At 43.9% G+C, this 144,179-nt stretch overlaps 1 protein-coding gene across 1 annotated transcript; it reads right to left on the bottom strand.

The window, feature by feature from the left end:
* Window positions 1-27,556: 27,556 nt before the first annotated feature.
* On the bottom strand, window positions 27,557-138,048 carry TTC21B (tetratricopeptide repeat domain 21B). Its single transcript, XM_083153910.1, has 29 exons — window positions 137,822-138,048; window positions 132,060-132,189; window positions 131,847-131,957; window positions 131,594-131,760; window positions 129,745-129,867; window positions 126,074-126,231; window positions 119,179-119,267; window positions 117,355-117,449; window positions 111,562-111,754; window positions 103,814-103,911; window positions 92,534-92,734; window positions 91,662-91,791; window positions 80,642-80,799; window positions 79,291-79,515; window positions 77,574-77,812; window positions 75,794-75,866; window positions 74,192-74,302; window positions 73,971-74,109; window positions 70,288-70,394; window positions 65,711-65,899; window positions 56,778-56,888; window positions 51,863-51,944; window positions 50,549-50,699; window positions 50,247-50,408; window positions 49,171-49,366; window positions 46,940-47,164; window positions 37,629-37,749; window positions 31,893-31,960; window positions 27,557-28,182 (listed from the first exon to the last, which is right to left on the bottom strand). The coding sequence occupies exons 1-29, from the start codon at window positions 137,852-137,854 to the stop codon at window positions 28,105-28,107; spliced, it is 3,963 nt and encodes a 1,320-aa protein (XP_083010036.1). The 5' UTR covers window positions 137,855-138,048; the 3' UTR covers window positions 27,557-28,104.
* Window positions 138,049-144,179: the final 6,131 nt, after the last annotated feature.

Genomic DNA, 144,179 nt, shown 5'->3' with positions numbered 1-144,179 from the left:
AGAAAGGAATAGGCACTACTCCCTTTGCTCATTCAATGCAGAGATGGGTAGGTGGGTTGCTTAGCAACAGTGCTCCATAGACTGATGTTCTTAAAAATTAACAAAGCTTACATACTGTACTTGTGGTTTTCAGACTCCTACCTTTTGAAGATCCTTAGTCAGTGGAAAATAGGTGCAGAAGTACCAAGTATACAAAGAATAAATGAATGTTTAAAAATAAAAATACAGAAAGTGAAGAGAGATGTTTTTTTTTTTGTACTTTGCTTTACACTAAGGGCCTTATTTTGGTTTATTTGCTCGGACACATGCATGCACCCTTGCGAATGACCCAAACCCCGTTTTGGTTAGCCCGCACCACCCATTCGCACACTGAATTCGTTCGCAATGCAACGCAATGTTTCGAATGCCAGTGGGAATCTCCCCCATCTTTCAATGGTTGCCGACCATCGAATGATGGCGAAGGCGCACGCATATGTAAGGGTGGCCCAGACCATTCAAACATATGAGCGAAGAAATGCAGGGAATTGGGCAGGTAGCTCACATTCGGCTATGCCAGCTGTCCGCCCCCTGCACGTGTGTCATGACCGCATTACCATATGTACGCCCAGCATTTTAATGGGAACACCTATGAAATACAGGGTGTACACGTATGCTAATGCCCCAGCCCAGCACACTACGCCCCTCTCCAACCCCCGCTCACAAGGCTGGGAGCGTGCATTCAGCGACCAGACTTCTCTCCGAGTTCGCACGCACCCAGCGTATACACATGCGCAGAAATGCTGCTGCGCATATGCAAAACATTGGTCCCTGTTGCCAATTCGCGTCCGAGTGAATGAACCAGAATAACCCCCTTAATCATGCCCTACCAGGGCTAAGGGCTAGGGTGAAATTTTCCCCAGGCCTCAAACTGGCAGGAAGCCTTCAATTTTGCAAACTTACTGTTTTTGTGTTCCGTCCCACGGTGGGAGAGGCAGTTGGGAGACCCCGTTACTCGCTGCTCTGCTTGTATTCACGGGAGATGGAGGGGCTGGTGGCATGCCAGGAGTTCACTGAACGCTGGTCAAGCCCACATAGTGAGGAAAATTAGATCTTCACTGCACAGGTGTCCCGACTGACCTGGCTACAAGGTTTGCCAATAATAAAAATGCAGATAAACCTCAAAAAATTGCGTTTTCAGTGTTTTGGATGTTTGGCCCATATGTACTAAGTCTTATGTCACAATTCCCATCTGAGATGTATCCAGTTGGATCTCTTCCAGCACCCTTCACAGTGTGTGTGTCACTAGATGCATAAAGCCGGAAGTCCTATTATTGCAATGGTCAGCTTCTACTGCAAGAGTCCTTTACTAAAACCTTTGTGCATTCAGCACAGTGCATTCATAAACCAGGGTTGCCTACTCTCCCGGAACAGCCGGGAGGCTTCAGAAAATTGGGTTCCCTGGATAGGGGGCAACCCTCCTGGATACAGCCCCCCCCCCCCTCCCGGGGCAACGATAAATTACGGCAATTCGCATCTTTCCGGGGGGAGGGTGGAATATGATGCAAATTGCATAATTTTAGCCCCACCACTCTTCAAAGACCCACAAATTGCGGGATTTACGTACTGGTGGCAAGGCTTGATGAAATTTACATCAAGCCAGCCCCCCAGAAGTGCTGCTGACAATCTCCTTTCCGGGGGGGGGGTTCTCCCAGAGAATAGAATTTAAAAGAGGCAAGTATGTCATAAACCCTGATCTGCATGCGGTGAGTGACAGGATCTGTGATACACTTCTAAATTTGAAATTATCCAGGGAATTATTATTATATGTATACAATATTTTATTTGTAAGTATTAATAAGGTTGAGGTTTAAAACAATTTAAAATACATTTAAAGTGCAGTTTTTTAGTTTATCTGGGGTGTGCGGGTCTTCTTATAGTATGTGTTCCCCCGGGCCTCTATGATCTTCTAAAAGTGTTTGCACTTAAGCCATACCTCCCATCTTTTAGAATTTTAAAATTGTGACTTCAGCACCCACTGTGCAGCTCCTAAGAAGGGGCATGTCCTCAGCAAAGGGGCATGACTTTGTAGCAGTGATGCAATTAAGAGCCTTGCCTGTTTTCAATCACTGTTGGTGCATGGCCAGCACTCTGTAAGGTGCCGGACATGTCTCCAGTCCCTTTGTCTGCAGAAAGATGCCTGGAAAGGTGAAGCAGCTTGGTTCTTTTGAAATGTGGGTAAATGGGGGCATCGACAGCCTCTGCCTCATGATGGAAAACCCTGTGAATATTGGTTCCTTAAGGAGGGGCTAGAGCTAAAATGACAACGGTTTGTGTAATTTTAGCCATGCCCCCTTCATAAGGACCTGTGATTTTCCACTTTAACTAAATAGCCTACCTGCTTACCTAGGAAGTGGGTGGCATGAAGGAGGAGCACCCACTCTTACGGGGTTGTAGGGAACTACCCCAAAAACTGGGAGTCTACCGCAACTTCCAGGAGAGTATGTAAATATGTACAGTATATATCTGATATCAAATAACCACACACTGCTAGCAATGTGGTCTTTCCCCTGGACACAGAAACCATCTGATGTCTTGCAAAAGCCACTGGGTGTGTAGTAACTGTTCCAATACTTCTGTCTCCTCTATTATGTGGTTCTTCAATCGCCAATCTCCAAATGTAAAAATCAGCACGGTCGTCTATATTTAGCTCCAGCACAACTATGTAGACTCAACAACAAGCACTTCAAATGAGCCGGTTACTGTAACTGTCCACCAGCATGGGCAATGTCTGACTAGTTTCTCCCCCACTATAGAGGGCTTCATCAAACACCATAGTTGCCTACAGTGCAAAATTCAAAACAATTTGTTGCATTTTGGATCACCATTGACCAGCTAAAACCAAATATGTTTTTCTGCTACATTAGATGTCATTATTATCACCAACCATTACACTTATGGCCACCTGTGAATCTGTAGAATGTGTCAGTTGGGAATAAATGCACTACAATTGAAAATGAGAGTTAGTAATGACTACTCCTGTGCACCAGCAACGGGGGTCTGAAAAACATGAAGTGTTGGTACATCTTGTGGACTGGTTTGTCCACCCCTGCTATAGGCCATATTTCCATAATCTTCATAGGTTTCCAGGAGACTCTGGAAATTGGGGGAATTCTATCAGGGCAATAGACAGTGAAGTGGTTAGGGTAGGGAAAGGACAATGCTATTTGCTATTCGCTATTCCCACATGGACCTCCGAGCTCCTAGATTACAAACAGAAAAAAAAATTAAGCATGCTTTAGGATACAAGTACAGTTTTATAATGATAGACAATGTGAAAGCAGTAGAAGTGCCACCATGCCCTATATCAAAACTTAGGTGCCCAGCAGTGTTGCTGTAGCCTCACAAAAACAAATGGTATGTTCATAGAAGAGCATTCTGGTATTTCTCTGCCTAACAGTTCAAAATGCTGCCGCTGCCAGAGTATACAGTATATTACAATGTTAGCAACTCTAAAACTAGGCGTTAAGGGGACTGACTATACTGTATATCAAAAAAATCGGTACTTGTGTATTTTAGCGGTGCCCACCGCATCGCATACCAAAAGGCATGCGATGGTATGCGATGCAATATCGCGCGATGTTGTACAATGTCATACAATTTTAAAATTGTATGACATTGTATATGGCATACAATGCCATACATAGGCGTGCGCACGGGGGGTGCCGGGGGTGCACAGGCACCTCCTAATGACCGGCATCCCCCCGCACGATTGCAGCTTCTCCCTACTGGCAGCAGCAGTGCAGCTTGGGGGGACCCGACGTAACAGCAGAAAATCCCCTGCATCCAAACCTTTTGCTTTATGGTTTAAAATAATGCCCCTCGTCAGCAGCACAATGAAGGGGGAGGAGCACCAGCGTGTCACTGAGTCCCCTCCCCTCTCCCCCCTGATAGCGCCGTTGCTGAGGCTTGACGTCACAATCTAGTGACAGCCCCGGCGCGAAAAACAAATGTACCTGCTGCCAGGCCAGCGCTGTGACCAAGGGAGTTCCGGCGCAGTGACCTTTAAAGTCCCGGCATTGTGTCCCCGGAGACCCGGCCCTGCGCCTGATGAAGACGCTGTGTCCGTGGCAGAGACTGAGCTATGCGCAGGAGATGCGCAACTACTGAAAGTAATTGTGCTGTATGGGAATCTCTCTCTCTCTCTTCCCCCTCCCTCCCTCCCTCAAAAAGATATCACTCACTACACAAGGGAACAGGGCTGACACAGGGGGAGGGGTACAGGGCTCAAACCTCAAACTATGAGGGGGGACATGTCTGACAAAGGAATGGGTACAGGGTTCTCACAGGGGGAAGGAATGGCATAATGTGTAACAGTATGCCACACACCGTAATGACTGTGTTATGGGCATCACAGTGTGTCAATTAATCGGTAATGGGCATCACGGTGTGTGGCATAATGTGTAATGCGCTTCACGGTGTGAGGCGTAATGGGCATCACATTGTGAGGTGTAATGGGCTTCACGGTGTGAGGAGCAATGTGTAATAGGCATTACGATGTGGCATTTGGTATACTATGTGATGGGTGTGTGACGTGTTATAGGCATTACGGTGTAAATTTGGCATAACGTGTAATGGGTATTACAGTGTGTGGCTTTATGTGGAATGGCCTTTATTTGTGATGGACATTATGGTGTGTGGCATTATGTGAAATTGGCATTACTGTGCGTGGCATTATGTGTAATGAGCATTACAATGTGTGGCATTACAGTGTACATTTTTGCAGCGCGCAGTCGGCGGTATGTGTTGGGGGGGATGATTCATTCCGAAATGCATATACATAAATAAGTCACCTTCTATTTAGTTTACATTGATGCCCAGTAGGTGGTGATGGACACGCCCCTCTAATTGTGCACCCCCTAACAAAATGGGCTGCGCACGCCTATGATGCCATACAATGCGATGCGATTAAACATTGTATAAACACCCAAATGGGTGCTTACAATGTTAAATGCACCCCCATGCCACCCCCCCACTATAAACGTGAACCCGAAGTGTGGCAAGCGCAGCGAGCCCCGCGAGGGGACGCGGATACCTGTGAAGCCCGTGAGGGGACGCGGATACCTGTGAAGGTATCCGCGTCCGCTCGCCACGCTTCGGGCTCAGTGGCTCGCTGCGCTCACCACACTTTCTATTCTCAACTCCACGCCGACGTGGATAGTGGGGGTATGAAAAGGTCGTAGGATGCGTACCCCCGCCCCTCGCGGGCTCGCTGCGCTCGCCACGCTTCGGGTTCACGAAAATGGGGAAAAAAAGGTGGAGCGCTAAATGGATCAATTGGATATCACAATTTTAATGTATATAAAATATTTTAAAAAACAAGCAAAATGAAAACGGACAATAACATTGATGTCAATGACAATAACAAGAAAAATATATATAATAGGACAAGGAAGACAATACTTATGTCTCTGCGTGGCTGCCTTCGTATCCCTTGGAATGAGGGGGCTTTTTACTCTCCGGGTAGTGCACTACCGGAACGGTGGTTAGCAAATTGCCGTCCTGGATGGTGTTAGGAGACGCTGGAGGATGATCTGGTTCCCAAAATTGGGGTCCTCACTATATTGCGCTGATCTCGGAGATGAATGCTGTGGTAAATTTTCTCGCTGGAGGAAGATCTGATTTCCTTCTAAATGAAGGGTCCTCACGATGATGCGATAAATGAAATCCACAGAGTGCAGGTAGATTATTCCCCAATTTGGGGTGGGGGTTGGGACTTGGATCCAGAGGGAAAAGCTTCCAGGAGAGTACCGGGTATGGGGGGGGGGGCAGTAGGCAGAGTCAGAGATTCTTCCCAGTCCTTGTTTAGTAAAAGCAAGTGCTGCCTAACATGTTTCGTCGTGATGTCACGACTTTATCAAACCCCCACGACTTTATCCAACCCCCACCCCAAATTGGGGAATAATCTACCTGCACTCTGTGGATTTCATTTATCGCATCATCGTGAGGACCCTTCATTTAGAAGGAAATCAGATCTTCCTCCAGCGAGAAAATTTACAACAGCATTCATCTCCGAGATCAGCGCAATATAGTGAGGACCCCAATTTTGGGAACCAGATCATCCTCCAGCGTCTCCTAACACCATCCAGGATGGCAATTTGCTAACCACCGTTCCGGTAGTGCACTACCCGGAGAGTAAAAAGCCCCCTCATTCCAAGGGATACGAAGGCAGCCACGCAGAGACATAAGTATTGTCTTCCTTGTCCTATTATATATATTTTTATTGTTATTGTCATTGACATCAATGTTATTGTCCGTTTTTATTTTGCTTGTTTTTTAAAATATTTTATATACATTAAAATTGTGATATCCAATTGATCCATTTAGCGCTCCACCTTTTTTTCCCCATTTTCGTATCCACTAGAGGGTTTTACACCCCTTAAGTAGGAGCAGCTTAGCGACACACCCCACAGGGCGCCGATTTCTACTCTGAGTTTCCAATCTCGAGTATATCCCCCATTGCTTCGGGTTCACGTTTATAGTTGGGGGTTGGCGTGGGGCTGCATTTAACATCGTAAGCACCCACTTGGGTGCTTAAAAGCACCCTTTAGGGTGCTTATACAATTTATAATCATATAGGGTGCCAAAATCGCGTCGCATCGCATGCCATCTGGTACATGGCATGCGATTGAAAACGGGGTGTCCAAAAGGGGACAAAGGAAGAACAATACTAGGTTTTTGGGGCACTCTTCTTTACAAATGTGGTGAGAAAATGTAAAATGGTTGAATTAATAATTAACCTTTATTGGGGTTCACTTAAAATATGTAGGCGTCAAAAATAAAGCATCAAAAGTAAAGCATAATTTTTTTCTATCAAATCGATAAAAGGGTACTCCTCTCCCGTGACATTCTCAAACCGGAGGCACCCTTCCCGTCCACCTCTTTATGCCCCGTTGCACCTGATGCGCAACCTTAGTCTGCATACTCCTAACGCAGGTCAGCAATTTACCCAAGGTCTCACGACCGATGCCCCAACCCAGCTCTACCTTTGCAAATATATTGCATCATTATAGCATTACCTATTCACCACTTCACCTTCACTGCTTTCAAGCTCCAGCAACACTGAATTAAAGCTCCCTACCAATGTTCATCACTGCTTCATTGATGCCAGGCTGTACTTATAATATTCTGCACCACGGATGTTGCATTTAGTCTGCGTACTTCTAACACAGTTAAGCAATTAAACTCAGGAGCTCCGGTATATGCTCAACTATTGCATCATTACTGCCATATCATCCATTCTTTGCTCCATTACTCTCCCCCTCAGCATTCTACTACTCCAACAGTGTTTGTCTCTGTTCTGTTTTGTTCTGTTTCATTTTTATATCTAAATTTTTATTATTATTTTTATATTTATTTTTATTTCTATTTTTATCATCATTCATTTCTGCCATATTTGCTTCATAATTTTGCCATATTTTGCATCTTTTGTCAAGCATTTCTAATTACCGATTCCATCCCAGTCCACTTTCACCATTTTATCACGCCATTTGGTCACTTACCAAACAGCATCACCAAGTAACTGTCACCAAACTGACACCTGCTGCTACACAGCACAGGCATTTTCTCTCAGTATGCCCGCTGTCACGCAGGCCAATCCCACAGATCAATCTGACTATGCCCGCTGTCACACAGGCCAATCCCACAGATCAATCTGATTCGCCTGCTGCCATGTCAGTTTTCCAGCCTACCTTTCCCATAGGCCACACATCACATATTACGTCCATGGGATCCCCTGGTCAGTGCGTCACTGTGATCAAGCCTCCCCGGTGAAACACGTGTCAGACGCACCTATGGACCACCCCCTGACGTCACCTCATACCCGGAACTACATGCCCGCTGAAAGCCACGAGCGGATTACCCGGCTGCTGCTGTACAGCTATTAACGCTGTAACAGCAACGAACGGCATATACAGCCCTACACCGACCTGCCCAGGGACTAACCCTTCCTAAAACCCACTTTTTTCGACTAGCCTATCCCTCCTCCTAACCTCTTTTTGATCCTCCTATCTTGCCTCCGTTCCTACTTATCCTATTGTTTTTCGTTCGTCCACCCACCTATTTTTAGCATGTTAACTCTTATGAGTAGGGTCCTCCTTCCTCACCCTAATTCTTTACCTCACCTGTGCTCCTGTCCTGTTCTTCCCTTCCTCTACTTCATCTTCAGTCTCCTCGACAATTTTGACACCTACTTCTGAACTGATGCTGATTTTAGTTCTACCAGTTATCCCCCTATTTATACTGTATTTTTCAACACACCCTGTACGTTACCTTGTAATTTGTTTTTTGGTTGCTATGTACGGCGCTGCGGACACTTTGCGGCGCCTTATAAATAAACGTACTACTACTACTAATACGGAAACTCTAGACTGAGTCTCGATCATCAGCGGGTCTCACCCGCCAGGTACCGGCATATCTACACAGTACCCATCCCCCCTGTACAGCGTGGGATTTCCCACCATCATACCTCCATACTCCCCAGTGCTTTCCCTCATTCCTTTTTCCCTCCGACAACCCCCCCTCTCACCTATTTTGATTTCCCAGATATATGACCTGCGGGCTGCTTAAGAACGGTACCCGGTACACAGGTATAGACCCAACTCACGTACCTGTTGTGAATCTTAACCGATTGGACATCCAATTGGGATGATCCAGTTATTAATTGTTTGGTTGTACTATTCTGACTAGTTTTGACCTGACCGTCCAGTACATCAGCTGCCTACAACCTAGCATATATTTGGTGGGATTCATACTGTGTGTGTTAGCATCAGTTACATACTCTGAAATGTCACATATCCTGTTGAATGTATCCTTGTAACCACGCACCTTCGTACCACCATCTCCATTACTCTGGGACCTATTGCTTGGGCATCCAATCACTGGAATCTAGTTTGTTTGCCATAATAACCCTCATCAATTGATTTGCTGCACCACACAGACCTGGCTGTCCAGTACAACAGCTGTTTAGTGCCTATTATTTATCCTGCTAGACATACATGTATATGTGGTAGGATTTAATTTAACTGTCTGTGTCTGCAACCACCAAATATTTTGTTGTTTTTGGTGTTTCTGCACCTGTGTACCTACTTACCTCCTTTGATATTACTTGGGGACTTAAACAACCTGTACTGTCCCTCTGTGATAGACACTCTACAGAATTGTACCACACAACCCCCGGATCGACTCTGGTGTTAATGCCAACTTCCTCATTTTCACCAGTAAGACCAATCGGATAGGGGGCACATCAAATCTTTCACTCCAGTCTTTCTATTTATTGAGTTGAGCACAGCCAGATTATTACTCTCAACCTCCATCCAATATACTCATATGATGGAGGGTAGTAGAAGGGTCTGGCTCCTGCAATAACCTCAGTGCGCTATACCCTCATACATCGTTGCTCTCTCATCCTTAGTCAAATCGGACCCTTCCTGCAATACTCTGCGTAACAGGCTGCGGTTCCCCTGTGTCTCTGGAAAGCAGAAGCGACTCTTGGTCCCGAATGTCAGTCCTGTGCTGCTCGATCCAATAAAGTATACGACCATACATTACTGGGCCGTCTGATCTCGTCCGATCTCAGCAGCTAAACAGTAATTGGCCAGATCAGTACCTATTCGGGCGACTGATAGGGAAGATCTGGTGCCGTATGAACAGTGGGGAATCCCAAACACCAGGCACGACAAGAAAGACCATTCTCTGTCCTTTTCCTGGTCTATTCTATCCACAATGGTTGCTAGCACGTATCCGCAACTGCTGTGGACCCCTTAACCATCAACACACATTCTATGGTAATCATTACGGAGTTGGACATTTCTTCGACTCAATGGGGGGGTGGTCCCCTTGGTGGAAACTTTTTCGCCTAGTCAATGTGATCTTGTATTGTGTTATGATATATATTGTGATGCATTATCGTAAACATATTTCTAATCTGTGACTTTTTCAAAGCATTTGATAGAAAAAAAATGTATGCTTTTGATGCTTTATTTTTGACGCCCACATATTTCAAGTAAACCCCAATAAAGGTTAATTATTAATTCAACCATTTTACATTTTCTCACCACATTTGTAAAGAAGAGTGCCCCAAAAACCTAGTATTGTTCTTCCTTTGTCCCCTTTTGGACACCCCATTTTCAATCAGCTTCATTGCTGAACTCTTGGGAGCACCACCAACCCAGCACCACTGACTATAATAGTCATCACTGGTCGCATGTTGGTATACCTAGTATTCCTTTATTATTATAATTATTTCCTATCGACTGTATATTGTTTGCTTGTGACGATCCACCCCAGCCCTTCGAAACATGGCATGCGATGCAATGCGATTAAAAAATTGCGCGACCAACATCGGGGGCGCCGCTAAAATACACAAGTACCAAAAAATCTATTGGCAAAATATTTTGCTGATGATTGTAGCTGTCATTCAGCACAGCCAACGTGTTTTCGACCCATAAATCCATGTTTGACTTTGCTGATCAATGCCGAATTGTATTGACCATTTGTTGTACGAGCCTCAGTATCTTTTAATGTGAGATTCAGTGAGGTGGATTCAGTGCAGCACGATGTGTTGCCAAACACCACCACGGTGTTTAGCTGTGCATTATATCTATATACCTACCTATAATATATATATATAATTATACTCTGTAAAGCGCTGCGGAATATGTATGTACTATATAAGAAACTGTTAATAAATAATAATAAATATTGATTGATACAGCATAGCTCCGCCCCCATATTCTGACTGGAACACCGGCCAAGTAGTCAAAGAAAATGGATGACCATCGATATGTAAAAACATCGATGGTCATCCATTGCATAGTTATGCACCATCGAAGGTCAGTTGCACTTTTGCCATCAATGGTAAACATCAATGGCATTGACAATGATGGCCATCCCTAGATGGAGTACACTAAATGGAGTCCATGTTTTACAAGATAAAAATTGACACCCCCAAAAAATTATGTTGACCTTTTAATGAGTCAACCATTTTCATGTCGACCTTTTACACGTTGACCTTTTGGGGTCGACCTAATGAAACAAAGAATAGCAGATTTCAATCCCAACTGTTATCAATGCAGACTAAGCTTTTCAGAGTTTGACCCCTTAAGTTTAGGCCATTATCACATGGTGCGAAACGCTTTATTCCTATGGAAACATTATCACAGGAGGGGGATCATGTGCTTCTTGTCCAACAGCCTCCTTCTGGCTCCGGAAAACGTTTGAAAGGCTCCACCTATACACCGGGGATGTAACTTGCAAGGACAGCAGTTTTTGCTGCTGATGTGCCTACAAGATAGTACATGAAAGGGGAAGAGAAAGTCTGGTGCATTATGGACAGATAATAATAGAGGCAGGCCTGTGATTATTAATACATAGTACCTCTAGTGCTCTCCTTTTAGAACGCAAGTAGTGTTGCTCTATATAAACCAACCCCAAGTAAAAGAACGAGATTTATTTGAGGACATAGTACAGTAATTTGCATATTCTGAGCTAATGAATACATTTAACCTTGATGCATTCAAGTCCCTACCTCACAGTAATTGGAGAGACACTGTATACATTTAAGCTCTGGCAACTTGCCCAGGATACTGTCATAAAATGACACAAAATGAACCACATCCTGGTTGGCACACGTCCCAGAATTGTATCATAACCTTCCGATGGCTGACTGAGCATCTGAGCCGATTTAATTCTGCAACTGATAAGCCGGCAATTGTTGACCACCTCTGCAAAGTAGTCACCGCACAAGTCCCAGAACCGGAACTTACTGCCATTGTGACACTCTCCATGATGACCACAGATAATGAATCAGACACTCTATAATTAAAATAAAATCTGTGTGGGCAGCACGCAATGCACAAAATGTTTCCAGTAATACTGTGGGAGATACTGTAATCACAAACGACATAAATACATGTTACAAAAAATAATAGTACTGGCACTTACCCACTTGTACCTTTGTGGTTTATAGGGGGTGACTCTAATCAACACGCAGTGGTGACTGTGCATGCGCATATACTTTTATGCGCATGTTCAGCCGCTTGTTGTGAACATGCACGGATAACTGCTTGTTGGCCGTCCCGTTCGCAGCTAGCAGTGTAGGCAAGGGGCGGCGACGACAGGCTGCGCCCATGGGGAACACCCAGGGCTGGTGATGTGGGTGCAGGGGATGACAGCTGGGGCGAAATGTAATAGGGTAGGATTTTTTAGACTTTTGCGATTTTTGGTCAAAATCGGCTAAAATCGCAATTTTTCTAAAAATCGCACATGTAATAGGGTGCGATTCGCGGGAAAATCGCATTTTTTCCCGTGAATTCGCACATTTAAAAGATGCGATTTTCAGTCACACTGAAAATCGCATCCAGATGTTTTCCCATAGGAAACTATAGAACTCGCATATGGAATAGGAAGCGAGTTCTATAGTCGCATATGGGACATTACCAAAAAGCGCAAAAAAAATAGACCAGCTTCTTGCTGGCGATTTTTACAGAAACATGCACAGATCATTGAGATCTGTGCATGCTTCTGTTGTAAAAAAAAAATAGTTAAAACAAAAAAGAAAAAGAAAAAACGGCGTGCGGTCCCCCCTCCTAATCATAACCAGCCCCGGGCTCAATGTAATAGGGTGCGATTTTTTTCGTAAGAAAAAAATCGCACCTTTAAAAATCGCATTTTTTGCCGCGAATTCGCATATGTAATGAGATGCGAATTTGCGGCAAAAAAGTGCGATATGGTGCGATTTCGGGCGCTTTTTTAGTCCTGAAAATGTGCGATTTTCAGTCATGAAAATCGGCACATTTTCAGTACAGTGCGCTGTGTTGTAAAAAAAAAAAAAAGTAAAAAAACGGCGTGCGGTCCCCCCTCCTAAGCATAACCAGCCCCGGGCTCAAAAAGCCGGTGCTGGTGTCATAAAATCAGAGGGACAAACAAATAGGGGTCCCCTTGATTTAATGAAACCAGCACCAGGCTCAAGGTCCAGCGCTGGTTCCCAAAATACGGGGGACAAAATGACTAGGGGTCCCCCGTATTTTAAGAACCAGCACCAGACCCAACCAGCCAGAAGGGTAATGCCACAGCCGGGGGACACTTATTATATAAGGTCCCGCGGCCAAAGCATTATCCCCCTGGCTGGTCAGCATGGGCAGGGGTCCTGGGGAAGTGGGGACCCCCCCAAAGAAGGGGTCCCCCCCCTCCAGGACTTACCAGCCCATGCTGAAAGTCCGGGGCTGTCCCCGATGCCCCTGGGCGGTGGGCATCGGGCTGATGAAAAGTGTAAAAAAAAAAGAATCAAAACTATTGTCTTCTACTGAAGAACTATGACTCCCAGCAAGCCTACCCCGCATGCTGGGACTTGGAGAACCACAAGTCCCAGCATGCGGGGCATTAAAGGGCCCGCTGGCACTTGTAGTTCTACAGTACAAAAAATAGTTAAATAAAACACACTGACACCCTGAAAAATAAAAGTTTAATACACACACAGCCCACACATACTGATAATTACCTACCTTGAGCCCCCGTATTTTGGGAACCAGCGCTGGACCTTGAGCCTGGTGCTGGTTTCATTAAATCAAGGGGACCCCTATTTGTTTGTCCCTCTGATTTTATGACACCAGCAGCGGCTTTTTGAGCCCGGGCTGGTTATGCTTAGGAGGGGGGACCGCACGCCGTTTTTTCTTTTTTTACAACACAGCGCACTGTACTGAAAATGTGCAGATTTTCATGACTGAAAATCGCACATTTTCAGGACTAAAAAAGCGCCCGAAATCGCACTTTTTTGCCGCAAATTCGCATCTCATTACATATGCGAATTCGCGGCAAAAAATGCGATTTTTAAAGGTGCGATTTTTTTCTTACGAAAAAAATCGCACCCTATTACATTTCGCCCCCTATGTCAGCTGCCCACCCACTTCCTGTGCAGGGTGCCCACAGATGTAAGACACCAGAGAGGTGTCTTACATCTGCGAGCACCTGCAAAATCATTCATTTATGCTAAACATCCATTCACAAGGGTGGTGGGGTGGGGGGGAATCAGCGTGCGGGGACGGCCGTCTGTAATGTGAGTAATAAACAATGTTAAACAATGTAACTACAGGTTGAGTATGCCTTATCTGAAATGCTCGGGACCATGAGTATTTTGGATAAGGGATTTTTTTCGGATTTTGCCACATATTTTTTTCACATACTTACCTGGTCCCATGGTGGTGACCCGATGGTCCCCCAGCATCCAGGACAGCCTCCGGAATCCTCTTCAGCTGCATCTCTGGTCCCAGGGGTGCATTGCACGAGTGTGCGGAGCGCCGGTGACATCACCGGCGTGCCCACGCAATCCACCCCTGGGACCGGAGATGCAGCTGAAGAGGATCCCGGAGGCCTCCCGTACATCGGGGGACGAGGTAAGTAAGAAAAAATTGAAATATTCTGAAAAACCACGGTTCCTGGAATATTTCAGTTTTTGGAATACACGGATAAGGGAGACCCGACATGTAATATTAAATGAATACCCAAACTTAATATATGTGCGGCTTTAAATTTTGGGATCAGGCCACTTTGACCAGTCACCACAGTCTGCAGCTAAAGACAGACATCCTGGGATCAGTAGTCTTCTGTAAGGTTACATGTAGAATATGCCACTTTATATTTGGGTTTAAGTTATCCATGAACTTTCAGTTCTGATCCGGGCCACTTATAAAATCAGCACACAACTAAGGGGACAAGAGTTTTCAGTTTTGCCTTTTAGTCCCAAAAAGTTTCACAAGTTGAAATAGTTATGGGGTCGACGCATATTAGGTTGACATGCACTAGGTCGACAACTGAAGGTCAACACACAAAATTGGTAGACATGGCAAACGCCGTTAGGGTTCGAAGGTCGACACGCGCATTAGGATGACAAAGGGAAGATCGACAGTCAAAAGGTCGACATGAGTTTCTCCCATTTGTCCCAAATGTCTACATGGACACAGTCAAAGTGTACTGCGTGCGCTGGCCATGCTTCAGGCACGGTGCCTCACTGTGCTCGGCACACTGTTCTATTCACCCTCCATGCCCTAATGGATGGTAGGGCATGAAATACCGTCTGTTGGCACATGTCGGCTTAAAAACAACTTGAAAAACTGATGTTGACCTTCCAACCCTGTCGACCTTAGCCGTGTCAACCTAAGCTATGTTGACCTTCAGTGGTCAACCAATGCATGTTGACATAATAGGAGTCAACCTAATGACCATATCCTGTTGAAATAAGTTAGACAAGTTTTAAGAAGGTTCAGAAATCATTATACATCAAGTTTTATACACAATCAGCTCACACTTTAAATGAGCTGAAACAATCAAAAGACAGCGATTGTCCTCTTAATGAACAAAAGTAAAAAAATTAATAAAAAAATTGAGCAAAGGTGCAAGAGCTCCCTCTACTGGACAAACTGACTTTCTGCGCAGAAAGATTTCCTATTTAGACCAAATATACTGATGATTTATTATTTTTTATATTTATAGTTTCTTATATAGTGCAGCAAATTCCATTGCGTTTTACAATTGGAGACCCTGATAGAACAAACTGGGTAAAACAGACAGACATGGAGGTAGGAGGGCCCTGTATTAAGCCACAAGTGTTCTGCAACGCCTAAAAAAGTACATAAACAAATAAGCAAGCCAAGAAAACAACAAATTAGGGTATAAGACAATGCAGAACAAGAACAGTGTATATAAACATTGCTACCATAGGGGACAGGACATCTAAGTAGTCATCAGGGTTGCAGAAATCAAGGTCTTGGTGTCATCGTAGGGATTATGGAATAGAAAATGGTTTAATAGAAGGGCATATTTATTAACTATCAGGTTATAAACTTAAGCTGCCCATACACGGTCCGTTTAACGGATCCGTTTGGGACTTAAATAGCACGCATCGCATTCCTTGTGCATGCAATGCGATCCGATGTGTAGCTAGTACAAAAAGTATGTGCAGCACATACTTTTGTACATTCATACTATGTGATGCGCGGGAGCACGCATCGCATAGCACAGAACGGAGCCGGTCCACAACGGACCGTGTATGGGCAGCTTAAGTATAATTTCGGTACTCTTTACCTAGAACGGCGCCCACGATGTCCATCGCGGTCATCGGGGGTAAAAAATCGCGGGCATCGCGGCCATCGCATGCACAAAAAAACGGGTGCGACGCGATGCCCGCGATTTCCCATAGGGATCAATGTTAAAAGTGTGATTGGACGCGATTTTACTGTTCAATGCCTCAATGCCCGTGATTTTTCCATAGAAAACAATGTTAAATGGGCCACAGAGCCCAAATAGTCCCCCTGAAGTGTGAAATGGCCCCCACAATTGTTAACGCCACCCCACGATCAACGTGAACCCGAAGCGTGGCGAGCGCAGCGAGCCCGCGAGGGGCGGCGGTACGCGTCCTTCGACCTTTTCATACCCCCACTATCCACGTCGGCGTGGAGTTGAGAATAGAATAGTGTGGCGAGCGCAGCGAGCCACCGAGCCCGAAGCGTGGTGAGCGCAGCGAGCCCCGCGAGGGGACGCGGATACCTGTGAAGCCCGCGAAGGGACGCGTTTACCTGTGAAGGTATCTGCGTCCGCTCGCCACGCTTCGGTGGCTCGCTGCGCTATTCTATTCTCAACTCCACGCCGACGTGGATAGTGGGGGAATGAAAAGGTCGGAGGAGGCGTACCGCCGCCCCTCGCGGGCTCGCCACCCTTCGGGTTCACGTTGATCGTGGGGTGGCGTTAACAATTGTGGGGGCCATTTCACACTTCAGGGGGACTATTTGGGCTCTGTGGCCCATTTAACATTGTTTTCTATGGAAAAATCGCGGACATTGAGGCATTGAACAGTAAAATCGCGTCCAATCACACTTTTAACATTGATCCCTATGGGAAATCGCGGGCATCGCGTCGCACCCGTTTTTTAGTGCATTTGATGGCCGCGATGGGCGCCGTGCTAGGTAAAGAGTACCATAATTTCTTTATGGACCATTCTTTATTTCTTCCATAGGAACTAGCAGGGCATCAAGAACAGACATAGGCCCTTATTCAGATCTGATCACAGTAAAAATTTGTTCTCAAAATGGGTAAAACCATGTGCACTGCAGGTGGGGCAGATGTAACGTGCAGAGAGAGTTACATTTGGGTGAGTTATTTTGTTACTGTGAAGGGTAAATACTGGCTGCATTATTTTTACACTGCAAATTAGATTTCAATTTCAACACCCCCCACCAAATTTAACTCTCTCTGCACATGTTACATCTGCCCCACCTGCAGTGCACATGGCTTTGCCCATTTTCAGAACAAATTTATACTGCGATCAGATCTGAATAAGGGCCATTGTGTGTTTCTAAAAGCAGCACACACATGTTTGGAAGGGCACCTGTGTGAGGACAAAACCTGCACCGAATATACGTGAGTATAACCCGAGTTTTTTAGCACATTTTTTGTGCTGAAAAATCCCCCCTCACCCTGGAGTGAGGGTCACATTGCGGGGACACGGGGAGAACGGAGCTGTCACTGCTGGAAGCGCAGGGCAGGGGTGTAGGACACGAAGCTGCCAGGACCGGAGTTAGAAGCTCCAGCGCCGGGGACCCTGCACTGCTGCCGCTGGAGAGACCCGGGGAGAGAGAGAAGCACACCCCGGGCTGGGAACCTGCACTGCAGAGATCTGGCCTGGGGAGAGTGCAGCGCCGATGAGAAGAGGTACGGTGGGGAGCAGATTAGGAGGAACACCTGTTGTCACAAATATTCCAAACCCTTGCTCTCAGAGAACCTACCCTAAACCCATCTACCGCGCTTCTCTCATCCCACTACCATTGATAATCGTGCTCTTTCAGCATTTTGGTATGGATTTGTTTGGGACCTCAGAGAAGTCGGCTTGAGGCCAACTGTATGCATTAGCGGTATTAGACTATCCTAAAACAATACCTTTGTGACATATGATGGAGGAGTATTCAATGTTTTTTGAAAGTCTGGCTCACCGCTCACTGTTCTGTGTCCCTGTGATCTCGCTGAAGCGCTCGGCACTTTTTCTCATCTCCTCATTTCTGACTTCCTCAGTATTTAACGTGTGGCCAGCTCGCCGGCCCCTTTTGCGAACTTACCATAATTATGCGAGTTCAAATGGGAGTGCTGTAACTGGAGAGATCTGTTTTCTCCTGCTCTCCACGTGAGCTGGTCAGACTGGGATATTCCTGAGCAGGGTGTTCATCTCAGCAGCGTGTTCCTCGCATTTGTGGACTTGTATTTTTTTACAAAGGTTTAGCAAGGTTAATGTTTTGTTCAGTATTTATTTTACAACAAATGGCTGTGTGACTATTTTAATTGGGTTTGTGCAGACGGGTGTATTTTGTTCTGTTTGGTCTTTATCCTTGTGTTGTGCTTTTGGCATTGTTTCTTTGCCCTGTGTTTTTATTTAATTTATTTTATAATTGTTAGCGTGTTTAAAAGCCTGTTTGGGGGTTAGGTGAGGAAGAAGAGAGAAGGCATGGGAAATTACTAAGAGCATTCCAAAATGATTTCTTATTGGTTACCATTAAAATAACTTATTAAATTCCAAATAAATTAATATAGAAGTACAGCATTATGGCAATTGCAATAAATACATTAGAGTACATTTTTTTTAATTTATAAGCCATAAAAAACAAAAAAAATAACAACTTTTAACCCTACAGTTCACCTAAAAAAGATGCCGAGGGAAAAATGGAGAACATCTCTAAAAAAAGAAACCAACAGGACTCGCAATTTGTGCATTGAATACACTTTTTGAGAGAGACACTAAAATCCCCATTGAACAGACATTGCGAACACCGGGGAGAAGTGCAGGGTGAACTGAGTTAGCTTCGCAAAATATTTTTGGAGAAGCAACAGAGCTGAATACAGGGAAGCACAAAATATGAGAGAAAACTTCACTACTCTCAAAAACATTCACACTCACCGTTATTTACGGCGACATAGGAGCATTGAATACATGCCATGAAGTCTAGCATGATAGCTGTGGAGCTGGTTCAATTGTATGCCCTGACTAATGAGTTTGTGTCTGTTGCTAGGGGTGAAAACCCTCCAGATGATCAATAGCTATCTGCAAACATGCAGGCTAGTGGAGAGGTTTAATTGAACCCTATAGCATATGAACAGAAAGGCAGTAGCACATGAGAAAATCTTTAGGACACCCTTCTTCTATCCTAAGCTTCATGTTTGGCCCTTTTGAGCTACTAAATGGGAGGCATTTTGGATATGCTAAAGGAGGGTTGAAAACAGTAGGGGCCTAGAGTACCTAACATAGGGGGTTATTCTGGTTCACTCGCAAAGGCAAATTTCTTCTCAAATGGACATGTGCACTGCAGGGGGGTAGATTTAACTGGTGCAGAGAGATTTAGATTTGGGTGGGGTTTTACTTCAAAGTGAGATCTATATTGTAGTGTAGAAATAAAGCAGTCAGAATTTTCCCTGCACAGAAACAAAATAACTCACCCAAATCTAATTCTCTCTGCACATTTTACATCTGCCCCCTGCAGTGCACATGCCTTTGTCCAATTGAGAAGGAATTTGCCTTTGCGAGTGAAGCAGAATAAGGGCCATACAGTAGTACAGTTTGTCTCTCAAATTTATAAGAGGTTGGGGAAAAATAAACCCATTGGTGCAACAAAAATGATGACACTACTGTGATTATCCAGTCCTTCTGTCCCAGGGATAAGGACTTAGGGCCTTATTCTAGTTCATTCTTTCTGACAAAATCCTTCTTAGATGGACAAAACCATGTGCACTGCAGGTGGGGCAGATGTAACTTGTGCAGAGAGAAATAGATTTGGGTGGGGTTTTACTTCAAAGTGAGATCTATATTGCAGTGTAAAAATAATGCAGCCAGTATTTACCCTGCACAGAAACAAAATAACTCACCAAATCCAATTATCTCTGCACATTTTACATCTGCCCCACCTGCAGTGCACATGGTTTTGTCCATCTAAGAAGGATTTTGTCAGAAAGAGTGAACTAGAATAAGGCCCTTAGTTCTGTCAACCCAAGAAAGTAACCTTTTTAAACATTGGCAGGGCCCTATAAGGGGGTAGAGATGGTTGAACCTGTGAACTATAAGGTCTGACAGACCTGAAGGAGGAAAAATAGATATATTATTCAATTTTGTGAAACCATGACATGAGAATTTGGTGCAAGGGTTGTTTAATATAGCAGTGTAAAAAACTCCTTGGTTACCATAGAGCTTACCTTGTCAGCAGAGCAAAAGCATCAGGAAGAGACATGACAATGGAACAAGGATGTGTTCTAGTACCTACCATGACGCACGGCCCTGTTTGAACATGATATGATCATGCCTCCTGTTGTACTTGGAGGCATGCACTACCAGATCCCTGGAGCAAGATGAAGTACAGTTAGAAAAGAGGTGGTGATCATGGTCCAATTGGGGTAATTGAAGAGTCTTCCAGTGAGTGGTGTAGCCCAATTGTGCTGGTTACAAAGCCCAATGACAACGTATGGTTCTGCAATGATTTTAGAAAGTTAAAAAGCATTTCCAAGCTTGATGCTTACCCAATGCAACAGGTGGACAAACTAGTGGAAAATTTGGCCAGCAGCATATATTTGACCACTCTTGATCTCACCAAGGACTACTGCCATATAGATTGCACTAGCAGCCAAGGAAAATACAACTTTTTCTACCCCATCTACAATATAGAAGGAGTGCCTGGCTATAAAGTGGGCCATAGGCAGTGTAATCTTTCCCATTGGGCTTAATGGGCAGTTGCTCAGGGGCCCAAGGATTGTAGGGGCACAGCCCCCTCCTTCCTTGTAGGATGTGTTATTAGAATGGTGCGCTCGGTCCCTGTTCCCGGTAAGCAACAGCAGCATTAGCCCCGTAGGCTATTTTGGTCTACTGCACCTTCTGTCCCTTAGTATAGGTGGTCCCTGGTTCCACCCCTCGTGCTGAGTCAGTTAGCCTGTAACCGCATCCCCGCTCTGCCTTCCTGTGCCCCGGAAGTGTGGAGCTCAGAGGAGCTGCCAGGCTCCAGCATCCCCTCCCCAACTTCCTGCAGCAGTTGCCCTCCCGCCAGCACAGCAAGGAGAACCAGGTGCTGCTAGATGTGGAGCAGATATGGCATGAGAGAGGAGCGCATCCGTCCGAGCCTGGCACTGATCCTGTCCCCATCCCCTGGGCACTCCATAGTGGCTGCTATCTAAACTACCTGTTTCCACTCAATCCCTTTGTGCAAGGAGTCAAGGATAAAACCTAACCAAAAGCTGGGAGCTTTAAAAAAATATGCATTATTCCAAGGCACTAAAAAATAGACTGTGGTGCTGCTGAAGAGGGAGGAGTTATGTAGAGGAGGGAGCCTGCAATCAAACAGATGAATTATTACGCATACACAGTTCATCCATAATCACAGAAGGTACATAGTAGTTTAGGTTGAAAAAGACTTACAGATGGAGCCCCTCTCTTTCATTGCCGGCGCTCACAAGAACGTCCCCGCTGGTGAGCACTGGTGGAGAGGGACTCCATCAGACTGGGATGCGCGTGAGTCTCACACGCACGATCATCCCAGTCACTCGGTGGCTGGGTGGCATGACCCTGCCCCTCTCCGCTTCAGGGAGACGGACAGGGTTGGGGGGGTGGAGACCGGTGATGCGGCAGGGAGCTCCGTCAGAACGGGGCGCGCAAGCGTCTCGTGCCGCACTTGCCCCCTTCCGACAGCTGGGGAGCATGAGAGGGCTCCATCTGTACGTGTATCAAGTTCAACCTTTTACAGGACCCCTTAGAGTATTGTCTAGATGTTAAATCCCCTTTTGAATTTTTTCTATTTGATTCCACTTTGGGTTAAATAATGTTTATCGGTTGTACCCCTGGATGTTCTTGTCCAACCTTAATTTAAATGTATTTTTTGTGTCTGCCAACACCATTTATTTTGGAAGAGAGTACCGTACTTTTACTGCCCTGACCGTAAAATAGGGTGTCTAACCGTTCATTATATTACCCCAATATATTTGTACACGTTAAGCATGTCTCCACATAAACGTCTCTTTTCCAGTGAACACATTCCTAAATGAGCTAATCTGTCCTTATAGCTTAATGACTCCAACGCTTTTATTAACTTGGTTGCCCATCTCTGGACTTTTTCCCGTTCTATCATGTCCCTTTTGTAGTGAGGAGCCCAGAAATTCACCTAGCTTCCCCTCCCGTCTCCTCAGTTCCCTCTCCCCCACTGGCTGCTCCCACCTTGCTCACCTCTTTAACCTATCTCTTTCTACTGGCATCTTTCCCTCACCCTTCAAGCACGCTCTGGTCTCGCCTATTCTTAAAAAACCTAACCTGGACCCTTTATCTCCCACAAGCTACCGCCCTATCTCTCTTCTCCCATTTGCCTCTAAAATACTAGAACGGCTGGTTTACAGGCGTCTCACCAGCTACCTGTCTGACCACTCCATCCTAGATCCCCTTCAATCTGGCTTTCGCCCACTTCACTCCACTGAGACTGCCCTAGTGAAAGTCACCAATGACCTGCTGTCAGCCAAATCCAAGGGTCACTTCTCCCTGCTTATCCTTTTGGACCTATCTGCTGCCTTTGACACTGTGGATTACCCTCTCCTCCTCCACACACTCCAAAACATTGGCCTCTCTGGCCCAGTCTTCAACTGGTTTTCCTCTTACCTCTTCAACCGTTCCTTCTCAGTCTCTGCCTCTGGCTCTACCTCACCACCTTCTACCCTTCCTGTCGGGGTCCCTCAGGGTTCCGTCCTTGGCCCCATTCTGTTCTCTCTGTACACCTCCTCTCTGGGTGCACTCATTAACTCCTTTGGCTTCCAATATCACCTCTATGCAGATGACACCCAAATCTACCTCTCCTCTCCTGATCTGTCCCCCACTGTTTTCTCTCAAGTTTCCAACTGCCTCGCTGCCATCTCTACCTGGATGTCTGAGCGATTTCTGAAGCTGAATATGGACAAAACCGAACTTATTATCTTTCCCCCACCCAGAGCTATGCCCCCTACTAATATCTCTATCACTGTTAACAACACCATCATCTCCCCTGTTCCCCAACTCCGCTGCCTGGGTGTCACTCTTGACTCCTCCCTCTCCTTTGCACCCCACATCCAAGCCCTGGCCCATTCTTGCCGGTTCCAGTTACGCAACATTGCTCGCATCAGGCCCTTTCTCTCACAGAGTGCAACTAAGCTGATCATCCACTCATTAGTCATCTCACGGCTTGACTACTGTAATGCTCTTCTCACTGGCCTCGCTCAATCCCAACTAGCTCCTCTCCAATCTGTCCTCAATGCTGCAGCCAGGCTTATCTTCCTCTCCCGCCGCTCTAACTCTGCTACTCCCCTTCAACAAAATCTGCACTGGCTTCCATTCCCCTACAGAATCCTCTTCAAACACCTCACACTCACATACAGGGCCATCTCTAATTCCATTGCTCCATATATCTCTAACCTCATCTCCATTCATACACCCTCCCGCCCTCTACGGTCAGCTGACGACTGTCGTCTCTCCTCCACCCTGATCACTGCTTCCCATGCTAGAGTACAGGACTTTGCCCGTGCTGCACCCCTTCAGTGGAACGCACTCCCTCGCTCCATTAGACTCTCCCCGACCTTGCAAAGCTTCAAACGGGCACTGAAAACTCACCTATTCATCAAAGCGTACCCTTCCACTGTTCTCCGACCCCTTGCCTGTTTACATCCTGCTATCTAACCACCACCCCCTCGCTTGCACCTCTTGTAATCTGTCTGTCTCCCCTTCCTACTAGATTGTAAACTCCTCCGAGTAGGGCCCTCTTCCCTCCTGTTGTCAAAGCCCACTTATCTTCACATTTCACTCACAGCTCTCCTTTACTCCAACACTCAGTGACCATCTTCATACTCATCTCCATCATTGGCCTCAAGCCTCTAGTTGTATGTTGATTGGGTCCTCACTACTTACATTTAAGCTGTAATGTGTATTGAACTGTGGTGCTCTTTATTTGTACTGTATTTTTGTTATTTATTCAATGTTATGCCAAGTTTTGTCTCCCTGTATTGTTCCTTTGTACGGGGCTGCGAAACACTTGTGGCGCCTTATAAATAAAATTATAATAATAATAATAATGCCCCTTTTTATACAGACTAGTATCTTGATAGCCTAATTGGCTGCTACATGACACTGAGCACTAAACCCCAGTTTGTTATCAGTTTGGACTCCTACAGTAGATCCTTTTCCAAATCTGATTTACCCAATTCTACCCCATTTAGATTGTAAGTAGGACACTGTCTCCCAAGATGCATAACCTTACATTTATCAACAGTGAACCTCATTTAAATTCCTCTATCGCGTGAAGACATCTTTATTTGTTCTGATCACCCTACACATATAATCGGCTGCTGGGCAAATTTGCTCAGCAGCAATCAGGTCTGAATCTGTCCCAATCCCAAGAGCCTTGCTAAAATCTGTGGCAAGTGACAGGGTTTCTATGTTACAGGCATAGGTGTTCGTTCATTACCGGTTCAGCTATCTTTAAGATAGTACACCAATGTACGGTGCACTATATATCAATGTTTACAGCTGCAGGCATCTTTGTCCCATTAACATCCACTGTCTTGGCTGCTACCAGCTCCGTCTGTGCACAGGAGACCTCAAAATAGTAAGTACACTGGAGCTGGGACTGAAGAATACTGGATCTACAGTACTATATTATATTGAAGTGAAGTTTTTTTGGAGATCCCATCATATGTGTTCGGACTACTTTGCCTACAACGCCAGTATGATTGTTCCTTTTTGTATTGTATCTATTGCTGGTTGGTCACATTTTGTTCAATCTTAGGCTGATTTTTGGTGCGGCGCCTGAGGTCAACTTCTCGTTTTCACGTATATTGTAACTTTTTCTGTTCTATGCCCGAGACTTTGCCACAGACCTCAGCATTTGAATGGATACTTAGTTCGGACATTCCCTATTCCCTACCAGGACTCGGTCTAGACCCATTGATAAAAACTACACTTCATCTTAGAATAAGAGCCAAGAAGCAGAGCGAGAGAGAGAAAGAGACTACATTCCCACAGAGAAAGAGAGTTACTTCCCGGGTCAAGAGGCACTCCAAACTGTGACATTATCAGGTGATTACTGCAGTCATCAGTTGTATTGGGGGATTTAGCACTATGTGAAGTTTCTTTATGCCTGGTACACACCAAAACGATGCAGGTCGTGTGCAGATCATATGATCGTCTTACGATCGGCACACAATCTGAATCTAATCCAATCTCCACCTGTACCCAGCTGAATGGCCATTTCTAAATCCAACCTGCTGTAGGTAGGATCTGTGAAACGACCAAACAACCCGCAGGGTTGCAAATCGGATCAGAAATGGCCCAAAACATGCCCAATTTACATACAATCGGTTGAGATTGTATCCCCAAAAAAATCTACAGTTATATAAACGGGAAACGGTTAAGGAAGGAAAATATTGGCCCACATAAAATAAGCAGGGTACCCTGGTAATAGAAGGAAAAGGGAAAGCAGAATTATTCAATTAATTTTTGCTTAGGGAAGAATCTTCAGAGGATCTCCCACAGATTAAAGCCTCGGCTTTTGATTGCTCCCAAACTGTATGTTTGAGTGAAGAAATAGTCAAAAATAGATTACAGAACCTAAATAGTAACAAATCTCTTGGCCCGGGCGAAATACACCCTAGGATACTAAAAGAATTGAGTTCTGTCATCGCACTACCATTATATCTGGAATTCGAGGAATCAATCAACTCAAGGATGGTACCAATGGACTGGCGCTTAGCTAACATAGTACCAATATGGAAGAAAGGTAGCAAAACTAGCCCTAAAAATTATAGGCCTGTCAACCTTACATCCATTGTGGGAAAAATATTAGAGGGAATAATAAGAGATAGTATACAAAATTTCTTAGAAGAACATGAAAAAGTGATAAGTAAGGCTCAGCATGAGTTTGTCAAAAATAGATCATGTCAGACTAATTTAATTAGCTTCTATGAAGTCAGTAGGTGGCTGGGAAATCTGTTGATGTAATCCTGCTTGATTTCGCTAAAGCTTTTGATACGTGCCTCATAAAAGGTTATTTATGAAAATAGGTAATTTAGGGTTAATAGATAAAATTTGTAATTGGATTAAAAACTGGTTGCACAATCGGGGACAGAGAGTGATAGTAAATGGCATACATTCCAGCTTGGGTAAGGTCCAAAGTGGAGTCCCACAAGGTTCTATATTGGGACCCACCTTGTTTAATATATTCATTAAGGATATTGGAAGTGACATAGTGAGTAAAATTGCAATATTTGCAGATGACACGATATTGAGTAAGGAAATTAACTCAGGAGAGGATGTGGAAATACTACAAAGTGACTTAAATAAACTGGAAACATGGGCGGAAAGGTGGAAAATGCGGTTTAACGTTGAAAAATAATTCATTATGGGAACAAAAATGCACAAGCTACTTATAGGCTAAATTAAGCTATTATAGGAAATTCTGCTAAAGAGAAGGACTTGGGGGTCATCATAGATGAAAAATTGGGTAATAGTGCACACTGCTCAAGTGCAGCAGCAAAAGCAAACCGGACACTGGCATGCATTAAAAAGGGTATGGATTCAAGGGATGCCAATGTGATAGTGCCTCTTTACAAGGCATTGGTGAGACCACACTTGGAATATTGTGTTCAGTTCTGGGCACCGCACCTTAAAAAGGACATAAATGAATTGGAACAGGTACAGAGAAGGGCGACTAAGCTAGTAAAAGGTCTTGAATCACTAGAATACAAAGATAGGTTAACCAGGCTGAATATGTTTTCACTGGAGAAACGGAGGTTGAGAGGTGACATGATTAGTATGTTCAAATTCAGGTTTGGGAATCATATAGAACTGGGAGATGATTTGTTTCCTAACAGGGCTATACTTAGGACACGCGGGCATGTACTGAGGCTCGAGGAAAATAAATTCCGTACTGAATTAAGAAGAGGATTCTTCACCATTAGAGCAGTAACATTCTGGAACTCATTGCCGGTGGGGTGATTACAGCAACTACTGTTAATAAATTTAAATCAAAACTGAATGCATTTTTGGCCACTAAGGGAATCCTATAGATGTGACTTATTCAAATCAGTAGTTACAAAATAGATAGGTTGAACTCAATGGACTAACGTCTCTTTTCAGCCTTAATTACTATGTTACTATAAATTGTGTGTTTTTAGGCCAAATCGTTCTTGTGTGTACCCAAACATTAAACTTGCTGCCACTAAGGGCCTTATTTTGGTTCCTTTATTTCTGACAAAATCCTTCTTAGATGGACAAAACCATGTGCACTGCAGGGGGGGGAAGATGTAACATGTGCAGAGAGAATTAGATTTGAGTGAGTAATTTTGTTTCTGTGCAGGGAAAATACTGACTGCTTTATTTTTACACTGCAATATAGATCTCACTTTAAAGTAAAACCCCACCCAAATCTAATTCTCTCTGCACAAGTAACATCTGCCCCACCTGCAGTGCTCATGGTTTTGCCCATCTAAGAAGGATTTTGTCAGAAAGAATGAACCAAAATAAGGCCCTATGTGATTTGACGAAAGTCAAAAGACTGTCTGAATAAATCTCCCTTTTGTTCCATAACATGGCCTGGCACCTATTTAATTAAATACTGCCGCACCTGCTGCATATACAGTACAATAGATTACTAAACCTGGTATCCGGTCAACAGTATCTAGGTCGGCAGTCAAGAAGTTGACCCCTATTGATCAACAGACGATAGGTTGAAACAAGAAAAAAAACTTTTGACAACCATTCTTATGTCTACCTTCAAGATTTCCAGTTAAACATGACTTACATTAGATAGTTTCTACAAAAAAAAAAACACATTTTTTGTAATTGAATAAAAGTGACTTTCCACACAGTACCATTATATAACATACAAATATTTAACACACAATGGAGCAGGTTTCATATAGATAGAGGTGTGATATGTTTTGTCACATGTAAAATGCAACAATACGCATGTAAGTCCCGTAAGGATCACAACTTTGTTATTAACAAATGTTGTGTCAGGCTGTCCCTTTATTTTAGTAAGCCAAGTTTCCTCATGTCCTTAATGCAGCTCTAGACTTGTCCAGAATGTCTTTTCTTATTTTCGGATAAGTCGGGTGAAGTTCTAAGACCTGTTAAAGAATAAAATTAACTTTTTAATAAAAATGTATATCATTTATGAGAAATTCCAGACACACCCTCTTCTCCTGCCCCCCTTGTAATATGGGTGCCATGGTGAGTAATGGTGTAGGCACATATTTTACATACATGCGACCATGTATGTAATATATGTGCTGGATGGTTCCCCCATGAATTGGCAGCACTCTGGAATCAGCTGCTTCACACCCTCCTAAGCCCACAGACTCCTGTGAAACTAGCCAATGGTAGTGTGTGATCTAAACATTGATGCTTGCAGCCCACGTCGTGCGTCCTCAAATTTGGAAAACTCTACACTGACATAATGCGTTATAGAACAATTAAAAAATGTTATATATAAAAAATGCTATTCTTGATGTCCTCTATAAACCAGACTGTAACACATAAGACTCCATACTTAATAGGGGAGTACACAGCACTGCAGCAGGGCTTCCTGCCAGCCATGTCCTCAAACATGATATCACGTCACTGGGACTAGGCCTCCGGAAGATGGAGTAGAGTAATGACCTCTGGACACTACCGTTAGCTCTACAAGCTGCATAATCAGAATACTGTATCCTCTGGGTGATTTGGTTAGCCCTGGAATAGCGCCACTGTCCCCATGGCCTTGTACCCTGGGCAACGGCAGGGCTCGCATATCCTTAGTTACAGCCCTGGGAATACATTTGGTTGTAAGTGAACTTCAGTGTATTTGATGCATGTTGTCAGTATAGGATTTGCAATGGTGGCCACAAAAAATGGTTGAGCCAAAATCTGAACCAATATCTCAAATTTTCACTATGTCCTTACTACACATCTGTATACATCTAACAAACACTGGCTACTGTGCTCTTTTATTATTGGCTATAACATTGAGATTAGATCCATCTATAGATATATGAGAACAACATTATTTGTAATTATGGCCTAAAATAGAAGTGAAATTCTGACATTTACTCTGAGGTAGAAAGAGACCAGACTGTAGGTTTCTTAATACAGGGTCCTTTCCTTCTGCAGTGGTGACACTAATGGTTCACTAAGCTCAAAAAGTGATAAAATGGAGAGTGATATACAGTACAACCAACCAATCAGCTCCTGCCGGACATTTTTCAAACACAGTCTGTGAGATAGCAGGTAGAAGCTGATTGGTTGGTTGATTATCACTCTCCATTTTATCACTTTTTGAAGCTTAGTGCATCTGGCCCAAAGACACCAAAAGGGCAACATGCACTATGTTGAAAAAAGGTCAACATACACAAGGTCAACAGTGACAAAAGGAGGACACAAACATAAAAAGGTTGACGTGAGTTTTTCAGGTTTTTTTTGCGTCACTGTTGACATCCGAGCATGTGGACCCCCAAATAGTATACCAATTTTTTCTCCATGCTTTAGGACAGGTGCATTTCTGCAATCAGTATACTTTACTGTTCCCCATTGAAGTCCACGTAGAGGTGAAAGCATGAAAAAGTTTAAAAATATCTATAAAAAACCCATTGATAAAACTCATGTCGACCTTTCATGTGTTGATCATGGCAATGATCAACACAGGAAGGCTGTGCATGTCGACCATTTGGTGTCTACCTAGACATTTGTGTGTGAGCCATCTGGCTACACGCACACATGCATGCTAACATTTGCTTACATGTAAAAGGCAACATCCAGCAATAAGTCTGTTACATGATATACAAAGCATTTTGGAAAAATAAAGCAGAGAAGTAGGCTAGCTTAGTAATAATAAATGTCATGTCCCTGTGTGAGCTTATTCTCTTTGATTAAAAGTAGAAGCCATCATTAGCATTCCGAGAAGGTAAGACGTTCCTTTTATCTTTAATGCCGTGACTGCTAGAGGAATGCTCTGTTCTCTACTGCTAAAATTTGAATTTTGGTTTTCTCAAAAATCCCCCTTTTCTTACAGTCACGGACTCATATTCAGCTAGATTTAGGTCTGCCATGTAGCACACTAGATACATTTCTAAGCAGCAAATAACGGAAAAGCTGCGGGCCTGCAAAGAAAAAAAAACTAAAAAACAAAACTTCTGATCAGCAAGTTGTCTTGTTTAGTCTGTAGATTCACCATGATACTTAAGGTGCATACACATGGTGCAATTTCAACAGATTCTGATTATGCGATTTGCCTTGAACTCCCCGGAGTCCAGAACCACTGACTTTGATTATATTTCTGTGCAATCTTGACTATAAAATAACACCAGATTGTATACAATATAGTCAAAATTGACCTGCCTGCACAGTCCATTTTTACTTGCCATACCAACCTTGCGGGGGTCACACATTGGCTCCACAAGCTGTATATACACTGTGTGATATGTACTTTTTTCCAGATGTTGACTAAATAGTGTATTCACCATAAGTCTTTATCCTGAATAAAGTCTTCCTGCTGACTACAGTAATCCCCTGAGCCTGTGACAATGGATTACTTTCCGACCGCATGAACTGCCTAGCAGTGGCAGTGATTTCCTATAGGAAGCAATACCGGCTCCTCACAGCCTAAGATGCAATTTCTCTATACTGGGACGGCAGTCCGTCTGCAGTAGCAGAGAGAGTGCTTCCCATGGAAAGCTACTCCCCTGCTATAATATCAACCCCATTTGGCTTCAAGAGGCTGCATCTGATGGCAGTCCCTTGAAAGCAGCCTGTTTTGCAGCACTGGAGGTAAACCCAAAGTCCCACACCCGCTGGGCCTAAGCCTCAGTTCTGGGTGACTTCAGCCATCAATCACCAGGAAGGCAGGGAAGAGGGTGTTGTAGAGCCCCTGGCCAGAAGGGTAATGAGCCGCCACTGGTTGGTACCAAATACATTACAGCATATGGAATATTTTTTGGGGCATGTTATGTCCTGCCATGTCAGTGTTACTTTATAGCAGTGGTTATGCCCTTACAGTGCTGGGTCGTTTCCAAACAACAAAATCACACTACCCACTTTAGATCTGTTAAAAATATTTGGGATGTAAAAATAAAACAAAGTAATAATTATTTTAAATACACAGTATTGAACATAAGCTTCTAACTATTTTACAATCACTTAGGCCCTTCTTCTGATCGGTGCGGCCGGATCCGATTATGCGGCCAGGACCGTGCGTGCGAAACCCCGCCTTCCATACGGATCGCCAACTCCATCCGTACGCGGTAAGAAGCTGGCCGAACGGACCGCACGTGTATTTTTCACGGAATACGTCTCCTCCATCTAAGGGAACCTCCCCCATCATTCGATGGTCGCAGACCATCGAATGCAGGACCGAGTGCTCCACCAGCTCCCGCAACCTCAGACCACACGGACATTTTTACGTGCAAAAGCAGGGATCTGGGCGGGCAGCTGACATCCGGCGATGTCATATGTCCGCCCCCTACACGTGCGTCACGGCCGCATTACCATACGTACGCCCAGCGTTTGCATGGGAACGCCCATGAAACGCGGGGCGTATGCATATGGTAATGAGCCCAAATAGCCCTTCACGCCCCGCTCCACCTCCTGTTCGGAGTGTTCACATATCATGCGGGGTTTGGCCGTACGCCCCGCTCGCACATGCGCAGAGACGCCTCTGCACATGCGCAGACACAAAACATTGGCGGGCCGAACGCACGCGGATATATCTGCACCGACCAGAATAAGGGCCTTATTGTCCTGAATAGTGCTGCAGTTGCACCTATCAGCAATGAGTGTCAAGGGTAATGATTAAACATGCTCTTACCTTATGACAGACATCAATTGCATCAACATATCTCTTAGCCTTCAGGTAGTTAAAAGCCAGTTTATACCCTGAAAATAAATAAATATAGCCATTATCATGCTGCATAGGTGTAACTACTGTATTATCTCTTTTAATTTGGCACTAAGCTAGTATAGGTCTTGAAAACAAAGCTTCTAATGCAGTGATTTTTACCTTGCGGCACACTAATATTTTTAAATTGCCAAGGCACACCATGAGATCCCCACAGGGCAAAACACATTGGCACCCACAGGGAAAAAAAAAAACTATTGGCCCCAAAAATAAAATACACTGGCCCTTTACATGAAAAGAAGAGACCAGTGAATAACAGTTGAGCTGGTGGTAGCTGTAAACTGGTGTTTTGTCTGTTGGGAAAATTATAGTCTGCGCTCTTAGCTGCCTATATTCTTTCAAAAACGGAGGAGACCACCCAGTCTCCTTACAATGGACAATATCTGGGGAAGAGTGTTTTAAAATGAGAATAAGGGCACTATTATTATGAAATGGAAAGAGGCTAATACCCCCCTGTAACTCCCAGTAGATCCAGATGTAGTTGTATTTTTCTTATTGCAACATATGAAATGACAAAAAGAGAGAAAGAGGGCCATACCCCTCGTGTAATCCTGTTTTGGGATTTCAATCACTCTATAATATGATATGGACAATATTATGGTGTTATCCAATCTTCAATTAATCAGGGTATCTCCCCCTTACAATCACACTCACAAAAAGAGCAGATCAAATCGCATTTCAAATGATACTTCCAGGGTCATCAAAAACTGCAATCAGATTATATGAAACGGGGTGCTCCCCCTAAACCATATACTCACAGAGTAGTGGATATCAAGGCGCATAGAACAGGTTCTTTCTCCAGTGTTTTTTTTTACCCTCCCGAACCAAAAATAAATCCTGGATTCTTGTATATATAAACAAGTATCCGTCCAGCCCTAACCGGTTCCATACAGCTCAGTAGCCTCACTCTTTCCAATTCTGTTTTTAAACTGCATGTTTTATAATAAAGGATACTTGGGTACTTATGTAGTATCTGGGCTGCCGATTTTGAAATCGGGTCCATCACATCGCATCGCATACGACCATATCGCATGCGATGCGATGGACCCGATTTTTCCATAGGATTCAATGTTAAAATGGACTGAGTCCATTTTAACATGGAATTCAATGGGAAAAGGGGTCCTTTTCATACCCCTACTATCCAAGTGGGCATGGAGTTGGATATAAACCTGTGGCGAACGTAGCGAACCACCGAGCCCGAAGCGTGGCGAGCGTAGCGAGCCCCGCGAGGGGACACAGAATACCGTCCACTCACGGGGCTCGCTACGCTCGCCACAGGTTTATATCCAACTCCATGCCCACTTGGATAGTAGGGGTATGAAAAGGACCCCTTTTTCCCATTGAATTCCATGTTAAAATGGACTCAGTCCATTTTAACATTGAATCATTTGGAAAAATCGGGTCATCGCATCGCACTGATTGTATGCCTTAAGTTAAGGCATACAATCAAAAAATCGGCAGCCCAGTTACTACATAAGTACCGATACTTGTTTATATATGCAAGAATCCAGGATTTATTTTTGGTTTGGGAGGAAAGAAAAAAACCCACAGGAGAAAGAACCTGTTCTATGCGCCTTGATATCCACTACTCTGTGAGTATATGGTTTAGGGGGAGCACCCCGTTTCATATCATCTGATTGCAGTTTTTGATGACCCTGGAAGTATAATTTAAAATGCGATTTGATCTGCTCTTCTTGTGAGTGTGATTGTAAGCGGGAGATACCCCGATTAATTGAAGATTGGATAACACCATAATATTGTCCATATCAGTGATTGAATTCCCAAAACAGGATAACACGAGGGGTACGGCCCTCTTTCTCTCTTTTTGTCATTTCATATGTTGCAATAAGAAAAATACAACGGAGAACTACATCTGGATCTACTGGGAGTTACAGGGGAGTATTAGCCTCAATTCTTTCCATTTCATAATAATAGCGCCCTTATTCTCATTTCAAAACACTCTTCCCCATATATTGTAGCTGTAAACTGGTTTGGGCATCTCTAGATCTGGGGGCACACTTGAGAACTGCTCAAGGCACACTAGTGTGCCATGGCACAGTGGTTGAAAAACACTGTTCTAGTGAATAACATTGCTCTCCCAAAGAAACCAAACATTTATTAGAGAGCATACATATACGTCAGGCAGGTCCAAACTATGGCCCTCCTGCTGTTATGCCTTACCATAGTTTTGCTATTAGGGGATGCTAAAACTATGGCAATGCATGCTGGGATGTGTAGTTTAACCAAGTGAAATTCTCCAAAAATGGGAATAGCTCTCACTGATGTGTAGTATTATTACATATTACAGAGAAGAAGGGTCCATACAGAATACAGCTCTCAACTCCCACGGATATGTGTTATTACATTACTAATATATATTAAAAGAGGAGCAGGTACAGTTATAAACAGATGGAGCCGTGCTTATTCACAAAGAATGGGACACGTATGTGTGGAACGCTCTAGCGGCAATGGGACTTGCACACATGTGAGGCATTCGCGAGTCCCTTTCTTGGTGAACGGAGTGCGAAACAGAACAATCTGGTGCACGGGGGGACGCCATCTGTATGAGAAGGAATAACAAAGTTCTCAGCTTCTACTGAATTTGTGTTATTACTATTGTATATTAAAGAGGAGAGAGGATCAAACAGTGATATATGAGGGGAATTAAACACCGCTCCTACCTCACACTGGGGTTTATTCTAGTTCATTCTTTCTGACAAAATCCTTCTTAGATGGACAAAACCATGGCCCTTATTCTGATCGGTGCGGTCGGAGCCGATTATGTGGCCAGGACCGTGCGTGCGAAACCCCGCCTTCCATACGGATCGCCAACTCCGTCCGTATGCGGTAAGAAGCTGTCCGAACGGACCGCACGTGTATTTTTCACGGAATACGCCTCCTCCATCTAAGGGAACCTCCCCCATCATTCGATGGTCGCAGACCATCGAATGCAGGACCGAGTGCTCCACCAGCACCCGCAACCTCAGACCACACGGACATTTTTCCGTGCAAAAGCAGAGATCTGGGCGTGCAGCTGACATCCGGCGATGTCATATGTCCGCCCCCTACACGTGCGTCACGGCCGCATTACCATACGTACGCCCAGCGTTTTCATGGGAACTCCCATGAAACGCGGGGCGTATGCATATGGTAATGAGCCCAAATAGCCCTTCACGCCCCTCTCCACCCCCTGTTCGGAGTGTTCACATATCATGCGGAATTTCGCCGTACGCCCCGCTCGCACATGCGCAGAGACGCCTCTGCACATGCGCAGACACAAAACATCGGCGGGCCGAACGCACGCGGATATATCCGCACCGATCAGAATAAGGGCCCATGTGCACTGCAGGGGGGCAGATGTAACATGTGCAGAGAGAATTAGATTTGGGTGAATTTTTTTGTTTCTGTGCAGGGAAAATACTGACTGCATGATTTTACACTGCAATATAGATCTCACTTTGAAGAAAAGCCCCACCCAAATCTAATTCTCTCTGCACAAGTTACATCTGCCCCACCCGCAGTGCACATGGTTTTGTCCATCTAAGAAGGATTTTGTCAGAAAGAATGAACTAGAATAACCCCCCCTGATAGGTGGCATATTTGTATTTATTAAACAGGAGAAGGGGCCATACAGAATACAGCTTCCAGCTCCCACGGATATGTTATTATTATTTATTAAAGAGGAGACCGTACAGTTATATATGAGAAATAACACAGCTCCCACTAATATGATATATTTATAAGAGGAGAGGGAACCATTGTTTTCCTGATACATGACATTGCTCTTTTTTTCCAATAAACCTTTAAAAATTGCATATAAGACTTTTTCCTGCTGCCCACACAAATCTTATGGTCCGTACACACTTGGAGTTTTTGCCCAGCGTGTATGCTGACCAATGATGGGGAGAATCGCTGGGCTGAAAAACGCTCAATGCATACACAATGATCGGTTTTTGCCAGTTGCAGCAATTTTCCCAGGGGTGGACGACTTTCTATAGCAGGACGCTGTGGACAGCGTCCACCCCATCGCTCATCTGATGGTATTACCAGCAGATGAGCGTCTGAGCCAGCAATGATTCGGGAGCGCGCATCACCGCTCACTGCTACCCTGTACACACCGAGCGGCTTTTGGCTGAAAGCAGCTCAAAAGACAAAACTAAGCAGCTAAAAGTCGCCCATCGTGCACGGACCTTAAAACCATAATTAATTGGCCCAGTTAGGATTTTCTGTTCAACATGCTTGATGTAGAGCGACGTTTCATGACTGCACTACAAAAGCCATGTGCACAACTGGACTAATCAGAACAAATCTAAGTAAGCGATTCTCTTTAACAGTACCTAAATTATACTCCAGGTTAGTCACCTTAAAATGCACATTAGCACAGGTCATATGATCAGTAAAAGCAAATCCATTTATACAAAAACCCCATTTAGAGACATATAACCCGAATGTCTCTTATTATTATTGCATAGGACAGTGGTTCCCAAACTGTGCGCCTAGGCTCCCTGGGGTGCCTCGGAGCACTTGCAGGGGTGCCTCAGGTTGGTGGTCCAGAAGCAATTCAAGTTATTTATGGCCAATGAAATAGGCAAAATCAGTGCTTTTGGCTTCCAATTAAGAATATGTGGGTAAACAGAAGTGAATCATGTTTCTCACCACATAAGTGGACCTAAGGAAAACATTTAAATCACAACTAATTTAATATTTTTCCTGAAATTAGTAACCAACTTTTGGCCTAGGGGTGCCGTGAAAAATATTCTGATACTTTAGGGTGCCGTGATTCAAAAAGTTTGGGAACCACTGGCATAGGAGTTATCACTTTTAATTTACAGTACTGATCATGTGACCAAATATTAATCTCCAACCACATCAACATAAGAACCCACTAAAACAGATTTAATCTCCAAGTACATGGGCCTAGAGTTATGGGAAGAAGAAACAAGCAACATGCAGAAATGACCGTTCATATAAAGCAAGTTCAATTCTTATTGTTTTTAATACAAAATGATAGCCATCACTAGCCGTGTTTTATTTTCTTCCAGACCCTTTAATTTCCATTCCGAATTGTTAATGATATGATTATACCATAATTCTGTCCGGATTTCTAGTGTTCTAATAAATGCCACTTGTTAAAGTGAAAAATAAAATAAAAGGTGCAGGTGCTCTTTCCATTAAAATACACTGTTCAGTAGATATAGTACAGCATGAAGGTGCTGGCATTATGCCGTGGGACTGTTTCAGCTGTTTTTACAGAAAATTCGGTAATCCGGTTGAACTGGCCAGCTCGGTGTCTATATCTTAACTCCATCGAGAACCTCTACAACAAATGGGTGCATTCTAGGCTGACTTCAGTGTCACAGTTTGTTACTATACTTAAAGTGGAATGGCAACACATAGGACGCCTGCTGTTGTCCAGGAACTTGTGGACAGTTTGCGAAGAAGGGTGTCTGCAATCACTGTGCATGGTGGACCTAAAAATATTTTTGATCAATTTGCGGTTTGTGTCCATTATCTTTTTTTCTACATTTTATTGTACACTACATCTGTTGGTGGTCGTATAACGCTTGGACCTTCTAGAATTATTCAGTGAGTCTTCCATAGAAACTATCCACACACAGCACACATGTTGTCATTTTCCTATCTTACCAACAGTCGGATTGGTCCTGTTTCCTAACTTCCAGGCCATTTCATAGTTGCTGGCTGCATCTTTATATGCCTGTTCTTTTTCCATTATGTAGCCAGTGTATTCGTAAGCCTTGCAGCAGGACTGTAACAATGGATTTAATGTGGTTAATAGGATATCAAATTGTGGAAAACAAAGTTAAATACACAGTGTTACTGGTAAAAGCTCATATCTTTGTCTGGAATTGCTATGGACTGCTACAAAGTGTTCCTGCACTTAGATCACAATGTTGTTATTTAATCTGCTACAATTTTAGACTCGATGGAGACGCAAAAGTAAAACATAAAATGTCAGCAATTCTCATCTTGGTGTGATTCCATGTCTCTATTCACAAACACTGCACTTGTTTCCCCATGACTGCGAGCATCACAATAATAACAACATGTAATGTACAGCAGTAAAACGTTCACAAGCTGTATAAGCAAACTTCGTTCTGTACACTGACAAATGTCTCTTAAAACATTTATACCCCAATAAACACAAAAGCATATTCACAAATATCCATTAAATCCCTCACAATTGGTCATACACAACAATACAATTATAATGAAATGGTAAAAATCACTTTATATCACTCTTCCTCCTGTAGCACATGCCTCCCCATGTCAATTGCTACGGTACTATCCAAAACATGACATGCCAAACCCCTCTGCAGCAGGCATGGGGGCAGATGTATTAAGCCTGGAGAAGAGAGAAACTGGAGATAAAGTGAAAGGATATAAAGCACCAGCCAATCAGCTGTGTTTTAAAATTATAGTCGGGAGTTGATTGGCTGGTGCTTTATCTCCTTTCACTTAATCTCCAGTTTCTCTCTTCTCCAGGCTTAATACATCTGTCCCTTTATGTTTTATAGGGGTCTAGTTACTAAGCCTTGGATGGAGATTAAGTGGACGGAGTTAAAGTAACAGCCAACAGCTCATATTAAGGCAGATGTATTAATCCTGGCAAAGAGATAAAGTTTAGATAAATTGGAAGGAGATAACGCATCAGCCAATCAACTCCCAACAGTCATATTTTAAACACAGCTCTTGGCCAGGCTTAATACGTTTGCCCCGTAATTTTTTAAACACAGTCTGTCACATGGCAGTTAGGAGTTAACTGGGTGATACTTTATCGCCATCCATTTTATCTCTAGCAAATATACCCCTTAAGGCCCCCAGACATTAGGCCACCCTGTCCTGAGGACAAGTCGGACCCAATTTCCCTTGAGCTTCCCAGGCAGGCTCTATTACGATTTGGCATTGATGTGCCATTTTTACATGCGATGAATCACATGCGATTTATCACTTGTAAAGACTCACGGGGACCTGCAGCAGTGACGGGGTGTATGTTCAGAATATATGTTCAAATATTCTCTGTAAAGCGCTGCGGAATATGTGTGTGCTCTATAAGAAACAGTTATTACAATAAATAATGATAAAATTAAATAGTGTGTATAGGCTTTTATGCAGATGACTGCTTTTGTACATTTTCCTGCGTCTGGGAGCAAACAGTCGATTGCAATTTGTCCCCAGAAATTTCCAGATTTTCATTACAACCAGCCAGATTGGAAAAATAATCTTCTAGTGTGTATGGACCTTTAGTCAAAATAGGTATTTTTCCATAAATAAATCAGAAGAAGGGGGAAGAAGTTATGCCTATAGTTTTAGATTTGGAAGATAATGCTGAAGTGGAGGTGTTAGAATACCTTTCTGCGGAGAACACAATAATCGCTGAGCGTGCCTATATATTATATTAATGAACGTTCTACAGCTAGAACAGGGTTTAAGGTAAGATCTGAGTTCTATCCCCTACAATATAGGGAGGGGTCCATATGTAGAAAGCTTTTATAATGCTATAATATAACAAAGCTGATAAGACATCTCTCAGAGATAAGCAATTAAAGCAGTACTTTATGACCCCAGTCTCAGCATTAAAGAGGCGGACAAGAGGGTGGGGTTATAGTGATAGAAACAGCTGATCATCTAAAACAAGCATATAGGCAGCGAACTGGTGCAAATTATTTTGATAAATTATTGGGAGACCCCACCCTACTATTTCAGAATTAATTCAGACATGTATTAGATGAGGGTCTGTCCGTGGGCGCGATATCCAGGGAACTTCATAACTTTTGTACATTCCATATCCAATTACACCAAGTTATTATTTTCAGCCAAAGATCTATAAAACCCTGACCTGCCCACCGAGCAGGCTTATAATTGCAGGGATAGGATCTATGATGAATCATCTATCGTTTTTTGTTGACAGTCATCTACAAAAGTATGTCTATAATTTGGATTCATATAATAAAGACACAATGCACTTTTTACAAAAAATGAGGACAATTGAATGGAAAAGTAAATATTTTATTACTAGTGATGTGGAGCAGTTATGCTCTACTAAGTGGTTCTCAACCTCAGTCCTCAGGACCCCCACACAGTGAAAGTTTTCCATATCCCCACACAGAATCACAAGTGAAATAATTAGCTCCACCTGTGGGTCTTTTAAAATGTGTCAGTGAGTAATGAGTGCACCCGTGCACATGCTGGGTGGCCAAGAAATGTGAACTGTGTAGGGGTCTTGAGGACTGAGGTTGAGAACCACTGCTCTAATATACCGTATATACTCGAGTATAAGCAGAGTTTTTCAGCCCTTTTTTTAGCTGAAAAAGCCCCCACTCGGCTTATACTTGAGTCAGTGGCTTCTTTGCTGCGTCCAGCCATCCACTTCGCTGCCCGGCTGCACTTTAAACATAGGCGCGGCTACGGCAACATGGCCGCCGGCCTCCTGCACTATACATGTCCTCAGCGCAGGAGGCCGGCGGCCATGTTGCCGTAGCCGCGCCTATGTTTAAAGTGCAGCCGGGCAGCGAAGTGAATGGCAGGGCAGTGGCGGCGGCTGCGTACCCCCCGCTCCCCGTGGAGCCAGTCAGCGGCGCACCCCAAACACGCTGGAGTCGGATGCTGGAGGAGGTAAGCGGCGGCTGCTCCCTCCCCCCTCCGTGTGTGGTGTCCCTTGCATGGGGATCAGCCTGTGGTGTCCCAGGGGTGAGCAGGGGAATCAGCCTGTGGTGTCCCAGCCTGTAATGTATTGTGCAGGAGGAGCAGCCTGTGGTGTCCTCTGCAGGGGGAGCCACCTGTGGTGTCCTGCTATTATGCAGGGGGAGCCACCTGTGGTGTCCTGCTATTAGGCAGGGGGAGCCACCTGTGGTGTCCCAGGGGTGAGCAGGGGGATCAGCCTGTGGTGTCCCAGCCTGAGCAGCCTGTGGTGTATTGTGCAGGAGTAGCAGCCTGTGGTGTCCTCTGCAGGGGGAGCCCCCTGTGGTGTCCTGCTATTATGCAGGGGGAGCCACCTGTGGTGTCCTGCTATTAGGCAGGGGGAGCAGCCTGTGGTGTCCTGCTATTATGCAAGGGGAGCAGTCTGTTGTGTCCTGGTATTTTTATACAGGGAAATATACCAGTAGCTGCTGCATTTCCCACCCTAGGCTTATACTCGGGTCAATAAGTTTTCCCAGTTTTTTGTAGTAAAATTAGGTGCCTCGGCTTATATTCGGGTCGACTAATACTCGAGTATATACAGTAAATCACGATTTGGGAATATAGGCCATAGAGTACTATTTATCAAATGATTCAAAGATGACAGAAAAATTAAGCACTTTTATTTTACAATCTATCAGATTTATATTGACAATTATTTTATTTTTTATTCTAATTCTTATTTACAGTGACGGGGTACCACCATGGGGACCAGGTTCGCCCAGAGATTTGCAAACCTTTTTATGGGCCACTTTGAGGAGCAGCACAATTGAGGGGGCTCGGTCTCGGGGCAGGCCTGGTCCTCTATAGCAGGTACATTGATGATTCAATGTTCAGTCGGGGCGGTGAGGGGGACTGGTGGCAATGGCGGGGGAGGCGTCAGGGACCGGCAGCAGGCTCCGTTGCCAAGGGGCGCCTAGTGTCATGTAGTGTCTATCAAGTTCATAAATATTTTGAATGCACTCTGTGAATTATTTATCACTAATAATTTTTATTAAATTAATATATTTTTATATACATTGTTGTATTTATTATATTGAGTACAGCAGCGCCTCCTAAAGGTGACAATTTGTATTGCCACCACTCTAGATATTTGTTTTTACATAGAGGTTGACAATACCTCTGAATAAGGGGCTGCAGCTACACTCAGGAAAGTAAGAAGGTCTTGCCATCAACATTAGAACCAGCACTTCGGCATGACCTAGTGTCACTTTTTTTGGCTATTAATACATAAAGAGCACTCATTCCATATTTCATTCTAAAACCTGCAAGTAAGGTTTCTTTAAAAGGAGCAAAAACTAGAGACCCACAATGCTTCTCTGTGTGAGCAAGAGCGCATAGTTGGAAACACCCCACCCATCATATTATGGCAATATATAATATATACACATATATTAATGCTCAAAAATCTGTTCGTCAGGTCAGAAAAGGCATGATGAAAATGCACACATCACACATTGAAGTCAAATCTCCAACCACTTTAGAACCGCCAAGTTCATTTACTGTAATTCATCTTTTTAAATACTACTCAGATGGGCTTTAAATTAATCATGATGTCTTTATTACGGTTACTTCTGTGTGTTTGAAGCTTTTTATTGCATTGGCCAAAGTGTTCTTACAATTATGCTTTACAACCGGATTGTGCAAAATGCATCCTAAGTACAGTATCTGTAGATGCCAGAGAATTAATGTCCTTCAGGAGGGATAAGAAATCTGTAAATATTCTATGTAAACGAAACCTAAATGGTCATAAATGAATCAAACAAAACAAAGAAAAATAATGACTATATTTAATCCTATTTAATTCTTATTGTTATATTGTACCATCACTGTAGATTTGCTGTTACACACAATTATATTCCCCTTGTACCCCTACCCATGCAAAGTGTGTTTGCACCTCTTATTTTGAAGTAAAATTGGTTGTTTTTCTACATATCCCTGCCTGTCATTCATCCCACATCATACACACACCAAGGAGCAGAGCACTGCACTAACCCAAACTTTAGTTCAGCAATTCTATCCAGATCGGTCATCTGGTAAGTGGAGCAGCTAGCACTGAACAACCGAGTACAGTGCGCGGACCCCAAAAACGTTTTCAAAACAAAGAAAAAAGCAGCCATAATGGGTGCACACTGTATCTTTAACCCTTTCATGTCCAACGTCTAGACATACTCAACAGCTCTAGGGCTTGTCGCAGATCCAATGGTGAGCTACTTTAAAATAAGAACATTAACGTTCAATGTAGACCATTTTTGAATAAAAATAAATAAATAAATTACAATAAAGTTAAACATTTTAACCAGACTGTTTGAATTGCAATAAAAAAAATTTGGACTGCAAGTGTGGTTAAAACATTCATTTTAAAAGATTGATTTTCAATTATTCTGCTAGTATCTTTAAAGATCAATAGACTAGTAGTGATAAAGAAATTTCTGCCCCAATTATGTGCATTTAAGATAGCTAGGTTACATTAATAAATGTCCATATCTATGATTATATGGTTGTCTACTTATTTTATATTAATTAAATTGGGAAACTGTATATGGAAGATAATAAAATCTTATTTTATATATTGTGGTTGCACAGTACCGTTACTTTTATATTTACGATAAACTGTGTCTGTATGCACTAATAAGTGTTGTTATACAGTATTCATAGTATACAGTATTAATACAGTATTAATAGCCACTTGTAACAATTTTAGGTATGGTGCCTCCTCCCCCAAATGGGTGTTTCCTGTGACAGTTACTGGAAAAAGAGTTAAACTGAGTTCTAAGGGGCCGATTCAGCTTTGTTAGCCAAACATAAAACCAAACAACTGGGTAACACCACGATGCACTGTAGATGGGGCAGAGGCGGTGTGTACTCAAACGGAAACCTAAACTGCAGCCAGTATTTACCCTGCACGGAAAAAAATCTAACCTACCCAAATCTAAATCTCTCTGCACATGTTACATCAGCCCCGCCTTCCGTGCAACTTGGTTTTGCCCAGTTGAGTGCTTTTTTGCTTTGCTAACAAAGTAGAAACAGGCCCTACTGTTAAGCAAATAATCCTCATTACACCAATTTGTACCCCAATGTAGACTGCTTATTAAACTCTAGCTGGCACATACAATATTTAGAACATAGCAATTCATAGTTGTTAATACAGGGCTGTGTCTGATCACTTCCAGCAGGTGCTTCTCAGTGTATACCGTAATGAGCGCAAATGTGCTGCTTAGAGCAGTGCAGTGCTGATAGATACATTATATGTAGCTATTCAATTCCCAATAATGGAGCATTAAAGTGCTCAATATATAGATTATTTTTGGCAACTGTACCAGGAGCTGCCTGTGTGCAGGACAAGACAATATAGTGACAAGTTATAAGCTTCTTAATACTATATACAGTAATGATCCTACAATTAGAAGCTACAAACGTCTCTGCTGTAAGGTGAACCTTATCCTTGCCTATTGTGAGATGTTTCTACAAACTACAAGGTTGCCCTTTGGCCTTCTGGTCTATCTGGTGATCACCAATGACAAACCATATACAATATATACATTTTTCAGTACTTGTGTAGTTTCACGGCGCCACCGCGCGCACAGTCTGTTTCAGAAACTTGGCAGCCTGCCAGAGTCTCTATTTAACTGTGCGCGTGCCGCTCTAGCTGTTATCCTAGCTGTTCTCAGCGCTACGTTACCAGCGTAGCGTGTGCGCGTGCCACTCTAGCTGTTCTCATTGCAGCTATCAGCGTAGTGTAATGTACACGCTACAATTGAGACGCTTTAGCGTCTGAATCCCGAGTCCTTGCAAGCCGCTAAGAAGGGGGTTATCTGGATTCAGACTCTAATGCGTCTGAATTTGGTAGGGTGTAGGGGTACATAGGGGTGCACTCTGCAAAACACTCCTAAACCTGTTCACAATGACACTAGTCGACATAACAGCTGTCGACCTTGTTAATTCCACTATCCACGCCAACCCGAAGCGTGGCGAGCGCAGCGAGCCCCGCGAGGGGCGGCGGTACGTGTCCTACGACCTTTTCATACCCCCACTATCCACGTCGGCGTGGAGTCGAGAATAGAAAGTGTGGCGAGAGCAGCGAGCCATCGAGCCCGAAGGGTGGCGAGCGCAGCGAGCCCCGCGGCTATCTTCACAGGGATCCGCATCCCCTCGCGGGCTTCACAGGTGTCCGCGTCCCCTCACGGGGCTTGCTGCGCTCGCCACGCTTCGGGCTCGGTGGCTCGCTGCGCTCGCCACACTTTCTATTCTCAACTCCACGCCGACGTGGATAGTGGGGGTATGAAAAGGTCGTAGGAAACGTACCGCCGCCGCTCGCCACGCTTCGGGTTGACGTGGATAGTGGAATTAACAAGGTCGACAGCTGTTATGTCGACTAGTGTCATTGTGAACAGGTTTAGGAGTGTTTTGCAGAGTGCACCCCTATGTACCCCTACACCCTACCAAATTCAGACGCATTAGAGTCTGAATCCAGATAACCCCCTTCTTAGCGGCTTGCAAGGACTCAGAATTCAGACGCTAAAGCATCTCAATTGTAGCGTGTACATTATGCTACGCTGATAGCATAGCGCTGCAATGAGAACAGCTAGAGTGGCACGCGCACACGCTACACTGGTAAAGTAGCGCTGAGAACAGCTAGTATAACAGCTAGAGCGGCATGCGCACAGAGTCTGGCAAGCTGCCAAGTTTCTAACAGACTGTGCGCGCGGTGGCGCCGTGAAACTACACAAGTACCCATTTTTCTATTTAATGCAGTAGGTTTAAAAAAAGTTTTAGGTCTTGTTGGGATACCATATTATTTCTACACATAGAAAGCATTTAAAATCGAGATGGAGAAAATGTAAAATATAAAAAAATGTAATCACCAATTTCAAATACAAAAGCTCTGGGGGGAAATAAATCTGTTTTCAGTAGAGCACTGAGAAAACTCTACCACAAAGGGGTTTATAGAAAAAACTTTTTTGCAAACCTAAAATATGGCTTTTGTTAAGTCACATTTATGTTTTAAATACAAAATGAAAGTAATGTGATATCTGGAATTGTCTTTGTTACATGTGACAATTGTTTGTGTTGTTTTTTTTTTCACCTAGAGGTGCAAAAAAAAATAAATTCTAAAAAGAGAGACATCGTATACATCAATTTTCTTTTCTAATATACAGTATTTCCAAATTAAGCATAATCTTGGACTTCCTGTAAATGGACACAAAACTGATATAGCACACTCTTAAAAGACAGTTCCTGTATCCTCCTCATACTGGCCTATTCTCCCGGATCTGCAAGGAGGCTCCCAAAAATTGAAAGGCGCTCCCAGCTTCCACGAAGAGTGGGTTTGTCTCCCATAGTTGAGTGAAGTGGGCATACCCCCGTAGGCAAACCTGCGATTTGTGCTGAATAGCGTAATCATAACCATGCCCCCTATTATACAGTGCTGTTAATGTTGGTACTGCATTGCAAGGTGGGTGGCTACGATGATGTGATCAAGCACCCACGCCCTCGAACCACCATAATTTGCCGCATCATGTTTCCACACTGACACTGATATTAAGCAACCCCCCCCCCTCCCCCCTGCTGTGCTGACCGATGTGTCTCGGTAGAAATCAAAACATGTGCAAATTGAGTTAAACAGTGGAGTTAAACCTGCTTTCGCAACAATCACCCAACAAGGAGTACAAACCACAAAAAACTGAAAGTTCAATAAATAAAAATGAATTCAATGAGGATCACGAACAGATAAACTGAAGTCCAAGAGGAGCACTAAAGTCCATCTTTGTAGGTCACTGCGGTATGTCATGTTACAAAGATAAAGGAAGTAGTATGCAAGAACATTTTAAAAGGAATTAGTTAATAACCTAGTTAATCACATAAACGGAATACAAATGAGGATGTAAAGTCTGTGTACCAATGAGAAGGACTAATATGGGTTGTATTGTCAATTTAATGGCTTCTGGAAAGGGAACATTATAACCCCCAAGAGAATTATTCTTCATTCAGATAAAAGGTATTTTTCTGATAATGCAGTGTAGTAATCACTTTTTTCTATCTGAAGTCAATTATGAGAACGCCTAATTTTTATTACAATTATGGAAATGGCAATGAGTTTTTCATTTCCCTTAAATGCATTTTAACAATCCTGTGCAATTTTGAATTTAAACAAGATGAGGATTTAAACTATTATCAATGGAGTAGGAAGCGTGGAACATGCAGAATCCAAAGTACAAAACAAGTTTTACAAAAACCCCAATGCGGCCTCATTTCCATACCCTGTTATGTCGGAGGCAGCGTTTCAGCAGCTCGCCCGCCATATCGTATTTTCCAGACTGAATATAAATGTCCGCCAGGAGTAACAGACTCTTTTCAAACTCTTCTGCATCTATTGGATTCCAGTTCATTTTGGAGATTCTTTTCAACTGGTTTCGTGCTCTTGGGGTTTGTTTCAATATCATGTAAGCGGTGGCCATACCCAACAGTGCTGGTACATGGTCCTTCTGATTGATTAAAACAGAACCAAATGTTATCCAATGATAAACACAAGTTTAATTAGTTATTGCAAAAACTAGAGACCAACACATACATGCTACTAGCATGAGTTATTCTACAGCCATGGACAAAAGTTTTGAGAATGACATCAGTATTGGTTTTTCAGTCTGTTGCCTCAGTTTTCATAATGGCAATTTGCATATACTGCAGCATGTCATGAAGAGAGATCAGATTAATTGCAATGAGTATGAACTTAATCTCAAAAACAACAATTCAACTGCATTTCAGCCTGGCCACAATAGGACCAACTGACATCATGTCAGTGAATCGCTCATTGACACTGGCGTGTAAAGCATTTTATTCTCAGCAGATGGCACCTTTCATTACTGAGGGGGTGCAATTTAGAGCCACGTTTCCCTACTATGTATATGTGTAGAAATACACACCTGAGGTTTGAGGATGCCTCATCTAGATTGGCACCCTCCCCCACCACCCTCTATGTTTTTAAGCAGGGAACCAGCATCGACTGCACTGCGACAGAGGCATAATTCCAAGTAAGTCCTATTTATTTGTATATAGTGTCAGAAAATTTTGGGTTGGCATCTGGGTGTGGGGCCCCCGGGCTGCTCTGGCTGGACTGTCTCAGGGCATCACAACTTAAATACACAGTCACTTTTTATATCATGTTTGTTTATTATCTATGTATGCACTCTTTTGTTCATACACTCTCTACCTCCAAACATATAGTAGGGACCTTCATACTTATAATTTTACCACTTTACTATTACTATTCTTTATTGTGATGCCCGGGGGGGTCCTTAGCTGGATCATGTTTCGGGGTTCCCTGTGTCCCAGGTGGTGACCCCATAGTGTTAGGGACCTGCTCGACAAGAGGTGATCTGGACGATTGGTGGGCAGGCCAATATCACTGGCCACTGATATACCAACAACCTCTTATTATATATTATAATGTAATGATCGCATAGTGCATTTGCACCCTCTCTCTCTATCTCTCTCTCTGTAAACCATTTTATTCTCAGCAGATGGCACCTTTCATTACTGAGGGTGTGCAATTTAAAGCCACTTTTCCCTTTATGTTCTAATTGCAAATAGGACATAAAAACAGCTTCTGCTGATTAAAATGACTATATTCAGTGTGTGATTGCCACTGTATCTGTAGAAGAAATGAAAGGTCACAGTGTTTTCCCGGAAAGTGTAACGTAACCTTTTGTATGCAGATACAATGGCAGTCCCACTGAATAAAGACATGCCATATATCATTTTAATCAGCAGAAGCTTCTTGTGTGTATATTTTGCATTTAATCGAAAAAAAGGACACCCAGTGATTCTGTCACGCACTGGAATGGCTGTTTAACGCAAAAGGTGGCTAGCTGTATATGGACACATCTGTAGTTTAATGACTACATAAAAAGAGTGGCCAATATGACTTTATGCCAGACATTCCTAGCCTCGGTCCTTAAGGCACAATAACAGGCCAGGTTTTAGGTTGGGAATGCCTGCTCTTTGCTGATCTACAGATAGAGCGCCCTTCATTCTTGCGGAGGCTGGCTGTTGGATCGCCAGCCCCTGGAAGGGGACACGCATGCGTCCCCTTACTACAGAGCTCCACGGCGGTCCCCGCCGCTAAACGCCGCCTGATCCCCCCCCCCTAACCCTGCCCATCTCCCTGAAGCAGAGATGGGCAGGGTTCGTGTCCCCTACCCCCCCGGAAACTGGGACACGCGTGCATGTGGGACGCTCACGCGTCCCAGTCAGATGGAGCGCCAACTCGCTAGCGGGGGCAATCTGGCAAGCCCCGGCACTGGCTGAGAAGCGCTCCATCTGTATGTTGATGTCTATATTCTACTAGCCTATTGAACTAATGTGGAGAAGAAGCTGAGATAGAGTACGGTCTAGTTTACCCATTACCGCAATGAGTGTTCTACCTAATAGACTCTTGTGTAGCTTACGCCTCCAACATATACACATTTAAGATGAAAGCGAAGGAGCTTACTTCTGCAGCGGCCACTTCGGTAAATGTATTAAGTGCTCGTTCTACATTTGCTTTTTGTTTGGTAGCCATCAGGCAATAGTTCTCCATAATCCGCAGCTGTATGTGACCCTGGAGCGTCTGCGGTTTTAGTTCTTTAAGAAGCTTCTCTGCAGTACTGACAGCGAGTTGAACAGACTCTTGCTTTTCTGTGGAATTCCTACATAATCAAAACGTTAACAGTATATTTTTATTTTATCTAGTATTTAATATGAAATGTCACGTAAACTAGGTTACAAGGCTGGGTTACAGTCCTTAATCACTGATCCAGTGAAAATGTACACTCCTCGGGCCTGATTCAGTTGGAAGTAAAGTAAAGCTGGGTACACACTATGTGATTCACAGTGCTCCCGGACGAACGTTCTACCAAATTCACACATATTATTTAACAACCTGTGAGAGCGCATCGCTAACCATATTTATCTTACAGTTTATATGCACTTTAAGGGCTCTGAAGTACAAATGAACTATTGAGAATATAGTCTGACCTCTTATGCGAGAAGTGTTTGAAACAGGTCAGTAAAAGTGACTGTTCTTTTAGCGATGTTGTGAATTACCTGAGCATTTACTATTAGTGAAGTCTACCACAACTCTAGGGCCCCGGGCCCCCTGGTCAAAAAAATATGTCAAAAACAGCAAAAGGTGCAGAACAAGTTTTGTGGAATAATCCAATAATCCCATTCTCCAGAAACAAGCTCATTGAAAGGCCAGCTGTAAATAAGATCTATGGAACCATAAATATTTAGAAATAACTCATGTAAATATGACCGGTTCCCTTCTTTAACATAAATGGGGCAAATTATTTTTAACCTAAGGAGGGGCATTAGAACGAAGCTTACCTTTAAAAGACTAAGAAGCCTGCAGGCTGACTACAACCTACTATATATATGTAACAAACTGGACCAACAAGAGGGAGAACAGCCTGTTGGTCTGGATCACGACTGTCAAGTAGTGGAATTCCGACTGTCTGAAAATCAACTGCTACCCATGTAAGGTGTCTTGTCCTATTCATATACAAAGCTGACAGATTATTTTCTTACCCCATGTCACCATCCAGGTTGTCAAACACTTCTCCTCCCACTGTGTCATTATCTGGATTCAGACAGATCTCAATCATATTATAGACAGCATTCTGCCCCCAGTCACTATCTTTACGAGCTTTATTGAAATGCCGCAGAGCATCGTTGGGCTCACCAGTGTACCTTAGGAAACATATAGATGTGTGTAATGTATTAGACATGCTACTTAAAAGGACAACATAAAGCTAACATTGAAAAAAAATGCAAACATTCTAACATAATATATATTTATTGTCAAAGTTATTTAGTAAAAATGAACATACCATAGATATAATCCTTTGCAATAGTGAAATCCAGGTTCTAGTTTTGCTCTAGATGAGTGCTTCTCTGCCAGATCTAGATACTTTGGTATTTCTTCTAGTTTTTCAGCCCTTCTTAAAAGGTCAATCAAGCGAGCAAGAGTGGAGTAATTATCTGCAAAAGAAAGAACACATTCTCGATATGTTTCATAGCGCCGCATGGTTCTGCTGAACCAGATCTCGTTTGGTGATACAGCGAGTTCTACGTTCTCAATTCAAATGGCGATTTGGTCATACATGTACCAGAACAGTGGATTAGGAACACAAAACCATTAGTGCAGTCAGATGAGCACAAACATGGCACGATGCAATAATTCTGCAAAAGAATTTATGTACATACTACATTAAGCTCTAGCAAGTACAGGTTGAGTATCCCTTATCCGAAATGCTCGGGACCACGAGAATTTTGAGAAGGGATTTTTTTCGATTTTTGGAATATTTTCCCCCCATACTTACCTGGTCCCCTGGTGGTGCCCCGACGTCCATGGTGGCCTTTAGGATCCTCTTAAGCGGCATCTCCGGTCCCAGGGGTGCATTGCATGACCACACACTTGCGCAATTTACCCCTGGGACCGGAGATGCCGCCGAAGAGGATCCCGGAGGCTGCCGTGGACATCAGGGGACAAGGCAAGTATGAAAAAAGGTGTGTGTGTGTGTGGGGGGGGGGCACATATCCCCTTCATCAGATTAAAAAACTTTTTTTTTATCTGATGAAGGGGCTACGTGCCTCGAAACGTTATTAAAGTTCAGCAAATTCACCACATCAATGGCTGTTGGTGTTAGTCTCCGAGTGCCGCTCACATTATCCTCGCTATCTATTGGACCCATCATCCAGGGAAGGCACCGGGGCAAGTAACCCCTGGGGGGAGCCAGAGTGCCGGGGATCTCTAGTGTGTATATATATGTGTGTGTGTGTGTGTCTGTGAGTCTCAGAAACAGCAGAGAGTGAAACTACATATCTTACTCACACATGCACAAACAGAAGGTAGAAGACTAGTTTTTGAAGCTTTTGCTTTGAGCGGTCTTACTAGTAGCTTATATATTTAGGCACAACAGCAAATATTTTCCCTGTTTAAACATGAATAATGAAATAATTTGCTCACAGCAACAAGGAAACATTTTTAATTTCAGACCTTGTTTCTGCTTATTGCTTAGCACTCTAAAAATGCAGTCTCATTCCCCCTCTATTACAAATAACTGGTCAGGCTTTAGAGAGGCATTGTGGGTTAATGGGTTAAAAACAAATTAACCTTTTTACAATACAAGGGTTGAGCATACCTGGCTTGCGTTCCAACAGCTGCTGGAAGTGAAATACTGCTTGCTCATAATCCTGCTTCCTGAACATAAGACCAGCCATCATCTGCAAAGTTTAGAGAGAAAGCAACTAAATTAATTGGCCAATGGGCTTAATCCAGGAGGTGTACTCAGCGCAGATATTTGCACAGTTGAGTGATTTTTTCCTCTTAGTTACGTTGCAACGCAAACCATAAATGTAAAGTCATACCCAACAGCGTACAAAATAGCTATTACTTAAGATGGTATTTGCAATCCCTGGGTGTTTCATGATGGAGACTGGGAAGTGGCCTAGTCATTGTAAAAAAAGGAGGTGTCACGGGCATGTTTCACATGCGGATGGTTTCTTTATCGCATCAGCACAGCCACAGTAGCCATTTTTTTAAAGGAAGTAACACCGGAGAGTGGGACAGGAAGGGGCTGCCCAAGGAGTCAATGATTCTCTGATGGTACACCGGTGGTGGAGTGATCGGATCCACTAGCTCACTTAATCAATGCTCAGATAAGAAAAGTGGGCGTAGCATGGTTTGCTCCGTCTGTCACATGAAAGAACACAAGGGGAACACTTAAACGGGCATATGTAATTTTCACACTTGAGAATGCGGGAGTAATCGCAGACACGCAGTAGTTTCAAATGCATCTGAAACAGGCCCATAATCCTTTGCTGTCTGAGGAAGCCGCTGAGGTCTAGGAGGTGGAGAAACGTGTTGGTTTGTTTTCTTTATGGTACCAGTTGTCTGATTTCTGTTGGAGACCTTCTTCCGGTGGACGGACCCTGATATGGCCAGTCTGAAGTGCTAACCAGTAAATGCCAGGAGCCAAGAGTCCACTACTATGAACCTCTTAAAATCCCAGTCTACTTTAAAATCTATGCCTGGGAGAGACCTTGCTGATGCAGTATAACTACAATGTGTCTTGTTGCTGTGCTCAGTCTTGCCATGGTGTATGACCTGAAACAGTCTTCCACAACCTCACTTTTGTTGCAGATATTTTTATCCTCCTCACAGTGGCCACCTGTATTCACTTTACAACGTTGCTGTAACTAATATTTCTAAAGGAGTGGCAACTATTACACCCATATTTACTTGCTCTTATTCACCCAAACCTGCAACGCCTAAGCAGACCAGACTAACTAACAGCTGTCTCTTTCTCCTTGCTTAAAAATCTTTTGAGCTTTTGCATGAACTGCATCTTATTCATTATCCTTTAACCTGCTTATAACCTCATTCTTTGGGACTGCGACTTCTCAAAAAAAGTGGCATTATAATATCTAGAGGTTCTCCTCGCTGCATTAACAGAAATATCTTTCTTGGAGGATGTGTTTGTTTCTTTGATACTGTATTGTATTAAGTATAAGTAATAAGTATGTATAAGTCTTTCTTATGCTTATTATTTTTATGAATTGAATATTAAACTGTTCTTCACTATTTTAGTGCAGTGTTTATATCTTTTATTTTGTCTTTTTTCATGTGGTTAAGTACCCACATTTCACTGCAGCTTTAAATAGTAAAAGGGTTCTGCACACATAGGTTATATCTAGTGCACAGCTGTTTATTCCTGATTGTGACTGGAGCGGAGAACAAACGCCTTCCCCTAAACCACCTAGGCATGTATGCGTTTTCTGGACATTCCCAGAAAACAGACGGTTAATACCTACAAACGCTGGTTTCTTGTCAATCAACTTGCGAATGGCAAGCAATAAAATAAAGGGTACCCTATTTTTCGCACCATAAGACGCACTTTTTTCACTCAAAAAAGTGGGGCAAAAAGTATGTGTGTCTTATGGAGCGAATCCTGGAAAAAAAAAAAAAAAAAGAGCTGCAGCAGAGCCCACTCCCCCCTCCCCTAGTACTTGTCGCTCACAGAGGTCCAGATCATTCAGCGTGCTATGGGGTCCGTTCAGTGAATGGGAAATCATCGGCGGGGTCCCTGTGACAGATGGAAAATAGTAGCGCTACTAGTTCCCCGCCGATTATTTCCCATTCAGTAAGTTGTCCTGCCCTCCGACACCAACTCCTCTCCCTACCGCAGTATCCCGGGGTGCGCTGTGCGGGTGGAGTTTGCTACAGACTTACTTGCCTGCGGACTTGGTGCTGTTGCGGGGCACTCTTGCAATGTGCGGGTACAGAACAAAGGATACTGTCGGGATCACGTATAGTGAAGCCGGGGTGCTGCTACTCCAGCACCGCTGCTAGGGACTGTGACTGCCCGGCTTCCCCTGCTTTCCCTGCGAAAGCTCGGGACTGTGACTCCACAGCTTCCCCTGCGGCAGCTCGGGACTGTGACTGCCCGGCTCCCCTTGACTGTCCTGTGGCAGTTAGGGACTGTCACTGCCCGGCTCCCCCTGCCTGCCCTGTGGCAGCTAGGGAATGGCATTGGTGAATGTATCTTACATTGTGGGGTACAGTATGTGTGCGGGATAAGCAGTGTGCAGTATTTGTGTGGGATAAGTAGGGTCCATGATATGTGCAGGTTTATCACGTCCCGGCTGGTAAAATAATGTATACTCAGGGGTAGCTACCTGTACTTCACGCCCAGGACCCCAATAAGCATACCATCTTTCCCAGTGTGGACTTTCTGGATACCAGGTACCCCATTGTTACCAACCCACAACTGTGTGGCGGACACTGCTCCACAAGTCCCCCAGTGGCAAAATACCATCTAGCCAACCAAGCAGGAGGACCCTGTGAGCAGAAGCCTTTCCCAGTGACTTTCCATCTCTTGGCGGACACCGCATCCTGGACCACCCTGGTGGCTATAATCCAACATAGTCCACTAGGGCAAAAATACCAGTGGAATAGCGGAAGCCTATGGTTTACTTTTACCTCCAAACGGCCACATATACCATGATCAATAGTGAGGAAAAAATCGCTTGTCACAAAAGTGGACTCTCCTGGATCCAAAGGTCACCCAGTACCGGTAAAGTGAACTTACCCGTGACCCACTGTACCCCATTGCCCCTCATTTCTCTGGGCCAATCCACCTATTGTCCTATGGCGTGTTTTTAATAATTGTTCTATATTGTGTATTATATTGTGCATCTATTGTATATTGTTCTTACTGTACTTGTTTTTTATTATAGTAAAATATTTACATTTCCATATCCATACAATTGGTCTAAATTTATTAAGCGCTGCTCACATGCCTAGTGCATGATCCTTTGTGTGTTTTTTTTCTCTCTAGGTGGGGATTGACTACCCCCACATTTTTGAGCAGCTGCTTTCCTTAGAATAACAGCTACTGTCACAGCGCCTGATTTCTATCCTTTGTGAAAAACCGCCTGCTATTATTGCAGGATGGCCTATGGGCCATATATATGCCCAATCTACAGACCCAGAAATGCATAGTGCGATCAGCTCTGAATTAGGCCCAATATCTGCCTAAAGGTGCCCATACACGTTACAATTATTGTATACAATATTGTATACAATATCGCATCTCATCCGCATGCGGCAGTGTAGCAACAATGTAAGAAGGCAGGAGCCCATTACAGTACAGCAGTAGGACTCTAGCCGAGTTGCCAGCATTGTATATAATACAAGGCACCTTCTTCTACAGCCCCTCCTGAGCCTTAGGGAACACAAACACTTGGAACATGATCATGTCTCTTTTCTTACCTACTCTGAGAGCAGGAATACATGTATAATGCAAATGGCTTCTCCTCTGAGAAAAAAGAACAGGTATCAATTGCCTATTTAAAGATCTGCTTTCCAGCCCTGTACTTCTCAAAATGGAAACCTTTGTCCAATTTGATTTCAACCGGTAGAATAACACTGAGCTGACTTGTGCAATCTGCAAAACAGCACAAAACAGAAAAAGACTGGTGTTCCATGTAACAAGTGACTGCCCTGTAAACACGGTCAGACTGGCAAGCCTGCAGGATAGAATTACCTCATTTCAATATGTTAGGAGGATTGGATTCGCGCTCTCTCCTGGATGGAAAGTCTGGTGGCCGTATTTGTCTGCATAACAAACCGTAAAACACTCCGAGGGGAGTGAAATGACTCCTTCATGTTCTGTACCTCGCTGTCCTTTCTGCTTATTTGGCATAGTAGGCCCCCAAGCTATCAGAGGACAACAAAGCGGTGACTGAGCACAAAAGCAGGCACACATCACTTCAGATTCATTTATGTTCTGCTGAAGAAGTGGACATTAATGCAGCAGGAGGGGTCTGAGGGAAATAGACACCACCTGCCAAGATCGCAGAGTGCTGGGACCGAAGACGCAGCATTGGATCACCAGCACACCATCTTCCAGGATTCCTTCACTGCAAAGTGTCAGGGAATGTCACCCTATTCTGTCTGGGAAATCATGGTGTTTCCAATAGCATGGTGACAAATAAAATATATTTAGTAAAGTGGTTAACACACTATGCCAGTGGTTCCCAGACGAGGTCCACAAGACACGCTAATGGCCCAGGTTTTAAGGATATCAATACACAGGTGACTGAGGGGTAAATGTATGAAGCTTGGAGAAGAGGTATCTATTACCATAAAAAAACGTTATGAGCAGGGTCATAATGCTACAGCCAATCAGCTCCTAACTGTTCATTTAAATTTACATATTGTAGCTGATTGGCAGGAGCATTATCACCCTGAACATAACGTTCTTTATAGTGATAGATACCAATTCTCCAAGCTTCATACATTTACCCCTTAATTAGAACTCCGGTCCATTTGATTATAGCAGCAGATGAGCGACAGCCGGCAACGATGATGCGGGAGCATGCAGCAGCGCTCACCGCTGCCCTGTACACACGGTGGCTTTCATGCTGAAAGCCGCTCAGACAAGAAAATTGAGCGGCTTTCACATGAGTCGCCCAGAGTGTATGGGCCTTTAGTCACAGGCCTCTGACCATGTATTTGTGAGACTCCTTATTTTACATTTCCCTCTGACTCACCATTGTAGCAGCTTCGTTGTGCTGGTCATTCTTCAATAGAAGGGCACATTGCTGTTGGCAGGAGTCAATGTCATCTTGAGCAAGATATAGATTAGCCAACTCCATTATCACCTGCAAGGCAACATAGGCGATGTAGTTGGCTGATTAATAAATGCTACATAACCATGCAAATAAAGAAAGCATGCATCCCCTTTTTGGATTTATTGAATGTGTACAGTATACTGGTCTCTGGGTATAACAGACACTGAGGCCATAGGTAGATTGGCAAGAAATGTACTGCACAGATTAATACATTTTATTTCTAAGGCCCCACAAGCGGTTCGCAGATGAATGGTTGCAAGTGAGAAGAGATTCAGGTATAGACAGAAAGCTTGCAGTGCGAGCACACAGGGCTGTAAGAACAGGGGGGAAGAGGGCCCAGCTTCAGGGAGCTTACAGTTTAGAGGTAGGGGAGACCGGCAAAATGAGGTGGTTACTGGTTTATTATCCAAATTAAAATGTACTTAGCCAAAATCTAACTTTAGTATAGTTCCATCCCATTCCTAGAATCGCTACGTGTATCATGGGGCTGGAGAACAGGAATTGGGTCACAGCTTGGCTGTCTTTGTACTATTGCTTGCCCACTATGAATACAAGCTGATAAAGACACCTGTGACTGATGTCAGCAGGAAATTCCTTATACTGGCCAAAAATTGGGTAATGATATATGAATTACCCAATAAGGTCAAGTTTATATATATTAAAGTAGTCTGAGATCAGAGTTCCCTAAGTAGATAATTCTACTCGTCCTTTCCTCTTAGTTAGCCTATACCTAATGCTGGGTACACACTATACGATCGGCTGCACTTATAACAATATCTGCGGTGCTCTTCGACAAACGATCTAGCTCTTAAACACTTGGGGGTATTCAATCTTTACCGATATTTCCCAACCTATTCAATGCTGCCGTTAATGACAGCATTGAAGGGTGTCAGGTCCGACGTTTCAAAAATTCTGGTTTTTTTTGTCGGAAACGGATGCAATTTGTCGAATTCACGGCCATATTTGCAGATCCGCCGACTTTCTGACACTCGAAACATTGAATTCTAGCTGTCGATTTACTGTCGGAACGAACGAAAATGACCTGGGATTCCAACGGTCGGGACGTTCCGACAGTCGGAACCACGGATTGAATACCCTCCTTGTGTTCAGCAGACCAAAATCCCCCCTGTTGAACATGCAGTAGTTGATGATATAGTCAGATTTGACTACATGTTGACGTCGGGGGTTGTTTTGCCGTTAACTACCCGCGGGTGCGCTCATTGTTAACGGTGAAGATATGCACAAAAATATCGTCAACGATATGGTTATTGTGCATATCGTATATATATAAAAAAATCTAGTGTACCCAGCTTAACACTTTCATTTTTACTAATAACTATTACTTGTCTTCACCAAGTTTTAGACATAAACTACATACTGTATCTACTGTAATTTACCTCACTTCAAAGTTCTAGATATCACTCATTAAACTGTCATATTAACCCCTTCCTGACACAGCCAGTTTTTGCCTTCCTGACAGAGCCCTTTTTTTCAAATCTGACATGTATCACTTAAGTGGGGATAACTTTTTTTTGCTTTTACTTATCCCAGTGATTTTGAGATTGTTTTCTCGTGACACATTGTACTTCAAATTAGTGGTAAATTTGGGTCGATACAGTCTGTGTTTTTTTGTGAAAAATACCAAAATGTCGTAAAAAAATGGAAAATTTAGCAATTTGCAAAATGTTAAATTTTCTGCTTGTGAGACAAATAATCATACCACTCAAAATAGTTAATAACTAACATAGACCATATGTCTACTTTATGTTTCCATCATTATTTCAACTTCCTTTTAATTTTTTTGGACACTAGGAGGCTTACAATATGAATAGCAAATTCTCAAATTTTCAAGAAAATTTCAAACACTGATTTTTTTAGAGACCAGTTCAGTTCTGATGTGACTTTGAGGGACTTGTATGTGAGACACCCCCATAAATGATGCCATTTCAAAAACTGCACCCCTCACAGTATTCAAAACAGCATTTTGGAAGTTTGTTAACCCTTTAGGTGTTTCACAGGAATTAAAACAAAGTGTAGGTGAAATTTCAAAATTTCATTTTTTTTGCAGATTTGCAATTTTAATACATTTTTCTAAGGAACACAGTAGATTTTACTAGAGAAATGTGACTAAAAATTGATTCCCCCAATTCTTTTGTTTTCATAAATATCCTATATGTGGCCCAAGTGTGCACGTTGACCAAACCACAGGCTTCATAATAGAAGGAGCACCTACTTGATTTTGGAGCCTCCTTTTTATGAGATTATTTTTTAGGCACCATGTAGGTTTCTAGGCACCATAAGATGCTAAAAGTTAGGAACCCCCCCACAAGTGACCCCATTTTGCATTTTCACAAGGAATGAAGGAGACAAAGCACCCCAAAATCTGTGCCCTAATTTCTCCCGAGTACGGCAATGCCTCACATGTGACCAAAAAATACCATTTGGGTGCATGGCAGGACTCAGAAGGGAAGGAGTGATATTTGGATTTTGCAGCACAGATTCTGGTGGAATGTTGGTGGGTGCTATGTCGCATTAGCAAGACCCCCGAAGCACCAATACAGTGGAACCCCCCCACAAGTGACCCCATTTTGCAAACTACACCCCTCAGGGAATTCAACTAGGGGTATAGTGTACATTTCAAACCCCCAGGGGTTTCACCAATTGTGGTACAACTGGGCAGTGAAAATGAAAAATTTAATTTTTTACACAAAAATGCAGTTCTGGCTCAAAATTTTTCATTTTCACAAGGAATGAAGGAGACAAAGCACCCCAAAATCTGTGCCCCAATTTCTTCCGAGTACGGCAATGCCTCACATGTGACCAAAAAATACCATTTGGGTGCATGGCAGGACTCAGAAGGGAAGGAGTGATTTTGGGATTTTGCAGCTCAGATTCTGGTGGAATGTTGGTGGGTGCTATGTCGCATTAGCAAGACCCCCCAAGCACCAATACAGTGGAACCCCCACACAAGTGACCCCATTTTGCAAACTACACCCCTCAGGAAATTCATCTAGGGGTATAGTGTACATTTCAAACCCCCAGGGGTTTCACCAATTGTGGTACAACTGGGCAGTGAAAATGAAAAATTAAATTTTTTACACAAAAATGCAGTTCTGGCTCAAAATTTTTCATTTTCACAAGGAATGAAGGAGACAAAGCACCCCAAAATCTGTGCCCCAATTTCTCCCGAGTACGGCAATGCCTCACATGTGACCAAAAAATACCATTTGGGTGCATGGCAGGACTCAGAAGGGAAGGAGTGATTTTTGTATTTTGCAGCTCAGATTCTGGTGGAATGTTGGTGGGTGCTATGTCGCATTAGCAAGACCCCCCAAGCACCAATACAGTGGAACCCCCCACAAGTGACCCCATTTTGCAAACTACACCCCTTAGGGAATTCATCTAGGGGTATAGTGTACATTTCAAACCCCCAGGGGTTTCACCAATTTTGATACAACTGGGCAGTGAAAATGAAAAATTACATTTTTTTACACAAAAATGCAGTTCTGGCTCAAAATTTTTCATTTTCAGAAGGTATGAAGGAGAAAAAGCACCCCAAAATCTGTGCCCCAATTTCTCCCGAGTACGGCAATGCCTCACATGTGACCAAAAAATACCATTTGGGTGCATGGCAGGACTCAGAAGGGAAGGAGTGATTTTTGGATTTTGCAGCTCAGATTCTGGTGGAATGTTGGTGGGTGCTATGTCGCATTAGCAAGACCCCCCAAGCACCAATACAGTGGAACCCCCCCACAAGTGACCCCATTTTGCAAACTACACCCCTTAAGGGAATTCATCTAGGGGTATAGTGTACATTTCAAACCCCCAGGGGTTTCACCAATTTTGATACAACTGGGCTGTGCAAATGAAAAATTACATTTTTTTACACAAAAATGCAGTTCTGGCTCAAAAATTTTCATTTTCAGAAGGTATGAAGGAGAAAAAGCACCCCAAAATCTGTGCCCCAATTTCTCCCGAGTACGGCAATGCATCACATGTGACCAAAAAATACCATTTGGGTGCATGGCAGGACTCAGAAGGGAAGGAGTGATTTTTGGATTTTGCAGCTCAGATTCTGGTGGAATGAATGGTGGGTGATATGTGGCATTAGCAAGACCCCCGAAGCACGGTGAAATGATGAACCTAATAATCCATAGATGTGTGGTATATTTTAAAACACTCCTTTATACATAGGCCGGGTTTGTCGGGGCAAGTTTCACAGTGGAAAATAGTTTCCTTTCTTATTCCCTTTTTATAGCAAACTTTGCACCTTTTTTGTGTCCTGCCCTTTCTTGCAGTGGAGGGGATTTCGTTAGGAAAATGCTGCCCTGGTACAATACGGGGGCCAGTACTAGAAGTACTGGGGCCCTCTGCCTGCTGGTTCCCAAATATTAGGCCCTTTATGACTTCCTCTTGAAAGTGCATAAATGTCCCCCTCTGGCTGGTAGAACAGAATAGCACGTAAGCGTTATACAGTGCCATCTGGATGATATACACGGCCAGCTTCTTGTACCAGATTTTTGTTTTCCGCAGGGCACTGTACGGCTTCAGTACCTGATCTGAAAGATCCACTCCGCCCATGTACCTATTGTAATCTAGGATACAATTAGGTTTTGAGGTGTGGGTACTGGTACCTCGTACAGGGATGGAGGTGGTACTGTCTCCATGAATTGTTGTCAGTATAAGGACATCCCTCTTGTCCTTATATTTGACCAACAACATATTTTCGGTGCATATTCTCCTGCTTTCACCCCTTCTCATTACTTGGGCAATGTGCATTTTTGGGAGGCCTCTTTGGTTCTTACGCACAGTACCGCAAGCTGCTGTACCTCTTGAACCAAGGGCCTTAAACAGGGGGATGCTAGTGTAAAAGTTATCCACATAGAGGTGATAACCTTTATCCAGGAAGGGGTGCACTAAATCCCAGATAATTTTTCCACTAACACCTACGAGGGAGGGGGGGCATTCTGGCGGTTCAATTCTTGAATCCTTCCCTTCATATACCCTAAACCTGTGGGTGTACCCTGAGGTGCTTTCACACAGCTTATACATTTTTATGCCATACCTTGCCCTCTTACTGGGAAGGTACTGGCGGAATTTAACCCTTCCTTTAAAATGTATAAGGGACTCGTCAATACAAATAAATTTTTCAGGGATGTACATCTCTGCAAATTTGGCACTGAAATGATCAATGACCGGCCTGACTTTGAATAGCCGGTCAAAGGTGGGATCATCTCTGGGTGGGCACAGTGTATTATCGGTGTAATGTAAAAATTTAAGGATTATCTCAAAACGAGCCCGAGTCATGGCCATACGGTAAAATGGGGTGCTTTACAGAACATCTGTACTCCAATATTGCCTAATTTCTGGCTTTTTTACTATGCCCATATGTAACACCAGACCCCAAAACGTCATCATCTCTACTGCATCTACAGGGGTCCACCTAGCAAATGATGACGTGGGGTTTTGAGCAATAAACTGCTGGGCATATAAATTACTTTGGTCCACCATTAAATTTATAAAATCATCAGAGAAAAATAATTTGAAAAAGTCAATTTCTCTGAGACCTGCTGAATCAAATTGGATTCCTGGGATGGCCAAAAACTCAGGAACCTGGGGCTCAAAATTGTCTGGTGGTGGGGTCCATACGGGATCATTCATTTGGGGGGGGGGTCTCAGCTGCTCTACGGGGGCGTCTTTGAGGGGGTCCCTCATCAGCAGAGGAGGAAGAGGAGCTTAAGGTGAATCCTTCAAATTCCCCGCTTGCATCACTGGCTGTGTCAGAGTCAGAGGCAAGCATGGCATATGCCTCCTCCGCTGAATACATTCTTCTGGATGACTGGGATGACATTTGGGATGACATTTGGGATGCCATTTTTATTTTTGTGTTTCTGTAAGTGTAATGTTTCAACACATGTATAGTGTAGGGGGGGTACAAACTTTATTTCAACACGGGGGGTATGTAGTGTGTAGTGTGTATGTAGTGCAGAAAAAAAAAATACTTTATACAGGAATTTGATCCCAATAAAAAAAAAAAAAAAATTGAAGGGGTAAAAAAAAACGTTCGTCACTGAACAGCGCTCAAAGGCAACAGGACACCCACAAAAACAACGTGGGTGTAAAAACAAAAAAAAAACAATTAAAAAAAAACTGCAGAAAAAAAATGATATCAACCTGTGCCAAAAATGCTGTTCAGTGATTGTACGTCACTGATCAGCGGCCACAGGACACCCACAAAAGCAACGTGGGTGTAAAAACAATTTAAAAAAAAATTCCACAGCACTCTCCAAAAAAAAAAACAATTTAAAAAAACTGCAGAAAAAAAAATGATATCAACCCTGTGCCAAAAATGCTGTTCAGTGATTGTACGTCACTGATCAGCGCTCAGCGGCCACAGGAAACCCACACAAGCAACGTGGGTGTAAAAACAAAACCCCACTGCACTCTCCAAAAAAAAAAAGTGATGCAGTGATGCACCACTGATTAGCAGTGAGGGGCAGCAGACACACAACCTGACAGGGTATATATATAAAAAAAAAACCTGGACCCCCAAAAAGTTGCTGATTAATTAATTTAAACTGACCAGCACAAAAGGGGGGGCAGCAGGGGGGGCAGCAGTCAGTTGCACACGCAGCACAACCTTTGGTGCAACTGACAGGTATATATATAAAAAAAAAAAAACCTGGACCCCCAAAAAGTTTCTGATCAGTTAATTAATCAGCACAATCAGCACAAAAGGAGGGGCAGCAGGGGGGGGCAGCAGTCAGTTGCACAGGCAGCACAACCTTTGCTGCAACTGACAGGTATATATATATATAAAAAAAACCTCTGCACCCCCAAAAAGTTGCTGATCACCTCAGATATAGTGATCAGCACAAAAGGGGGTGCAGCAGACACAAAATATAGCACTCTCTATCACTCTCTGTCACTCTCTGTCACTATCTGTCCCTATCTCTCACGATCTGTGACTCTATGACACTGCAGCAGCAGCACACACAGAAGTCACAAGATCCAGGAAGTATCCAGCTGCTGGCAGCACGCTACCAGCGGTGATCAGCGGTGATCAGGTAAGTTTCAGGCAAGGATCAGGTATGTATCACGACAGATTGGCACGGTGACCGCTCTGCACGCAATTCCAGACCGGAATGGCGTCTGCAGTGCAGTCACCGTTATTTTAAATCACGCGCCTTGGCTGTGATTGGTCCGTGGGTCCCACGGACCAATCACAGCCTTGGGGGCAGGTGGGGTGAGGTGTCGTCGTCACCGATGACCCCCTCATGCCCCCTGACGCCCGGCGGTGATTGACACCTGTGTTACCGAGCGTCTGATTCGCCGGTAACACAGGAAAACGCTGTGAATGGCTGTTCACACTGAACAGCCAATCACAGCGATCGCCGACGGGGGGGCGGCATCGCAGCCCCCCCTGGGCATGCAGGGACATGTCTGCTGTCAGGGACAGCAGACATCGTCCCTCTGTCCCCGCGTCTATAGACGCGGGGACAGTTTAAAGTCATGACGTATATATACGTCATGTGTCGGGAAGTACATCCCGGCCATGACGTATATATACGTCAAATGTCGGGAAGGGGTTAAACTCTATGTGTAGTCAGTTATAACATGTTATTTACTTGCTGTATAACAAAGTATCACTTTATGAGCAGTATTCAATGCCGTCAGGGAGGGTTTGTACGGCACAGATGGCTTTTCCATGCCGAAAATAAGCCATCCTTACCGTCAAACCCCCTCGCCGTATTCAATGTAAGGGCCAAATCCTCGCCATGAGAGGCCGGCGAGGATCCCCTTAAACGCCACAAATGCAGTGAGCCTCACCATTTTAATGGCCATACTCGCCATTTCCACCTCGCCTCAGGGAACAGGGAGGCAACTGGCGAGTGAACCAGATTCGTTGAAAACCCTGACGGCGAGCTATCAGCACTTCTATGTGCGAGGAAACAGGATTACCCGGAGGAAACCCCTCGCAAGCACGGGGAGAATATACAAACTCTGCACAGTTAGGGGCATGGTGGGACTGGAACCCATGACCTCAGTGCTGTGAGGCAGTAATGCTAACCATTACACCATCCGTACTGCCCTTCTCCAACTTCTTACACAGATAATACTTCAAATATTCACCTTAATGAAACATTTTAGATTTCATGATATAAGTTCAAATTTACAGGAGACAATGGAATAAATGTCTTAATGATTGATATTATTCCTACTGTATTCAGAGTAATAGAAATCATTAAGGAATATATATCTGATAATCCTGTTCACAGATTTTAATACGATTTTTCTTTTCTCATTCTGTCTATTTCAATATTTTGCTAATTTTGTGTTTCTTTCTCGAATGATTTTATTCAATAATTAATAAAACCTATGTTAGAAGCATCCCACCTCCTAAGATCCAAGGTCAGAGTGTGCTACTGTTGTCTAACAGCTGGGGGAGGAGCTAAGGAAACACAGGAAGAGCAGTAGAGGTGAGGGGGAGGAGCAAAGGTCTGCCTCTTGTGCTAATAGCATACAGGAACTTATGTTGTGATGTTGACTCAACCCCAAAGAAATAAGGACTCTGTTCAGGCTCCCGGAGCGCCTGATCCATCGGCTCCAGCCCTGGTTGTCGTTTCTTCCTTTTTTAAGTACATGCAATTTTTTTATATGCATTAAAAAACGTCATCATTATGTACTATATCTCAACTTACGGACACATTTCTATGATGTTAATGGCTGCTCATATCAATCTCTATGTACTATACTATACATGATGTTTTCTACTCAGATCTGAGAAACAACAAAGAGGAATTGGTGTAGCTAGCGATCAGCCGGCAGAAACCAAGGTTAATGATTTGTACCTTATTGTCTGTTTCACAGTAGACTAGTGCTTCTTTGTAAAATTTGATTGCTTTGTCATAGTCTCGCTGGGCTGCAGCATGTCTGGCGATTTCTGCACAGATTTCTGCTGCCAGAGACTTCTGGGAAGGGACGGCGTCTGGCTGCTCAAGCTGAGCTCTCTTCAATACCCTGGCTTGTAATTCCCGGGCCTGTCAACAACGTTATAGACATGATTCACAAATGTTTGTCCATTAGTACACATGGTTATGTAAATTTCACGGAGCAGTAATTTGGAAAGGGGTCCAAGATTTATTTTCTGAAAAACTACAAAGAGCAGAGGGTTGAATGCTTAAAATGACTTGATATATACTTTTTGTAATATGATTTATTACTTGCAAGATTAAACTTGCGGCAATAAAAAAAAAAAAAAAAAGTTAATTCTACTCTTCATTAGTGTTTACTTTAATGCTAACAATTTTTCTTTTTATTTTCTCAGTTTTTTCACCTTATCGGGTTATCCAATTATCCGTTTTCACTGTGCAGTAAATGACCCATTTTTGTGCGACAACTCATAGAATCCAGGATAAATTCTTGGACCCATGTGCTATCACTGACAAAGGGGGTTCTGATAAATGCTGATGGTCAGGGCTAATTGGATAGCCTCTGGGGTTTACATTATGGGGGTTATTCTGATTCACTCGGAAAGGCACAATCACTCTCTAATGGACAAAACCATGTGCATTGCAGGTGGGGCTGATGTAGCATGTGCAGAGAGTTAGATTTATGTGGGGGTTGTACTTCAAACTGATATCTATATTGCAGTGTAAAAATAAAGCAGCCAGTACTTACCCTGCACAGAAACAATAAGACACCCAATCTTATTCTCTCTGCACATGTTACATCAGCCCCACCTGCAGTGCACATGGTTTTGTCCATTACAGAGTGATTGTGCCTTTCCGAGTTAATCCGAATAACCCCCTAGATGTAGTATTTACCACAGCTAATAGGATACCACTGCTTTCTGTATAACCACTGCAATTATGCACAACGGCTTTCAGAAAGTGGCACAAAAGTGAAAAATGTATCTTTGTTCATTTATTTAGAAAATAACTTTGTGAATAACTATAGGGCTTTTGATAACAGGAGGGGATATTGGGAGGACAAATGAATAACAAACACTATTTGTAATAGTTGTCAAATGCGTGTATAGTAAAGGACAGAGGTGTGAAATAAAAAAAAACACATTGTACAGCCTGTTGCACCAAAGGGCTAGTTCAGAATGGATCGCTAATCTGAGAATTTGTAGTGGACTGTGGGAGTAATCAATCGCCCAAACATAGGGCCTTATTTTGGTTCACTCTTTCTGACAAAATCCTTCTTAGATGGACAAAACCATGTGCACTGCAGGGGGGGCAGATGTAAAATGTGCAGAGAGAATTAGATTTGGGTGAGTTATTTTGTTTCTGTGAAGGGAAAATACTGGCTGCTTTATTTTTACACTGCAATATAGATCTCACTTTGAAGTAAAACCCCACCCAAATCTAATTATATCTGCACAAGTTACATCTGCCCCACCTGCAGTGCACATGGTTTTGCCCATCTAAGAAGGATTTTGTGAGAAAGAGTGAACTAAAATAAGGCCCATAAAGAGAAATGCCCCTTGCTAAATTGCGAATGGATCGTTAAATGCGATCAACTTGCAAATCCATTTGCAAGTCCCAAATTCCCAATTAGGTCTGAGGCTTCCACTAATTTGCGACAGACAGGGTGGAAGTTATCATGGCTGATGTCACAGACCCTCCTCAAAAATGCCTGCGCTTTTTTTGACACACCCAGAAAATGGCCGGTTACCACCTCTAAACACCGACTTCCTGTCAGTCAAACTGCGAGGGGATTACGTTTAGAAACCATATGCATTTTCTGTTGGGAAATCTCCTTATGCATGTGCAATGCATATGGTACGCATGCGCAGTCCTTAGAGAATTTTCAAAATCGACCAAATATCAATTTAGTGATCCATGATGAATTAGCTCCCAAATTGGATAACTTCTAGAATGTGCAATACAGTCGTTTGCAGAACTATTTGCAGTTCTTATTTACTTTACTGAAATAATTTAAATGAGGTAAACTGGACTGACTGGGAACAGCTCATGTAACTTTCTTTTCACAATGTGGGGAGGTCACATACAGATGGAGTGCCTCTCAGCCAGCACAAGGGGCTTGCCAGAATGCCCCTGCTGGTGAGCCGGCGCTCTGTCTGAAACGCACAAGCGTCTCTCACGCATGCACGTCCCAGTTTCCTGGTGGCATTCCGGATTTCCGCTTCAGGGAGACGGGCAGGGTTGGGAGGGGGGTTGCGGGGAGGTAGCGGCGATCACTGGGACCTGTGGGGAGGCGGCGGAGAGCTCAGTTGGAAGGGGACGCAAGAGCGTCATGTTCGCACGCGTCCCCTTCCGGTGGTTGGAGGTTGGCGATCCAACCCCCAAAAACCCAGCTGAATGGCGGTCGGCTCCATCTGTAGCTCAACCAATCAGAACAGAAGAAAAGAGTGCCATTTGCTCTCCAAAGGCTGTAGGCTCCAGTGGTAAAGGTGGCAATACACTTATATGATTTGGCCCTTTTTCACATGCACCATCAGGCTGATAAAGCATGTGAAAAGTGCCATATGGCATGCGTTCTATCTCCAGATCTGATGCGCGTTCCTGTGCGCATCAGAACTGGAGATTGCCATGGCTGCCACAAGGATTTGTCAGATTCTTCAGGGAATGTAGGTAGGTTTCATGAGCATGTAAGGGACATGATTTTAAGGGGCGAGTAAGTGAGGAGTTCCAAACTCAATCTTAACAATCAAATACTGTACTAGCTGAGGTACCCGCATTGCTCAGGTTTGGCTGTGCAATAAGCATTACTTGAACTTTAACTTTCTCTTGTTTTAAGCCGAACAGGTCTTCCAACAGACCTAGGAGGTGGCTGCCTAGTTTTATTTTTGTTGATGGGGTTTCGCATTTAGCCATAATCCCCAGATTTTCAATGAGCAGCAATTATTTTTATATTTTTTATTTTTTGGCCTTTTCTGTATCTGTAGCATTTTGTAAAAATGTTTTGGCCTCTTTGGAAGTTTGTAATTTATTATTATTTTTTTTGTATTTTGCAAAAAATTTTGGACGAAGTCACACCTGGGACCCAAGAAATTCGTTAGGCATCCCAAATCTTTTGTCAATCATCGTTTACATTTCCATCGAAATCCAATTAGTGGAAGGCACAGAACACACTCCTGGGTCAATGGTCTGCCGAGGGTGCACCAATTTGACATCAGACAGAGGTCTTGGCCACTCAAGAGAGGGATGGCAAATGATCTGTAATGCCTATTGAAGTTCTAATCTAAATCCATCCAGCGGAAGGCTCTGAACATGCCACCCATGCTCATGGTGTGCCTGGCATACACCTCTCTGTATTTGGATCCTGGATTTGACCACGTTCGTTTTCTTAAACCCCATGTCTTCTACCCCATCTATATTACGCAACTTTGCTATATCTTGCTTCACTGACCAACTTTGTGTAGAGGCTGAACCCCGGTTTGGGCACCTGGGACCCCCCCACAGGGTCTAATAGTGGGTACATACGGTTCAATGTGGAATTCGATTTGATTCAATATGCTGTTAAATTCGATCTGGCATTCGATTTCGACTATATATTGAGCAAACACGCTCAATATATAGTCTGGGAAATATTGAGCAAACACGCATTTACAGAGAGGGTAGTAGATAAGAGATGTAGAAGAGAGATTGCCTGGCAAGACTATTTTTATTTTCAATTTCCACTAAACATGAACGCGCATTGGGATTTAATCTGCATCGAATGCTGCTAAAACCATTTGATTTAGCTTCTATATGCAAAATCAAATATAAAAATAGTGCATATCTCAACATGTGTAGCCTTTATTAGTGGCTGTGAACCAAATCAGGACTCAATAAAGCCAGCTTGTGTTGGTTTCGTGCAAATCAATCCAAAAGTTTCCGAATGCATATGGACAAACAGGCAAAAAACAGACATCAAGAGATAGCAAAAAACACTGGAACAGTGCTCTAGAGATGGAGAAATATTGTTGATGTTTTTAAATCAATCTATATTTTAAACGTAGTGATCCTATAAATCGAGATAGCAATCTGAAGTGAAGGAGATTATTAATAGATGTTTAAGTCTACTCCTTATTCTAAGGAGTATTCTAAGAAGACAATGATAGATTTTTAATAACCTGACTAGCAGCAATAATTATCTATTCCCCCTTTACAAAGAAAATACCCTAAAATGAAGCAAGCTATGAAAACTGTGAAATCTTTGAATTACTGGTTAATATTTCACTGCTTTAAAATGCGAGGAAAAAATAAAATCCTCAAATATGAACATATGAACAGGAATTGAATTGCATGAAATGATTGTAAGGTTAATTATGAGAAATAAAACCACAGCTTTCTACCCGTGTAAAGTATTGTACTGTATATATTCTCCTGCAAACAAGATTAGCCACTATTAAGTATTCTAAAAAAAAGGACAAACTTTTAAAAACTCCAGAAAAATTCTAAGTAGACAACTGTACCTTCTGTAATGAGACAATAGCTTCTTCGGTCTTTTCCATCTTGCTATAAATCTTTGCCAGTAAAACATGATAACGGCTGTCATCCATTAGAGGAGATAGTTCATTGACTGCAAAATAACCAAACACAACCCCATAGTTACATGATTAAAAAATCATTTTAAATTGAGTAGGGTAACCTGCGCACCAGGATCTATATATTTGTATTTGGGTGAGCGGCTAATACAAACAAGGTTGTTTTACTTGCACAAATGGTATACAGGATATAGGTGACGGCTGAAATAGCCCTTGTGTGCAGTAATCAATGGTAAAATAGTGTGATGAACATAAGATTATGGGATTGTAAAATGTCAACACAATTTCTTGATCCACGTAGTTACATGCAGAAATGGACTGTAAACAGGAAACACTGCGAACACTGTTGGTCAAACAGAAAGGTTCCAACTGTCAAATATGTGAATATTGACAAATAAAACAACACTTAATATTCACTTCCTGTTGGAATGAAACAATATAGATAAACGGTGGTGGGTTGGCCGATGTCTACAAAACAATCAAATCAAGCGGGTTCTCCTGGTAAAAGTTCAATGGAGTGCTCACTGTGCGGTGTCCCACTGCTACGTTCAGTACAATCAGTTTTCCAGTCTGGTGCACCAGCTCGTTGGGTGCCCGGGTATTGTGAGGAACAAAGGTAGGATGGCAACGGTGCCAAGCCTGGTGTGGGTTACTTTGCTCCGGGCTGATGGGTCCTGCACACAGCCCTGCTCCTGTTGCAGATCCCTGACTGTGGCTGAAGCACTCAATGGGGGTAGCGCGGCTACAGCTGTTTGAGAGCTGGGTGCCGGTGTACCGTCCTTAGACAGAGACTTACCGACTTCCCAGGTAGTCACAATCACTCTCTTGTCCATCCTCCCCCACCAGCTATGCTCGGATGAATCTCCCGCGCACCTGTCTGCGGCGGCTTCTAGTCCTGTTTACAGCCCATTTCTGCATGTTTGCATGCAACTACTTGGTTCAATCAATTGTGTTCACTCTTGTATAATCTTGTGTTCAAAACACACATAGCATTGATTACTGGGGTGATTTCAGCGCTGGTCACCTATATCCTGTAAAATATTATTTTAGACTAAGACAAAAAAAGAATCACAACTTTAAAGCCAAATCCTGAAAGCTAAACAGTACTCAAAGTAGGACATTTATAATCCAGACATTCCACCCTACCTATAGACAAGCTGGTGTTTCTGGCTCATAACAGCAGCCACAGTGGTGATGGGACTTTTCATATTTTTCTTTTACCAGTAGGTGTCACTATTGCTGCTTTATCCTTAAGTTTGGTTAAGACTAAAGGTGGCCATACATTAGAATGATATCAGGCTCGAATGTACAATTTTGACGGGTCGTGTGATCGATTGTGTGCACATCATGAGGTACAGTATATCGTTATGATACGTGGCCCCATGGGTCGAAAGGTCAATCCTCAGATCATACGTGCTGCATGTATGATCCATCGTCTTTGCTTGTGGTCGTAAGCAGATTGTATGTGCTTTACCTTGTTCAATCGCTCTTACGACCTGCATAGATCAGGTCATACGCAGGTCATTCTAATGTATGGCCAGCTTAAGGGATCCATTTAGCAATGTTCACATTTGCAATGTGATCTTATACATTCCCCCGATCTGCTGGGGGAATGTATCGCCGAACACAGGCACGTCCCTGCGATGTACTAAACATGGTGCCGTGGAGATCCAGCGGAGGGTTCCTGGCAAACTTTCTCATAACTACATTACTAATCTGTAGCTCATATCGCAGTAGCTGCGGGGACTAATATTGGGAACGCTTTGCAGGCAGCATCACATCCCTTTAGAAATCTTGGGGGGATGTAGTTGCTGGCATGTATGGATGGATTGTATCAGGTATTTGGAGTTATCTGCTGTAGTCCCTCCTTCATACACTCAGGGGATACTAAATATTAGTGGGTAACCCTACAAAACGGATGTTATAGGCGCAACTATTGTTTAATAAATGGTTTCCTAAGGGTTAAATGTAACAGCCTGTGGGAAGCAGGATGTGAGTCTGGAAGGGTTTTTAAAGCTGCAATCATTTACATGGCAAAACCAACCTGGTTACGTACAATGGGCCTAATTCAGTTTGGCTCGATACCTTACCCTGTGCTAGCATTCAGGAAAATGCCTGCTATGGCAGCTGTGCGACGTCACACACAGCTGATGCGACCCTAAAGACGTTGGACGGCTGCGCAGCCAGGGGGCTACCCTTAGTATGCAAGAGCTTCACTGTATAACAAAGCGCTCCCATAGTAGCAGGTTTTTTGCAACCACATCACAGGGAGGGACCCGGCATGAATGACGGCCTTGCCCTGGGCTGGGCGCTGAAGCCCCCCCCCCCCCGCATGCTACTGACAGCAGATGTAGTTTTACAAACCTTCGCAAAACTACTAACACTGAATTGGGAAGATTGTGTGTTGCGCAATTATAATTCAGGTTATATAATAAATCATTTTCTTAGTGTGCATTCAACTAGCGTAACTACCTTTCTGCACAATCTTCTGTGCTATCCTCTTTCCGTGTTGCACAATTAGCAACACACAATTTTAAGCCTGTTCAGCAATACCCCTAACTGGCATCACCATCCACCTAAACATTGCTGAGAAGAAAGCTTTAACTCCGACTGGACACTGCATGTGGGACATAGGCATCTGTACCTAATTTTTCAGCCTACAGAGTTACAGTACTACATCTTAAGACACCAGAGAATCCTAGTCATTTTTCAAAGCATTTCATGAGGATACAAGAGATACGTTACTTAGATTTCACATCTCCCACCTCATCTGCCACTTTGAATATCTCAGCACCATTGCCCTCTACTTGTGGATTGGTAATATCAACATTGATCCAGTGGGTATTCATATGCGTTTTTCTCTTCTTTTTTTATCTGATCCCAGCTGACTTGACATGTATTGTCAGTATTTGTATATGCACACTGTGGCATTTTAGATAATTTGTATGTTTAAATGATTTATGTATAGTCATTCAAAATTGTTATATTTTATTACCGTCTTTCAAATTTACTCAGCCAGCGCTGGCACAATATATTTAACACTAAATTAGGCCACTATGTCTTGTAAATGATTATTTATTTATTATTATTTATTAACAGTTTCTTATATACTGTAGCTCACACATAAGCTGCAGCGCTTTACAGAGTATAGTTGAACACTCACATCCGTCCCTGCTCCAGTGGAGCTTACAATCTATATAATCTCTACCAAATGTACACGAACACACAGACATTCTAGGGTTAATTAGTTGGGAGCCAATTAGCCTACCAGTATATTTTTGGATTGTGGGAGGAAACCGGAGTACCCGGAGGAAACACTCACAAGTACGGGGAGAATATTCAAACTCCGCACAGTTAGGGTCATGGTGGAAATCGAATCCATGACCTCAGTGCTATGAGGCAGTAATGCTAACCATTACACCATCCGTACTGCCCCATGATTGCCGCTAAAAACCAAAAAAATCAGGCCAGACCTGCACATATCCCGCATTACCCTACTTCCTGCTTCTCGCAGATTACTACATTTAGCCCCAACACAGATCATTTATATATATTTTACACAATTTACCAAATTGCATTGTAATTATAGTTCCCTCTATACATAAACTTACCCGTCTCGTGATCTAGTGCCTGTTGAAGCACTTTCTCTGCCTTTTCATACTGCTTCAGTTTTAATAACAGTTCTGCCAAGTCATAATGGAGGAAGTTCTGCTGGCCACTTTTCAGGGCAGTTTCATAGTAACTGATTGCCTAGAAAAACCCATAGAAACAGCACTTGATAAATGTTTTTACGCCAAAGTTCTCATAGGCAACAATAGTAACCGGGACGCACCTTGGCATAGTTGTGAGTCTTGATCAGTGCCTTCCCAATCTTACTGGCCAGTGTTCCATCTTTAGGGTTCTTCTTCAATGCCTGCTCATAGATCTCAATGGCTTTTTCAGGCTTATTAAAATAAAGGAAATTTAATAAAAATCCAGATAAAATTTGTGCATTCCCTATTTAATAATATAAAAACAAAAAAATCATATTCTGCAGTGAGACCTGCTTTAGCCAATATTTAAGCATCCAACAATGCTCATTAAAATGTGTTCACTACCTCAGAGTTTCCCAAACAATCCAGGTTTTAGGCATATCTACACACAAGCCGCTTAGGGGCAGATTTATTAAGCCCGGTGAAGTGATAAAGTGGCCTTTGAAAATGCACCAGACAATCAGCTCATAACTGTCATTTCAAACCCAGATGGTAAGATGACAGTTTGGAGCCAACTGGACGGTGAGTACCACAGCTGCTTTATCACTTCACCAGGCTTAATAAGTACCTCAGTCAAATTGATTTAACCATCTGTGCTCAACTATGGATATCCTTGAAACATGGACTTTTATGCTGGGTACACACTGGCTGATATATATCGGCCATTGAATTGAACAGTTGAAATATTGCTGGTCCGTCGTGCAGTATGTACCAGAAATGATATATTTCACAAACACATTGTATCGGCTGTGCAACACAACCAATGGCCGATATATCTAAAGATATATCCACATTGCACTGTACATATGGCCGATCCGCCAACTGCTCATATGCTCGCTGCACAAGCTGGCAGTAATTGTCAGCGCAAATGGGCAGGCGCATGTAAATGCCCGTCCAGTTGTAATGTTGGCCATGACTGATTGGGCAGAGTGTATGCAGCACACGCTGTGCAATCAGTCTAGAGATATATCTGCAGACCAATTACTTTACACATAGGAGGACATTATGGTATATCCGTTTTTTTCCTTCTTTACTCAAACTGTTATACACCTGGCTCCTAGTGTACTCAGACAGATTCACTGATTCTGTGTAAAGGTTAAACTCTAAATAAAATCTAATATGAATATACAAAACTATTTTTTTCATAATTAACAGACAACGTATCAATGAGTTAAAAGGCCGATTCAGACCTGTACAGTAAGTGTACACATCCACTCGCATTGCAGCATGGGGATTTGGTAGGGGGTGTGCGGTTGGTGGAGCGGCGTTTACCTGCTCACCAGGCAGCGACCATATACGCAGCCCAGTGAGCAGGTCTGAATTACCCTATTAATCCCATGTGTTCAAGTTGTCATCATGCCCCTAAATAGCTTTTGAAATCATAAGCAATTCAGCCAGTGCTTATTATACCCCCTTCACACCAGATACAAATTACCGGGTTAAGACCAGGGTCGGAGTGCCGGGATTTAAGACCCGTGTTGATCCTTTGACACCACAGAAAAACATGTTGTTGTTTTTTAGCAAATTCCCGAGTTGAAAAGCTTTAACCCGGTAATCTGCGAGTAGTGTGAATTGGGGTCAGGCTGCACCCGGCAAAATGACCCGGCACTCAAAAATGCTGGGTAATTGCCGGGTGGCCGGTGTGAAAGGGGTATTACTCTGCCTGGTGTCCTACACCTTACCTCTTGAATATTCATGTAAGCGTCCCCGAGTAGGAGATATGTATGAGAACTAGGTAGTTTCTCCAGCAGATCCCTGAAAAAAAGATACACACATTAAGTCCTCTGCTGCCAAGAAAAAAAAGAGACCAAATTGTTACACAATGATGGTTATGGTTTTTATTATTACTGTTATCTTTTATTTATACATTGTACCACCACAAAGGTTTTATAGCACCATACAAAAGGGATAAAGCATACAACAAATGTATTAAGTATGATACATTACAGAAAAGTTTACAACTCTGTGTATATCCAGAACTACAACCTGCAAAATATACAATTAGAATTAGCTGATTTGCCCTGTTAAAATGGGCACAGGTTTGCGGGGCGGAACCATTTATACCTTTTGACCCAATTAGGAGTCATATTTCAAAACTCCCTCCTTAGTGGGTGGCGGCAAACAAGGGTCACAGTTTCCAGACCACTCAGCAGGTGCACAGGGAGAGTTCACCAACTGATTTTTCTGAGAATAATGGTGATGCTTTGTAAATGGCATACCAACGTTTGGCCATATAAGTCAGAAATGAAGCAACCAATTACTACTACATTTTTTCTGCAAATTTACAGAAGGGCCCCATACACTAGAATGATGTTGCACAATTTCATCCGATTTTGATGTTTTGGAACGATCTATTGTTTGAAAAGTGTCAAATTGTTTGTGTTTTCCATCTGATCCAATGCGCGGTCGTACTGCACCAGTGATTATCGGAATCAGATGGAAAAAAGGAGTGTTTTTTGTGCCCAGTGTAGATTTCATAGGTACGCCCAGTAAACGCTGGGCCTCCATGCCCGCCCACCGTGCTGCAAGTGCCTCGGAAACTATGGAAGTCTCCAAGGGCGCCCACAGAGAAGACCTGCACATGCCCAAATAGAATGAGGGCCTACTGTAAATGTCAAATTGTGGAAATCATCATTGGATCTCGATTTTCATCCCCATATCCCAAAAGACCCCGTCCCTTTGGGGGGGGGGGGGGGGGGTGTGAAAAGACAAAAACAAAGATCCCGTGCACGCAGCATGGTATAATGATATACCTGCATGTTGTTAGTCAAATGCCTTTTACTGAAATATCATGGCTTTGAAGTGCATGCCATTAAAGCAGGTTCTGTGAGAAAATGTCAGAAGAAGGCTTATAAATGCTTGGTATATACCATAGCAACTTGATGGCGGATCCGCTGTTGCGCAAACAGAGCAGCTGATTCAGGTAAACATCTACTCCATTTACATAGCTGGACAGGCATCTGAATTTGCCCGCCCAGTTGTGACGTCAATCCCTGATGATGTATAGGAATCGGTTGTGCTGCAGGGCTGACCCAAGATGTCTGTGAATGACGTTGCTGATTTTTAGGAAATCAAAAATAGAGAACCAGAGACTGATACGAGTAGAAAGCAAGATTGGATAAACCTATACAGGGGTTTAGCAAAGACTAAAAATGAAAAAAAGAAAAGAAAAATAAAGAAAATGGAAAAGCTGCCCTGTGTCACAAGACAATAAATACAGCAATCCATTGATACTGATATTAGGCAAGTGCTACCAGAAACCTCTGTAATGAATAGGACTTGGGGTGCACATTACAAAAAAATCTTGGATTTTCATCTCCAATTATAGTAGGTAAAAAATCCTATGATGTAAAAGGGAAGACGTCAGAGATTCTGTAGAAGGTAACACTATATAATCAGAATAATTCCTACAATAAAATGAGGCATAATAGGTTTGTCATATAAAACTTCCATATATTTCACCTGTAGCAGCTGACGTAGAGCATCTTATCTTTCCTGTGCTGGAGGTAGATGTCAGCCATCTTCTCCTTGGCGTGAACGAAGTATGGCTGCTCCGGAGAGACGTTTCTAAGCATAGATAAGGCTTGTTCAACGTCCCCATGAGCAAGAGCCAGTTCAGCATTAGCGACCATTAGACGCAGTTCTTCTGGAGTCCCCGTGAACTCATTCAGAGCGTCTTGTAATATTTTTGCAGCTTCATGCTGAACAATAAAAAGTTGTTTTATTAATAAAGATACAAGCATAAGAAATGTGTTGGAAACATAGTAAACAGTATTTTTCAGCAGTAGATCAGTTATTCCCAAACTGAACCTAAAACAGGTCATGTTTTCCAGACCGCCCTAGTAGATGCACAGGAGACCTGAAAAACATCCTGAGTTTGAGAAAATAATGATCAATGTATATTTAAAAAAAATGAATACACAGTGATGACAGCAAAATCCAAAATATATCATCCGATGTTTACCGATAATCGGCCGATTTCGGTCCGATGCGCGCTCCCGTGGATCTTTTGCTAAATCTTCTGATTTTACGTGCTGCATGAAAGATCAGAAGATTTAACAAAAAATCCATAGGAACGCACATGGGATCTTCAGATAAATCTTTGGTAAAGATGTGCGCTTGCCTGAAATCTTTTGTCCAGGACGGAAAAAGATTTGAAGGCTAATTTATGCGCACATCTTATGATCACAGATCTTTCTAGTGTGTGGGCACCTTAAAACTGTGAGAACATACTGATACCAGCAGTGTGATGTGGCTGTATTTCCCTAGATGGTCACAGGAATTTTTAAGCCTTCTAAAACATATTCCTTACAGTACAAGTTACAAGATTTGCACATTCTCTTATCTGAAACATAGAATTTGACGGCAGATAAGAACCATTTGGCCCATATAGTCTGCCCCTTTTTTTATCCTTCAGGTAATCTCAACCCTTTTTAATCCTTATTTCTTTGTAAGGATATTCATATGCCTATCCCATTAATGTTTAAATGGTTCTACTGTCTAGCCTCTACCACCTCTGATGGGAGCCTATTCCACTTATCCACTACCCTTTCTGTAAAGTAATTCTTTCTAACATTTCCCTTGAACCTACCTCCCTCCAGTTTCAGTGCATGTCCTCGTGTTCTATCACTTCTTTTCCTTCGAAGAAAATTTCCCTCCTGTACTATGTTAAAACCCTTGATATATTTGAAGCTTTCTATCATGTCCCCTCTTTCCCTTCTCTGCTCCAAACTATACATGTTAAGATCTTTTAGTCTTTCCAAGTAAGTTTTGTGAAACATACGAGGGGTGATTAGTAATGCCCCTTTCAGACATAATAACAAATTACTGGGTGAAGCAGTTCTACCCAGTAATTTGTGTAGCGTAAAAGGGTCATCCCGAGTCTTAAATCCCGGGTCATTTGTGACCCATGTAATTCAGCAAATTACTGGGTTGATAGTTTTTAACCCGGTAATTTGCTGCTATGTGTGAAAGAGGGCCAGACTGCACCCGGCAAAATGACCCGACACTCAAAATGCCGGGTAACATGCCTAAAAGTGGTAATAGTTATTTGATAGATGACACTAAAGGATGATATACAGGTTTCACGTCAGTGGCGCCATCCGGGTACTGTACTTATCAATCACCCCTCGTAGTTAACAATATATTTTAACAACTATAAAAGAAGATATTTCTTTACCTGCTCTCCATTCATTCGGTGAGCATCAACGAGCTCCAGGAAAATGGAAACTCTGTCGCTTGCACTGATTTCTACTTTTTTTCCTTTTGATTTTGAAGAGCTTCCGCCTTTTCTCATTCCCGGCAAGTTCATTGCGATTTGCAGCGTTTTAATAGCCTCCTGAATTTCTCCCATTCGTTTCTGGGTCTGGGCTTTTAGAAGGTTGTACAATGGATATTCACGTATCTATAATGATCAAAAAAGAATATTTTATCCTTATTAGGACTAATAATTATAATGGGTTTGTGAGGTTAAACAGTGCTCTTTCTAAAACAGTGTCTATTCTGATGACCTTTTGGGCAGGCTAGATTAAACAGAACTCAACACTAGAGCCATAATCATCTTTTTAGCAAGCTTGCTTTCTATAAATTGGTAGTTTCCTAGAGAAGTTACCACTACAGGCACCAGGAACAGGACCCTTCCAGTTCTTCTAGCTGGGGAGTCCCAAACTGTGGCCCTCAGACATTTTTTTTTAAAGACAAGTAACCTTATCCTCCTTCCATATCATCACTTCTGGTTTAATATATACTGTACACATGAAGCAGAATATATTATCTACTATGTATAACAAAGGGCATAGATCAAAACTACTCTTATAGGGGTGTATTCAATGTCCAAAATAACCTATTCAGATTCAGGGTTAATTTGGCAATTTAGTGCCATCTCCAACAATGCAGATTCGACTTTTAAAAAGTGGAATCCGCAGCAGCGAGTAACGGACGACAAAAGCCAGGACTGAATAGGCTACAGTGATTGGTTTGTTCCATTTTGCTGTTTTTACCTCAACAAAACAAAGTTACATAAAATAAATCTAGGGGAGCTAAAAGATAGTGGAAACTAAGTCCCACACCTGTAATCAGCTACTCCTCTTTAAGAGTTGCTGATTATGGGCCTAATGCAGACCTGAAGGAAAAGCACCTCTTTTCTCAAATGGACAAAACCTGCAGGTGGGGCAGATGTAACATGTGCAGAGAGAGTTAGATTTGGATGGGGTGTGTTCAAACTGAAATCTAAATTGTAGTGTAAAAATAATGCAGCCAGTATTTACCCTGCAAAGAAACAAAATAACTCACCCAAATCTAACTTGCACTGCACATGTTACATCTGCCCCACCTGCAGTGAAACATGTCCATTTGAGAAAAAAAAGGAGCTTTGCGATGAATTACCCTATGTACATTAAGTGTGACTTCCTTCGGGAATCTGCATTGACTCATCAGGGAATAGCTTGAAACTCTTTCTAACCCTATTTATTATTATGGTCTCGACTGAAATAAAATTATATGTAGAGACTGCAATTTTTTTTTCAACTCACCTCAAAGCTGTAACTCAGACAGAGCTCCAATGACTGAGAGCACAGTTTTATATTGTCTTGGGACAAATAAACTTGAGCCATCAAGAGATGGGCATCGGCAAATGAAGGATTATGTTCCAGACAATGTTGAAGATTACTATGAGCTGCTTCAACATCACCTGCAAAAAGAAGGCAGAGAAAGAAGTTAAACAGCCAATACTGTATTTGTAGCCTGCTTCATATCTGAAAATGTACATTTTTGTCTCCAGGTTTTGGGAGGACACTACTCGAACTACAGCGACCACAGGCATCCCCCTTGATACTCTTAATCCAACATTTAGGGGGGTATGCAATCTCCCTCCGCTATTCCCGATGGGGGAAATAGCGGAAGGTCCCTATACAATGCTGTCTTTACCGCCAGCAATTAAGATGGATCACGTCAGAACGAGCCCGACTTTAGATGCTGTCGGGCCCGTTCTGCCGATAACGGGCATGGATTGTCACGCTCCCGGCCGCAGATCGACAAACCACGGCCGTTTCCGTGGACCCGCCCACTTTTCGCCGATTTGCTATTGGCCAAAAACGCAAACGGGCCTGGATCATGGCTGTCGGGAGGGATTGACAGCCGTGATCCGGGATTGCATACCCCCTTATGTATCCTAGCGGCATTTGAGGAGGATACTTTAGATAAACCCACCCAAAGATATGTTGTCAAATTGTGTACATTGATAAAGGTGTGTTCTGCTAGATCGTGGCTAACCTCAACTGGCCCTACATTTGCTGAATGGTTATCTCTGACTAATGAAACTGAGGCAGGAAATATTTGTCTATAGATCTAGACGCTCAGAAAATAAATATTATGATATCTGGAATAAATGGATCGATTCCCCATACATGCACCATTCTGCTGACCCTCAATGATCATTTTAAATGATTTTCCTGTGCTGCAGGAGTGATAACATACAGCATTTCTGTGGTGTAGGCACTTCTTATTACTTTATTTATCTTATTGGTATTCTGGAGCTGATTCCGGCGACTGCCATAATATATACTTGGCGGACGCGGACCGGCTGCATATATTACTTTATTGAACACCATGTAATAACGCACATTACTGTATCCTGATGTTCATCTTTACTGTATATGTATATTGATGATTTACAAGCATGATGTACATATCACAAACTCAACTGTAAAATGGTGTGTACACAAGGGTACAATCAGTATGAGATTTTGCCTATATCGCATGCAGATCGCACAGGTTTTTTACCTTGCAATCCCGACACCAAGAGGCGTGGATGCTCACCATGCAATACAAGTCGCCACCTCTGGGTGGCTAATGCTCCACCAATCTAGCGGTGGATTGATATACTGTGCCGATGGAACGGTATCGACATTCGCCGAGTGGAGCGAGCTTACACAGTATACTACAGTATGAGACGCTCGTGTGTCTCATCGCTGTGGCTCTAACTGTACTGTACAACTGTACTTCTGCTGTGTGCTAGTATAATTGTTGTGTGGGTACTCTTTACTTAGAAGGGCGCCCATCTCGGCCATCTCGGGCATTGAATGCACTAAAAAATCAGGTGCGATGCGACAGACGAGATGCCCGAGATTTCCCATAGGGAACAATGTTAAATGTCTCAATTGACCCGATTTTCCTGTTCAATGCCTCAATTGACCCAATTTTTCCATAGGAAACAATGTTAAATGGGCCACAGAGGCCAAATAGGCACCCTGAAGTGTATAATGGCCACCCGAATTGTTAACGCCACCCCACGATCAACGTCAACCCGAAGCGTGGCGAGCGCAGCGAGCCCGCGAGGGGCGGCGGTACGCGTCCTACGACCTTTTCATACCCCCACTATCCACGTCGGCGTGGAGTTGAGAATAGAAAGTGTGGCGAGCGCAGCGAGCCACCGAGCCCGAAGCGTGGCGAGCGCAGCGAGCCCCGCGAGGGGACGCGGATACCTTCACAGGTATCCGCGTCCCCTCGCGGGCTTCACAGCTGTCCGCGTACCCTCGCGGGGCTCGCTGCGCTCGCCACGCTTCGGGCTCGGTGGCTCGCTGCGGTCGCCACACTTTCTATTCTCAACTCCACGCCGACGTGGATAGTGGGGGTATGAAAAGGTCGTAGGACGCGTACCGCTGCGCTCGCCACGCATCGGGTTGACGTTGATCGTGGGGTGGCGTTAACAATTCGGGTGGCCATTATACACTTCAGGGTGCCTATTTGGCCTCTGTGGCCCATTTAACATTGTTTCCTATGGAAAAATCGGGTCAATTGAGGCATTGAACAGGAAAATTGGGTCAATTGAGACATTTAACATTGTTCCCTATGGGAAATCTCGGGCATCTCGTCGGTTGATCGCACCCGATTTTTTAGTGCATTCAATGCCCGAGATGCCCGAGATTTTTTACTAGCGCCCTTCTAAGTAAAGAGTACCGTTGTGTGTGTACTGTGATAATTAATTTTGTCAATGAATACTACTTAACCATTTAAGTGTCCCAGCGCTAACCTTATGTGCTGAGTCGGCAATAAGAAGGAGGAGTAGAGGCTTTCCTGAAAGCAGCCCTCTCCTAACACATCAGGCGGCGTTGACCACGTATTCAGAGCACAGTGCATTAAAGCTAAATTGCACTTAATCTATTTGGCATACAGATAAGGGAACCTGACTATATTAGTGCTATATGGATAAATGAAAATGTATTTATTTATGAATAGTTTCTTGTATAGCGCACACATATTCTGCAGCGCTGTACAGATAATATTTGATCATTCACATCAGTCCCTGCCCCAGTGGAGCTTACAATTTATATTAAATGAGCTTAAAGCTTAATTTCTCTAGTTTCGGTGGTCCAATTGGCTCAGAACTGGGTTTGTATTTAAGAGGAAACATTTATTTACCAGAAGATATGAACCCCAAGTTTCTGAGACCCCCGGAAAGGGTAAAAGCAAATGGTGGCTCTGAATTAATGGGTCCATTCTAGTCAATGGGGGTAAATTGTGTCTATTTTGCACCCTGATATCTCCGGTTCTATGTGTCCTAGAGACTTGAGACTGGTACCATATGAAAGAGAAGACTCCTGGCTTACAGAGTAGACTAAGTAGTTTATATGACATCAGTAAGGGAAGCAGCAAGCATCCGTAGTTAGGGTCCCCTCCAATTGTCCACCTAATGTAGCTCATTACTACTGAGTACCGCAAATAGGAGATACTGTAAAGAGAGGGTAAAGACAGTGTTTTTGCATCCAGGAATTTAGGGAGGAGCTTTTATGTCTCCCCATTATACTTCTAGAGATATCACTTATAGCTGTAACTGTTACAGTACAATGCAATAAAAGCTGTTCCTGTCTGTGCAGACGCACGGAAATCTTTATAAGGAGGCAGGATTTTTTTGTGTATTAAATACTGTATACTCTAACTGACCTCATATACTATAGCTGTGTTTAAAAAAAATGATCCCTTTATGAATCAAACTCAGGCATACTGTAAAACATGCAGAGTGCCACGCTTATCCACTACTTTACAACACTTGACAAGAGTGGCCAGACTTTCCACTCAGATGCATCCTAGTGCCTTTTGACCAAAACAATGAGACGCATTAGCATCCGTGCCCATGCAGATGCACAGAAAGGTTAATAGGGAGGCAGGAGTTTTTGTGTGCTAAATATTCAGTAACTGACCTACTGTAAATTTGTTGGAAAAAAATAGGTTCCCTTTAATAATCAAACTCAGGCATACTGTACTTTAATGTACAACATGCAGAGCGGCACGCTTATCCACTAGCCTACACACCTGATAAGAGAGGTCTATCTACAGTACTGTAGCTTACTGGACAGTACAGTAGTAGCAAAGTAGTTCCTGTGCTACAGAGCTTTTTAATACTGTAGTCACTTCATGCACACGCTGCAGCACACATTTCACGCATGCACAGTGAAGATTTCAAAAAGTGACACCTGGTGGATGATCACTGGTATTGCACTCATCCGGCAATCGCCAAGCTGTTAAAATGTATTGTGATGCCTTGCGCCGTGGGCCGCCATGGAGGGCTGGCGGTAGAACCGCCATGGGTAGGCTGAATGAGCGGCGCTACATCTGTAAGTCGTCCTTTTGCCACAGAGTATTTATTTTCCATGGCTAGAAATAAAAATAAAATTTCTACCAAGGTGTATTCTATAAAATACTTTCTTATAAAACAACAATAGTGACACTCTAAAGAGTCTTTAGAGAACAATGTCCCTTTCTTCAAGAATAATGGAATAGAACTCTGCAATCCCCAATAGTTAAATGTTATTTTGACCTTTGTATACTGCTGCCTCTATTGAAGATTATATGAAGCTGTAGACTAACACCAATGTCTCCTTAAACTAACTTGCAACGATGCCAATCACTGTGAAAAGGGAACACATGATATAGAAGAAAATAAAATGTCTTGCTGTAGATCTCAAAGTATTTTTGCTGAATATCCCGAAAGCCCCATACACACTAAACTAGTGTTCACTGTAGGATTTTTTTAGGGCAGGGTGCTGATCACCAGCCAGGGCACTTTTTTCAATCGGGAGGGCACATTTTATATTCAAAATTGACATTAGAAACAAAAAAAAAAACATATATAAAGAATTGCACACTGCACTAGGATTACACCCATTAAACATGGTCATACTCTGCTATGCCCATTATTTATTCTGCCATAATGACAATTACACATTATGGCATACACTGTAATGCTTCCTACACATTATACCACACACTATAATACCCTGTACACATGATGGCACACACCGAAAGTTCACAAGAATAAATAAAAGAAAAAGCACTCTCACACGCCAAAAGTTCTCAGTGGCATGTCAGTGCGGTAGGGGGCCAGCTTAAAAGGGGCACAGTGCCACACACAAAAAGGGCAAGGTGCATTTTGAGGTTTTAAAAATGGTCAGGGTGCTGCACCTGCAAAAGAAGCTTAGAGGGAACACTCGTAAACAATATTTGAAAACAATATACGGTACTTGTGTACTTTCACGGCTCCCATCGCATGCCATATGTAGTGGCATGCGATGGGATGCGATTTTTGCCGTTTTAAAGCATTTTTTTTTTAAATTGCATGCAATCGCATCGCATGCGATTTTTAACAGAAATGCATTGAAATTAGTATCAAACATGTTCAATGGCCCGCAAATGTCATTTTTCAGGCTGTACCACGCCCACTATCAACGCGAACCCGAAGCGCGGCGAGCCCGCGAGGGGCGGCGGCACACGTCCTACGACCTTTTCATACCCCCACTATCCACGTCGGCGTGGAGTTGAGAATAGAAAGTGTGGCGAGCGCAGCGAGCCCGAAGCGTGGCAAACCCCGCGAGGGGACGCGGACACCTGTGAAGCCCGCGAGGGGACGCGTATATCTGTGAAGGTATCCATGTCTGCTCGCCACGCTTCGGGCTCGCCACACTTTCTATTCTCAACTCCACGCCGACGTGGATAGTGGGGGTATGAAAAGGTCGTAGGAAGCGTACCGCCTGCGCTCGCCACGCTACGGGTTCGCGTTGATAGTGGGGGTGGTACAGCCTGAAAAATGACATTTGGGGGTCATTGAACATTTTTGATACTAATTTCAATGCATTTGGATGCATTTCTGTTAAAAATCGCATGCGATCGCATGCAATGCGATTTTTTACTATGCGATGGACATCGTGGGAGCCGTGATTGTACACAAGTACCCAATATACAAATGGGGCAGGTCCCATCCTTGCAGGGGATGGCAATGGCGACGCCAGCCACCATCCCCCGCCTGCGCCATATCTATAGCGAGAAGGGGACGCGCGCGTGCGTCCCCTTCCGACAGTGCTTCCAGTCGCTCCCCTGGGTCACCGCCAGCTTGTCGGCGGTAACCCGGGGTCCCCGCCGACTGCCCGCACCCCCCCCCCCCTAACCCTGTCCGTCTCCCTGAGGCGGAGACGGACAGGGTTCCCGTCGCCCCGCCGACGGAGATTGAGACGCACACGCGCCTCTCAGTCAGATGGTGAGGCAGGCTGCTGGCGGATCGCCAGTGCTGATGATGCCAGTTACAATGGAATCCTACCCAGGTTCTGAATAGGGTTGAACACTGGTTGGACTTGGGTCATGGGCGGTGTAAATGGTTCCAACCCATGTTGGGACATCCGGGTTGGGCTGGGGGAGCACATGGGAGATTCTGTCAGCTGTTGCAGGGGAAGGGGGCTGGGGGGGAGCACATGGGAGATGCTGCACTTTTACACCACTATGTGTGCTTGAGCACTGAATACAACTTTTTGAAAACATATTTTACAAAATAAACCAACCAATATTTTTCAATGCGAACTTGTCATGTCTTTTAATTTTTATTTTAAATCAATGAGAGAAGGTTGGCTGGCAGTTTATCAGTCCTAAAACGGACATTTTTAATGTCATCATAGGGAAAAAGGGATTTTTGTAAGAACTTACCGTTCGAATCCCTTTCTCTGATATGGTCCTGGTGACACAGCTTCACATTGGGATGTAGGAGGGTCCGCAGGAGCCAGGCACCTATCCTAAAGCTTTTGGAGGGTAGGCTCCTCCCCTACTGCATCCCAGATTCCTCAGTTCAATCTTTCAAAGCCACTGGAATACATTAACTCAGTACAAACAACTGCACATATTATATGCACAATTTTAAATTTAACTTTTCAACCAATTATAACATGAAACATCATGAACACTGGCATACTTACTGAGCGTAAGGGAGGGATCGCTGTGTCACCAGGACCATATCAGAGAAAGGGATTCGAACGGTAAGTTCTTACAAAAATCCCTTTTTCTCTTTCAATGGTCCTGGTGACACAGCTTCACATTGGGACGTTCCAGAGCCGGTCCTTTTGGGTGGGTACGCTCAGGTCTGCAGTATTCATCACTGCTCGCCCGAATGATGCGTCCACCGACGCGAACTCATGGAACCTATCGAATTTGGCAAAATTATGAACAGATGACCAAGTGGCAGCGCTGCAAACCTGCTCAGCTGTTGCCCCATGTCGAACCGCCCAAGAGGTGGCAACCGACCTGGTGGTATGCGCATTAATCCTGGCCGGTACAGGCCTACCAACTTTTGTATATGCAAACGCAATAACAGAGCGCAACCACCTAGCAATGGTCTGCTTAGAAGCAGGCCAACTAAGTTTGTGTATGTCATACAAAACCAGTAAAGTATCAGTCTTTCTGACACTCTTAACTCTGTCCACATAAACGCGCAAGACGCGCACAACATCCAAATTCCTCAATTTGTCCCTTTTCCTAACAACCCTCTGGGGGTTGAAACACAGGCAGAACAATCTCCTGATTTAGAATAAAAGCAGAGACTACTTTTGGTAAAAATCTAGGGGTACTGTCCGAAAGGCAGCCCTATCATCATGACATATAAGGGAGGAAGACTTGTAGAACAAAGCAATCAACTCCGATATTTTTTTTTTTTTTTTCTGACGCCACCGCCAACAAAATTACCAGCTTGCCTGAAAGGAAACTAAGGTCAACCGACCTTAACGGCTCAAAAGGCGCCTCTTTAAAGGTACTCCAGAGCCAGAGATAATTCCCCTGGCGCTACTGGTTGGTTGTAGGGAGGTTTCAATAGATAAACCCCCTGCAGGAAGGTCTGTACTTCTGGTTCTAACGCAATCCTTCTTTGGAAAGAAAAATTGACACGGTCGAGATATGTACTCTGAGTGACTGAAGGCCTAACCCAGAGGAAAGGCCCTCCTGTAAAAAACTCCAACAATTTAGCCATTTTAAATCTCGATGTGCGTGACCTCTGTCTTACACACCACCAAATATAGGTCTTCCAGGCCCCAAAATAATTTACAGAAGACACTGACTTTCTGGCTTTCCTCATTGCGTTAACCGCCTCTGAGAATCCTATATTCCTCAAAAATGGCGTTTTCAACAGCCAGACCGTCAAAATTAATCGAGCTGAATCCAGCTGGTTGAACGGTCCTTGTTTTAGAAGGTCTGACCTCAGAGGTAGACGCCACGAGTCCACAGAGAATCTCTGAAGCCTCGAGTACCAGGATCTCCCTGGCCAATCTGGGGCCACTAAAATTACTGGAATTGTCTGGGCCTGTATTGTTTTCAACTCTCTTGCCAGCATTGGAACTGGCGGAAAATCATAAAGAAGATTCCCCTCCCAGGGGATAGTCATGGCATCCACTGCTTCTGCCAGTGGATCCCACGTCCTGTCATACAACCTGGGTACCTGATGGATGAACCTGTATGTCTTCAGGTCCCTATCCGGGGTTTCCCCTTATTGTAATCTAGTGGAATACTTGTGGATTCAGCCTCCATTTTCCTTCCATCAGTTTCTCCCTGCTCAGGAAGTCGGCCTCTATATTCTCCACTCCTGGTATGAAGATTGCTGATAATGCTAGAACATTCTGTTCCGCCCACAAGAAGATTCGGGACACCTCCCACATGGCCAGATTGCTGTGTGTGCCTCCCTGGTGATTCAGATACGCCACAGCTGTGACGTTGTCGGTCTGAATGCCTAAAAGGGAGCTCTTGTAATCTTTTCTCCCGCCAGAGAAAACCTCTTCCACACAGCCCTCAGTTCCAAGATGTTGATCAGTAAGGCAGACTGTAAAGTATCAGTCTTTCTGCTCTAAAGTCCACAAGCCCTGCAGACGCAGGTCCACGACTACTGCCCCTCAGCCTCTGAGACTGGCGTCGGTAGTGACTACCAACCAGCTCCAGGACTGCAGGAACCGACTCCCCCGAAGGGAATCCACCTCCATCCACCATTTTAGGAAGGATCGAGTTTCTGAAAACAACACCATTTGTTCTGACCTCATGGTCTGAGTGTTCCCTGTCCACTGGGACACTCTAGAGTGGAACCTGACTAACTGTAACGTCTCGAAAGACGCCATCATCTTCCCCAGCAGTTTGAGGCACCTCCATACTGCTGTGCTCTGAGACCCTAGGATCTCCTGTACCAAGGCAGCCAGATCCCTGGCCTATGCCTCTGGTAGAAACACCCAATGCAACTGGGTATCCAGACCAATCCCCAAGAATTGGAGTCTCTGTGACGGCACCGATTGAGATTTTTGTAAATTTAAAAGCCAGCCGTGAATCTGCAAAACCTGATGGTTTCTGCCAAGTGACTCTTCACTTGTCTGCTGACTCCGCTTTAAACCGCAGGTCGTCCAAAAATGGAATAACCATGATTTCCCTAAGTCGAAGCACATCCGCCATTTCTGACATTATTTGGTGAATACCCTTGACGCTGTGGCCAGACCGAAAGGCAACGCCTGTTATTACAGGAGAAGGTCTCCTATTGCACACCCTGATGTTCCGAGTGCATAGGAACCTGCAAGTATGCGTCCTGGACCTTCATGGACGCTAAAAATTCTCCCTGGTCCCGGCTTAGCAGCACAGACCGTAGAGACTCTATTTTGAAATGGTCCACCCACAAATGGCTATTAATGCCTTTAAGTTTAGGATCAGCTGAAAGACCCGTCTGGTTTGGGCACCAAAAAACAGAGTGAAATAAAAGCCTTTTTTCCCTCCGCTCTGGGGACCGGGACTACCACACCCTTCTCTAAAAGAGAATGAGCCGCTCCCAAGAGAGCTGTACGGAGTCGAGCCTCCTTTGGTAGTGGTGTAGGAATGAACCTTCTCGGTGGAAGAACTTTGAAGGGAATCTTTTAACCCTGGGTTATATTTCTAACCCAAGCGTTCCGGTCTAACAGTGCCCCTGCGTCTTTGAACAGTGACAGACGTCCCCCCTCCTTAAACACCGCCGGGCAAAACCCCTGGCAGTATGCGGAGGATTTTTCCTCTCCTTTGGTTTCTTATAAAAAGAACCCAATTTTTGACTTTGGGGCCTTGCCCCTGGAGGACTGAGACTATCCCTTAAAAGACTGTTCTCAAAAGGACGCACCTCCTCTAGGGGAGGGCCGAAAGGATGGCCTGAAAACAGAAAACCTTGATGTCTGCTTTTCAGAATGGGGAAAGCGAAGCCCAGGAAATCCAATCACTGTCAGGATCTGTAAGCCAGCTCAGCTCCGCTGCAAGCGTTCTGAATGGCGCCAAAACAGAGTGAGGGAAGGGACCAAGTCCCTGCTGCTGCGGGGTCTGTGACTTTTGGCGCCAACTACCCCCAGACAGCCGCTCCCATTGTAGGATCTCCTCGTTCCAGTATCTCCCCCTCAGCTGGGGACCACTCGGAACATGCCTGTAACAACACTGCTGTCCTCTCATATCAGGAGCTCAGTGTGTAAGCTCCGCAGAAAATGGCCGCCGCCATCACGGAGCGCCTGTCCCCCATGATCCCCACCTAGCGTGAAGCCGGTTTCAGAGCGCTCCGGAGCCCAGGCAGCTTCTTAAAAGAAGCTGTAAGCGCTGCACAGGGAGGCCAGACAGCGTCTCCCTCGTGCACAGTGAGCTGACAGGACTCGCTTCTGTCAGCTCCTGCTGCGCTAGCAGTGTGAGGATTCACTAATGAGAATCCTCACACTGTGCCTACCTAGCTAGTGTAGAAGTTAATAAAATAATAAAAACCCTAACTAACTCTACTCCTTCGGCTGCTCCAGCAGCCCTTTAGAATAGCACCCACTCCAGTGGGCACCTAACACGAACTGGGGAATCTGGGATGCAGTAGGGGAGGAGCCTACCCTCCAAAAGCTTTAGGATAGGTGCCTGGCTCCTGCGGACCCTCCTACATCCCAATGTGAAGCTGTGTCACCAGGACCATTGAAAGAGAAAAGCAGGGCTGACCCAGGTTCAGTGTAAACGGCGCAGACCTGGGTCACAGTGCTGTGTAAATGGGGTATGAAGCTGGGTCCAACCCTGGAAGCTCCCTTGTTCAAAAAACCGAAATATGCCAAGAAACATAAAGTACAAAATATCAGTCAGTAATCTATAACCTTCAACTCGAAAAATTATATATATATGTGATGCAAAAATGGTTAATCTTCTGAAACGGAAAGACACAATTTTAAATGGAAAGTGTTCCATGTTATGAAGATAGACACTGTAGATAGGTGGGGATATAAGAAGTTTTTGACATACCTGACAAGTATTTCACCTTTGCAATAAGAAACACAGCTTGATGGAGACCAGGAGCCGTCTTAACTACAGTTTCCAGGACAGAAGAGCACTGTTTTAGCAGGGGAGACACCGGCTGGCCTGGAGTGGGAGGCTGGGAAGATAAGGACATATTACATGGTCAGTGATATTAACGCTCTATAACAGACTATGCAAAAGGTAAAAGAGATGAGAGAGAGAGAGGGGGAGAGAGAGAGAGAGGGGGGGAGAGAGAGAGAGAGAGGGGGAGAGAGAGAGAGAGGGGGGGAGAGAGAGAGAGAGAGAGAGAGAGAGAGAGAGGGGGGGAGAGAGAGAGAGAGAGAGAGAGAGAGAGAGGGGGGGAGAGAGAGAGAGAGAGAGAGAGAGAGAGAGGGGGGGGAGAGAGAGAGAGAGAGAGAGAGAGAGAGAGGGGGGGGAGAGAGAGAGAGAGAGAGAGAGAGAGAGAGGGGGGGAGAGAGAGAGAGAGAGAGAGAGAGAGAGAGAGAGAGAGAGAGAGAGAGAGAGAGAGAGAGAGAGAGAGAGAGAGAGAGAGAGAGAGAGAGAGAGAGAGAGAGAGAGAGAGAGAGAGAGAGAGAGAGAGAGAGAGAGGGAGAGAGAGAGGGAGAGGGAGAGGGAGAGGGAGAGGGAGAGAGAGAGGGAGAGAGAGAGAGAGAGGGAGAGGGAGAGGGAGAGGGAGAGAGGGAGAGAGAGAGAGAGAGAGGGAGAGAGAGAGAGAGAGAGGGAGAGGGAGGGAGAGAGAGGGAGAGAGAAAGAAAGAAAGAAAGAAAGAAAGAAAGAAAGAAAGAAAGAAAGAAAGAAAGAAAGAAAGAAAGAAAGAAAGAAAGAAAGAAAGAAAAGAAAGAGAGTACTTTATTCACCTGGTTAGGGCAACATATGAGATATTCCCTTATTATTTCAATTAAGAAATCTGGGTTTAGTTTCTCAAAATATTGGATTCCCAGTGGCAGCCCTTGCAGAGAGGAGAAGTGATGGTCGAGGACATCATTTAACAAGTGGATGACTTCTTCCTGTTTTTTCTGCTTTTTTATAGCCATAACAGCTTGTAAGTAAGATAATTCCTGAATAAAGAAGAAAATATGAAAAATATCGTAATCCAACACAATGTGCGGACACAAAATAGCTCACTAATGTAATATTCCTCTATATGCTCTGCCGTGAAATAATGTCATCCGAGCTAGGAACTAATGGTATGGCTGTTAACATGTAGCCTAGTCATACATGGGTAGTGAGCTTGTCTACCCAATGAGATATTTCCTAGTCTCTGGCTCAAGTGAAGCTTTTTGGAGCCGTTGCCTGTCTATTACCAACCTAATGAGTGCAAAGAGGCTCCGCTTCAATAATGATCCCGAATATTTCTTCCAGCTCTTTGAGGATCTTATAGCGGAGGGTGGATGAGTGGAAATCGTGGTGACCTTTGATAAAAATATTTCTGTTGCCATGAATTAAAGCAACAGCACTGGCTTGGGAACCAAAAAGAGACCCACACACAGGCTTGGGAACCTGAGACAAAGAGACCCACCTACAGGCTTGTGAACCAGAGACAAAGAGACCCACCTACAGGCTTGGGAACCTGAGACAAAGAAACCCACCCCACCCGTGGCTGTTATTGCATGGCTATCGGGCGTGGCCCCTTGGTGATGGGGTTACCAGTTCTTTATGAATTGGTAGTGGCACAGCCACCATGGAGCAACACAATATTAATTTTGTTATTGTTAAGTCAGAATCTACTACTTATTTATTTAGCACCCTCTAGAACACAGGTCTTCAACCTGTGGCCCTCCAGATGTTGTGGAAATACATGTCCCATCATACCCTGACAGTTTTGGCATGCCCTTTAGGAAAAAATAGGATTTATGGTCTTACCTTGATAAATCCCTTTCTTTGAGTCCATAGGGGGCACAGGAGTTCACGCTGGGTATGAGAGGTGAGGTAGCAGAGCGTGCACCAAAGGGTTACAAAAATGTACCCAGCATGCTCCCTGCCTCCCTTCTCCCTCATAACCCGCCCCCTGACCCTGGGTCACCAGTTTCGTTAGCAAGCCCAAGGTAGGAGCAGAGCCAGAGAAGAAGGAAGAGCAAACGCACACCCACATAGCATACAGGCCCTAAAGCCATGGAACTTTCCTACATAGGAAGCCCCGCTACCAGGTGCGTCTGGGAGGGCGTCCTGTGCCCCCTATGGACTCAAAGAAAGGGATTTATCAAGGTAAGACCATAAATCCTATTTTCTTTTTCGTCCACTAGGGGGCACAGGAGTTCACGCTGGGATGTCCTAAAGCTGTCCCCTCACGGGTGCTGGACGCTCCTGGACTGCGGAAAGCACATGTCTACCAAACTGTGCATTAGCCGATGCAAAGGTATCAAATGCATAAAACTTGATAAAGGTCTGGGAAGAGGACCAAGTAGCCGCCTTACAGAGCTGTTCAGCCGAGGCGCCTCGATTAGCGGCCCAGGATGAACCCACAGACCTGGTAGAATGTGCAGTAATCCCCTCCGGGGGAGTAATCAGTGCGGAAAGATACGCTTGGCGAACCACTGATCTGAGCCATCTCGCCAAGGACTGTTTGGAAGCGGGCCAGCCCCTCTGATTGGCCCCATAAAACACAAACAGTGAACCCGACTTACAAGTTGACTTAGTCCTGCGAAGATAAATCTGCAACGCACGGACTACATCAAGAGAAGCTTCAGCTTCAGAAGAACCTGGAAAAGAAGGCACCACTATTTCCTGGTTAAGGTGAAACTCAGACACCACCTTTGGATGAAAATCCAGTTTGGTACAAAGAACCGCCCTGTCCGGGTGAAATACCAGAAAAGACGGTTTCCATTATAATGCACTCATGTCAGACCCCCTTCGTGCTGAGGAAATAGCCAACAAGAAGCCACCTTCCAGGATTTCAGATCCACCTCCTCCTGAGGCTCGAAAGGAGACGATTGAAGTGCCCGGAAAACCTCTAAAGAGGGACACCTCAACAGCCAGCCCGTCAAAGCCAGGCGACTCAAATCCGGGTGTTGGAATGGCCCCTGTGAAATTAGGTCTGGACGCAGAGGTAGACTCAGAGGAGAGGCTACCAACAGGTTCCATAGATCCGCGTACCAACCTCGACGGGGCCAATCTGGGGCCACTAGGATCATCATTCCTCCCTCCTTCCTGAACTTCCACAGAAGGCGAAGTAGGAGTTGAAACAGGGGGAAAACGTACACTATCTTGCCGACTTAAAAAGTCTGCCTCAAAATTGAGAACCCCTGGGATGAAGACTGCAGAGATTGCAGAAATCTGCTTCTCCGCCCACCTGAATATCTTGGAGACTTCTTTTATCGCTCCTTTGCTGCATGACCCGCCCTGCCTGTTGATAAAGGCCACAGGCGTGGTGCTGTCGGACCGGATCTTTACAGGGCACCCTCGGATGAGGGACCCCAACCTCTGAAGAGCCAGAAGAATTGCTCTCAATTCCAGGAGATTGATCGGAAGGCGACTCTCCTGAGCCGTCCAGCGACCCTGAAAAGATTGAGAATTGCAAACCGCTCCCCAGCCCCGTAGGCTGGCATCCGTGGTAAGCAAGACTCAGGTTGGAATCCAAAACGGGCGGCCCTGAGACAAGTTGTCTGTCTTTAACCACCATGTGAGAGACAGGCGAACCTTCGGGGGCAGTGTGATCAATTGACTCCTTAGACGAGTATGATCTCCTGTCCACTGGCTGAGAGTGTAAAGCCGAAGTGGGCGCGAGTGAAACTGTGTATACTCTACCATGTCGAAGACACCACCATACACTTGTGTACTGAGACCCTTCTGTGACCTATAAGGGAATGAATCTTCCTCTGAAGGGAGTGGATCTTATCCTCTGGAAGATATACTCTCTACAACCGAGTGCCCAGCCGAGCTCCCAAGTGAAGTGTCCTTTGGGAAGGAGTAAGAAAGGATTTCTTCCAGGTTATCCTCCAACCGTGAGATAACAGAAGTGTAATCACAACCTGCAAATGACTCCGTAGTAGGTCTGGGGACTTTCCAAAATCAGTGGGCCGTCCAGGTATGGAATCATCCGAACCCCCAGCCGGTGCAGGTGTGCAGCCCTGACCGCCATCACCTTGGTGAACACCCTGGGAGCCGTAGATAGACCAAAAGGTAGCGCCCTGAACTGGAAGTGTTCGACCCGAAGGGCGAACCTCAAAGTGCTCATGTTCCTGTCGGATGGGGATGTGAAGTATATCTAGCGAGGCCATGAAGTCCCCTGGCACCAGTGAGAGAATGATCGAACGCAGGGACTCCATGCGAAACTTCGGCACTCGCAGAACAATAGTGAGCGACTTCAGATTCAGGATAGGACGGTGAGAACCATCCAGTTTGTGAATCAAGAATAGGGTGGAGAAGAACCCCTGACCCCTCTGCTCCTGAGGAACTGGAACAATGACGTTCGAGTCCAAAAGAGAGCAGATGGAAAGCTGTAGCACTTGTTGTTTCGCTGGGTCCTTTGGAAGACCCGTGCAAAAATAACACTGAGGAGGGGGGAACCGGAATGTCAGGGCATAGCCCCTGGATACCACCTCCCTGACCTGTTTAGCCACTGGACGTCTGGTAGCCCAGGGCTGCTTGGTGCAGGGCTTGGCTCCCTTAGTGGATGAGGAAAATCTAGAGGAAGGACTAGTGCCGTCGGACAAACCTCTCTCCACCTTGCCCGCCCACTCAGACACTGCCTTGGCCACCCATGACGCGGCAAGCGTGGTACACCCAATGGCCCCTGCCTGTGAAAAGTAGTCCTGAGGAAATTCTCAGAGGGGTCCTTCAAAGATGAAGAATCCGAAATGGGCAGTACTGAAGCGCGAGCTAATCGCGCAACATGATCATCCGCCAGGGGAGGATTTTCCCACTTAGCCCTCTCTGTGGGAGGAACAGGTTAAAAAGTAGTAAGTCGCTTGGAAAGCTGGAACTTTCTAAACGGTTGAGACCACGCAGTCTCCAATAAATCCTCCATGAGGGCCGAAGGCGGGAGCTGGGCCGATACTTTCTTAAGACGCTTAAAAAGCAGGTCTTTACTTTTAGGGGCAGGAGCCTCATCCTCCCTCTGGAGGACTGCCTTAACCTCCTGCATCAGAGACTCTACCTCCACTGAGGACAAAGTGTCATCGGCCCCTGCGGATTCCACCACTGAGCTGGAATCCGAATCGGAACACGGAGAACCCGCATCGGGACTCTGCTGCCTACACTGCCTCCTGGAATCCCTGCCCGCCCGAGTAGCCGTCAACCCCTGCACAGATTGTGCAAAGGATTGCCACCAAGGGGGCGCTACATAAGCAGGAGCTGCCCCAACACTGGTGCTGGCCACTGCCACAGGGGGCATGGGCACAGGGGGCAGGAGGTAAGGAGTTGACAAGCGGTCAATATGTCAATACCTGAGTCAAGGTCGAAGCCCAGGCCGGTTCCTGCTGTGAAGGCAGCAGAAGATCTGCTTCCAGGGCCAAACACCTGGAACAGATATCCTCCTCCTGCCGAGAGAGTATGTCCACACATACCCTACAGGTACGCTGCATCGGAGATGGAGTCTCCTTGCCAGGTTTCGCCTTAGGCATACTGTCCATGATAAAAGACAAAAAACACCAGCAGTTACAACACTGACACCCAAGCAACACACTTGCAGCCTTACCCACAAAGCTTTAGCAAAGCCATTTGGTATGGGCAGATAAACTCAACAATTCAGCAAGCTGAAAGGGAGACACCGTATATGCAAAGCCAATACTATGAATGGTGACAGTGTTTCAAACTTTCATCTCTTCCAATGATATTGGAAGGAAGACAGCATCAGAGTACCAGCCGCAGGAGAGGATAAATACCAAAAACACCAGGCTCCAGAAGCAGGGTGTGGGGGAGAATCCCAGCAGCCTCCATCACTAAACCCAGCAAGTGCCAGAATGGCTGCTGATTAGGACCTTAATGAGGAGCTGGGACACCTGGGGCAAAAATATATATATATATATATATATATATATATATATATATATATATATATATATATATATATATTTATTTTATTTTTTTGGGGGGGGGGGGAATTGTAGGAGGAAATCGGAGTACCCGGAGGAAACCCACTAAAGTACGAGGAGAATATACAAACTCCGCACAGTTAGGACCATGGTGGGAATCGAACCCAGGACCTCAGTGCTGTGAGGCAGTAATGCTAACCATTACACCCTCCGTACTCCTACAGCACCTGGTGTTCCTATGTGGTCACCCACTCAAGTACTTACCAGGCCCAATATACAGCATTAGCTGTAGATCCCAGGCTGTCTTCAAGCTTCCAATGATATTGGAAATAAGACATCCGCAAAACTCAACAATCCAGCCCGCAGCAGGAGAGGAGAAATACCACACACACACACCAGGCTCCAGGAGCAGGGTGTGGGGGAGAATCCCAGCAGCCTCTGTCTCTAAACCCAGCAAGTGCCAGAATGGCTGCTGATTAGGACCTTAATGAGGAGCTGGGACACCTGGGGCAATCCATCACCTGGTGTTCCTATGTGGTCACCCACTCAAGTACTAACCAGGCCCAATATACAGCATTAGCTGTAGATCCCAGGCTGTCTTCCAGCTTCCAATGATATTGGAAAAAAGACATCAGCAAAACTCAACAATCCAGCCAGCAGCAGGAGAGGAGAAATACTACACACACACCAGGCTTCTAGGAGCAGGGTGTGGGGGAGAATCCCCGCAGCCTCCGTCTCTAAACCCAGCAAGTGCCAGAATGGCTGCTGATTAGGACCTTAACGAGGAGCTGGGACACCTGGGGCAATCAGAGAGCAAGCCTCAGCACTTCCCCAGGGGTGGGGGAGGGACTAACCTACAGCACCTGGTGTTCCTATGTGGTCTCCCACTCAAGTACTAACCAGGCCCAATATACAACATTTCCAATGTGTATGGCTGTAGGTTCCCAGGCTGTCTAACCTCCCCCTCAGGCATCAACCCCCGGGACATAGCCTGACTAATTGTCCCTGGTGATCTAGTGGAAAGGTGGAGCAGTCCAGACCCTCACTGCCTGCCCCCCCGCTGACTCCCATACAAACGGGGGGGGATCGCTGCTAGACGCGGCTCCCTGCAAGCAGGGAACCGCCGCTTACCTGCCCGGGGACGGAGTGCAGCATACGGGAGCCTCCGAGAGAGGGTCCCGCGACGGAAGTCCCCAGCCCAGTCGCCAGCGCTGCCGTCGCCGCCGCCGAGTGATGGAGCTGCGCTGCCGGTGATTCACTAAAAGAGCACCTGCCGCAGCAGCTCTAACCCATGGCTGTTCTAACAGCCGCGATAATGGTGCTGCTCTCTCCTTGGCACCAAAGAAAAAACTGGTGACCCAGGGTCAGGGGGCGGGTTATGAGGGAGAAGGGAGGCAGGGAGCATGCTGGGTACATTTTTGTAACCCTTTGGTGCACGCTCTGCTACCTCACCTCTCATACCCAGCGTGAACTCCTGTGCCCCCTAGTGGACGAAAAAGAAAATGTGGCAATGCATGTTGGAACATGTAGTTTCACAACATCTGGAGGGCCACAGGTTGAAGACCCATGCTCTAGAAGATAGTAGACAGGATCTGTTTGGTTGCCCAAAGCAACATCACATGTGAAGTAGAATACACATCTTAGTAAATTTCCCCCCTTGTATAATACATACCTCCCAACATGACACAATGTTCTGTTTCAAGCGGTCCTTGAAGTGACAGCGAAACCATACGGAGAGTACGATTTAGAGTACCATCAACAAGCACAGCCGCAATCTAGAGAGGATCCCCCAAGCCTTACAGTCCTCACAAAAAAAACTGGGACACCTCCAGCAGCATATTGGATTACAATATTGGACTCCATCCATCTCCCTCCTCCATTAGTGCTGGGACTTTGAGTGACCAGAGCAGGATATATATTATATTTCTATCTCCATTGACAGGTCCTTTTTAAAAACAACATTGCCACACAATATATTTTTATCTTTGTATTTTTATTAATAAATATGTTTTGTAATACCATCTGATTGCATCATTACAAGAGCGCTGCATATCCTCTTTTCGCTTAGCACTCTTGACGGATTTAGTCTGCAAGGTTTGCTTTAGGCTCTGAACGAAGGCCAACAATGAACTTGCCCATGCTCGAGAGAGGTGGGTGCTGAACCCATTTGGGTCATGGGCGATACCATAGACTGCTGGGGTGGTGCAGACGACAGTTTATCTACTTGCTGCACCATCACCTGAATCAGGGGCGCTGCCTATGCTGGCTCTTGAGAAGAGGCTGAAGCTGCAGGCAGTCTTTGCGCATTGTAGCAACTTGCACACAAGCTGTACTGTACCTGATCCTGAGGGGACAAACCAGCAGCACATGATGCACATGACAGTAACACTGGTGCCCCTGCGTTTTTATGATAATTGCCACTAGACAACATAGCACAGGACCAAATACACAATGCCTAGCAGCAGCACTAATTGAGAATAGCTGACCTGCTGCCCACAGCCTCAATGCAGAAAAATACAAGACAACCCATTTGTTTACATTTAAAACTACATATACTATGTATCCTAATTTCAGGCTTCCAGATTAATCTATGGAGTGTGTGTTCTATGCAGTGGTGCAAATAGAGATTTTTTTCTTAAAGGGTACGTGTGCTGCTGCTTAATGCCTCCCCCCCCCCCCCCTGTGGTGCTGCTGCTTAATGTCCCCCTGTGCTGCTGCTGCTGCTTAATGCCCCATGTGCTGCTGCTAATGCTTAATGCCCCCTGTGCTGATGCTGCTTAATGCCCCCTGTGGTGCGGATGCTGCTTAATGCCCCCTGTGGTGCGGATGCTGCTTAATGCCCCCTGTGGTGCTGATGCTGCTTAATGCCCCCTGTGGTGCGAATGCTGCTTAATGCCCCCTGTGGTGCGGATGCTGCTTAATGCCCCCTGTGGTGCGGATGCTGCTTAATGCCCTCTGTGGTGCTGATGCTGCTTAATGCCCCCTGTGGTGCTGATGCTGCTTAATGCCCCCTGTGGTGCGGATGCTGCTTAATGCCCCCTGTGGTGCGGATGCTGCTTAATGCCCTATATAGCAGTGGTGCTGATGCTGCTTAATGCCCCCTGTAGTGGTGGTGCTGATGCTGATTAATGCCCCCTGTAGCGGTGGTGCTGATGCTGCTTAATGCCCCCTGTAGCAGTGCTGCTGATGCTGCTTAATGCCCCCTGTAGAGGTGCTGCCGATGCTGCTTAATGCCCCCTGTAGCAGTGCTGCTGATGCTTAATGCCTTCTGTAGTGGTGCTGCTGCTTAATACCACCTGTAGTGCAGAGACTCACCCCTGTAGTCCGGGTCCGTCCTCCGCCTCCACCACTAAGTATGAGAGCGGATCACGGTAGCAACCATTTCGTCAACTATGACTTGCATAAAAACCATTACAAAATGGCTGAAGATTCAGAAAAGTGCTGGAAAAGTAATTTCTTATAGAAAATATTTTGAATTTATAAGTTTAATAATGCAATGTTGACAGTACAGAGAGCAAGGACAGCCAGCTAGTCTCTACAATATGAAAAACCACATGATATGAGGGCCACGCATTGTTTCCTAGAAACAAGGAAGTTGGGTGATGGGTGAATTATGACAATATGATTGAAAGCAATGCTTGCCAATAAGACTCAATGCTTATGATTAATTAATTAATTAATGTGATCAGAGCTAAAGAAAGGAAGGAGCGGCAGTTGAGGAAGAACAGGCAAGCACAGGGGTTAGAGGAAACTATGAATGAGGTTTAATGGCTGATCACTGTCCTTGATAGGTTTCCATTTTGATTTGATCGAGAATTTTTGTTTACGTATAAGCCAATCAATGTTATGTTTTGTGTGTTAGTCTGCATTTTCAAATCCCTGTAATCAAGCTATCTTTCAAGTAAAGCATTGTCATACATTTTTTACAAGTTTATGTTGACATGCAATTATTTCAGCGTTTGCCGTTATATTTAAGTATTATAAAGTAATTATTTAATTCTGTTTTATCAGCCCGCAAATACAAGTCATATTTGCGAGCCCAGGAGAAATCATTTGAGGTGATCAGAATCAGGCCCTATGTTTGACTGAGTGTGTAAATGAAGCAGAAAAGATTGTACTGGAAAAAAGAGTCCGTTGTTACATTGTAGAATCTCATGTGCAAATTCAGAGACTCACTCGCACTCACATATACAAGTGTCACATATCAGATTAGCCAGCATAATCTCCTTATGCGTATTAGTCACATGGGGCCTTATTCTGGTCGATGCGTAATTTTCCAAATTCTTTCGGATGGCTTTTTTAGCTGTCTGCGCATGCGTGGGCAATGCTATGCGCATGTGCCACGCAAGGTCTCCGTACTCGTTCTCACTAATACCGTACATAAAAGTGCACCGTATTCACTCGGGAAATATGGGCGTAATATGGGCGTCATTCGGAAGTACACAGGGGCGTAGTCTCAAAGTGGGCTAAACTGGGCGTAAACATGGGCGTACACGAGGGAGTGCACTAATTCTGGTAGGCGTGCATTCGGACAGAACACCGACTGCACACGAACCAAAAGGCAGGAAATATGCGGTCTTCATAAGCAAGTATTGCTTTGCAGACACCACTCGGTCATGCGCTAGGCATTCGGAACGCCCAATCAGTGCGGCCGCACCTGAACCAATGCCAGCTGAACACAATACAATCCACTCCTTTACTCATTACTTACACTCTTTTCATTGCTTCAATTGGAACCATTGCAGCTTAAATGGACCATTACAAAACACACAAATATATGCTGAAAGCACGGCTGCATATTTTACACACATTTTGACTGTATATACCTGTTGGTAAGTTTGCTTTAGTAGTATTAAAACCTAGATAAAGGGGTGAAAATGAATAAATAGCACTTCACATAATGTAAGGGTTAATGTCTGTAATGGATGTGGTAGTAATGTGTTTAAGTATCTATTAGGATTTAATTCAAAACAAACACTTTTTAATAAGGTTGGCTAATTGCATAAGTGGGCCATGTGACCGATTTCTGAGTACAGATAATAGTGGTTAGTTTTGCGATAATACACGGCATCGGTGCGTACGGGCAGGTTCCCGTCCGTTCTGACGCGGTAAGACCGTGCAGACACTGTAAGACCGTGCAGAATATGTGTGTGTCCACCGCACACGCAAGGATTGGATGTCGTCCGTAAACACGCCCTCTTCTTAAAGTGTGAGTCCGTCCGAATGCGGAGGACCGGTGGGCGTTTCTTCATGGCGGACCGTTTCGAAAGAATTCGGAAATTTACGCACCAACCAGAATAACCTCCGTTGTGAGGTGAAAAAGTCACATTTTGGCAAAAAAGGAGCCTGACGTCAGCAAAGTCGAGAGACCTAGTGGCTCACTGGCTCCAGGCATCTTGCGCTACATGAGGTTAGATGTATGTACAAATTTACGGTCTGCATTCTTATGAATAATGGCTCAGGCCACAAAGCAGCCTATTACCCCCTCTGTATGTGATGGATACATTTTATAAAAAATCCTCTTACTTTACAAAGTTAAGGGAATAAAACCACAAGGTAATAAGATACAAACCCTTTATAACACAAAACAGTATATTACATTTTCAGTATAAAATATGAAACATATACATGTCTATTACACAGTATACCTTCCAACAGGGTTGCCGACAGGGGGGGCCCTGGGTACAGCTGTCCCGAGCCCCGGCCTCTGGAGGGTACCAGGCAGCTGCCCAAATCCCCCCCTGCACCCAACCTCTGCACCCAGCCTCCCCCACCTGGCGGCCAGGCACGCACAATACACAGTGCAGCCTGCAGTGTGCCGAGCCTAGGATACAGAGGGGCTCGGCGCTCTGGAGGCTGTACTGTGCAGTGTGCGCTCCAGACCTGTCCGTGGACACTGAAGGAGCCGGAGGATGATGCGCAACACGGGTGATGGTAAGAAATGGGGACGGGGTAGGGGAGGCAGGGTGCTGGCAGGTGGGGGCGGGCACCCGGAGGTATGGCGCTGTGCCGCTGGGGGCCTGGACTGTAGGTCAGTCCCGGGCCCCAACATTTCTAGTGGCGGCCCTGCCTTACAATGATGTGAATGAACACCTGCAGTTCCCAGGCTGAAAACGATCAAGCCAACATATATACAGTATATGGTTTTATGCATGTTGGACTCACCCCAGATTTTCCGATAGACTGTTGAATCTCCGTCAAAAATTCCAGCTGCTGATCAGCATATTGTAGCTGTCCCTCACTTATCTGACATCGAATAATACCTACAAATGATTACAGAATGCATTATTTTTCATATTATTTAGCCATTTCCAGATCACTGTGCTGCCAATAAGACTAATGCATGAGCCCCAGTGCTACCATGAAGCTGGAAAAACACTTCTGGCATGGATCCACTGAAAGCTTTCATGGTCAGATTGCTATTTGGTTGTTCATGGGCAATAAGAATTTACACTGACAGTACAAATTCTCACTGTGACCCATTGAGTAGGTTCTATAAGGTAGGCTCCACTGGTTTCTTGGGAAAAAGTCTGTGTTCTGCCGAGATGGACCTGTCATTATAACAGCCTATTAGTCCTATAACTCTTATAATGGGTGTGGTATAGGGGTCCGACAGTCGGGATCCCGACAGTCATTAGCCCAACGTCGGGATCCCGACTGCCCGGACTCAGACAGCATGGTGAGCGCAACTAAGCCCCTTACGGGCTCGCTGCGGGCACGGTAGCTCGCTATGTGAGCAACCTATTCTATTCTCCCTCTATGGGGGTCGTGGGCCCACATGAGGGAAAATAGCAGGTGGCCGTCAGGAACCCGGCTGTCGGTGTTTTGACAGTCGGGATCCGGATGTCGGGTGAATGCCTTTCGGGACCCCGTCCGGCACCCCTTATAACAGTCTATTAGCCGTTTCATCTACAAAGGCAAAACAGATACTGTAGATTTTTTGCAACATTTAAGTATATTTTTCTACGTTTTGCAACCCGCCCATTTACTAAGGCCAAAATTGCAGATTAATCACTCTTATATAAAAAGCATCTGACTTGCCTCCTTCATTGCTTGGTTACATTTCCTACCTGCCTTTAAGTCCCCTGAAATAGTGACACCTACTGTAGATCCCTCTCTTCCTCAGTCGTTTCCATTATAGTGACATTTATACTATATTTTGTCTTTGGATTTTTTGTCATAAACCTGTAATTGCCATGCTCCTGACCATTCCCCTATATTATCAATCATTTGTTTCATCCCTCCTGGTAGGTCTGGTCTGTTGCTTGTCTTTGTGTCATCTGCCTGGGGTACACCACTGGTAATATTTCCCACCTGTGAATGCACTCCATTTACTACAGCTCTCTGCTGTCTATCCTGCAACCAAGATCTTATCTATACTTATCTGACGTCCGCAGAACGTCCGCATGGCTGACCTAGCCGTGCGGACGTTCTCTCAGCAATACCATTAATACCCTCTGTGTGTGATTGTATTTCCAGTCCTTTTCAGGAGTAGCTGTACCATGCACAACTCAAGATTACCGCTGTACTACTTGTCAGCGGTACTGAGTGTGACGGCCAGTGCTCGCTAGCCTGCATCGCAGCGTGTGTCCCCTGTATAGGGAGAGCCTGCTGATAGCGGCAGCGGGGCACAGGACCAGCAACTCTAATGTTAAACTAATATGCTCGCTCACCAGTATGTTCGAAATGCTACAGTTACATTAGTTAGGCAGACGGCCATTTTGTAATTTTATTAGCCGATGCAACATGTGTAGCACTTAGTCCTGCAGCAACCTACTCCGTTTATGTATCTATAACCGCACTGTATCACCAACCTATCAATCTACCATACGGCATGTGTCTCTAGTTCTTATTAGTGTATCTGTACTGTAATGAGCTGTGACACTTATGCCGGTTAGATAAATATAACAGACATACCCTCACAGATTGTGGTTCAATAGAGGAGTATTTCATAATCTGCAGGATTCCCAATACAATCCACACCAATTATTAAACTGATACACCTCTCTCCTCTAGATGTGTTATCATCAATAAGAAGGAATTATGATTTGGGTCATATCTATACTATAAGATCACAGAACCCGCACGTGCTTTTTAAATCACACTGTATTCACTTGTGTTTATGTTACATGTTGTTTGTCATATTTCACAGATTTTAATGCATAACCAATAAAAGGTATATTTTAGATCTCTTTTTTTATAAATGGTGCACAAATATACACGATTGTATTCAGATATCAAGACAACAGGGGGCCAATATCAGTGAAATTACAAGTACCAATCTCCCAGTCTTGTGCAACAGATCTCCAACCTCTGACCTACACATTACTGAAATAATACAGCCAACCCAGTAGTCAAACAATAAAACCTGTTTTGTTTTGAAAGGATACAAGCAATACATAAAACACACATAATATGGGGGGGGGGGAGGGGGCTCTTTAACACATACAGATGTGAACTGCTACATTGTTGCTGCGTATAGTAGTTTAACGCAGCGGAATTGCAATGCAAATGAAGTGAATGCGCACACCAGCTCCAATTTACTTTTAAACGCCCAACTATGTCAATTCAGGCACATTGAAGCAAGGATGTAAGAGGAAACATCTGGGGATCAGCAGTGCTTTGTATATCACAGCTGTGGCTGTACTTAGCTTCTTCTTCCTGTTTAAGCCCACTCTCAGACTCCCATTGGCTAGTTTCACAGGAGACTGGCTGTGTGCTCACTTATACAGGAAGGAGAAATTAAGCTGATTGAGTTCAAGATTGGCTGTGAAACACACAGTTCTACCAATCTTCGGGATCAAGCAGCCATCACATATTGGGGGAGATTCTCTAAACTAAAAATGCGGTAAAAACCCCGTTATCAGGGTTTTTACTGCATTTTGGGATACTCAGCATCCCCCGCCGGGGCACCGCTAGTAAAAACTGGCGATGCCCAATAGAAGCCTATGGGCTTCTAACGCGACCCCCCACCGCCCCACACCGACCCCCCCTCACCTATGTCCAGGCAGCACAGAGCTGTGCTGCCCGGACCTGTCACCTCCTCCTCCCTGCACTATGATCCTCTTATGGGTGCAGGGAGGAGGAGAGACAGCCCCCCCTCTCCCCCGCCACAGCAGCAGCACAGTGCCGGGTAAGGGAGGGAGCCGCCGGGACCCGCTGACTCACCACAAAGGACAGCTCTTAACGCAAGAGCTGTCCTTTGCCATAATTATCGCATATGTTACAGCATATGCGATAATTATGTATGCGGTAGCCGGCAAGGATGTTAGAGCATACCCCCCATTATATCCAACATTAATAGTATGTTTATTTGTGCCCCCTCCACCTGCTATGTGTGCTCTTTGCTGGATCGCGCGGGCATATATACAGCCTAAATAAAAACAAATGTTTACAAAGTTTTCTTTGAACATATAGAAAAACACAATATAGTTCTGGATGTAGAACAGCCAGTAGCTGTGTAACTTGCAATTTAGTGGTCATTTAAGAACGCTAATGGTGTTTTACTTTAGAAAAAACAATTAAAAACAATTTGGCAAACTCACCAGTAAGTCATGTAGGATACAATGCCTATCAGCATGAGCAATTGCTCTGCTCTAGTTCTCCACTGAAGACTTTAAGTGCCTGGTTTAGACCCACTTGCAGCCTAGCAAACAGGTCAGCGCTGCCGCGTCAAATTCTTTTATATACACTATTAGCCATTTAGGGCCTGATTCATGTTGGTATATAAAGAAAAAGAGCAAGCAACTGGGTAAAACCATGCTGTACTGCAGGTGGGGCAGATGTAACGTGCATCAAGAGTTAGACTTGGGTGGTGTGTGTGCAAACTGAAATCTATATTGCATGTAAAAATAAAGCTGCACAGAAAAAACGATTACCCACCCAATCTCTCTGCCCATGTTGCCACTGACCTATCTGCAGTGAAGCATGGTTTTGCTCAGTTGCTTGCATTTTTACTTTATATACAAACATGAATCAGGCCCTTAGAACACTATTCGTATCTGGCTTGTTGGAGGATAGAGCGAGGTGGGATGAGGCGCGCAGACTATGGACTGACTATCTGCTAGATAAGTCTAAGCGCAGACTCCTCTTTTCTGCACATTCTAGATATTCCCAATCAGACACAAGTGGTAGTTACCTGGCGTATCTTGCCTGAGATGAGAGGACGATGAACTCTGTTCAAAAGATTTGAGATCCTGGGGGAGCGGAATATTACACCACCTCTGAGATTGGTCAGACTTTCATGTCTTTCTATTCCTCTCGAGCAACATACACCACAAGCCAACTAAAGCAATATCTTTCACAAATTAGTATACCTACTCTCTCCCAGCGGTCTGTGGATCTCTTGGAGGCGGACCTAAGGACCTCTGAGATTAAGGCTGCCATTGCCTCCTTTCCTAATAAGAAAGCCCCTGGAAGCGATGGCATCCCGATAGAGGTGTATAAAAAGTATAAAGATTACTTCATACCCTACCTCCTCCAACTATATAATGACCTTAAATGGGCTGATAGCCTCCCTCCATCTATGTCAGAGGCAGTTATTGTAGTGATCCCAAAACCTGGAAAGGACCCCAGTCTCCCAGATTCTTATCGCCCCATCTCACTCCTCACGACAGATGTGAAAATACTGGCAAAAATGTTGGCGGTTAGGCTCAACGCGGTAGTCACTTCTGTTATACATGACGACCAATCCGGCTTTATGCCGGGTTGTTCTACTAGGCGAAATCTAGGCGACTCTTCTGTCACTTATAGGGGGGCATGGACTGTGGGTCGGGGGCAGTGGTAGTGTCACTTGACGCTGCCAAGGCCTTCGACTCCGTAGAGTGGGGTTACTTATATGAGGTCTTACGCTGCTTCGCCTTTGGTCCCAACTTTATTAACTGGGTACGTCTCCTTTACTCTTCCCCGATGGCTCGTATATCAGTTAATGGCTATGTGACTTCTGCATTCCCACTCGCTAAAGGGACTAGGCAGGGTTGCCCCCTTTCCCCTACCCTCTTCGGCCTTGCCATTGAGCCACTCGCCATCACTCTCCACACCTCTTCGATGGTCCGGGGTATTCCCCTTGGCGGCCAAGTAGACGTGTTGTCGCCCTATACGCTGACGACACCCTCCTATTTCTTAATGACGCCGAAGCCTCCCTGGAGGCGGTATTGCAGATTGTGGAGTCGTTTGGCCCATTCTCAGGCCTCCTGATAAATTGGGGAAAATCAAGCATTCTACCTCTCTTGGGTATAATCCCAAATGCACTAACCCCCTCATCACGACTTCAATGGGTCCTTAAATTTAAATATCTAGGAGTATGGATCACCCCTAATGTGACAGATTTTGTATCCCTCAATATTGACTCGGTCACTACTGAATTTAAGGGACGCATCCACCAATGGAAGAAGCTCCCTCTGATTGTTATGGGACGAGCCAATCTAATAAAAATGACAATCCTTCCTAAATACTTATATCTGCTTCAGCATTCCCCAAGTTACATACCTAAACATGTCTTCACGGGCATAAACAGCCTACTCTCATCCTTTATATGGGGGAGTAGACCACCTAGAATAGCCCTAAAAACATTATTCAAACCTAGAATAGACGGAGGGCTAGGCCTACCAAACTTCCGTGCCTATTATATAGCGGCTCGATTGATGCATTTATCGGACTGGATCTTGGGTCGCTGAGTGTCTACCTTTGAGTGCTCCTATGCCGAGTGTGTGGGGTCCCGCCTCTCTCCTATTCAATTTCTTCTCTCCTTTCCGTATAATCCCACTCTTTCTCCCCTTTTCAGACAGGCTCTGTTGGTGTGGCGTCAGGCCCATAGGCTATGGAGCTGGGAAGGCATGGACAGCGAGACCCCCTTATGGTACAACAAGACATACCTAGAGTTCAGACAGCTCTCTTCGGATGGTTTTTGGTTTGGGGTGGGTCTTACATCTATTTCCCAATTATTTATGGAAGGATCCCTTAAAATGTTTCAACAGCTGTCTGTAGAACTCCAACTGTCAAACAAGCTCTTCTTCCGATATTTACAGCTTCGCCATGTGGTCCGGGCTCAGTTCTCGGGCTCCACTCCCTCCACTTCTGACTCCCCAATTAAAACTCTCCTCAAAAATTTGACCACGAAACGCCAAATCTCTACTCTTTATAACAGTCTTAACAGTCAGATAGATATACATAGCCTTGATTCTCTTAAAGCAGGGGTAGCCAAACCGGTCCTCGAGATCTACCAACGGTCCATGTTTTCCAGATCACCTAGCTAGTGCACAGCTGTAGTTAATACTAATGGTTACATTTTCAAACCTGCTGCATTTATTACTACTATAGATCCACAGGTTGCCTGGAAAACATGCACCGTTGGTAGATCTTGAGGACAGATTTGGCCACCCCTGTCTTAAAGCCAAATGGGAATCTAACATTGGGGTCTTGGATGGGGAGCAGTGGAGTCAGATCCTGGGCTCAGTCAAATTCACCACCCCCTGCCTTAGATACCAACAAATCTCATTTTATATATTGCATAGGGCCTACCACTCCCCTGTGTCTATGTGTAAGGCGGGAATCAGATCAGACGACAGGTGCCCTAGATGTGGCACATGTTATGGTCTTGCCCGCAGATACATGCTTTCTGGGAAGCGGTCTGGACTGATATAACAATTACTGAGCCCTCTGTCCCCCATATCGACCCTAAGTACTGCATATTTGCTCTTGATCTAGAAGAAACTCTCTCACCCGCAATCTACAAATACGTCTTATGCTTAACCTCCTTAGCCAAAGTCCTTATTGCTAGGAAATGGTTTGATATTACAAACCCAAACATATACAATTGGAGAGCTCTCGTGAATGAGGTGGTGGGACACGAGAGATTTACCTACAGGTCCAGAGGTTCGCTCGCCCCCTATTTAAACAAATGGAGCAGGTGGACCTCTTCTAGGTTTGCCTCAGCTGTCGACATTTAGCAGAATCTGTCTACTCACCAACTCCAAACTGGAAGTGCCCTATAGCTCAATATGCCATCTACTATGACTGTGCAACATGCCCGTTTAGCTTTCTCCATTTATACTCATGCCTTTCTGCCATTATCTCTTTATCAGTTAGTTCCCTCAAGCTAATTGCCTTTGCCGGGGGGGGAGGGGGGGTGGGTTTCTGTTTCTTAGTTTTATAAGTTGTAAATTTAAATATAAACTTTTCGTATCTCCATAGCATAATCTGCATAATAGTGCAATCTATCTACAGTCTTTGTCTCCTTAATAACCACGATCACGACATCAGTTTTGAAAAGCACTGTATGCTTTATTCAACACCACAACCTGCAGTTATTTGTAATACATTGTAATTTGACCGTAATGTTTGATTATGCTTGTACAACTTCATTTCTAAATAAAAAATTACTGAATAAAAAAAAATAAAAAAGAACACTATTCGTGCATTAAGAGGCAAATTTTGTCAGAAAACATTCGGGTATTGATACTGGTGGCAGAGCCATATGGAGCAAAAAGAACAGATGTACGAGGACACATTATTACATTATGCCATAAAGTAATCTACTCAGGTGGAGTAACGCGTTTATCCCAGTGGTTGTAACAGATAAGCCATGCACTCCAGTCACCTACTACCAAAAGCCTTTTTAAACCACACAGTAATATTGCTGATGCCCCATCATCTGTGAACATCTCAACCCTGAAATTGGAAAGTTCACAAATAGGGCTGTCAACAAATCTACTTTGTGACTGGGAGAAATACCACTGACCCATCTGTAATACAGAATAAGTTAAATCCACCTAAGACTTGTAATTGTTAATGAATGTTTCCTCTATTCCTATTGGTAAGTATTATGTGCCTTGGGGTCATACTGAGAGGTAAGGAAAATGGCTGTTTCAAAAAGTAGTCAAACCAAATATCAACATTACATTATTGTTACTTACCAGTAAGTGCAGGCACATTGGACTCGTCGAGAGTCATTGCGGTTTTGTAACATTTTAAAGCTTCCTTTACCCGACCTTGTAGAACAAACTGATAACCAAGCTCGGTGGCAATGGTTGCATTTTGGGGAGCCAAACTAGCAGCACGTTCCACCAATGTTTGGGTTTGTTGAAGGATACGCTGGTTGCGTTCACACTAAGGGGCAAAAATAAAAAAATAACATCCATTCATAGTATATATATATATATGTGTGTGTGTGTGTATGTATGTTAATTACATTCTGATCTGATTTCAATCGCCCACTACCCACCCTTCATGTTACACCCTAATACCAGCCACACTGTACTGTATGTCACATTGGTCAATGAATTAGTCTAAGGAGGCATAGTTCTACATCCTCTTTCTAATGCATTTACCTATGTACCCTAAGACTACTGAAACTGGGTTTATTTTTTAAAATGAATGGATGTCGTCACTGGAAATTCCTCGCGTGGCGGAGACCTCAATGTGGGCTACATGCAAACACAAATAAATGCATTTACACCTCTTACATTGCAATATGGTTTGCCCAAAAGCAAAAATAATAATAATAAAATTATATATATATATATATATATATATATATATATATATATATATATATATATATATATATATATATATATATATATATATATATATATATATATATATATATATATATATATATATATATTGTCCAAAGAGCGGGTGGCACTCTGCTGCAATAATAACGTAGTCGACACAAGGTCTGTAGTCAACGTTTCAGTGATCTGGTCACTTTTATCAAGACATGTCTTGATAAAAGATACCAGATAACTGAAACGTGGACATATATGCACATTTCTTTTGGAGGGGCACCTGCACAGCTGTTTAAGTACGGGAGTGCCAGTCATTTGGATATATATATATATATATATATATATATATATATATATATATATATATATATATATATATATATATATATATATATATGTAGGGGAAATTCATCTTGTGCCCGGCACCTACAATTCTTTCCATGATTTTGGATTCATGCTACAGGCCATTTGATCCTCCTGGATGGACAACAGTTGTTTTTCACTCTACTGGCTATTTTTGTTTTGTTTTTTTGTTTTTTGGTTGTGATTTTTTCGATATTTTTGACTTTTGATTTTTCTCTTATATTTTTTCTATTTTCTTATATAATTTTTTGTGTACATGTCCTGAGGGTCCTGGCTTGCTGTCTACAACCGTGTGATATTTGTTTATATACATATATATACTTGTGTGTACGATTGGTATTTCTAGTACTGGTGTGATATTCCTGATATGTCTCAAAGCACACCCTCTCACATATTGGATGAGGCGTTATATCACCAGGTTGAAAACAATGTGGTGTCTCTAACTGATGATGATGCTGAGAAAGTACTTTTCAATGCTGCTGAATTTTCAAAACTACCTGATGATACACCTACTGATTTATATTTCAGATTACATAAATTAAAGAAACGGGAGGTCGAATTAACCCTCCACGGGCAGTTTTTGTCTGAATATTTCAGAAATCGTAAAATACCAAGGGGTTTCAGGGTAGCAAACACCCCTACCATCGGGCGTAATAACCTAGCGTTTTGCGCTAGATGGTGTGGGGTGTTAAACAAATGCGCCCTGGACCTAATGGTTCTTGTTATTGAAGAAGTGGGAATAGAATTAAACAAAATAAGATCTGAGATTGAAGAGTTTAATTCCACACACCTGGCAGCATTATTATCTGACAAGAAGAATAAATGGACTGATAAGTTGAAGGAACAGATAGGAGCATTTGAGAGAGAATTGGTAGCGTTCAAGAGACGCAAGTTGGCCACAGTAAATAACGACTATAGCACACATCAAGTCTACAGGTGGCTTAAGGGTGAGTCTGGCCCCAACAGGAACCGCTTTAGGCAAAACCGATTTAAACAACAATATTCCTCCACGTCAGCATCTAACTCTGAGTCAGAGAGAGGGGAGGGTAACCAGAGATTCCCCAAGCCCCCTACTGGGTCTTTTTCCCGGGATACCCGATCAAAAATCGGAGTGACGTCGGGGGAAGACCCCGATACCCCTCAAGAAGGGGCGGGTACAACCAGAAGAAGAAGGGGCAGGAATCGCAAATAGTGGATTCTGTAATTAATCTTTCCAGCCACCATTTGACAGCTAGTGAAACCAAAGTTCTGTCATTTGGTTTCTCATTTGTTCCTACTTGTGACCATCAACCTTTTCAGTCCAACATTGATCACTATAAGTTTGGGCGCAAGCTCAGACTTAGGGAATTTTTTAATAACAAGGAGACCAGCATTGAGATGCCCTTGTTCAAACAGCCTAGCATGTTTGACCCCCCTAATGCCAACCCGAGCCTCAAAACATTCATGAGACTCACTGATTGCTCAAAGGATTTGTCACCCTTACAGCCACACTACCACAATCTACAAGTAGCTGAACGTGAGGCACTCAAGTCCTTGATGGCCAACGACTCCCTGGTCTTTAGACAGGCCGACAAAGGGGGTGCGTTGGTCATCCAGGATTGGGTGGATTACGATAAAGAAATCCGACGACAACTTGGTGACACTTTGGTTTATCAGTGTTTGCCAGGTGACCCCGGACTTAAGATTAAAAAAGAGGTGGACAAAGTGTTGGATTTGGCGTTTGGGGCAAGATGGATTGATGAAAATGTATGTGGCTTTCTTAAAGTTGATTACCCTATCTGTCCATTTTTATATACCATGCCGAAGATCCACAAAAGCTTGACGGATCCTCCTGGCCGACCCATTATATCGGCCAGAGGATCCGTCTTGCAGCCCTTGGCAAGGTTTGTGGACTATCATTTACAGCCCTATGTTGTGAAGACTCCAAGTTATTTGAGAGATACAGGTGACCTTTTAGAGAGTCTGACTAAGATCTCAGATATACCATCAGGAGCCATACTTGTAACGATGGATGTGGCTTCCCTCTATACCGTGATCCCTCATGAGACAGGTTTAGAGGTGATCAGACAGACACTACAGGATACCACACGGGTGGGCCCTCCTACTGAATTTCTGGTGGAGCTCACCTCTTTGGTCCTGACCAGAAACTACTTTATGTATGGAGATAAATTCTTCATACAAAAAACGGGCACGGCTATGGGGTCTAATTTGGCCCCAGCCTATGCCAATCTTTATATGGCATGCTATGAGAAGCTACATATTTTTCCCAGATTTGGTATAAATATCTTCTACTACCGTCGATACATTGACGATGTTTTTTTGATTTGGTTGGGCAGTGAGCAGGACCTGAAGGACATGCTTTTTTGTTTGAATAGCCTAGAGACGCCAATCCGCTTCACGTTTTCTTTTAGTTCTTTGGAAATTAATTTTTTAGATGTTACACTCTTTAGAGCTGATCATGGCTTGGGAACGAGACTGTACCGTAAGGATACTGATAGAAATGCATTGCTTCATGCAACTAGCCATCATCCGCCACACCTTAAGGAGAACCTCCCAGTGTCCCAATTCCTGAGGGTTCTTAGGAATAATACAGATTTAACTACGACTGAAGAACAAATTGTTGAAATGCACTCTCGCTTTAAAGAACGTGGGTATTCAGACGCCACTCTTTCCCGGTGCCTCACCAAGGCAAGGTCCAAACTAACTGCAGACCAGACGATATCTTCATCCCCTGATGTTAGACCAAGAATGATCTATGCTAACACCTACGATACTGGTGCGCACAAGAAGAAGCAGAAACTGACGAAATTTTGGCCAATAATTGCCACGGATCCTGCTTTTTCAGGGGTCAGCAAAGTCCCCCCTATGTGTGCTTACAGAAGAGGACGGAACCTCAAAGACCTGCTGATGAGACCACTAAGTCAACCTACAAAAACGCCAGGCACCTGGATCCCACAGGCTCGTAAAGGTTGCTTAAAATGCAGTGATTGCACAACATGTAGGTCTCTAATGACAGGTTCCTCTTTTGCTCACCCACACAGTGGGAAGAAAATCCCTATCAAACATCGTCTCCACTGCAGGATGGACTACGTAATTTACATTTTAATCTGTCCATGTGGCCTGTATTACGTAGGCCTGACCAAACGTAATTTTAGGGACAGAATGGCGAACCACCGCGCTTCAATTAGGGCGGCTTTAGAAACTAAGACATCGGATAAGCCTGTTGCGAAGCATTTCGCCAAAGTCGGTCACAGTGTGGCCAGTCTCCGGTGCATGCTGATTGATCACATCCCAAAACCTGTAAGGGGAGGGGATAGAGACACGATGCTCAAGAAAAGAGAATCGAAGTGGATCTTCGAACTGGATACCCTTGCACCTAAGGGACTTAATGAAACAAATCCACTATCTATCTTTTTGAGATGAAATGACCCATTACCTTTTTCCTGTTTTTTCAGTTTTATGATTAAGTTTCTCATTTTTCTCAGTTCGGATTTTTTGCTTTTTTGAAGCAAGGGTTGGTGTCTCTAGGCTGTTCTTGTTTGTTTATTTTGTTTATTTAGTTTATTTTTATGTTATATTTTTGGTGTGTATAGATATGATGTTCAGCGAGCCATATTGCTCCCATACGTATGATAAAGATATAATTATATGCATATGTATTATATTTCTAATACCTGAACAGAATCAACTCTTTTTTTAAAAAATATATAAAACTATAAAAATATCTAAAACCATAAAATTAAAATTTTGGCTTTATATGGCCATTTGTATATACTTTATTTACTTTTTATGTTTATGTTTATTATTTGCCAGTACTAGTGATCCTCACCTGGGCTGCTTTATATGTCCTGTACACTTAGCGCTTGATTTAATAAATATATTCCGTCATTGTGACTACTTTGCGGTCACCTGATGGACACAACGGTAGAGTGACAAAAGGGTTACTATGACAACGCGCTAATGCTTTTCTATACACTAACCGGATGCAGTATAAGATGCGTTAGCCTGTTGCCTAGCTACAACTGACACGCAACACCTTCCGCTGCTGGCATGGATGGAACGCAGGGGACACTTCCGGTGAAGCGGTGGTTCCCAGCCTTCTTTTCCTTATTTCGCGCGGCTGGTGGAACGCAAAACGTCACATCCGCCGGCGCGGTGGAACGCACTAGTGACTTCCGGTCGGACGTATTAAGCAGTAACGTTATGAATTTGGACCTTTTGCACTCGCTGTTTTTGTTCTATATTTACCACGATGCCCATATACCTTTTGGGATCGTTTTGAGTGACACATATATAGTATTTTTGGTGTTTTTATCCGCAGTGGTGTACAACCAGGAAGTGATGACATCACTTCCGGGATTTAGGTATATAAACTGGCCCGGTGAGGCTATACAATTGTATCCTCTCTGGAGGATGGATACCAGGTTGCCTGTGCTGAATATGAACTTGACCCTACCTGTTGTATTTATTCCTGATGACGGTCTATACTAGATCGAAACGTTACGTTACGTCGGATGTATCTACAATAAATTGATGTTGCTGATTAAGACCTTGGTGAGTGCCCATTTCTTCATTATATATATATATATATATATATATATATATATATATATATATATATATATATATATATATATATATATATATATATATATATATATATATATATATATATATATATATATATTTTTTTTTTTTTAATTACTTTTTTTTTTTTTGGTACCAGACTCAAAAAACAGGACAGAACCAAGACCATTATACTATCAAACTCTGTCATTCTATTTTCAGACCAATAAAAAAACAATGCCACTTTTCCACATGCACATAACTTACCATCCTGCTAAAGGCTAATGACATGCTATAGTACAGATGAGGATTGTGTGGTTCAAACTGGTCCAAAGAATTTATCAAATCCCCCAGTTTAGAGACTGCCTAGAGTAGAAAGAGTACATTAGATGCAATAAAATACATATAAATACATATGTAATGGGTTAATCCATGTCCGTTCAACCGGGAGTGTATACCACTGATTTCAGATTTTTCCTAAAATTTTTTTAGTAAAAGAGGATGTCAAAAAAATCAATTTCTGCCCAATTTCTCAGCTGTCTGACAATTAATTTATTAACCATTTGAGTGCCAACATTTCTGTGAGAGATATTCAAAATATCACCTAAAAAAGCCAGGGTCTCTCACATTTGTTATATAAATTCAAAAAATGTTGTATTAAAAAAAAAAAAAAGATTGTGTGCCAAATAAAAGGTAAGCATTACAGGACATTATGACCAATAAAAATGTTTGCTTGGCAATTTTTACAACATTTTGACAAATTCACTCGGCACTCAAAGGGGGGTAAGCAATGTGCTGCCGCTATTTCCGACGTGGGAAATAGCGGCAGCTCCCTATTCAATGCTATCTTTAGCGACAGCATTGAAGCGGGATCACGGCATAACAGGCCCGACTTTAGAAGCCCGTCTGGCCTGTTCTGCAGAGAACAGACATGGATTGTCGCGATCCTGGACGCAGATCGCGGAGCGGCAGGTGGGACATTGAATCCCGCCTGTCGTTCTGCGGTCGATCAGACCGCAAACGGGCCAGGATCACGGCTGTCGGCAGGGATCGACAGCAGTGATCCCGGATTGCATATCCCCCTAAGAGTTAAAAATAGATTTTTCAATGTATTCAATTATTTACTAATCACGGCTTCTTTTGCCACTTTATTAGAAGTATCATGGGTGTTTATTGAGGAATCACCCAGAAAACTTGACCCTAAGGTAACTTTTCCTCCCGAATCTAACCAAATTTCTTTATCTGCCTTACATTAAACGTTATGGCAAAAAGCATGTTTTTCGACAAATTAAAAACACTGGGTTAAATAGACATTAATATAAATTAATTTATTTAGGTGCTTAACGAGGTACACATTACTACAGGTCGAGACTCCCTTATCCGTATATTCCAAAAAACAAAATATTCAGAAAACCGTGGTTTTTCTGAATATTTCGTGTTTTTTGGGGTTCTCTTTACCCCCACAGCCTCTTTTTTCATAATGACCTTGTCCCCCGGTGTCCTTGGCGGCCTTCGGAATCCTCTTCAGCGGCATCTTCGGTCCATGGGGTGCATTGTGCAAGTGCACCGGTGACTTCACTGGCACGCATTTGCCGAATGCCCCCCTGGGACCGGGGATGCCGCTGAAGAGGATTCCGAACGCCGTCATGGAAGCCAGAGGACACCGTGGACATCGGAGGACCATCGGGGCAACTGCAGGGGACCAGGTAAGTATGAAAAAAAAAAAAATCCAAATTCCATAAAAATCCCTTATGGTCCTGAGCATTTTGGATAAGGGATACTCAACTTGTACCACTTTAGAAGTAGTCAGGCCCGTTCGGTCGAGAATGGCGGTGGATTGTCGAGCTCCCGGACGCAGCTCGACAATCCATGGCCACTTCTCGCGGCCACGCCCCCTTTTCGGTCTCCGGCAGGCGTGAGATTGAATCCCGTCTGCCGATTCACATTGAGCCGGCATAGAATGGGACAGGGTCACGGCTGTCGGGCCAGCCCGACAGTCGTGACCCCTGGTTTGAATATCCCCCAAAATCTGTATTTCGAAGGAAAAAAAAAAAAAAAAACAGAACAAAACAAAAAAAACAAAAAAAACACATGCCTCATGAACATTCCCCTCCCTGCACAGGTAATGGAGAGCGAGAATCCTTATGGCTTCCAGGTTATGGCTGTCCTTCCGTAGTAATCTGTAATTGAATAATGAATTTAACAGTATTATATATAGCGCATCTAAAAAATGTAAATTCTATGTGGATTCTAGCAAATTTAGAATATTGAGTCTCAAATGGATATGCAGTCAGAAAGTCTGTCAGCACAGACAGAATGACAGTACCAAGAATATTGATAATGTCATAATGCTGATATTTCCGTTACTAGTTAGACAATGTTGACATTAAATAAGTGTTGACATGCTGAATGCCGGCATGGTTAATGGCAACATTACGAAAATGTCGACCTGTTCATTCCAATATAACTAACCACACCTAACAAACGAATTTGCAGAATGGGACATGATATCTGTAACATAATACAAAGTAATTTGAGCCTAGGCGCCTTTTTACAGAGTGGGGGAAATTCAATTGTTATCGCTGCCCGATCTTCCTTATAAAGTGACTGGAGTTTGTAGAGTGATAATCAATTGATGGTTGATATTGTGCCCATAATAATGGGGTTTAGCTGCATAGATCGCCTTAACCCAACAAAACTAATGACTAGGACGTGAAAAGTCCCGTATGAGCACTAAAATGGGTCACTTTTCAGCCCTGGGGGCAGCGACCTGAAATGCCTGATGCTGGCAGCTGATCACACCTGCATGAAGCTACAATTGAATTGCTCTGTGTTGGATGCCATCTGCTGGTTTCCTGGTGAGCATACAATTGAATTCTCCTGTTTAATTTATTTTGTTTTTTTACACACACAAGGGCTTGTTCATAGTGAACTTTGCAAGGGGTACAATTCTATACCCTGCCTGGCTTCATAATTACTTATCCCAAGCATGTCCCCTCTTAAACGCATATATTGTTGGCCAATGCCCTGGTGGCAAAGCGTGAATGAAAATATAAAGATTGTGCCAATGCCCAAATCTATTTGCAATACAAAAATGTCGGTACTTCTTTACTTTCACGGCGCCACTCTAGATAGGACAGATAGGATACTAGATAGGATACGATTTGTATGCGATTTGACATAAGATATCGCATAAGATATAGGATAGGACAGATAGGATACGATTTGTATGCGATTTGACATAAGATATCGCATAAGATATAGGATAAGATTTACTATCCATTTCATTACCCCACTATCCACTAGGGCGTGGAGTGAGAATAGAATAGTGTGGCGAGCGCAGTGAGCCACCGAGCCCGAAGCGTGGCGAGCGCAGCGAGCCCCGCGAGGGGACACGGATGTGGTTTGAAAGCAAGTCCCCAATATCGCATGCCATTTGCATGCAATTCCATAAAATACATTCCGTGTCCGCTCGCCACGCTTCGGGCTCGGTGGCTCGCTGCGCTCGCCACACTATTCTATTCTCACTCCACGCCCTAGTGGATAGTGGGGTAATGAAATGGATAGTAAATCTTATCCTATATCTTATGCGATATCTTATGTCAAATCGCATACAAATCGTATCCTATCTAGTATCCTATCTGTCCTATCTGTCCTATCTAGTGGCGCCGTGAAAGTAAAGAAGTACCAAAATGTCTTCTCTACTCTCTGCAAAATACACACTGTCAAAAGAAAATAAATCACTGACTAGACTGTACTGTGCATAGATATTCCTAGCGCAAAGCATAAAACACATTCCTGTTCAAAACAACTTATTTATCTTTATCTCTCAATGACATACTGTGAGTGCATTGTCTGTGGGTGTGTGATATATTGCAGAAGAGTTTCAAGCAGCCCCCAACCGAGCAGGATAAATGTCCATTATAAGCAAAAGATTAATGCATTCAAGCACTAGAGGTCTGAAGTGTACTGCAGAGTAATTTTATTCCCAACTAAGAGCATATTGACTCATCATTAACAAACACTGCTGTATCTGTCAAACTGACCTGAGAAGCAACAAGTCGCAAGTGCAAAGTGTATTGAAGGGAAGAAAATACAGATTTATAAATTACAGAAATTGGTATATGCTGCAATATATAAGAAATTGTTATAACTAGATAAAGGATGTCACCACTGAATGTACTGTGGTCTCTTTTTTGTTTTTTTACTTATTTATTATTTATTTACAGTTTCTTATATAGCGCACACATATTCCGTGGCGCTGTACAGAGAATATTTGAACATTCACATCAGTCCCTGCCCCAGTGGAGCTTACACTCTATATTCCCTATCGTATGTAAACGCACACACAGACATTCTAGGGTTAATTTTGTTAGGAGCCAATTGGCCTACCAGTATATTTTTGGATTGTGGGAGGAAACCAGAGTACCCGGAGGAAACCCAGGCAAGCACGGGGAGAATATACAAACTCTGCACAGTTAGGGCCATGGTGGGAATGGAACCCATGTCCTCAGGGCTGTGAGGCAGTAATGCTAACCATTACACCATCCAATACCTGTGTGGGGTGTGGATTAGCTCAAAATATTTAGGTACACAGGCAAAAGGTCGACACCAAAAGATTAACATGCACTAGGTCGACAGTGACAAAAAGGTAGACACAAGCAAACGGATATTGACAAAAGATCGTCATGGCAATGGTCAACACATCAAAAATGTTGAAATTTGTTTTTCAGGATTTTTTGGGAGCCAACGACCATGTGCACCACCAATTACTGTATAGTGTGTGCTTTCATTGCTTTGGACCAGGTGCCTTGTTGCGATCCACACACTTCGCTGTTCCCGATCAAAGTTCACATGGATGGAAAGCATGAAAAAGGCCAAATAAAAGTGAAAACCTTGTGTTAACCTTTTCATGTGTTGACTATTGCTATCTGGACCTTTTGGTGTCAACCTACTGATGGTCTACTTAGACATTGTCTGTGAGCCATCCGGATACCATCTGGGTGATGCCTATATATCTTTCTTCCTGTGACCCCCGCATATACCGGGTGTATAACACTAATAGACACGTACATTTCCCATATATGCCTTAAGTCTTCCTTGGTTGGCATAACGCCCACCCCGGTTTGGGTTCACAGGTGTAAAATAGAATTATTGAGGTCAGGGCCGGCTCTACCACTAGGCAGCTTTAGGCAGTTGCCTAGGGTGCCAGGATCTGGGGGGGCGCCTACAAGTCTGAATCCTGGAATAGAGTCTGTTAACAATGCAAGTGCACAGCCAAGCTCCAGTGGAAGAGCAACGGTCACATTTGGATCCCGTTGTGAACCGCACAGGTGCTAGTCAGGAGCCAGGTGACTCCGTTGCCTCTGGGAGTTATGCCCCGGGGGGTAGTAGGTTGATGTTTTGCCTAGGGTGCCAAGAAACCTTACACCGGCCCTGATTGAGGTAGGTCATTAAAAGCGATGGGACGAATACATATTATCCATGGATATCAAGAATTGCATGTTCTAGTCTAAGAAGGTTACAATGTCTTTGTAGATTTGTGACCAACGATTCCCAGATTTTAGCTGTGAAAAAATTAGGTCAGTCATGGCCACTCTCGTGGCACAGAGCGTTGGAGATCACTTGATCGAGGAAGAATCAGTACTTGTGTATTAGCAGGGCGCCCGGCTACGCTGACAACGTAGCTTAGGCTACGTTGTCAGCGTAGCCTAGCGGGGCGCCCTGCTAATTATGTGCCTGTGCTTTTAGACTTACTTAGGGCGGGCGGCGGGGCTTAACCAGCGAGCTCGTCGGGCTGAAGGGCGGGCAGCGGGGCTTGAGCGGCGGCCGGGCGGAGGGGGGAGATACCGCCAGCACCCGGCGGACACCAACAGCCGACAGGGGGGGGAGGTTGGGAAGCGTACTGGGGCGGTCACTAACACAATCGTATCCCCACTATCCACGTCATACCCCCATTGTCCACGTGGGCGTGGAGTTAATTTTATAAAGTGTGGCGAGCGCAGCGAGCCCCGTGAGGGGACGCGTATCCGCGTGTGCTCGCCACGCTTCGGGCACGGTGGCTCGCCACACTTTATAAAAAGTATCTCCACGCCCAATGGGGGTATGATGTGGATAGTGGGGATATGAACCATTATGTATTAGCACAGCTCCAACTACATAAATTACGTAGTTTACATAAGTTACATAGTTTACGTAGCCAGGATAGTGGTGTATTATATTCTCAATACACCACTACACAAACTACGCAATGGGCTAATACATAAGTACCTAAGAATCTTTACCTTAAATGGAGGAGCACTACCAGAAGAGGCCACAAGCACTATAGTACCACAGTTAAATGAACATTTTCTATAAATACAATTTTGTCCCTACTGAGGAGGTAGCATATTATAGGAGGGAAACACAAGGACAGGCACCAGTAATAGCATAGCTTGTAGGTCCAGAAGGGAAGCTATATGATGCAGAAGTGCCTCAGAGGGGGACAAACCCTCTGAGGCACTTATGTACAGTATTATATAGCTTCCCTTCTGGACCTAAGTGCCTCAGAGGGTTTGTCCCCCTCTGAGGCACTTCTGTATCATATAGCTTCCCTTCTGGACCTACAAGCTATGCTATTACTGGTGCCTGTCCTTGTGTTTCCCTCCTATGTCCCTATAGATTGTAAGCTTGCAGCAGGGCCCTCCTACCTCCAAGTCTGTCTGTTGTTACCCAGTTTGTTTTATCACTGTCTACTATTGTAAAGTGCAACGGAATCTGCTGCGCTATATAAGAAACTGTAAATAAATAAATGATAAATACTAGGTCTTTACAGGTCTTCTGTCTTCTCGATAGCAGAAATTGATTCTTATAGAGCACAAAATAGAGGGGGTATTGAATTAAAATTAGCATTGACAGCATTACAATAACCACCCTTTGAGCCACTTGAGTCAGTGAAGCCAGTTCCACAGCAGTGAAAAAAAAAAGCATCTTTTTAGCATAAGATGGTTTATGTGTTTCACTAGAAACAAGTTATTGTAATTCCTTAATTGGGTCGTAATCTGGGGATGCGGTTGGCAGTTCGACAATTAAAAGGTTGACAGTCAATAGGTCGACAAGCCATTTGTCAACATGAAAAATGGTCAACATGGAAAAATGTCGACATGAGTTTTTCACATTTTTTTCCCAAAGTGGACATAGAGTTAGAGCTACAACCTATTAACCAATAGTAGTTGACCTATTTTTCAATGCCTATTAGGACCTTCTTAAAGCAGGGGTGGGCAATTATTTCAGCTGGGAGGCGACTTAATACTTTCAGCAGATATTCGAGGGCCACTCCATAGAGGTGGGCTTCCACGAAGCCCTGGTTCACACTGGGTGCTTGAGTCTGGCCTGCCCTGACTGTATGTCATTCATACTGTAGCATAGTTCTGTGTTTAACTAGTGTAGCGTAAGGAGAGGCACAGACAGCATCGCCCTTACACAAGTGTTACCTATGCCATCGATCGCTTCATAGTTGTGGGCTCCCATGAAGCCCTGTCTGACATCCGGCAGACATTTTGTTAACCCCCTCGGAGCTCGAGTCTGGCCTGCTTGTACTGTATGACATTCCTACTGTAGCGTATATATCTGCGTTTAGCCAGTGTAGCTAAATGAGATGCACAGACAGCACAGCCCTTACCCAAGCGGAACCTAGAGTATGGATCTGCGGTTGTCTTTGCTGCTTTCCCACCGCAGCGACCCATCTTGGCACGCTGCTTGTAACGAACGGGACGCACAAGTGTCTCTCATGCATCCTTGCCCCATTCATGGCAGAAGTACTGTATACTCACTCTCTTATCCCCATAGCCCACTATAAATAGCCTAATGAACGGCACGTCTATGCAATAGTATTTTCAGAAAAAAAGTGTCTATCGAATATACTGAACAGTACAGTAAAGTAGTTCTTGAGCTATAGTGCATTTCAATGGACACTTCATGCACACGCAATCTGGATCCTTTTGCTATAGCTTTGCATTAGACATCTGACGCCTGCGCAGTGGTGATTTTAAACAGCAACATCTGGTGGATGATCGCTGGTATTACACTCATCTGGTAACTCCATTCGCCAAATGCTAAGCTGTGATACTTATTGCACTGCCTTGCGACTAGGCGCGCTGTGGCGTATTGGCGGGACAATTGCCATAGGCAGGCTAGACGAGAGCGGCTCCATCTGTATTCAATGTAAGTATTAAAATTCAGTCTGTGTCACTATGCCTACAAGGAATTTTACCAGCATTGCCTTTCACTTCTCAGCATGCGTCTTGTAGTATCTTAAGTGTAACATGGATAAACACATCAGAACTAGTGTTCAATCTAGCACACGCCATCTTTGAAAACCCATGCAGTTCCTCTTCCCTGCCTGGGGTATCGCTGTCTGCTGTAGTGCTTCTAGCACAGTGCGGTCTATATATCAGCACTGATATGCAAACCAGACCTGTGCTAAAAAACACCACAGCTGACAGCGACACCCCAGGCAGGGAAGAGGAACTGCATGGGTTTTCAAAGATGGCAGCTGCTAGAATGAAACACTATTAACCCAAATACAAATGTATGTGAAAGACAAAGGAGTACAGAATAAAATATAAAAAAGTATGATGACCAACACAAAAATAAAACAAAGCATGCCAGTGGTGATCCCAGCCTGGCCATTTAATGCCCTTTCACATTAAGTTGTAAGCTCCCATTATTACCTTTACAATAAAGTGCTATGGTATTTGAGGATACAATAAGTAGGATATTTTTAGGTACAAAACACAAGCTACTGGGTTTTCTAAATCATGCTTCAACTACAAAGGATCACCAGCCCAGTGTTTTAAATTTCAGTTCAACAATTCAGTTCCATAATTGGTTCTGTGCTGTTTTCCTAGCAACTGAAATGCCACCAGCCCACACATTTTTCAACATCTCCAACTATCTGGAAACAAAGTACTTGACACATTTGTAGCGTGCGAGCTGCATACTGAACCTTAGCGCTGTCTCTACGGTCTGTTCCCAGTCTTGTAACGCCAACTGTAGCTTCATTTTCTTAATGAGAGCAGGGATAAAGTCTGGGTAGCTGGCTATGATTATGTTTACAGCTTCCAAGGCTCCAGAATAATTTTGCCGCAATTCATAATAGTGAGCCTACAAAAAAAAACATGAACACTCATTTTATTATGATCGACAATAAAATAAATATATATATGGGAGGATGGTGAAAATTGGATATTTTTTTAAATGATGTTAAACATTTTTTTCTTAGAATCTAAATAACAGGTATCCAGCTACAAGCTGGTATCCCTAGGTGGCGCTGCTTAGTCAAAAAACAATTAATCATTCAGAACCCAATTGGGATATGCATATATTTATTAAAAATATAAATTTATCATAAAAGGAAAAACATTCTCCTAAACATACATAGCATACAACATATAACATATAATATATATTAGGCGAAGCTGATGTTAGCTTTTGAGTGTCTGTATACTGAGGCTTTATATTATAAGATGACTGTTTGTCATATCCAGCTGACGAAGCCGCCGATCCAATAAACAGGCGGAGAAACGCGTATTGGGAGCCTCGCTCATTAGCCCGGAAGCAGCCCAGCCCAGCGCCGCAGTACATCTATACACAGCTTGTACTGTGCAACAGATAAGATCCATTGGACGGACACCACCTGGAGCCGGTCCCTTTGAAAAAAAGGTAGACCATCCAAAGGATTACAAATATACACCTGGCTCAGATAAAGGGAGGAAGTCCAATAGGACATTGCAGCAAAAATCTGTGAGATACATCTCCTATATACGGCCCTTGGGACTGGTAACTATTTAAGCTTCTATACTTGAAAATGCCTCTATGATATGACAAACAGTCATCTTATAATATAAAGCCTCAGTATACAGACACTCAAAAGCTAACATCAGCTTCGCCTAATATATATTATGTTATATGCTATGTATGTTTAGGAGAATGTTTTTCCTTTTATGATAAATTATATTTTTAATAAATATATGCATATCCCAATTGGGTTCTGAATGATTAATTGTTTTTTGACTAAGCAGCGCCACCTAGGGATACCAGCTTGTAGCTGGATACCTGTTATTTATATTTGCACTGTGAGAGGTACACAATTCCTCTGAATAGGAGGCTGCAGCTTGGTCAAAAGATAGAGTAATATCCCCACCAGTCTACTGCAGAAACCAGCGCTCTTGGGTGACCTTAGTGGCCACATACGTATTGTTTTCTTAGAATCCACTGGGAGGCACTGAGCACCCACTTAACCCCCGTTCGCACTGCTGCAAAAACCCGGGTATTTGCCAGGGCAAGTAGTAATTTCCCGTGTCGCGTCTGTGTGAAAGGGTCTTTGTGAAATTTCCGGGTGTTATGCCCCGGGAACTACACACGGGTTTTTTGCAGGGTTTTTCCTGGGTAATACATGGGTGTGTGGCAGTGTGAACAGGTTAGACCCGGGTTTTTCTCACAAAATGCAAAAAAGCAAGTTCATTGCATTGCTCAAAGCTGCTTTTTAAAACAGCCAATCAAAGATACTTTTTAAAAATCCAATCAAAGCTGCTCTTAGATGCCACACACTTGATGGCAGGCATACCAGGGGAAGCAGTGTGAACGGGGCAGACATGGGAATTTCCCGGGTCTAAGCTGTAGTACTGTATGAATGGGGTCTGTAGAGCTGAGAAGCTCTGTGCCCCGCCAAAAACACGGGAAAGAAAACCCAGTATTTTGCAGGGGCGGCAATGAGAACGCAGCAAGATTTACACCCTAGTTCTCCTGTTGAACGTTTACCCAAGATAAATGTTTTTCTTCTCCTAGGTGCGATGTTGCTTCTCTTCCTTTTAAATACTTTCTGTCCTGTCGTTAGGGCTTGTGAACAACTGAGTTCTCCGCAGGGTGGCAATGTATAAAAGGCAGGAGAAGATTTTGAAATGATTTAAAGTGGCAACGCTCTAAAGGATTCCCTAAACCCCAGGGCCCAATGTAGCCCTATGGTTTCAAAGAAAAGGATTCAGCTTAAGTATTTAAATCTAGTTTTCTTAGGACATGAACTATAAGCTCTAGCATTTTTCCTAGCATTGCCCACCAGCTGTGTTCTACTTTTCTGAATACATCTGGCTGTATTTGACGTGATTACCATGGATAGTGAAACACTTTATTAGTATTTGCAATAAAATATTTAGGGTGTGATAAAGAAATCATATATTTATCCCTTTGGGATGAGCAGGATCCTTAAACTGCATACATACTCTACAAAATGAAACACTATTTGCAACAAAGTATCATAGAATGACTTATATGGGTTGAGCCAGTGGTTCCCAAACTGTGTGCCGTGGCTCCCTGGGGTGCCTCGGGACACATGCAGGGGTGCCCTGGGTTGGTGGTCCAGGACCAACTCAAATTATTAATGGTTAATTATTTATGAGCAAAACCAGTTCTGGCAGCTGCCAATCATAAAATGTGTTCAAACAGAAGCAAATCCTGTCCTTTACCACATAACTGACTCTAAGAATCGCATATAAACCCCATCAAATTATTTTTTAATGGCCTAGGGGTGTCGTGAAAAAATTCTGATACTCCTAGGGTGCCGTGATTTAAAAAAGATTGGGAACCCCTGGGTTGAGCTGTTCAATTTACAGGATAAATATTGGTTCAGATGACCAACCTTGGTTTTGGCACTGACTGTAAGATCCATTCCTCTTTCATCTACACATGCATGCATTGGGTCAAACATTAAAAGGTCGACACAGCTTAGGTCTAAACCTCAAAATAGGTGACATGCTTAAGGTTGACATGGCTGGAATGTCGGCATTGACACCGTATCAGTGCACAGCATCCTCTCTCCATGCTTTATGCACTGTGCCTCGCTATGCTCTGCACACTATCTTATTTTCCCCCACTCCCTAATGGATGGTAGGGCATGAACTACCGCCTGTCAGCACACTTCGGCTGAAGTAAACCCCATGTCAAACCTGTCGACCTAATGCGTGAGTCAATCTTCCAGCCACGTCGACCTTAAGCATGTTGACCTATTTGAAGTGATAACTTAAGCTGTGTCAACCTTCAGTGGTCGACACTATGCATGTCGACCTTTAGTTTGTCGACCCAACAAACATATACCATGACATTGGGGTAGTGTGGGTCAACTTAGATCAGGCACTAAATCAACAGGTATTAGGCTCCACCCTCCACTGCCCCTCCCCCTCTATAAAACCTGCCCACTCCACCCGCAAACATACACTAGTTATGCAATTTATTGTCTTTCAATAGAGTAGTGTTCATTCTAGCACCCTTCATCTTTCAAAACCTGTGCAGTTCCTCCTCCCTGTCTGTGGTGTCACGCCCTGCTGTGGTGCTTCTAGCACATTGTGGTCTGTATTTCAGCACAGATATGCATATCAGACCTGTGCTAGAAGTGCCACAGCAGAGAGCGACAACCCAGGCAGGGAGGAGGAACTGCATGGGTTTTGAAAGGTGCAGGGTGCTAGAATGAACACTGATATAGTAGACCCCAAATTAATACCATAAACAGAGAAGTGCAAAAAAAAACCCTTTCATTTATTAACCCCCCACCCAGCAGAATGAGTTCCACAAATGTTTCCCCCTATGTAATGCAACCAGCAAAGCACTTTTTGTTGGTAACCTTACCTTCCCCATCATAGCGAATGCATCCATTCCATCATGCAGTCCTTCCTCTAAGTACTTCAGAGCCTTTTTAGCATAAGCTTCTCTCCCACAGGACAAATCAAGCCATCCTTTTAAAATCAATCCCTGTAAAACCAGACAAGCTAATTTCATTTCCTCTCATCAGACAATACAAAGTCTATTCTGCTATGATTCGTCCTGATCTAATATGATTATGCTATATATAGTCATTTGTGATGTTACTTTGATAAATAAACATTACCCGTGTTGTAGAAATACACTGAGGATGACTTTCTGATTTGTATATGTACAGTATATGGCATTCATACTGTCACACAGCTAGTAATGTGATAGTATGGGGAAAACCTATATGGCTTAAAATTTTGTTTAGGATTATCAATACTGCTTTCAAATCAAGTCTATACGTGACCTGGAAGGGTGTGGCTCACAAGTCAGCCCTTGTCTAGATGTTACACTCTTTGCAGTACCTGAGAGGTGAGTGCATCTTTGCTGCTATCTAATACTTTGTAACACACATATGGTTAGTGTAGAGACTATGGGGGTATTCAATCTCCCGCCTCCATCTCCCGATGGGGGAGATGGCTGCGGGGCCCTATTCAATGCTGTCTTCCCTGACAGCATTGATCAGGGGATCTCAGCAGAACGAGCCCGACTTCACAAGCAGTCGGACTCATTTTGCAGAGAACGGCCGGGAAGTCACGAGCTCCCCGCTGCAGCTCGCCTCTTCCCAGCGGCAGCTCGCGACCACGCCCCCCTTCTAGTCCCGCTGTAGGCAGGACATTGAATCCTGCCTACAAATTCTAAGTCGAGCAGACCGAGAACGTGACAGGGTCACGGATGTTGGGCCAGCACGACAGCTGTGACCCAAGATTGAATACCCCTTAAAGGTAGGTACACACTAGACAATGCATAGTTCAAGATATGCATGATAACTATATTGTTACCAATATATTGTTCATAACATCCAGTGTGTATGAACTATATCGTTAACGATGCACGCTCCCGTGGGTCGTTATTTTATCTTCTCCATCATCTTTATTTACAGCTTAATGTTGACTACTGTTTATTATCGAGGACTGCATGCTCTGAGCGGGCACTGGATGATTCCGGATATTGTTAACGCTATTGTTCAGTGTGTATTGTTTGACCGGGACTTCCGTGTATAGAAGCCAAGATAGACAAAATGTGTTAGAACATAAAATACACTCAGAGACATCAATAGGGCAATTAAACTACAAGCTATTTCTCTGTATATTGCCTCTTTAATTGTGCTGGAGTTGCTTACCATTTAAGATTGAAAAGGTTACCTGTTCACTAGGCGAGTGCTTCCTTTATTACATTGTGAACTTACTCCAAATGAAGAACACAAGCAACAAGAACGTGGAATAATACAATAAACTTTTTTAAAAAGGCATAATGAAAATACTCACAGTAGTTTAAAATCTAAAAAAACCTATGGTTACACCAAGGTGATATAAAGGATTCAGTATTGAATCCTGGCGGTCGGGATCCCGGCGTTCAGAATCCCGACGCCGGAATCCCGACAGCCGAAATGCCGACAAGGGGGGGGGGGGGGGGGGGGGGTGGATCGCCCCCCCCCCTTGCGGGCTCGCTGCGCTCGCCACGCAGCGGGCCCAGTGCCTCGCTCCGCTCGGCACACTAATTTATTCTCCCTCCAGGGGTGTCGTGGATACCCACGGAGGGAGAATGTGTCGGCATTTCGGCGGTCGGGATTCCGGCGTCGGGATTCTGAACGCCGGGATCCCGACCGCCGGGATTGTAACTGCATCCCGATATAAACCAGCCAACACTGCAGACCAGCGTTACTTACATCTCTATTGCCATTGGAGATTTTGATCATCCTGTCAACATATTCTCGGGCTTTATCATGTCGTCCAACATGCCAAAGGAACAGACCAGCATAATATAAGGCTCGGTGACCCGCTGTTTTCCGCTGCTCCTTCATTCTCATTTCCAGGTCCTGGATGGTTTCTCGGTCTATACAGAAGAGAAGTTATTTAATCAATCTTCCGATGTTCAAATGATTATTGATAGAACTTATAAAGGTATATTGGGATACTTACCTGGATGTGAACTTTTCTTGTGAGCATAAATTAAAGCCATAAGACAACATAGTGAAATATCTGACTTGTCCTTTATGACTTCTAGTTCGCGGATGGACTCAGACACCTGATCTGAAATGAGCAAAGTATGTTTTTTATTTGGAGATCACTAAATTTACATTTTCTACAAAGAATTGGAGGTAACAGTTGATAATGTCAGCAGAAAGCTATTACCTTCCATTAACAACCCAAAGGCCCGGAAAAACAGGAATACAGGATCGTTAGGGTAGTCCTTGAGGCCCTCATTAGCCGATGTCCAAACATGATGATAATATTTTTCCTGGCAGTAGTTATTTATTAGTGCCTAGGAAAAAAATTAATATAATAATTATACTAGATTTTATTTTTTCCGGAAAATCCCTAGACTGTAACATTTACATTACGAATTTTGAAATTCATGATTGAATCTTAGGGGGTTATTCAATGATCCGGTCCTTGGTGAAATAGCAACCGTTTTTTGCCATTTTCGCAGAGATTATTTATGATCAGTTATTTACATATTCCAGAGCGCTTTACAGAGAATATTTGAACATTCAAATCAGTCCCTGCCCCAGTGGAGCTTACAATCTATATGCCCTACAGCACACACATTCACTCTAGGGTTAATTTGATGGGAACCAATTAACCTTCCAGTATATCTTTGGATTGTGGGTGGAAACCAGGGCCTAAAGTGGCAGGGGAACTCATTTCCCCTGCTCGCCACCATACCACATTAGGTGAGCCCAGGTTAGTGCCAGGATGTAAATGAAACCCCCTCATATTACACCACATAATATTACTCCTTACTATGTTATGACACACAGTACTGCCACATAGTAACATTACATCACTCAGTAGTGTCCCTTGTTCATGTTATGCTACACAGCAGTACTCCCCAACAAGTGTTCATGCTAGGCTGTTTTAGCGGGGCACTGCGCCCTGCCCGATTTTTAAAGGGCAAAATGCGCCCTGACCCTCTAGCAGCGCCCCGCTAAAAGAGCCTGCCTCCGACTCCGCCGGTGAGACCGGGGAAGCCCAGTGCCGCCATAGATGGCGATGCCCGTCTCTTCCCCAGCAGTGCAGAGCCTTCGGTGGGGCCGGTCCGCCCCCCTTACGCTGATTACTAGAAGGAACACTACCCAACCATGTATGGGATGCAGTAGTTTTGCTTAGTAGACAATGCCCACTGTAGTATTGCCCCTTAAACATAATGCCCACAGCAATAGTGCCTTTTGATGGCACTATTGCGCCAGAAAAAGGAAGCTGCTGGGACAGGCTTTCTGGGTTTGAATTGCTGGCTGTGGTGGAGGGGGAATTAATTCCCCTTACTATTAGAGGTGGGGGAACTCATTTACACCTCGTTCCCCCCCCCACTTTAACCCCTGATGGAAACCCACGCAAGCACCGGGAGAATATACAAACTGCGAACAGTTAGAGCCATGTAGGGAATCAAACCCATGACCTCAGTGCTGTGAGGCAGTAATGCTAACCATTACACCATAGATGGAATTTGCATTCCGACTTTTCAAAGTTTTATAAAAATTTTGTGGAAAACAATCTGAAAATCGGAATCCAAGTATTTTTCTGCAGCTAATTTATGATTTTAAAGGCAGTTTCTGTGAATGTATATTCGGCTTCTCAAAGAATGGAATCTGCAAATGCAAATCCCACTGTTACTAAACAGTGGGAAGATTTGGAGAGACAGATGTATTCTCGTGTCCCTATAACAGATCTCTATCTTCACGCAACACCCCCCGTGCCATCTTAGACTCATTAAAGGTATGGGATGTGGTCCTCCTTTTTTCAAAGTCATTTACTTTGCCCACCTGCCTGCTTTCATTACAAACTCTATCCAATATAATCCCTGACTTGAATTTGGCTCCCTGGAAATCCCATGGTACAGTTACCATTGCTGATATTGGAGATGGAATAACGATTACCCCATTTACTTATTTACAGACTCAATCTCCCCTTAACAGAACTATTCTCATACAATCATATTGCTCATTGGATAACAGGTTCACTGTGAACATCTGGACCAATACTCCTAACCTCACCTAATATTTTGACTCATCCCGTAATTTTAGGGGTTCTCGTACATAACAGCACAAGGTATTACTGTGGAAAGTAAATCACTCTCTCAATTGAAATGAGAATCTGAATTGAACTGCTCATTTACACAGAAACAATTCTCACAATTCTTTGCAACCAGAATAACCAGAATGCGTTCACACAGGCACATGTGCATACGCAGGGTGCGTGCACCCACGGCGAACAGACAGCGTGCACCCAGGACAGCAGGTGGGGGGCGGAGAGGGGCGTGGGGCGGCTCCATTAGTATATTGGAACACCTAGGGTTAAATGTAATAGGATGAGAGATTCAGAAAGTGAGAGATTTTGTAAGAAATCTCCAAATTTTTTAAAGCGGCAATCATTTGCACTTCAAAATCAAACTGTTTTTTGCAGTGTAAATGATTGCCGCTTTAAAAAAACCTGAAGATTTCTTACCAAATCTCTCAGCTTCTCAATCTCTCCTCCTATTAAATTTCACCCTTAGTGTTTCATGGATGTTCCCATGAGAACGCTGGATGTTCTCATGATACTGAAGAGTGACTTGAAAGTCACTTTGATATATGCGTGCACCTTCCACATCTTTCAATGGTCGGCGACCATCGAAATATGTGGGAGGTCCCCCCTGCTCTGCGAATGTTCGCAAACCCCTGCAAGTGAATCGCCCTTGCGACACCAGCCAACCATTCGCAAGGCAGATTTGGTGGACCCACAAGCCTTGTGAATCAACCAGAATAACCCCCTATGTCTAAATGTAATAATCACATAAAAATGCATTTCGAATTACTACATGTCCTAGATTTCACACCTATTAAATTACATAAGATTTGGCCAACGGTTTCTAAGATTTGCTGGAGGAATTGTATGCAAACAGGTGATGTTTTACATATATTCTGGTCCTGTCCCAGGATCCATGGGGTTGGGATCATTTGGTCTACAGCATGATGGTCGACAGTCATTAGGTCGATACCATTAGGTCGGCATTGGAAAAGGTCGACATGGTTCTAGGTCGAAAGGTCATTAGTTTGACAGGTCGGTAGTTCGACAATGTATAGGTCGACAGTGATAAAGGTCGACATGGGATTTTTCACAGTTTTTTTACCTGAATGTCAACACAGTCGACATGGACATAGTTTAAAGTGCACCGCATCGGTGCCTCGCTACGTTCGGCACACTATTTTATTCTCCCACCACGCCCTAGTGGATGGTAGGGCATGAAATACCACCTGTCGGCACATGTCGGCTCAAAAAACAGTAATAAAACCCATGTCGACCTTTTGACTGTCGACCTAGACATTGTCGAACTAATGACCTGCAATAGCACAAGACTGCATGAATCCCTCCCTCCCCCCATCCATTTCTAGAATCTATCAGAAAATCCATTATGCCTATCAGATGGAAACTCTAGGCTTGCCATACTCTCTCAAGTCCAGATCCCCATTAACCAAATGGTTTAGTTGGCACGAGTCTTCAACTTCTAGGGAGGGTGCTGATCTTCTACTTGACACTTTTGCAGGGTACACATCAGAACGATTTGGCCTCAATTCGTCCGAGTTAGATACAATCTCGACCGATTTGGGCATGTTTTAGGCCATTTCCAATCTGATTCCGATCCGATGCACGTCCCCGCTGGTCGTTTGGATGTTTTTCAGATCCTACCTGCTGCAGTCAGGATTTGAAAAAAATCCATTAAACTGGACACGGATCGTATGAAGATCATGTGCTTCAGTAGATTGTGAGACAATCGTACAATCATCTCAATCTGATCAGGATCTGCATCGTTCCGGTGTGTACCTAGCCTAAATTAACATACGCCCTTGGAATCTCTACTGTTTTTCTCATCATAATACTGACTGCTTTATTTTTATTTTTTTATTTCACTTTTTTTGTGTAGCGTTTGGATCTGTGCATTTTTGGTTACCGATGTGTAATGATTGTTTTAATGTAGAACGGTCTTGCAGATATTTTGTATATGGACGCTTTTCCTCCTGTTCCCCTTACCTTCCCTTATTATGTTCTCTGAACCCCTTCCCTTTCCGTAGTTAACGGAACAAAACTTTAAATAAAAACTCATTGATGATAAAAAAAAAAAAAAGCTATGATGAAGACGTGAAAAATATGTGTACAATGAATAAAGGTTATCCTGCATAACTGCCGACAGGAGGTATTTCATGTCCACTACGGCGTGGCAGGAGAATAAAATAGTCAAAGCACCATGCCCAAAGCATGGCGTGCGCAGAATGTGGACGTGTCCATGTAGACATTTGGGGCAAAAAAAGTGAAAAAAAAAATGTCCACCTTTTCACTGATGGCTTTGCGATTGTTGACCTAATGATTGTGTCAACCTTCCAACACTGTCGACCTACTTAAGGTGTTGACCTTCAATGGTTAACCGAATGCATGTCGACCTAAATTGGGTACACCCAATGACCCATACCCACAATAACCAGGTGTTTTTAGCAGTGGAAAAGGGGTATTAAAGGATAAGTTTATAATAGCTGCTGGCCAATCTTGGTCAACAATTTCCTAATTAATAATGCAGAGTAAAAAAGTGAACTTCTAATTAAAAACTCCAAAAAATTTGCACAAGCGCAGAGGGACCCCCTGGTTTCAGTCCCAGAAGTCCATGGTCAGCACCACATCACAAAGGACAGGTCTTATAGCAAGAGCTGTTCTTTGCTTTACTAATTACATATGTGATTAGTATGGATGTGTCACGGAGACATCATAACTGTGGGGTTTATTCTAGTTCATTCTTTCTGACAAAATCCTTCTTAGATGGACAAAACCATGAGCACTGCAGGGGGGCAGATGTAACATGTGCAGAGAGAATTAGATTTGGGTGAGTTATTTTGTTTCTGTGCAGGGAAAATACTGACTGCATGATTTTACACTTCACTTTGAAGAAAAACCCCACCCAAATCTAATTCTCTCTGCACAAGTTACATCTGCCCCACCCGCAGTGCACATGGTTTTGTCCATCTAAGAAGGATTTTGTCAGAAAGAATGGACTAGAATAATCCCCTGTGAGATAAACACTTAAGTATAACTGCTGCTACATCATCATGAAGAGAATCCAGTGTGGTAAGGCCCCATCCTTCCAAAATATCAACAAAAAATTTGTTTATGTGGCTGCGTGGGCCAAATGGGGCAGGGGGCACCAGTGGCAGACCTGGGGGGTGAGTAAGGGGGGGGGGGGGGGGGGGTGCAAGCTTTTCTCTCCAACCCCCCATCATGCTGGAAGAAACCAATGACAGGGCTAACTGCATCTACAGCAGCCTCTCTCCACAGCCCTGCACAAATCCATGTCAACTCAAAGCGTACCTCCCAACTTTGAGAGGAAGTAGCTCCCTCGGGCGGGACGCAGAAACGTGCCCAAAAAAAGGGATGTTCTTGCGGAAAGCGGGACAGTTAAGTATGCAATAGGGAAAAGTGGCGGCAGGTAAATAGTACCCACCACAACCCTCAGCAAAGCTGTCAAAAGGTACATAATCAACACCCAATTTTCATCCGAACCCCTAAGATTTCTATAGTTGACATTTTGACAGCTACCTTATGACTGTCAATATAATGCTGGCACACCAACCAAATGGTGCATGTAATCAGGCAGTAAGTTAACTGCATTTAAACAGATAAGTAGGGACATTTAAGCAATTAGAGATCGTACATGAAGGCAAGTGGGGCCATATATAAGCATGTAAGCATAGGAAAGTGCATGCAGGCAGGTAAGGCAATATACTGTAAGCAGGGAAGAGAGGTATATATATATATATATATATATATATAGTATATATATACACACACAGGTAGGTCTGTATGAAGGTAGGTAAGTATAACTAACGGTTTCCATCAGACAAAGATAAGAATAAAGATATAGATGCTCCCACCTGGGCATTGGAAATGACAGTATCTGCAGCCATGACGCTGCTGTGCCCGCCGCCCGGGAGAGGTCTCACACAATCTGCATCGGAGCTGACTGTGAAAACCCTGTGGAATGGATGGATCTAGCAGTCAGGAGCGATGATTTAACTTATCCCACCGGACGTACGCAGCAGGGCCTCCTAACAACAACCGCGGCCACCTACATGGAGACATACAGTGCAGCATCTACGTCATCAGCAGTCTTTTTTCCCATTATCAGAAGAACTGTGACTGTGAACTAGAGTAAAACCGACTTATTCAACTAAGCACTTTTTATTGTCTTCACGTCAGTACAAAGAGGCGGACATCTTGCCGAAGACTAAGAATTACCGAGGCAACCAGCATCAGCAGACGAGGCTGAAGTTGGCTTCTTATTCGGCCAGCTTCTTATTCGAGCTCCAGCTTCTTATTCGAGCTCCAGCTTCTTATTCGAGCTCCAGCTTCTTATTCAGAACAATCACTTTTACAAGGGTTAATGAATCATGGACCAAAAATGTGACTGCAGAAATCAACACAGGGGGGTTGCCTACATATGACCCACTTGCAATTTCTTTTGACCAACAATGATTTGGGCAGAAAATGGGCACAAAAATGGGCATGGGTCCCAGATATCATTTTGAATAAGTAGCTGGTGTCCTGCAAGGGTTAAACAGCGTTGGTCAAAAAATATTACACTGGAAACCCACACAGGGGGGTCACTTACATATGACCCACTTGACATTTCTTTTGACCAACAAGGATTTGGGCATAAATAGGGCAGTAAAGTGGGCATGGGTCCCAGAATCATCATTTTGAATAAGTAGCTGGTGTCCTGCAAGGGTTAAACAGCGTTGGTCAAAAAATGTTACACTTGGAATCCACACAGGGGGGTCACTTACATATGACCCACTTGCCATTTCTTTTGACCAACAAGGATTTGGGCAGAAATAGGGCAGTAAAGTGGGCATGGGTCCCAGATTTCATCATTTTGAATAAGTAGCTGGTGTCCTGCAAGGGTTAAACAGCATTGGTCAAAAAATGTTACACTTGGAATCCACACAGGGGGGTCACTTACATATGACCCACTTGCCATTTCTTTTGACCAACAAGGATTTGGGCAGAAATAGGGCAGTAAAGTGGGCATGGGTCCCAGATTTCATCATTTTGAATAAGTAGCTGGTGTCCTGCAAGGGTTAAACAGCGTTGGTCAAAAAATATTTCACTGGAAACCCGCACAGGGGGGTCACTTACATATGACCCACTTGCCATTTCTTTTGACCAACAAGGATTTGGGCAGAAATAGGGCAGTAAAGTGGGCATGGGTCCCAGATTTCATCATTTTGAATAAGTAGCTGGTGTCCTGCAAGGGTTAAACAGCATTGGTCAAAAAATGTTACACTTGGAATCCACACAGGGGGGTCACTTACATATGACCCACTTGCCATTTCTTTTGACCAACAAGGATTTGGGCAGAAATAGGGCAGTAAAGTGGGCATGGGTCCCAGATTTCATCATTTTGAATAAGTAGCTGGTGTCCTGCAAGGGTTAAACAGCGTTGGTCAAAAAATATTACAGTGGAAACCCGCAGAGGGGGGTCACTTACATATGACCCACTTGCCATTTCTTTTGACCAACAAGGATTTGGGCATAAATAGGGCAGTAAAGTGGGCATGGGTCCCAGAATCATTATTTTGAATAAGTAGCTGGTGTCCTGCAAGGGTTAAACAGCGTTGGTCAAAAAATATTACACTGGAAACCCACACAGGGGGGTCACTTACATATGACCCACTTGCCATTTCTTTTGACCAACAAGGATTTGGGCAGTAATAGGGCAGTAAAGTGGGCATGGGTCACAGATGTCATTAGTTTGAATAAGTAGCTGGTGTCCTGCAAGGGTTAAACAGTGTTGGTCAAAACATATTACACTTGGAATCCACACAGGGGGGTCACTTACATATGACCCACTTGCCATTTCTTTTGACCAACAAGGATTTGGGCAGAAAATGGGCACAAAAATGGGCATGGGTCCCAGATATCATTTTGAATAAGTAGCTGGTGTCCTGCAAGGGCTAAACAGCGTTGGTCAAAAAATATTACACTGGAAACCCACACAGGGGGGTCACTTACATATGACCCACTTGCCATTTCTTTTGACCAACAAGGAATTGGGCAGTAATAGGGCAGTAAAGTGGGCATGGGTCACAGATGTCATTATTTTGAATAAGTAGCTGGTGTCCTGCAAGGGTTAAACAGCGTTGGTCAAAACATATTACACTTGGAATCCACACAGGGGGGTCACTTACATATGACCCACTTGCCATTTCTTTTGACCAACAAGGATTTTGGCAGAAAATGGGCACAAAAATGGGCATGGGTCCCAGATATCATTTTGAATAAGTAGCTGGTGTCTTGCAAGGGTTAAACAGCGTTGGTCAAAAAATATTACACTGGAAACCCACACAGGGGGGTCACTTACATATGACCCACTTGCCATTTCTTTTGACCAACACGGATTTGGGCAGAAATAGGGCAGTAAAGTGGGCATGGGTCCCAGAATCATCATTTTGAATAAGTAGCTGGTGTCCTGCAAGGGTTAAACAGCGTTGGTCAAAACATATTACACTGGAAACCCACACAGGGGGGTCACTTACATATGACCCACTTGCCATTTCTTTTGACCAACAAGGATTTGGGCAGAAATAGGGCAGTAAAGTGGGCATGGGTCCCAGAATCATCATTTTGAATAAGTAGCTGGTGTCCTGCAAGGGTTAAACAGCGTTGGTCAAAAAATCTTACACTGGAAACCCGCACAGGGGGGTCACTTACATATGACCCACTTGCCATTTCTTTTGACCAACAAGGATTTGGGAAGAAATAGGGCACTAAAGTGGGCATGGGTCCCAGAATCATCATTTTGAATAAGTAGCTGGTGTCCTGCAAGGGTTAAACAGCGTTGGTCAAAAAATCTTACACTGGAAACCCGCACAGGGGGGTCACTTACATATGACCCACTTGACATTTCTTTTGACCAACAAGGATTTGGGCAGAAATAGGGCAGTAAAGTGGGCATGGGTCACAGAATCATCATTTTGAATAAGTAGCTGGTGTCCTGCAAGGGTTAAACAGCGTTGGTCAAAAAATGTTACACTGGAAACCCACACAGGGGGGTCACTTACATATGACCCACTTGCCATTTCTTTTGACCAACAAGGATTTGGGCAGAAATAGGGCAGTAAAGTGGGCATGGGTCCCAGAATCATCATTTTGAATAAGTAGCTGGTGTCCTGCAAGGGTTAAACAGCGTTGGTCAAAACATATTACACTGGAAACCCACACAGGGGGGTCACTTACATATGACCCACTTGCCATTTCTTTTGACCAACAAGGATTTGGGCAGAAATAGGGCAGTAAAGTGGGCATGGGTCCCAGTATCATCATTTTGAATAAGTAGCTGGTGTCCTGCAAGGGTTAAACAGCGTTGGTCAAAAAATCTTACACTGGAAACCCGCACAGGAGGGTCACTTACATATGACCCACTTGACATTTCTTTTGACCAACAAGGATTTGGGCAGAAATAGGGCAGTAAAGTGGGCATGGGTCACAGAATCATCATTTTAAATAAGTAGCTGGTGTCCTGCAAGGGTTAAACAGCGTTGGTCAAAAAATGTTACACTGGAAACCCGCACAGGGGGGTCACTTACATATGACCCACTTGACATTTCTTTTGACCAACAAGGATTTGGGCAGAAATAGGGCAGTAAAGTGGGCATGGGTCCCAGAATCATCATTTTGAATAAGTAGCTGGTGTCCTGCAAGGGTTAAACAGCGTTGGTCAAAAAATCTTACACTGGAAACCCGCACAGGGGGGTCACTTACATATGACCCACTTGACATTTCTTTTGACCAACAAGGATTTGGGCAGAAATAGGGCAGTAAAGTGGGCATGGGTCCCAGAATCATCATTTTGAATAAGTAGCTGGTGTCCTGCAAGGGTTAAACAGCGTTGGTCAAAAAATCTTACACTGGAAACCCGCACAGGGGGGTCACTTACATATGACCCACTTGACATTTCTTTTGACCAACAAGGATTTCGGCAGAAATAGGGCAGTAAAGTGGGCATGGGTCCCAGAATAATCATTTTGAATAAGTAGCTGGTATCCTGCAAGGGTTAAACAGCGTTGGTCAAAAAATGTTACACTGGAAACCCACACACTTACATATGACCCACTTGCCATTTCTTTTGACCAACAAGGATTTGGGCAGAAATAGGGCAGTAAAGTGGGCATGGGTCCCAGAATCATCATTTTGAATAAGTAGCTGGTGTCCTGCAAGGGTTAAACAGCGTTGGTCAAAACATATTACACTGGAAACCCACACAGGGGGGTCACTTACATATGACCCACTTGCCATTTCTTTTGACCAACAAGGATTTGGGCAGAAATAGGGCAGTAAAGTGGGCATGGGTCCCAGTATCATCATTTTGAATAAGTAGCTGGTGTCCTGCAAGGGTTAAACAGCGTTGGTCAAAAAATCTTACACTGGAAACCCGCACAGGAGGGTCACTTACATATGACCCACTTGACATTTCTTTTGACCAACAAGGATTTGGGCAGAAATAGGGCAGTAAAGTGGGCATGGGTCACAGAATCATCATTTTGAATAAGTAGCTGGTGTCCTGCAAGGGTTAAACAGCGTTGGTCAAAAAATTTTACACTGGAAACCCGCACAGGGGGGTCACTTACATATGACCCACTTGACATTTCTTTTGACCAACAAGGATTTGGGCAGAAATAGGGCAGTAAAGTGGGCATGGGTCACAGAATCATCATTTTGAATAAGTAGCTGGTGTCCTGCAAGGGTTAAACAGCGTTGGTCAAAAAATGTTACACTGGAAACCCGCACAGGGGGGTCACTTACATATGACCCACTTGCCATTTCTTTTGACCAACAAGGATTTGGGCAGAAATAAGGCAGTAAAGTGGGCATGGGTCCCAGAATCATCATTTTGAATAAGTAGCTGGTGTCCTGCAAGGGTTAAACAGCGTTGGTCAAAAAATCTTACACTGGAAACCCGCACAGGGGGGTCACTTACATATGACCCACTTGACATTTCTTTTGACCAACAAGGATTTGGGCAGAAATAGGGCAGTAAAGTGGGCATGGGTCCCAGAATCATCATTTTGAATAAGTAGCTGGTGTCCTGCAAGGGTTAAACAGCGTTGGTCAAAAAATCTTACACTGGAAACCCGCACAGGGGGGTCACTTACATATGACCCACTTGACATTTCTTTTGACCAACAAGGATTTCGGCAGAAATAGGGCAGTAAAGTGGGCATGGGTCCCAGAATCATCATTTTGAATAAGTAGCTGGTATCCTGCAAGGGTTAAACAGCGTTGGTCAAAAAATGTTACACTGGAAACCCACACAGGGGGGTCACTTACATATGACCCACTTGACATTTCTTTTGACCAACAAGGATTTGGGCAGAAATAGGGCAGTAAAGTGGGCATGGGTCCCAGAATCATCATTTTGAATAAGTAGCTGGTGTCCTGCAAGGGTTAAACAGCGTTGGTCAAAAAATCTTACACTGGAAACCCGCACAGGAGGGTCACTTACATATGACCCACTTGACATTTCTTTTGACCAACAAGGATTTGGGCAGAAATAGGGCAGTAAAGTGGGCATGGGTCACAGAATCATCATTTTGAATAAGTAGCTGGTGTCCTGCAAGGGTTAAACAGCGTTGGTCAAAAAATGTTACACTGGAAACCCGCACAGGGGGGTCACTTACATATGACCCACTTGACATTTCTTTTGACCAACAAGGATTTGGGCAGAAATAGGGCAGTAAAGTGGGCATGGGTCCCAGAATCATCATATTGAATAAGTAGCTGGTGTCCTGCAATGGTTAAACAGCGTTGGTCAAAAAATGTTACACTTGGAATCCACACAGGGGGGTCACTTACATATGACCCACTTGCCATTTCTTTTGACCAACAAGGATTTGGGCAGAAATAGGGCAGTAAAGTGGGCATGGGTCCCAGATTTCATCATTTTGAATAAGTAGCTGGTGTCCTGCAAGGGTTAAACAGCGTTGGTCAAAAAATATTACACTGGAAACCCGCACAGGGGGGTCACTTACATATGACCCACTTGCCATTTCTTTTGACCAACAAGGATTTGGGCAGAAATAGGGCAGTAAAGTGGGCATGGGTCCCAGAATCATCATTTTGAATAAGTAGCTGGTGTCCTGCAAGGGTTAAACAGCGTTGGTCAAAAAATATTACACTGGAAACCCACACAGGGGGGTCACTTACATATGACCCACTTGCCATTTCTTTTGA

This window comes from Crinia signifera, chromosome 7, assembly GCF_055691185.1.
Source record: "Crinia signifera chromosome 7, ASM5569118v1, whole genome shotgun sequence".
NCBI classification, from domain to species: Eukaryota; Metazoa; Chordata; class Amphibia; order Anura; family Myobatrachidae; genus Crinia; species Crinia signifera.
This window is presented reverse-complemented; position numbering and strand designations above follow the sequence as displayed.

Coding starts and splice junctions, on each gene's coding strand:
- TTC21B (XM_083153910.1), bottom strand. CDS start 137,854: ATGGCTGCAGATACTGTCATTTCCAATGCCCAG. Junction 103,912..111,561: donor CAATGTGCCTGCACTTACTG/GTAAGTAACAAT, acceptor AATCATTTGTAG/GTATTATTCGATGTCAGATA. Junction 74,110..74,191: donor AGACTCACAACTATGCCAAG/GTGCGTCCCGGT, acceptor GGGTTTTTCTAG/GCAATCAGTTACTATGAAAC.